General features: G+C 38.7%; 1 long non-coding RNA gene across 1 annotated transcript; it reads left to right on the top strand.

The window, feature by feature from the left end:
• Positions 1 to 26,978: 26,978 nt before the first annotated feature.
• LOC309977761 lies at positions 26,979 to 107,535 on the top strand. Its single transcript, XR_014327096.1, has 2 exons — positions 26,979 to 27,505; positions 107,473 to 107,535. It is a non-coding gene; the product is annotated as an uncharacterized lncRNA (long non-coding RNA).
• The last annotated feature ends 36,644 nt before the right edge of the window (positions 107,536 to 144,179 follow it).

Below are 144,179 nucleotides of genomic sequence, written 5' to 3'. Positions count from 1 at the left end.
TTCTTACTCTCTTTTTAAAAATACACTTCGCAGAACCAGCACAGAAAGTCAATTAATTATCCCTTTAACATCAACACTTGCCTCTGAGCAAATCTCCTTTTTCTTCTGTTCCTCATGCATGATTCTGCAGCAGTGTTTTCCTGACGACAAGTGTTCCTAGTTTCAAGGGGCTGGCTATTTTTAACTATTATGTACATACTCTCATAGCATACAGCTATTCTAAATTCTTCATGCACTGAGACAGACACTAGCTAGCTGTTCACCATAGCCATTTCCTCTTTGCCCTGGGCACACAGTGAGATTATCATTCCCAGGTTTCCTTGTAGTTAGACATGGACATGAGCTTTGGTTCTAAAGAGTACAGAGTGAGTTGAAGTGATGGGTGCCACTTCCAGATCTGACCCATCAAAATCTCTCATATGTAATCCTCTATGCTCTTCTCCCTTCTGCCAGCCTGAAGCAGACAAGTATGGCAACCTTGGAAGTCATGTGATGAAGATGGAAGAATCACAAATGGAAGTGTCCTAAGTCCTTGAATGTCTTCTAGCAGAGAGCCACTCACTGAACAGAAATACCTATTTTAAACTTTATGAGATGAAGAAATAAACTTCAGATGCCACCTTCTCTAACTAGTCTTTCCAGATATTCCCACATGAAGAGAACTCTACATATACCTTCTGCCTCACGTTCTGACAGCACTTTATTTGTACCTGTGTTACACTGTGCCTTTTATTTTGATCAAGTGTATTATTTTCTACCAGACTAGAAGTTCTGAGTGACAAGAATTAACCTTTTAGTTTCCAATTGAGAAGTTAAAGTATTTCTAAGAAGTTTTACTCAGGCACTCAATACTTGTAGAATTAATGAAATAAATAAATGCATGTTGGATGAATTCATTCATACATGGACAGATGGATATGAGTGACAAGGTAAGGAGGAGATGCCTGAGATTTGAAGCCTGGCAAAAATGGAGAAAGCTGGTAAGTATTAATGAAAATAAGAAAATTAGAGAAGGGGAAACCAATCCTTGGGTGTTCATTCATACATTCATTCCCCCCATTCATCCTTCCACTCATCTCATCCTCCCTCAATGAAAACAAACTGAGCAACTCTGGTAATATAATAAGATAGCATTGCTCTATGCACTTTTCATGGAATAACTTATTAAGTCTTCATAACAACCCTATTATGTGGGCACTATTATTTCATCCATTTTACAGACGAGAGAAACTTAACTAAGTAGCTTCTCAAAGCCACATAGGTAGCAGTGAGGAAGAAACTCAGACACAGACAATCCCAGTCTAGAGTCCAAGTGCTCAACCACTATGCTATAGCAACATGCCAACCATGAGTTTCCTCATGGAACTACAGAGAAGAGTAAGGAAACAGCCTTCTTTAAAACTTCATCATGTCAGAGTCTGACATGATGAAGTTTTAAAGAAGGCTGTTTCCTTACTCTTCTCTGTAGTTCCATGAGGAAACTCATGGTTGGCATGTTGCTATAGCATAGAGTGAAGTAAGTCAGAAAGAGAGAGACAAATACCGTATGCTAACACATATATATGGAATTTTTAAAAAAATGTCATGAAAAACCTAGGGGTGAAACAGGAATAAAGACACAGACTTACTAGAGAATGGACTTGAGGCTATGGGGAGGGGGAAGGGTAAACGGTGACAAAGCGATAAAGAGGCATGGACATATATACACTACCAAACGTAAGGTAGATAGCTAGTGGGAAGCAGCCGCATAGCACAGGGAGATCAGCTCGGTGCTTTGTGACCGCCTGGAGGGGTGGGATAGGGAGGGTGGGAGGGAGGGAGACGCAAGCGGGAAGAGATATGGGAATATATGTATATATATAACTGATTCATTTTGTTGTGAAGCTGAAACTAACATACCATTGTAAAGCAATTATACTCCAATAAAGATGTTAAAAAAAAAAAACTTCATCATGTAATAAGCTAGTAATCTCACTATGATGGCTAGTGTGACATATACTGTAGTGGAGATGCATAAAGTGCTGTGAGGGGGGTGGAGCAGCAAAGGAACCTTGGGATATTTCATCCAGAAGGTGACAATTAAGCTGGGCCTGGAAGATGAGCAGCATAGGTCTGTACAAGTTGAATGGGGATACTGGAGAGAGTCAAGAAGACAGATTACCAGGAGCCAAGACACATGGAGAAAGTGTTCCCAGGAGGCAAAGTATCTGGATGCTTGCAGTTGGGAGGGACTGAAAAGAAACAAAACTTTAAAGGAAGTTTGCATCCAGAGCATAAAGTGCCTTGATTTCAAGATAAAGGATTGCTCTTTGACTGGTAGGCAATTAAAAGTCACTCAAGAGTTTTTATGTTTATTGTTTTTATTTATGTGTCTTTTTATTTTTTAACATATTTATTGGAGTATAATTGCTTTACAATGCTGTGTTAGTTTCTGCTTTATAACAAAGTGAATCAGTTATACATATACATATGTTCCCATATATCTTGCGTCTCCTTCCCTCTCACCCTCCCTATCCCATGCCTCTAGGTGGTTACAAAGCATGTAGCTGATCTCCCTGTGCTATGTGGCTGCTTCCCATTAGCTATCTATTTCACGTTTGGAAGTGTATATGTGTCCATGACACTCTTTCACTTTGTCACAGCTTACCTTTCCCCCTCTCCATATCCTCCAGTCCATGCTCTAGTAGGTCCCTGTTTTATTCCCATATTACACCTAGGTACTTCATGAACTTTTATATATTCTTTTATTTTTAGATTACATATATATGTGTTAGCATATGGTATTTGTTTTTCTCTTTCTGACTTACTTCACTCTGTATGACAAACTCTAGGAACATACATATTGATAATTACCTTTAAAATAAATGGAATAAATCCTCCCACCAAAAGACACAGACTGTCTAAATGGATACAAAAACAAGACCCATATAGATGCTGTCTACAACAGACCCACTTCAGACCTAGGGACACATACAGACTGAAAGTGAGCAGATGGAAAAAGATATTCCATGCAAATGGAAATCAAAAGAAAGTTGGAGTAGCAGTTCTCACATCAGACAAAATAGACTTTAAAATAAAGACTATTATAAGAGAAAGAGAAGGACACTAAATAATGATCAAAGGATCAATCATAGAAGAAGGTATGACAATTGTAAATGTTTATGCACCCAACATAGGAGCACCTCAATACATAAGGCAAATACTAACAGCCATAAAAAGGAAAATTGACAGTAACACAATCATAGTAGGTGACTTTAACACCCCAATTTCACCAATGGGCAGATCATCCAAAATAAAAATAAATAAGGAAACACAAGCTTTAAATGATACGTTAAATAAGATGGACTTAATTGATATTTATAAGACATTCCATCCAAAAACAACAGATTTTCCTCAAGTGCTCATGGAACATTCTCCAGGAGAGATCATACCTTGGGTCACAAATCAAACCTTGGTAAATTTAAGAAAATTGAAATCATATCAAGTATCTTTTCTGACCGCAATGCTATGAGACTAGATATCAATTACAGGAAAAGTTCTGTAAAAAATACAAACACATGGAGGCTAAACAATACACTACTTAATAAGTAAGAGATCACTGAAGAAATCAAAGAGGAAATAACAAAATACTTAGAAACAAATGACAATGGAGACACGACCACCAAAAACCTATGGGATGCAGCAAAAGCAGTTCTAAGAGGGAAGGTTATAGCAATACAATCCTACCTTAAGAAACAGGAAACATCTCAAATAAACAACCTAACCTTGCAGCTAAAGCAATTAGAGAAAGAAGAACAAAAAACCCAAAGTTAGCAGAAGGAAAAAAATCATAGAGATCACATCAGAAATAAATGAAAAAGAAATGAAGGAAATGATAGCCAAGATCAATAAAACTAAAATCTGGTTCTTAGAGAAGATAAACAAAATTGATAAACCATTAGCCAGATTTATCAAGAAAAAAATGGAGAAGACTCAAATCAATAGAATTAGAATTGAAAAAGGAGAAGTAAGAACTGACACTGCAGAAATGCAAAAGATCATGAGACATTACTACAAGCAACTCTATGTCAATAAAATGGACAACCTGTTAGAAATGGACAAATTCTTAGAAATGCACAACCTGCTAAGAATGAATTAAGAAGAATTAGAAAATATGAACAGACCAATCACAAGCACTGAAATTGAAACTGTGATTAAAATCTTCCAACAAAAGCCTAGGACCAGATGGATTCACAGGTGAATTCTATGAAAAATTTAGAGAAGAACTAACACCTATCATTCTCAAACACTTCCAAAATACAGCAGAGAGAGGAACACTCCCAAACTCATTATATGAGGTCACCATCACCAAACTACCAAAACCAGACAAAGATGTCAAAAACAAAGAAAACCACAGTCGAATATCACTGATGAACATAGATGCAAAAATCTGCAACAAAATACTAGCAAACAGAATGCAACAGCACATTGAAAGGATCATACACCATGATCAAGTGAGATTTATTCCAGGAATGCAACGATTCTTCAATATACGCAAATCAATCAACGTGATACACCATATTAACAAATGGAACGAGAAAAACCATACAATCATCTCAATAGATGCAGAGAAAGCTTTAGACAAAATTCAACACCCATTTATGATAAAAACCCTCAGAAAGTAGGCATAGAGGGAAATGTCCTCAACATAATAAAGACCATATATGACAAGCCCACAGCAAACATCCTCAATGGTGAAAAACTGAAAGCATTTCCACTAAGATCAGGAACAAGTCAAGGTTGCCCACTCTCACCACTCTTATTCAACATAGTTTTGGAAGTTTTAGCCACAGCAATCAGAGAAGAAAAAGAAATAAAAGGAATCCAAATCGGAAAAAAAGAAGTAAAGTTGTCACTGTTTGCAGATGACATGATACTATACATAGGGAATCCTAAAGATGCTATCAGAAAACTACTAGAGCTAATCAATGAATATGGTAAAGTAGCAGGATACAAAATTAATGTACATAAATCTCTTGCATTACTATACACTAATGATGAAAAAATCTGAAAGTGAAATTAAGGAAACACTTCCATTTACCATTGCAACAAAACGAATAAAATTTCTAGGAATAAACCTACCTAAGGAGACAAAAGACCTGTATGCAGAAAATTATAAGACACTGACGAAAGAAATTAATGATGATACAAATAGATGGAGAGATATACCATGTTCTTGGATTGGAAGAATCAACATTGTGAAAATGATTCTACTACCCAAAGCAATCTATAGATTCAATGCAACCCCTATCAAACTACCACTGGCATTTTTCGCAGAACTAGAACAAAATATTTCACTATTTGTATGGAAACACAAAAGACCCCGAATAGCCAAAGCAAACTTGAGAACGAAAAATGGAGCTGGAGGAATCTGGCTCCCTGACTTCAGACTATATTACAAAGCTATGGTAATAAAAACAGTATGTTACTGGCACAAAAACAGAAATATAGATCAATGGAACAGGATAGAAAGCCCAGAGATAAACCCACGCACATATGGTCACCTTATATTTGATAAAGGAGGCAAGAATATATAGTGGAGAAGAGACAGTCTCTTTGATATGTTGTGCTGGGAAAACTGGACGGGTACATGTAAAAGTATGAAGTTAGATCACTCCCTAACCCCATACACAAAAATAAGCTCAAAATGTATTAAAGACCTAAATTTAAGGCCAGACACTGTCAAACTCTTAGAGGAAATAATAGGCAGAACGCTCTATGACATAAATCACAGCAAGATCCTTTTTGACCCAACTCCTAGAGAAATGGAAATAAAAACAAAAATAAACAAATGGTACCTAATGAAACTTGAAAGCTTTTGCACAGCAAAGGAAACCATAAAGAAGACCAAACGACAACCTCAGAATGGGAGAAAATATTTGCAAATGAAGCAACTGACAAAGCAAGTGACAACTGACAAATAGTCTTCAAAATTTACAAGCAGCTCATGCAACTCAATAACAAATAAACAAACAACCCAATCCAAAAATGGGCAGAAGACCTAAATAGACACTTCTCCAAAGAGGATATACAGACTGCCAACAAACACATGAAAGAATGCTCAACATCATTAATCATTAGAGAAATGCAAATCCAAACTACTATGAGATATCATCTCACACTGGTCAGAATGGCCATCATCAAAATATCTAGAAACAATATATGCTGGAGAGGGTGTGGAGAAAAGGGAACACTCTTGCACTGTTGGTGTGAAAGTAAATGGATACTGCCACTATGGAGGACAATATGGAGCCTGCTTAAAAACTAAATTTAGAATTACCATACAACCCAGCAATCCCACTACTGCGCATATACCCTGAGAAAACCATAATTCAAAGAGAATCATGTACCAAAATGTTCATTGCAGCTCTATTTACAATAGCCAGTACATGGAAGCCACCTAAGTGTCCATCAAGAGATGAATGGATAAAGAAGATGTGCCACATATATACAATGGAATATTACTCAGCCATAAAAGGAATGAAACTGAGATATTTGTAGTGAGGTGGATGGATCTAGAGTCTGTCATACAGAGTGAAGTCAGAAAGACAAAAACAAATACCGTATGCTAACACATATATATGGAGTCTAAAAAAAAAAAGGTCATGAAGAATCTAAGGGCAAGATGGAAATAAAGAAGCAGGCCTACTAGAGAATGGACTTGAGGGTACGGGGTGGGGGAAGGGTAAACTGGGACAAAGTGAGAGAGTGGCATGGACATATATACACTACCAAATGTAAAATAGATAGCTAGTGGGTAGCAGCCCCATAGCACAGGGAGATCAACTTGGTGCTTTATGACCACCTAGAGGGGTGAGATAGGGAGCGTGGGAGGGAGGCAGATGCAAGATGGAAGAGATATGGGGACATATGTATATGTATAACTGATTCACTTTGTTATAAGGCAGAAACTAACACACCATTGTAAAGCAATTATACTCCAATAAAGTTGTTAAAATAAAAGAATGAGTTATATAACACAATGGTATTTCTGTAAATTTGAAAAGCATCCATACAAAAATACAATGAATATTTTGCAACATACAAATAAAAAAGTACACAAAAATATACGTCTGAATTGTTGCCTGTGGGAGAGGAGGAAAAGGGAACTGGGGTAAGAAAGGAAAGAAGGAAGAGAGGGAAGGAGGGAAGAAAAGAGGAAAGGAAGGAAGAATAGGTTTAACTCGCAAGCAACTGGCAGAGCTTTCTGGCAGATACACAGTAGATAGACGGTATTCTTTAGATGTCAGTTTTTTCAACTAATCCCTTCTTTCTTTGTCCCAAGTTCCTAGTTCTGAGGAATTTTCTTAATCAGAAAACTGTTAAAATAAGAAATAAACCAATAATGAACTATGCAACAATGTAAGTGGCTTGGCTTTCCATTTCAACAACGTGAGCATGTAGGTGAGTAGATGGACTGGTGTGTTTACCCACCTTCTGTAGACACTGAGTACCTTAAGACACAATCATCGTGGCAGAGCAAGGAGAGCCAGATGCCCCCTTCCTGCCCTCCTTTCGACATGTGTGACTGTTCATGTTTAACGTGACTCAGATTGGAACCTGTACCTCTTTTTGGTAGATCATTCCTTAGCCCACTTCTGTTCCTCTAGTAATTGGAATTTTCTTCCTCAAAACCTTAAGCTTGAGAGACACCAGGGACGGGTTTTTCTGAACCAGTATTTTCTTTCTCTGGGATTCAACACAATCATCAATCAATATTTACTAACTGCTTCCCTCCCCCAACAAAGGCAAGTTCTTCTAGTGGATTCACAAAGTAGCTTACCAAATAAAATAGGGGACACCCAGTTCAATTTGAATTTCAGAGACACAACAAATAACTTTTTAAGTATGTCCCAAAGATTTCAGGGGACATATTAAAAAAATTATTCATTGTGGATCTGAAATTCAAGTTGAACTGGAAATTCTCTATTTTTATCTGCTAAATTGACAGTTCTACCCTAAAATGAGGGCACAGGGGTTAGAAAACTTGGTCTATTGAGGGTTACTGAAGCACACCCTAGGGGGATACCAGGATGGGGCTAAATTCAGGGGCCTAAATATTCCACATTTAAAAATTTTGTTTTGTTTTTCATTGGATATACAATTGAAAGTAAAATAAAACAGTTTAGTCCTATGAATGAACTATAGTCTTTCCACATGAGACATATCTGGTAAGAGAGGCAGTGTAAAATAAGGAGAAAACAATGGCTACACATCAGAAAAGTCTAATTTTAATTCCAGCTCTACCTCTAGCTAAATCTGTGGAATTGGGCCACTGTGTGGTCCTCAGTCTCTTCATCTGCAGAATAGGAGTGGAAACCTCAATGATTTCTAGTGATTCCTTCTGCTTCAGCCCTCAATGGTATTCATTAAATTGTGTTTACCTAATTTAGTGAAGAGAGTTTTGTTGCTCTTAATCCATGCAGAAACAATAAAACTAACAGAAATGAAGATTTCTTCCTCTTCCCATATTCCAGTAAAAATTCCTCTGTGATGTATTATGGTTACAAAAATTAAACCAGAAGTTCAGGCTCGATAAGGAGGCCAAAGATTGCAAATGTCCTGTTACCAAAATAGAACCAAAGCAGAAGCCTTGCTGTAAACAGTATTGCCTTTAGGCAGACAGGGAGGAATTTGGTCAGGGGTGATCTTAACACGGCTTAACTGGGTTGCTGCAGTGTAGAACGGAATCTTTGTGCTTCCAAACAAGCTACCTATCTGTAAAATGGGACTAACTAATTCCTCCTACTTCCCTTGTGGAATTGTCTTGAAGGCTGACTGAGATAACGTCTGTGAAATTCTATACTTGATGAGGTTGTTTCATACTCTCCAAATTCTATCTCAAATGTCTTACACAGAAAGTAAATGCTTATTAAGAAGGCTAATTACAAGTTTGAATTTGAAGCCCATGTATTTCCAGAGTATATATATTATTTTATTTTTTTCTGAGTATGTATTTTAATTAACAAGGTTTGAAGAGCAAGAGGTGGATCTGCCTATGTTAAAAAAAAAACCTAATAAACTATCCTAGTATTACTAGCCTCAATTATTCTGTGTATCCCCTAAACTATGTAATACAATTTGGTGAGAAAAAAATTTCCATCCAGAATATTTAAAATCAGAAATGTCGTGTCATTTATACAGATCAATTTTAGTGATCTGGAAAATTAATATATTCACAATAAATTCTTCTATGACTTGTTTTTTTATGTTTTTAATAGCAGTAAAGATAGATCATAATTTGGCCAATTATTGCTCTATGGCTAGAGGCATGAAAAATATGTAAATTTAACCAACTTTTGATCATTACCTCTCCCAAAGTATTTTACTATAGCCTAAAGATTCTGAATTTAAAGATTTTTCTTGTGCCCCAATTTTAATTTTCAATCCTGTTAAGTCCAAAGGGAAGTAGAGAACAAAGATGTCCAAGAGGGCAGATAGGATGTCACATCTACCTGAGGTTCATTCATTATCAACTACTAACTATGTTTCTTGTACCAGAACTTGGTCACATAGAGCATACAAATTGGTGAGCTGTACCCTTCCCAGTACAGATTTAAGTGAATATAAGTAAAGACTTCTTTCTGAGGTTACATCACTTATGCTGAAACCATTTCACCTCAGAGCACAACATCGATAAATACTGTAAGATATGTGCTAAAGTGTCCCCCAATTTCTTCAGATCTTGTTTCTTTTGCCTCAGATCACAGCAATGCATCAATTATACTGAAAAAGAAATCAGGAGTGTGTTGTACTCATGCGTTTGTTTCTACATTAAGTCACGTCTAGTGCTCAGGAAGCATATCACATGCTCTGAAAAGTCTATATTAGGTGCCAAAACCTCCTGCCATATAGAAGCCTCCTGTCTCAGCAGCTTCTTCTGGCATCATGAAATACAATGGGGATAATCCACCACTGGATTATGTATGACAGTCTTGCTTTCATTTTTTATTGACGTGATTGAATAAACTTGGTCATACAGTTCTACTACTGATTCTGTTTCGTTAATTTCTATTCCTGAGGTGGTCTATAAGCATCAGAATATCATTTAAAACAAAACATAATGTAATGGCTTCTTCAAACTCAGGAAACTTGTGAAAAATAAACATTAACCATTTGTTGTGGTAATGAGGTGAATGAAAGTGTGCCAACTTGGTTGGAATCCTGACTCTGCCATTTTTTAGAGTTACTTTATCTCTTTAAGCCTCCATTCCTCTATCTACAGAATAAAATTTAAAATATTTATTGGGCAACTACTATATGTTCTAACCACTTGGGGATCCATCAGTGAATAAAGCAAAAATCCCTGTCCTCACTGAGCTTACAGTACAGGGAGAATATATCAAAATAAGCCAATGAAGCACAAACTATGACATTACTCCAGCAGTTTACTTCTTATAAAAATAGGATTTTGGATATTTTTACATTACAATAAAACAGACAATTTTTTATATCAAATATGAGATAAAATAAAACTTTAAAAGGAAAAAGAAAATTAGAAAATTATCACTTAGCAGCTATCACAGTAATAATCGTTCATACAAAACTTACCAACACATGCTAAAACTAGTAGGTGACAGTCTGAAAAGAAAAGAACATTTATATAGTCTCAAATATTTTCCCACGAGATACTTCTTTTTTTTTTTTTGAGATACTTCTTAATTAAAAAGAATTAACTGGAAAGAGCTGAATCAACACCCATTTTCAGGAAAGAGAATGTAACCTAGGCCTTAGCCAATTAGTGCATTACCATTACTCTGGCTACAGGATTTTTACATTGGAGAAGGATAACAGAACCCACCTTAACCAAGGGATCAAAGATAACATCTCTAGTGTTGGGAAAAGTAGGTATTACATACCTTCTGATACAAGGCACAAAAACATCTTCTGTGGTACTCTTGTCAAAAAGGCAAAACCTGAATTTAATAATGAGAAAACACTAGGGAAACCCAAATCAAAGCATATTCTACAAAAAATTGAATAGTACTCTTCACAAATGTCAAGGACATGCCAAAAATAGAAATACTGTAGAACTGTTTCAGATTTTAAAAGACTACAGAGACATGACAACTAAATTCAGCATGTGATTCAAAATTGGATCAAAAACCAAGAAAAATACATTCTTTCACGCTGATGGATAATAGGAGGACAACTGGTGAAATTACAAGATTTGTAGACCAAATAATAATACTGTATTAATGTTAATTTTCTAATTGTGACCATTACACTATGGTTATGTAAAAGAATGCCCTTGCATTTAGGAAATACTCACTGAAGTGTGCAGTGATAAAGTATCTGTGTCTGTAATTTACCTCAGATGGTTCAGATAAATAAAAAAATATATATATATATGTGTATATCTATATATCTATATCTATCTATCTATCTATCTATATATATATATATATATATATATAGAGAGAGAGAGAGAGAGAGAGAGAGAAAGAGATGGTGAGAGACAGAGAGGGGAATTAAATGATAAAGCAAATACTTTAAAATAGAAATATTCGAGGAATATAAGTGAAGGCATATGGGAATTCTTTCTACTATATTTTCAATTTTAGTGTTGGTACGATCTGGCAGTGATCAACCTAACCAATTGATCCAAATTAGCATCACTAATAGTGGGACAAGCTGATATTTTATGCCCCCTGAAGTGATGAAATATGAAATATACATCACCTATGATGTATTCCTGCCAAAAATGTTTTACCTCAATCTAATTAAGCTTTTACACGTAGTTTCCAATTAATAGAAAATAAAGGGATAGAGGAATGAGTTAAATGACACCAAGTGAAAATAATCAGAGAAACTCAGAATGCAGAACATTCTATAAGACAACTAGCCTGGACTCACCATAATGTAAAATATCAGGGGAAAAATAAGATAGTGGGGAAAGGAGGGTGTGTGTGTGTGATTATTCCAGGTTAAAAGGGTCTAAGAGAGATAACAACCAAAGGCACTATGTGATCCTAGATTGGATCCTGTTTCTAAAAAATATTTTTAAAAGCTCCAAAAAAATGTTTTTTTGAGACAATTGGGAAAATTTAAATCTGGCCTTAATATTGGATGATATGAAATTACTGCTAATTTTCTTATGATTCATAATGCGTATATAGGAGATTGTCCTTATCTTTAAGAGATGTCTACTGAAAAATTTAGAGATGAAGTGCTATGATGTCTACAACGTACTTTTAAAGGGTGCAGAAAATTTTATGAAGTGAGAAAGAGAGAGAGTAAATAGAGCAGCATGTTAATAATCATTGAATATAAATAAAGAGTATATGGGTGTTTATTTTACTATTGTTTCAACTTTATACATAACATTTTTTATAAAAATGCTGGGAGAAAATAAAATAATAATGCTTTTACCTTCATAATATATTCCTATTAGTTTTCTTCTAGAGGTTTAAAAATTTGAAAATGAACAAAGAAATGAAAAGATAAAAGCACATCGTTGCTTACAAGTTTTGTTCTAAACTCTCTAAATTTAAAAATATTAATACAATATATCTCAGGGTTGTGTTTGTAACATAGATGAAGGAGAGTTGACCAGCTACAGTGATTCCATCAGTGAGCAACAAGGTAGGGAAAAGGACATAACTGTGGCTGCCCCAAAATTTAACTCCCTCCAAACCTCGGGGTGACTGTGAGATCTTCCAATCTGAGACTGTTTCCAGGTCTGAGATACATGGGTGAAGTGGATGCAAACTTTCTTTTCTAATTCCTTTCTGACAGGTGGAGTTGTTCTATTTCTAGACACAAATCCAGACCATTTCTGAAAGCCATTCATGTATGTTGAAGACTGATACCCTTAACTTCCAATGCTATTGAGAATTTGTGTGCCGTCCTGTATTTTCATAAGTATTCTTATGTTATTATGTGTATGGTCTTATCACTGGGAGAAAAAGAAAGAGCATAACTGTATACACTGCCTTCTACGTGTGAACTAAATAACAGACTTATGGTGTCTAATCACCACAGGCTTTGAAAGAAATGATGTGATTAGTTGCTGATCACAACATGCATCTGTTATTTACATAGTGATTTGTGGACTGATGAGCTAGCAGCAAAGTCTATACTTTATGCAATTACTAACAACTAACATATCTTAGTAACTGAAATTTGAACCACGTTATTGGTGTGCATATCATAACCACACCTGTACTGCCACTTTAGCCTCTTTTTTATGTTCCTTGAACACCTAAGAAAAAGTGTTACCTCAAGGTCTTTTGCACTGGCTGTTCCCTCTGCCTGGAACACTCCTCCCCCAGATATCCACATATGCTCACTCTCTCGTATCCTTCAGGTCCATGATCAAAGAGCATCTTCTCAACATAGCCATCACTGATCTCCTCACATTTTTCTATCCCCTTATATTGATTTATTTTCCTCCATGGAATTTTTCACCCTTATTACATTAACTTTATTTTAAAATCTGTTCCAACCAAATGGAATGTATGCTCTACTGAGGGTAGGGGTTTTGTCTTCTTCCCTCATATATACCTAGTGCCTCAAACACAGTGAACCTAATAAGCACATAATAAACACTTTGAAATGAATGAATGATCACTCATCTAACACAGTTGGAAAACATCATACAATGCAACCACCTGAATCAGTGTTACTGGGCACTAAGAGAACCCAAGCAGGGAATAAAAACCAAACCATTCACGTGAGTACTTGCACCTGACTAATCCATGGATTTTTGTTTTGTTTTCAGAAGGATAACCATAAAGTTTTAAACCAAGAAATGGCTCTAGCGAACCAGAAAAAAGCCATGAACAAAAGTTCAAATAGTCTACCAATAGTGCACTAGGATTAGTATATCATTTTTCTGTGTACCAATGAAAATCTACTTATATTTTTAGTAGCTATTAAGGAAGAGAGATGAAGTTTTAAAGAGAGGAAGTAGGCATTCATATTTCTGGGATAATTTGAATATTTCCACCTAAAGTAGGGTCTCTCTTTACATAAAATGCTTAGGAATATTTCTTCTAAGTTCATTTTTACATATTTTTCATATTCATAGCTAAGGTTCAAATGAGTGTAGCTTTCACAGAATCACTTCATTCAATGAAACACAAGCACCTAGTAATCATAGGAAAATCATTCCTGTTGATTTATAAATGCTGATAATAACAGGTGACAGGCAGGTGGTAATCACTGTATGCATTATATATTTTATTTAATATTAATTTAAGAAATAATTTTAAAGCTTTTACAAGAGGTAATTGTTAAATATATGTCACCTATTTTGATCATAATATAGTGCATAAAGGTATTTATTACTAACCCATAGTTTAATTAACCCCATGGGTTAATATTTCTTATCTTCTTAAGAGCAACAGAATAACATAATGAGATTATTCCTTGTATCTCAAGTGACCTATATGAACAAGACATCTTTAATATTTCATTATTAACTGTGTAATCACGTATATTAATACAGGTAAAGTTTGGTGTAGGGGCCTCCTAAATTCACTTCAAATCCCTGATTCTAGGATCACCAACATTTCTCTGCTTCCTCCAAAGTAGAACAAGATAAAACCAGGTTCTTTCTCACTACATCTCAGTGATTGAGAATGAAAATTCTTTGATGTGACCAATTCCATTATTCATCAAAGAGGAGGAGTGGAGCTGCCATCCTGTAACATTTCTGTGAAAATACATCAGTCCATGGGTTTCATAACCATCAGAAAGATCACTCAAGAAAACATCTTTTATTAAAAGATATCATTAAGTCCTTGTAAATGTTCAACACAGGAGTTCTCAACTCATCATTTCTTGACCATTTCCTTCATTTGGCTTCATTAAGATGTTAGTTATAAAAGTAACGGACTTGAAGATAAGAAACCTAGGATGCAGACCTAAACCTGTCTCTTATCAACTATATGACCTTAGCAAATCCTTTAGCTTCTATGAGCCTTAGTTTCTTCACCTGTAAAATAGGATAGCACTTCTTCATCTGCCTCAGAGATTCATCAGGAAAATCAAATAGATGTCCATAAGATATGAATAGTGGGACTCTATACAGATGTGAACTACAAAAGGAGCCAATCTCACGATGAGAACCAGTATGCAAAATTAATAAAAAATATAGTCCTTGTTCAGGGTACTCAAAATATAATTAGCAAAATTTGAAATTGATGATGTGCTCATTAATTAATCTTTGCAAAAATTGATCAGCTCCCAGAGAAATAATCCATTTCCTGATCTTTGAAAATGGTTTATGTTTCATTTGAGACACAGGCTGAGTTTGAACTCCAAAGAAAACATGGCATAAGCATGAAAAAATGTTTAATTCCATACAAAGGGCACATTATACGGCTGATATAACCAGCTGCCCATGTCCGTTACCACTAGAAGCTGACACTTCCAATAATTCAGAAGGTGTAGGATGGTCATGAAGCCAAATTTCAACTGTCTTGCCTACTCATTGTTGGCTATTTCACTTGTTTTCCATGTGTGTGTGTTCCTCCCTTGGGAAAATCTTCTCATATTACAACGGTATCTCTGTGGTTGTACAATACACATTACAGATGTTCAGACACACAGGAGAAAGCTGGATTTAGTTTTCATATCTGAAAACGATCCAGACAAGTTTCATGGATCATTCTTTTAAGAGTAGTTAAATATTGCCAACTATCAGAGCCCTAGTGAAGATGTGAGAGACTAATATCCACTTCTAAGCCTTTTCTGTGGGTGCAGCACATGGTCAATTGGCAGAATTAGAAAATTTACACAAGTTTGTCCAAACGCCTAAGTTCGTAACTCGTCATCCCTGGATGAACATTTGTCATCTTTGACTAAGCAGCATCTATATGCCCTTCCTATATAGGAGCAGGGAGTAGGAAAGGGAATCACTATAGGGACAGGTAGGAACATGTTTCTACTATGAAACAAACATTTCTTCCCATCTGCCATCCCCATGTGCTGGGACATCAGACTGTGAGGCCTAGCCAATCAAAGAATAGAATGTCTACCTCTGGAACACTGGATCCCAGGGGAGTGATGGAAAGATGCAGAGTAATTTGGGAAATAATTAACAAAGGAAGGTGGGGCATCGCTAATCCAGAGACAAAGACCAAAAGTGTCCAGGGCCAGTGATGCCAGTAGTGTAGGCCTACGGAGACTCTTCCCAAGGCCGTACCCCAGTGCCAGTTCTCCAGGATTCCTATCCATCCTCTGAGTTTGATTCTCTAGCCTTTCAATGATTGTGCATCCAATATTCATGATAACCCAAATATGTTCCAGACGATCCATTAGAGAATTAGCCAGAAGTGTGCAAGGAGACACTGCAGATATAAATATATATGACATATTTTTTGCCTTGGAGAAGCATAATGTAGTGAGGCTGGTGAGGAACTAAAATTCAGTTCTGATCCCACTTCCTCCCCGATCCCCATCCTCTTTCTCCCAGTTTCCAGGTTCTATGATCAGTAGCTTTCTCTTGAAATATTTTGCTTTCTAATCCATTTTGTAGGTGTTTCTTGTCAGCCCCATAAGATTGTGAGCATATTGGGCATGTAATCCCTGTAGGTTTTATTTTTAAATCATCATAGCATTCAGCCTAGTGTTTAGGATATGGGAGGTCCTTCTCACAGAAACATTTACTGACAATTGTCCTAAATATCCCTTGCATCAGAATAATGGAGCTTTGCTGCACTAGCCCACCTCTTAGAGAGAATATCAAATTCCAAACAATTCAATTATGTGAGCACCATACATGTCTTTTTGTTAGGTTCTCACTTTAGCACAGCTGATGAAAAGCCTCCATAATCTAATGACCTTTCACCCCATAAACACATCATACTGGCACCTATTCAATACACGTCCTAAGCTATGAAATGCAGATGCAAAGATACATCATAGTCATTCCACTAAGGGGGTTCACAATCACATGGAAATCAAGACATTAATGATGTTCCCCATTCCCAATTTGAGAGGCAGGATTGTAATGGGGTTTATTCCTACTGTCAATACAGAGACAGAATGGGAAAGCTGAAAATGGGAAAGAGAAGTCATACGTACTGAGGAAATAGGAAAAAACCAAAAGCTTTTGAAAGGAGCTGAGCAGTTGCTGTGATTGAATGAAAGTCAGGTACCAAATCTGAGATAAATGAATCCTCAAAACCAAGCAGAGACCAAAAGCCTGGGACATGATGAATTGTGAGATTGGGATTGACATATATACACTAATATGTATAAAATGGATAACTAATAAGAACCTGCTATATAAAAAAAGTAAAATAAAATTCAAAAAAAATTAGAATTAATGCCACATAGGAAATTATTAGGTCAACTAAAAGCTGGCATATGGTTGGTTGTTTGGATAAAAATATTGTATCAATATTAAATTTCCTGAAGTTGAAGACTCTACTGTGTAAATGTAGGAGAATATTATAGTTTAGAGGAAATGCTCACTGAAATATTTGGGGGTGAAGGGCTTTATGCAAGTAACTTACTCTTGAATTGTTCAGAAAAATGTTATGTATATATATTATTTATGTGTGTATGTGTGAATACACGTCGATCTAGATGTATATGGGAGAGAAACCGCAAAAAATAAAGCAAATAGAGTAAAACAAAAACAAAAGCCTGGGACAAATTCCTGATCAGAGCTGGTAGGACTGGCTAAGACTAGGGCAAGGGCATTAGGATGGACAAGCGAGTAACAAATTCCATGGGCAGCATATTGAGCTTGTGTAGTAGGGTGGATGGGTCACTGGTGGGTTAAGGTCATGGTTCTCTGAGTTCATCACCTGAAGTTAAGTGTGGTAGCCAAAGCAAGCCTGAGACACTCTAGAAGAACAGTGGAAGAAACTGAACTTCAAAAGTGGGATTTCAGTTAAGAATTTGTCTGGTAGATAAAAGATGAACAGCCATTGGCAGAAGAAGAAAAGTATGAATAAAGCAAAGAGACTGGACAGAATATAATTTATCATGGACGGGGGAGGCATGATCTGTGGCTGAAATACAGGGGCAAAAAATTCTCAAGGAGGATTCAGGAGAAGTAGTTTGGGAGTAGACTGGGAAGGGTCTTGGAAGACATGTTAAAATTTTTGAACTTCATTCTGGAATCAACAGAAAGTCCACCTAGGGTTTTATGTAGCAGGTATTATGTTGCAGGTTGGGTTCCATGGGAAGCCGGTTCAGAGCACAGATTTGCATGCAGGGAGATTACTGGAGAGTGCCAGAAGCTCAGCACATACTGGGGCAGTGAAGGAAGTCACACTGGACAGAGGGAGAATTTGGGCTGAGATGCTATCACAACAAAGGCCTCAGCTGATCCCCAGGTGCTACTATGAACAAGCAATAAGTCAGTTACTGCTGGAAGGCCCAAAGATAGTGATAATCTGTGCTCTATTCATCACTACAAACAAAATTATGCAGCACACCAGGGTGAGCTCCCTCCATGTCCCAGGGACTCTGCTAAGACATGTTTCATATTGCACCTTTTTAAATCCCCCCAAATCTTATATATCATTTCCATTCAACACACCAGACTATTAAGGAGAAGTAGATTCAGGTAAACCCAATGAGTAAAAATAATCTTGCTGTAACCACATAACAAAAGAATAAAAAAAAATAACAACATAAATATTTCTGTGGCATAATTTTTGAAAGAATTATTTGGAATCTTGAGTAGAAGAAAAGGGATGGGAAGTTTGTGTTTTTCTTTGTGAGGTTTGTTTTGTTTTGTTTTACTGTTTGTGAGAGTGAGATGAAAAAAAACAAAGAAAATGTCTTTGCAAATCAACTGTTGCAACTGTCCCACCAGCTTTTTGTAAAACAAAACAAAACAGAAGGAAAAAAAAAGATGAAGAAGAAAGAAGGAATAAAAGGAACTAAATCAGTGTTTCAGAAAAGAGTCATAGTCCATGAGAATAGTGTCATAGTCTAGGAGAGAAAAGAAATAGGTATATCAAATTGCTATACTTCATTTTGCTTAGATTCTGCCCCTACAGATATACGTGCATGTGGGTGACCTGTATTGTGTCTTGCCACAGAATGTAATGATTATAACAATGACTAACATTTGTTGATCACTTATATTGTGCAGAGATCTTTACATTCATTTCCTCATTTAATCCTGTTAAATGATAAACAGTGGCATACTGAAATTTTTAAGAGTCTATTTGAGCAAAAATTGATCAAATTGGGTAGTGCCAAACTGGAAGTAGTTAGGAGCACTCCTCCAACAGAAGCCAGCGGCAGACATACAGCAAAAGTGCAAAAGAGGAAGGAAATTATTTGGATAGAGCTTAAAGCCTAGCTGGCTATTTGGAATTGGTTGTCCTTAGCATTTTGGTGTTGTAACCTTGAGGCTGTTACAGGCTTAGATTTTGATTTGCTGATGGCACCATGGCATTAGAGCCACTTCTGTCTAATGGCCTCCTTGTTTAATTAATTTAACTATTCTCACAGCAACACTGAGGGGTACGTATATATTTTTAAAACCATTTTATCACCATGTATATGTTTTTTTCAACATTTGTACAGATGAGGAGACCAAATCTCAGGGAGGTTAGAAATCTGGATCAGCAGCAAGTACCACTGGCTGCAGTGATACCTTTCTGACTGGAGAACCCACTAACTCAATCACTCTGCCAACATTCCTACAGAATTTATATTTACAAAACACCTACCCAGCCCTCAATTCACATGCCTATCATAACTGTGCATGTAGTATGTCAGTTAGCACTTTATAGATGAGACGCAGAGAACTTGAACAACTTGTCCTGATCACACAGCTGGTAAACAGGGAAACCAAGGCTTGAACTCCTGATAACAAACACTGGGCTTTTGCTACATAAACCCCATTGATGCTGTATTTAAGAAAAAAAATACAAGTTTTTCAGTCAGATACTTTAAAGATACAAACATCAACTATGAATGCCTATTGGCAAAGGCAGATGATAATAAAAATGTTTGACTGAAGGAATCATTTCTATGAGACAACAGTAATACAGATCCAAGAGCAACCTTGGGAAAAAGTTTCTGGCTGACAGAAGAGCAGATCAGTACGAAGTTTTTGGAATGCTATTCAGCAATATATACAGAGAGTTTTAAGTGTACAGACTCTTTGGCCCAATAATTTTATTTCTACTTTACAACGGCATCTGCCTAGCAGCCCCAACCAGAGCTGCTGCCATTAAAATGCACATGAAGTCAGAGAAAAAGAGGAAAACCTCCATTAACACTGAAAATTAAGCCTGAGAGGAACAACCAGAAAACTTGGAAATCCCACTCTGTAGCATGGACATTGCTTTCTGAAGTGACAAAAATGCTGGTTTGTACCTATGTGAGGACTAAAAGTCTAAGCAATCACATGTCAGGACATGCGAGAGGGTCTGATAGTGGCATGGTGCACCTGGGAGGGGAAGCACCCACTTGAAGACAGTAGGAGCTGTAGGCAGGAGGAGGAGAAAGAGAGCAATGTATGCTGGACTCTAGAATGTCATAATGGCTTCCATCAGTTCCAAGTGTCAAAGGGCCAGGTAGTGAGGGAGGAGAACATTCTACCCCAACCTAACAGAGCCTCTCTACTTAAAAGTCAAACCCATGTGGATCTTTCCTTATGAGGAGAATTCAAGGGAAAAGTCAGGCTAGTACTGCTGAAAAACTCTATAGAACAACCAAAAAAGAATATTAACCATGTAACTCAGAGAATAAGTCACTTCCTTAAAAAGAATTATGACAGGAACCAGAAGAAAATTTTAGAAAGCTATTTGATATCTTTTGTAGGATAAAGAAAAAAGACATGGTTGTTTTGAAATGAGGTGAGTGTTGTGGGGGCAGAGTGTGGAGGAGAAGCCACAAAAGAGAACAGGATGAAATGAAAAGAGAAAATAAGATAAAAGAAGAGGATCACAGAAAACAACAGAGCCATGGATACAGTGTACTGAGAAGGCAAAAACTGAGAAGCCAAGAATTTTATACCAAGTCAAAATGTCATTCATTTGTGAACACAAGAGACAGATATTCTCAGATTTGTAAGTCGTCAGAAAATATATATTTTTAAAAATATTTTTTGATGGATACAAACAGAGAAAGGGGGAGTGGGAGGAATTGGGAGATTGGGACTGACATATATACTCTATTGATACTATGTGTAAAATAGATAACGAATGAGAACCTACTGTGGAGCACAGGGAACTCTAACCCATGCTCTGTGGTGACCTAAATGGGAAGGAAATACAAAAAAGAGGGAATATATGTATACGTATAGATGATTCACTTTGCTGTATAGTAGAAACTAACAGAACATTGTAAAGCAAAATACTTCAATAAAAATTAATTTTTTTAACATCTTTATTGGGGTATAATTGCTTTACAATGGTGTGTTAGTTTCTGCTTTATAACAAAGTGAATCAGTCATACATAAACATATGTTCCCATATGTCTTCCCTGTTGCATCTCTCTCCCTCCCACCCTCCCTATCCCACCCCTCCAGGCTGTCACAAAGCACCGAGCCAATATCCCTGTGCCATGTGGCTGCTTCCCACTAGCTATCTACCTTACTACGTTTGTTAGTGTGTATATGCCCATGACTCTCTCTCGCCCTGTCACAGCTCACCCTTCCCTCTCCCCATAACCTCAAGTCCGTTCTCTAGGAGGTCTGCGTCTTTATTCCTGCTTTACCCCTAGGTTCTTCATGACATTTTTTTTCTTAAATTCCATATATATGTGTTAGCATACGGTATTTGTCTTTCTCTTTCTGACTTACTTCACACTGTATGACAGACTCTAGGTCTATCCACCTCATTACAAATAGCTCAATTACGTTTCTTTTTATGGCTGAGTAACATTCCATTGTATATATGTGCCACATCTTCTTTATCCATTCATCTGATGATGGGCACTTAGGTTGTTTCCATCTCCGGGCTATTGTAAATAGAGCTGCAATGAACATTATGGTACATGACTCTTTTTGAATTTCGGTTTTCTCAGGGTATATGCCCAGTAGTGGGATTGCTGGGTCATATGGTAGTTCTATTTGTAGTTTTTAAAGGAACCTCCATACTGTTCTCCATAGTGGCTGAACCAATTCACATTCCCACCAGCAGTGCAAGAGTGTTCCCTTTTCTCCACACCCTCTCCAGCATTTATTGTTTCTAGATTTTTTGATGATGGCCATTCTGACTGGTGTCAGATGATATCTCATTGTAGTTTTGATTTGCATTTCTCTAATGATTAATGATGTTGAGCATTCTTTCATGTGTTTGTTGGCAGTCTGTATATCTTCTTTGGAGAAATGTCTATTTAAGTCTTCTGCCCATTTTTGGATTGGGTTGTTTGTTTTTTTGTTAATGAGCTGCATGAGCTGCTTGTAAATTTTGGAGATTAATCCTTTGTCGGTTGCTTCATTTGCAAATATTTTCTCCATTCTGAGGGTTGTCTTTTGGTCTTGTTTATGGTTTCCTTTGCTGTGCAAAAGCTTTGAAGTTTCATTAGGTCCCACTTGTTTATTTTTGTTTTTATTTCCATTACTCTAGGAGGTGGGTCAGAAAGTATCTTGCTGTGATTTATGTCATAGAGTGTTCTGCCTATGTTTTCCTCTAAGAGTTTGATAGTTTCTGGCCTTATATTTAGGTTTAATCCATTTTGAGCTTCTTTTTGTGTATGGTGTTAGGGAGTGATCTAATCTCATACTTTTACATGTAGCTGTCCAGTTTTCCCAGCACCACTTATTGTAGAGGCTGTCCTTTCTCCACTGTGCATTCCTGCCACCTTTATCAAAGATAAGGTGTCCATATGTGCATGGGTTTATCTCGGGGCTTTCTATCCTGTTCCATTGATCTATCTTTCTGTTTTTGTGCCAGTACCATACTGTCTTGATAACTGTAGCTTTGTAGTATAGTCTGAAGTCAGGGAGCCTGATTCCTCCAGTTCTTTTTTCGCTCTCAAGATTGTTTTGGCTATTCAGGGTCTTTTGTGTTTCCATACAAATAGCAAAATATTTTGTGCTACTTCTGTGAAAAATGCCAGTGGTAGTTTGATAGGGATTGCATTGAATCTATAGATTGCTTTGGGTAATAGAGTCATTTTCACAATGTTGATTATTCCAATCCAAGAACATGGTATATCTCTCCATCTATTTGTATCATCTTTAATTACTTTCATCAGTGTCTTATAATTTTCGGCATACAGGTCTTTTGTCTCCTTAGGTAGGTTTATTGCTAGATATTTTATTCTTTTTGTTGCAATGATAAATGGGAGTGTTTTCTTGATTTCACTTTCAGATTTTTCATCATTAGTATATAGGAATGCCAGAGATTTCTGTGCATTAATTTTGTATCCTGCCATTTTACCAAATTCATTGATTAGCTCTAGTAGTTTTCTGGTAGCATCTTTAGGGTTCTCTATGTATAGGATCATGGCATCTGCAAACAGTGACAGCTTTACTTCTTCTTTTCTGATTTGGATTCCTTTTATTTCCTTTTCTTCTCTGATTGCTGTGCCTAAAACTTCCAAAACTATGTTGAATAAGAGTGGTGAGAGTGGGCAACCTTGTCTTGTTCCTGATCTTAGTGGAAATGCTTTCAGTTTTTCACCATTGAGGATGATATTTGCTGTGGGCTTGTCATATATGGCCTTTATTATGTTGAGGAAAGTTCCCTCTATGCCTACTTTTGGCAGGGTTTTTATCATAAATGGGTGTTGAATTTTGTCAAAAGCTTTCTCTGCATCTATTGAGATGATCATATGGTTTTTCTCCTTCAATTTGTTAATATGGTTTATCACATTGATAGATTTGCGTATATTGAAGAATCCTTGCATTCCTGGAATAAACCCCACTTGATCATGATGTATGATCCTTTTAATGTGCTGTTGGATTCTGTTTGCTAGTATTTTGTTGAGGATTTTTGCATCTATGTTCATCAGTGATATTGGCCTGTAGTTTTCTTTCTTTGTGATATCCTTGTCTGGTTTTGGTATCAAGGTGATGGTGGCCTCATAAAATGAGTTGGGGAGTGTTCCTCTCTCTGCTATATTTTGGAAGAGTTTGAGAAGGATAGGTGATAGTTCTTCCCTAAATGTTTGAGAGAATTCGCCTGTGAAGCCATCTGGTCCTGGGCTTTTGCTTGTTGGAAGATTTTTAATCATGGTTTCAATTTCAGTGCTTGTGATTGGTCTGTTCATATTTTCTATTTCTTCCTGATTCAGTCTTGGCAGGTTGTGCATTTCTAAGAATTTGTCCATTTCTTCCAGATTGTCCATTTTATTGGCATAGAGTTGCTTGTAGTAATCTCTCATGATCTCTTTTATCTCTGCAGTGTCAGTTGTTACCTCTCCTTTTTCATTTCTAATTCTATTGATTTGAGTCTTCTCCCTTTTTTTCTTGATGAGTCTGGCTAGTGGTTTATCTATTTTGTTTATCTCCTCAAAGAACCAGCTTTTAGTTTTATTGATCTTTGCTATTGTTTCCTTCATTTCTTTTTCATTTATTTCTGATCTGATTTTTATGATCTCTTTCCTTCTGCTAGCTTTGGGTTTTTTTTTGTTCTTCTTTCTCTAATTGCTTGAGGTGCAAGGTTAGGTTGTTTATTCTAGATGTTTCCTGCTTCTTAAGGTGGGCTTGTATTGCTATAAACTTCCCCCTTAGAACTGCTTTTGCTGCATCCCACAAGTTTTGGGTCGTTGTGTCTCCATTGTCATTTGTTTCTAGGTATTTTTTGATTTCCTCTTTGATTTCTTCAGTGATCACTTCATTATTAAGTAGTGTATTGTTTAGCCTCCATGTGTTTGTATTTTTTACAGATCTTTTCCTGTAATTGATATCTAGTCTCATGGCATTGTGGTCAGAAAAGATATTTGATACAATTTCAATTTTCTTAAATTTACCAAGGCTTTATTTGTGACCCAAGATATGATCTATCCTGGAGAATGTTCCAAGAGCACTTGAGAAAAAAGTGTATTCTGTTGTTTTTGGATGGAGTGTACTATAAATAACAATTAAGTCCATCTTGTTTAATGTATCATTTAAAGCTTGTGTTTCCTTATTTATTTTCATTTTGGATGATCTGTCCATGGGTGAAAGTGGAGTGTTTAAGTCCCCTACTATGAATGTGTTACTGTCGATTTCCCCTTTTATGGCTGTTAGTATTTGCCTTATGTATTGAGGTGCGCCTATCTTGGGTGCATAAATATTTACAATTGTTATATCTTCTTCTTGGATCGATCCCTTGATCATTATGTAGTGTCCTTCTTTGTCTCTTTTAATAGTCCTTATTTTAAAATCTATTTTGTCTGATATGAGAATTGCTCCTCCAGCTTTCTTTTGGTTTCCATTTGCATGGAATATCTTTTTCCATCCCCTTACTTTCAGTCTGTATGTGTCTCTAGGTCTGATGTGGGTCTCTTGTAGACAGCATATATAAGGGTCTTGTTTTTGTATCCATTCAGCTAATCTGTGTCTTTTGGTGGGAGCATTTAGTCCATTTACATTTAAAGTAATTATCGATATGTACCTTCCTATTCCCATTTTCTAAATTGTTTTGGGTTCGTTATTATAGGTCTTTTCCTTCTCTTGTGTTTCTTGCCTAGAGAAGAGCGTTTAGCATTTGTTGTAAAGCTGGTTTGGTGGTGCTGAACTCTCTCAGCTTTTACTTGTCTGTAAAGCTTTTAATTTCTCCATCAAATCTGAATAAGATCCTTGCTGGGTAGAGTAGTCTTGGCTGCAGGTTTTTCTCCTTCATCACTTTCAGTATGTCCTGCCACTCCCTTCTGGCTTGTAGGGTTTCTGCTGAGAGATCAGCTGTTAACCTTATGGGGATTCCCTTATGTGTTATTTGTTGGTTTTCCCTTGCTGCTTTTAATATGCTTTCTTTGTATTTAATTTTTGACAGTTTGATTAATATGTGTCTTGGCGTATTTCTCCTTGGATTTATCTTGTATGGGACTCTCTGTGCTTCCTGGACTTGATTAACTATTTCCTTTCCCATATTAGGGAAGTTTTCAACTATAATCTCTTCAAATATTTTCTCAGTCCCTTTCTTTTTCTCTTCTTCTTCTGGAACCCCTATAATTCGAATGTTGGTGCGTTTAGTGTTGTCCCAGAGGTCTCTCAGACTGTCCTCAGTTCTTTTCATTCTTTTTTCTTTATTCTGCTCTGCAGTAGTTATTTCCACTATTTTATCTTCCAGGTTACTTATCCGTTCTTCTGCCTCAGTTATTCTGCTATTGATCTCATCTAGAGTACTTTTAATTTCATTTATTGTGTTGTTCATCGTTGCTTGTTTCATCTTTAGTTCTTCTAGGTCCTTGTTAACTGATTCTTGGATTTTGTCCATTCTATCTCCAAGATTTCGGATCATCCTTACTATCATTATTCTGAATTCTTTTTCAGGTAGACTGCCTATTTCCTCTTCATTTGTTAAGTCTGGTGCATTTTTATCTTGCTCCTTTATCTGCTGTGTGTTTTTCTGTCTTCTCATTTTGCTTATCTTACTGTGTTTGGGGTCTCCTTTGCAGGCTGCAGGTTCGTAGTTCTTGCTGTTTTTGGTGTCTGTCTCCAGTGGCTAAGGTTGGTTCAGTGGGTTGTGTAGGTTTCCTGGTGGAGGGTACTAGTGCCTGTGTTGTGGTAGATGAGGCTGGATCTTGTCTTTCTAGTGGGCAGGTTCACGTCTGGTGGTGTGTTTTGGGGTGTCTGTGGCCTTATTATGATTTTAGGCAGCCTCTCTGCTAATGGGTGGGGTTGTGTTCCTGGTTTGCTAGTTGTTTGGCATAGGTTGTCCAGCACTGTGGCTTGCTGGTCGTTGAGTGAAGCTGGGTGCTGGTGTTAAGATGGAAGTGTCTGGGAGATTTTCGCTGCTTGATATTATGTGGAGCTGGGAGGTCTCTTGTTGACCAGTGTCCTGAAGTTGGCTCTCCTAACTCAGAGGCAGAGCCCTGACTCCTGGCTGGAGCACCAAGAGCTTTTCATCCACACGGCTCAGGATAAAAGGGAGAAAAAGTAGAGGGAATTAGTAGAAGTATGAGGAAAGAAAGAAGGAAAGGAGGGAAGAAAGGAAGGAAGGAAGAAAGAAAGAAGCAAAGAAGGAAAGAAGGCAAGAAGGAAAGAAGTGAGGGAGGGAGGGAGGAAGGAAGGAAGGAGGGAAAGAAGGAAAAAAGACAGAAAGAAAGAAGATACAGTAAAAATAAATAAAGTATAATAAAGTTATTGAATTAAAAAAATTCTTATTTAGAAAAAAAAAAAGGGACGGATAGAACCTTAGGACAAATGTTGGAAGCAAAGCTATACAGACAAAATCTTACACAGAAGCATACACATACACCCTCACTAAAAGAGGTAAATGGGGAAAAATCCTAAATCTTGCTGTCAGAGACCACCTCCTCAATTTGGGATGATTCGTTGTCTAAAGGAGGGAAGGAAAGAAGGAAAGAAAGAAAGAAAGAAAGAAAGAAAGAAAGAAAGAAAGAAAGAAAGAAAGAAAGAAAGAAGGTAAAGTATAATAATGTTATTAAAATTAAAATTGATTATTAAGAAAGAAATTTTTTAAAAAAATCCATGGACGGATAGAACCCTAGGACAAATGATGGAAGCAAGACTATACAGGCAAGATCTCACACAGAAACATACACATATACATTCACAAAAAGAGGAAAAGGGAAAAAAATCATAGATCTTGCTCCTAAAGTCCACTTCCTAAATTTGGGATGATTGGTTGTCTATTCAGGTATTCCACAGATGCAGGGTATATCAAGTTGGTTGTGGAGCTTTAATCCACTGCTTCTGAGGCTGCTGGGAGAGATTTCCCTTTCTCTTTGTTCTCACAGCTCCCAGTGGCTCAGCTTTGGATTTGGCCCTGCCACTGCGTGTAGGTCGCTGGAGGGCGTCTGTTTTTTGCTCAGACAGGACGGGGTTAAAAGAGCCGCTGATACGGGGGCTCTGGCGCACTCAGGCCAGCGGGGAGGGAGGGGCCGGGAGTGCAGGGCGGGCCTGCAGTGGCAAAGGCCGGCGTGACTTTGCACCAGCCTGAGGCGTGCTGTGCGTTCTCCCGGGGAAGTTGTCTCTGGATCCCGGGAACCTGGCAGTGGCGGGCTGCACAGGCTCCGCGGAAGAGGGGTGTGGAGAGTGACCTGTGCTCGCACACAGGCCCCTCGGTGGCGGCAGCAGCAGCCTTAGCGTCTCCCGCCCGTCTCTGGGGTCCGCGCTATTAGCCGCGGCTCGCGCCCGTCTCCGGAGTTCCCTCAAGCAGCATTCTTAAACCCCTCTCCTCACACACCAGGAAACAAAGAGGGAAGAAAAAGTCTCTTGCCTCTTCGGCAGGCGCACTTTTCCCCGGACTCCCTCCCGGCTAGCCGTGGTGCACTAACCCCTTCAGGCTATGTTCAAGCAGCCAACCCCAGTCCTCTCCCTGCACTCAGTCCGAAACCGAAATCCGAGCCTCAGAGCCTCAGCTCGCAGCCCCGCCCGCCCCGGCGGGTGAGCAGACAAGCCTCTTGGCCTGGTGAGTGCCGGTCGGCACCGATCCTCTGTGCGGGAATCTCCCCGCTTTGCCCTCCGCACCCGTTGCTGTGCACTCCTCCGCGGCTTCGAAGCTCCCCCCTCTGCCTCCCGCAGTCTCCGCCCGCGAAGGGGCTTCCTAGTGTGTGGAAATTTTTCCTCCTTCACAGCTCCCTCCCACTGGTACAGGTGCCGTCCCTATTCTTTTGTCTCTGTTTTTTCTTTTTTTTTCTTTTGCCCTACCCAGGTACGTGGGGAGTTTCTTGCCTTTTGGGAGGTCTGAGGTCTTCTGCCAGCGTTCAGTAGGTGTTCTGTAGGAGTTGTTCCACGTGTAGATGTATTTCTGGTGTATCTGTGGGGAGGAAGGTGATCTCCGTGTCTTACTCTTCCGCCATCTTCAAGGTCCCCCCACACTCAGTTTAGTGCCAGGATTTCTGGAGAAGAAAAGAATAAGAGACTTGTTTTATTGATCTCTGTGAAATGAGTGAAGAAGACTTAATAGAGTGAGACGTTCTGACGTTAATGTTAACAAAGGCAACAGGAAATGTTCTTCATAATTTACTTTGTTTTAACTTAGATCAATTAAGGACATTGCTTCCACTATCAAAAAACTTTCAGGATCCAGCAAGTATAAATTCTACTTTTTTTAAAATTCCCCTTTAGATCCCTACCCACAACCATCATATTATAGAAAAATGCTTTCACATTTCTCACAAGATACGTCCTTTAGGAATTAAAGGAAACATTACCTATGACTTAGAATGTATTAGCATAGGATCACTTCATCATAAGAAATACATCCTCACTTGCTGAAAGAGATTTCAACTATAATTGTTACTTGCATTACTTTTATGGTCAGGATTAATGAAGATACTTTCATTATCAATTAAGAATATGCAAATCAGCCATATTATGGGATTCATCAATGAGTCCAAGAGTACTTCAGAATAGATCATGTCTGTTATTGGATTGGAAGAATCAATATTGTGAAAATGACTATATTACCCAAAGCAATCTACAGATTCAGTGCAATACCTATCAAAGTACCAATGGCATTTTTCACAGAATTAGAACAAAAAATTTCACAGTTTGTAAGATAACACAAAAGACACCAAAAAGCCAAAGGAATCTTTTTTTTACACCTTTATTGGACTATAATTGCTTTACAATGGTGTGTTAGTTTCTGCTTTATAACAAACTGAATCAGTTATACATATACATATATTCCCATATCTCTTCCCTCTTGCATCTCCCTCCCTCCCACACTCCCTATTCCACAACTCTAGGTGGCCACAAAGTACCGAGTTGATCTCCCTGTGCTATTCGGCTGCTCCCCACTAGCTATCTATTTTACATTTGGGGGTGTATATATGTCCATGCCACTCTCTCACTTCGTCCCAGCATAGCCTTCCCCCTCACCATATCCTCAAGTCCATTGTCCAGTAGGTCTGTGTCTTTATTCCTGTCTTACACCTAGGTTCTTCATGACATTTTTTCTTAGATTCCATATATATGTGTTAGCATATGGTATTTGTCTTTCTCTTTCTGACATACTTCACTCTGTATGACAGACTCTATGTCCATCCACCTCACTACAAATAACTCAATTTCATTTCTTTTCATGGCTGAGTAATATTCCATTGTATATACGTGCCACATCTTCTTTTTATTACTATCTTTATTGGGGTATAATTGTGTTACAATGGTGTGGTATTTTCTGCTTTATAACAAATTTTTATATAATTGTGTTACAATGGTGTGGTATTTTCTGCTTTATAACAAATTTATATAATTTGTATTTATGTAATTTGTATTTGTAATAATTTATATAATTTTTCTGCTTTATAACAAATTATAACATATTTATACATATAAATATGTTCCCATATCTCTTCCCTCTTGCATCTCCCTCCCTCCCACCCTCCCTATACCACCCTTCCAGGCAGTCACAAAGCACCGAGCTGATATCCATGTGATATGCGGCTGCTCACACTAGCTATCTACCTTACGTTTGGTAGTGTATATATGTCCATCCATCTCTCTCGCTTTCTCACATCTCACACTTTCCCCTCCCCATATCCTCAAGTCCATTCTCCAGTAGGTCTGTGTCTTTATTCCTGTCTTACCGCTACGTTCTTCATGACATTTTTTTCCTTAAATCCCATGTATGTGTTAGCATATGGTATTTGTCTTTCTCTTTCTGACTTACATCACTCTGTATGACAGACTCTAGGTCTATCCACCTCATTACAAATAGCTCAAATTCGTTTCTTTTTATGGCTGAGTAATATTCCATTGTATATATGTGCCACATCTTCTTTATCCATTCATCCGATGATGGGCACTTAGGTTGTTTCAATCTCCAGGTTACTGTAAAGAGAGCTGCAATGAAAATTTGGGTACATGACTCTTTTTGAATTTCGGTTTTCTCAGGGTATATGCCCAGTAGTGGGATTGCTGGGTCATATGGTAGTTCTATTTGTAGTTTTTAAAGGAACCTCCATACTGTTCTCCATAGTGGCTGTACCCATTCACATTCCCACAAGCAGTGCAGGAGTGTTCCCTTTTCTTCACACCCTCTCCAGCATTTATTTTTTCTAGATATTTTGATGATGGACATTCTGACTGGTGTATCTCATTGTAGTTTTGATTTACATTTCTCTAATGATTAATGATGTTTAACATTCTTTCATGTGGTTGCTGGCAGTCTGAATATCTTCTTTGGAGAAATGTCTATTTTCGTCTTCTGCCCATTTTTGGATTGGGTTTTTTGTTTTTTTCTTATTGAGCTGCAGGAGCTGCTTGTAAATTTTGGACATTAATCCTTTGTCAGTTGCTTCATATGCAAATATTTTCTCCCATTCTGATGGTTGTCTTTCAGTCTTGTTTATGGTTTCCTTTGCTGTGCAAAAGCTTTGAAGTTTCATTAGGTCCCATTTGTTTATTTTTGTTTTTATTTCCATTTCTCTTGGAGGTGGGTCAAAAAGGATCTTGCTGTGATTTATGTCATAGAGTGTTCTGCCTATGTTTTCCTCTAAGAGTTTGATAGTTTCTGGCCTTACATTTAGGTCTTTAATCCATTTTGAGCTTTTTTTTTGTGTAAGGTGTTAGGGCGTGATCTAATCTCATACTTTTACATGTACCTGTCCAGTTTTCCCAGCACCACTTATTGAAGAGGCTGTCCTTTCTCCACTGTACATTCCTGCCACCTTTATCAAAGATAAGGTGACCATACTGATGTGGGTTTATCTCTGGGCTTTCCAACTTATTCCATTAATCTATCTTTCTGTTTGTGTGCCAGTACCATACTGTCTTGATTACTGTAGCTATGTAGTATAGTCTGAAGTCAAGGAGGCTGATTCATCCAGATCCATTTTTTGTTCTCAAGATTGCTTTGGCTATTCGGGGTCTTTGGTGTTTCCATACAAATTGTGAAATTTTTTGTTCTAGTTCGGTGAACAATGCCAGTGGTAGTTTGATAGGGATGGCATTGAATCTGTAGATTGCTTTGGGTAGTAGAGTCATTTTCACAAGGTTGATTCTTCCAATCCAAGAACATAGTATATCTCTCCATCTATTTGTATCATCTTTAATTTCTTTCATCAGTGTCTTATAATTTTCTGCATACAGGTCTTTTGTCTCCTTAGGTAGGTTTATTCCTAGATGCTTTATTCATTTTGTTGCAATGGTAAATGTGAGTGTTTTCTTGATTTCACTTTCAGATTTTTCATCATTAGTGTATAGGAATGCAAGAGATTTCTGTGCATTAATTTTGTATCCTGTTACTTTACCAAATGCATTGATTAGCTCTAGTAGTTTTCTGGTAGCATCTTTAGGATTCTCTATGTATAGGATCATGTCATCTGCAAACAGTGACAGCTTTACTTCTTCTTTTCCGATTTGGATTCCTTTTATTTCCATTTTTTCTTGTTTGCTGTGTCTAAAACTTCCAAAATTACGTTGAAAGAGTGGTGAGAGTGGTCAATCTTATCTTGTTCCTGATCTTAGTGGAAATGCTTTCAGTTTTTCCCCATTGAGGATGATGTTGGCTGTGGGTTTCTCATATATGACCTTTATTACATTGAGGAAAGTCCCCTCTATGCCTACTTTTGGCAGGGTTTTTATCATAAGTGGGTGTTGAATTTTGTCAAAAGCTTTCTCTGCATCTATTGAGATGATCATATGGTTTTTCTCCTTCAATTTGTTAATATGCTTTATCACATTGATAGATTTGCGTATATTGAAGAATCCTTGCATTCCTGGAATAAACCCCACTTGATCATGGTGTATGATCCTTTTAATGTGCTGTTGGCTTCTGTTTGCTAGTATTTTGTTGAGGATTTTTGCATCTATGTTCTTCAATGATATTGGTCTGTAGTTTTCTTTCTTTGTGACATCCTTGTCTGGTTTTGATATCAAGGTGATGGTGGCCTTGTAGAATGAACTTGGGTGTGTTCATCCCATCCTCTGATATGTGATGGAAGAGTTTGAGAAATATTGTTGTTAGCTCTTCTCTTAATGTTTGATAGAATTCGCCTGTGAAGCAATCTGGTCCTGGGCTTTTGTTTGTTGGAAGGTTTTTAATCACAGTTTCAATTTCAGTGCTTGTGTTTGGTCTGTTCATATTTTCTATTTCTTCCTGATTCAGCCTTGGCAGGTTGTGCATTTGTAAGAATTTCACCATTTCTTCCAGGTTGCCATTTTAGTAGCAAAGAGTTGCTTGTGGTAATCTCTCATGATCTTTTGTATTTCTGCAGTGTCAGTTGTTACTTCTCCTATTTCTTTTCTAATTCTATTGATTTGAGTCTTCTCCCTTTTTTTCTTGATGAGTCTGTCTAATGGTTATCTATTTGTTTATCTTCTCAAAGAACCAGCTTTTAGTTTTATTGATCTTTGCTATTGTTTCCTCCATTTCTTTTTCATTTATTTCTGATCTGATTTTTATGATATCTTTCCTTCTGCAAAATTTGGGGGTTTTTGTTTTTCTTTTTCTAATTGCTTTAGGTGCAAGGTTAGGCTGTTTATTCGAGATGTTTCCTGTTTCTTAAGGTGGGCTTTTATTGCTATAAACTTCTCTCTTACAACTGCTTTTGCTGCATCCCATAGATTTTGGGTCATAGTGTCTCCATTATCATTTTTTTCTAAGTATTTTTTTATTTCCTCTTTGATTTTTTGAGTGATCACTTCGTTATTAAGTAGTGTATTGTTTAGCCTCCATGTGTTTGTATTTTTTACAGGTCTTTTCCTGTAATTGATATCTAGTCTCATGGCATTGTGGTCAGAAAAGATACTTGATGCAATTTCAATTTTCTTAAATTTACGAAGGGTTGATTTGTGACCCAAGATATGATCTATCCTGGAGAATATTCCATGACCACTTGAGAAAAATGTGTATTCTGTTGTTTTTGGATGGAGTGTCCTATAAATATCAATTAAGTCCATCTTGTTTAATGTATCATTGAAAGCTTGTGTTTCCTTATTTATTTTCATTTTGGATGATCTGTCCATTGGTGAAAGTGGGGTGTTGAAGGCCCCTACTATGAATGTTTTACTGTCAACTTCCCCTTTTATGGCTGTTAGTATTTGCCTTATGTATTGAGGTGCTCCTATGTTGGGTGCATAAATATTTCTAATTGTTATATGTTCTTCTTGGATCAATTCCTTGATCATTATGTAGTGTCCTTCTTTGTCTCTTCTAATAGTCTTTATTTTAAGGTCTATTTTGTCTGATATGAGAATTGCTACTCCAGCGCTCTTTCGGTTTCCATTTGCATGGAATATCTTTTTCCATTCTCTTACTTTCAGTCTGTATGTTTCTCTAGGTCTGATGTGGGTCTCTTGTAGACAGCATATATATGGGTCTTGTTTTTGTTTACATTCAGTCAATCTGTGTCTTTTGCTGGGAACATTTAGTCCATTTACATTTAAGGTAATTATCGATATGTACATTCCTATTCCCATTTTCAAAATTGTTTTAGGTTCGTTATTGTATGTCTTTTCCTTCTCTTGTGTTTCTTGCCTAGAGAAGTTCCTTTAGCATTTGTTGGAAAGCTGGTTTGGTGGTGCTGAACTCTCTCAGCTTTTGCTTGTCTGTAAAGTTGTAAATTCTCCATCAAATCTGAATGAAATCCTTGCTGTGTAGAGTAATCTTGGCTGCAGATTTTTCTCCTTCATCACTTTCAATATGTTCTGTCACTCCCTTCTGGCTTGCAGAGTTTCTGCTGAAAGATCAGCTATTAACCTTATGGGGATTCCCTTGTGTGTTATTTGTTGTTTTTCCCTTGCTGCTTTTAATATGCTTTCTTAGTATTTAATTTTTTACAACTTGATTAATATGTGTCTTGGTGTATTTCTCCTTGGATTTATCCTGTATGGGACTCTCTGTGCTTCCTAGACTTGATTAACTATTTCCTTTCCCATATTAGGGAAGTTTTCAACTATAATCTCTTCAAATATTTTCTCAGTCCCTTTCTTTTTCTCTTCTTCTTCTGGAAACCCTATAATTCGAATGTTGGTGCATTTAACATTGTCCCAGATGTCTCTGAGACTGTCCTCAATTCTTTTCATTCTTTTTTCTTTATTCTGCTCTGCAGTAGTTATTTCCACTATTTTCGTTTCCAGGTCACTTATCCGTTCTTCTGCCTCAGTTATTCTACTATTGATCCCATCTAGAATATTTTTCATTGCACTTATTGTGTTGTTCATCATTGTTTGTTTCATCTTTAGTTCTTCTAGGTCCTCGTTAAATGTTTCTTGAATTTTAACTATTCTATTTCCATGAATTTGGATCATCTTTACTATCATTATTCTGAATTCTTTTTCAGGTAGACTGCCTATTTCCTCTTCATGTGTTATATCTGGTGGGATTTTACCTTGCTCTTTCATCTACTGTGTGTTTTTTTGTCTTCTCATTTTGCTTATCTTACTGTGTTTGGGGTCTCCTTTTTCCAGGCTGCAGGTTCGTAGTTCCCATTGTTTTTGTTGTCTGTCCACAGTGGCTAAAGTTGGTTCAGTGGGTTCTGTTGGCTTACTGGTGGAGGGGAGTAGTGCCTGGGTTCCGGTGGATGTGTCTCTCTGGTGGGCAGGTCCATGTCTGCTGGTGTGTTTTGGGGTGTCTGTGGACTTATTATGATTTTAAGCAGCATCTCTGATAATGGGTGGGGTTGTGTTCCTGTTTTGCTAGTTGTTTGGCATAGGTTGTCCAGCACTGTAGCTTGCTGGTCGTTGAGTGAAGCTGGGTGCTGGTGTTGAGATGGAGATCTCTTGGAGATTTTCTCCATTTGATATTATGTGGAGATGGGAGGTCTCTTGTTGACCAGTGTCCTGAAGTTGGCTCTCCCACCTCAGTGGCACAGCACTGACTCCTGGCTGCAGCCCCAAGAGCCTTTCATCCACACAGCCCAGAATCAAAGGGAGAAAATGTAGAGAGAAAGAATTAGTAGAAGTAGGAGGAAAGAAAGAAAGAAAGAGAGAGAAAGAAAGAAAGAAAGAAAGAAAGAAAGAAAGGGAGAAAGAAAGAAAGAAGGGAGGGAAGGAATGAAGAAAGGAAGGAAGGGAGGAAGGAATAAACAAAGAAAAAAGAAAAGAAGGAAGGAAAGAAAGAAAGGAGGGAAGGAGGGAGCGAGGTTGGGAGGGAGGGATGGTGAGAAGAAGGAAGGAAGGAGGGAAGGAAGGATAAAAGAAAGAAAAAAACGAAGATAATATAAAGTAAAATAAAGTAAAATATAATAAAGTTATTAAATTAAAATATACTTATTAAGAAAAATTATTTTTTTAAAAAAAGGATGGATAGAACCTTAGGACAAATGGTGGAAGCAAAACTATACAGACAAAATCTCATATAGAAGGATACACATACACACTCACAAAAAGAGGAAAAGGGGAAAAAATCATAAATCTTGCTCTCAAAGTCCACCTCCTCAATTTGGGATGATTCGTTGTCTATTCAAATTTTCCACAGATGCAGGTTACATCATGTTGATTGTGGAGCTTTAATCTCTGCTTCAGAGGCTGCTGGGAGAGATTTCCCTTTCTCTTCTTTATTCTCACAGCTCCCAGGGGCTAAGCTTTGGATTTGGCCCCGCCTCTGAGTGTAGGTCCCTGCAGGGCATCTGTTTTTTCACTCAGACAGGATGGGGTTAAAGGAGCCGCTGATTCGGGGGCTCTGGCTCACTCAGGCTTTGGGGAGGGAGGGGTGCGGAGTGCAGAGCGAGCCTGCAGCAGCAGAGGCCAGCGTGACGTTGCACCAGCTTGAGGCCCGCCATGCGTTCTCCTGGGAAGTTGTACCTGGATCCCTGGCGGGCTGCACAGGCTCCCTGGAAATGGGGTGTGGATAGTGACATATGCTGCCACACAGGCCCCTTGGTGGTGGCAGCAGCAGCCTTAGCGTCTTCCGCCCGTCTCTGGGGTCCGCTCTTTTAGCCGCGGCTCGTGCCCATCTCTGGAGTTCCTTTAAGCAGCGCTCTCAGTCCCTTCTCCTCGTGCACCAGGAAACAAAGAGGGAAGAAAAAGATTTTTGCCTCTTCGGGAGCTCCAGACCTTTTCCCGTACTCCCTCACGGCTAGACGTTGTGCATTAACCCCTTCAGGCTGTGTTCATGCCCCCAACCCCAGTCCTCACCCTACACTCTGACCAAAGCCCGAGCCTCAGCTCACAGCCTCGCCCACCCCGGCGGGTGAGAAGACAAGCCTCCCGGGCTGGTGAGTGGCAGTTGGCACTGATCCTCTGTGCGGGAATCTCCCTGCTTTTCCCTCCGCTCCCCTGTTGCTGTGCTCTCCTCCATGGCTCCGAAGCTCCCCCGCACCGTGGCCACCTGCAGTCTCCATCTGTGAAGGGGCTTCCTAGTGTGTGGAAACATTTCCTCCTTCACATCTCCCTCCCACTGGTGAAGGTCCCATACCTATTCTTTATTCTGTGTTTTTTCTTTTTTCTTTTGCCGTACCCAGGTACGTGGGGAGTTTCTTGCCTTTTGGAAGGACTGAGGTCTTCTGCGAGCAAACAGTAGGTGTTCTGTAGGAGTTGTTCCACGTGTAGATGTATTTCCGGTGTATCTGTGGGGAGTCGGGTGATATCCGCATTTTAGTCTTCTGACATCTTCCCCTTGTCTCCCCTGCCACATCTTCTTTATCCATTCATCTGATGATGGACACTTGGGTTGTTTCCATCTTCTGGCTATTTTAAATATATCTGCAATGAACATTTTGGTACATGACTCTTTTTGAATTATTGTTTTCTCAGGGTATATGCGGAGTTGTGGGATTGCTGGGTCATATGGTAGTTCTATTTGGAGTTATTTAAGGAACCTCCATACTGTTCTCCATAGTGGCTGAACCAATTCACATTCCCACCAGCAGTGCAGGAGTGTTACTTTTTCTCCACACCCTCTCCAGCATTTATTGTTTTTAGATTTTTTGTTGATGGCCATTCTGACTGGTGTGAGATGATATCTCATTGTAGTTTTGATTTCCATTTCTCTAATGATTAATGATGTTGAGCATTCTTTCATGTGTTTGTTGGCAGTCTGTATATCTTCTTTGGAGAAATGTCTATTTAGGTCTTCTGCCCATTTTTGGATTGGGTTGTTTGTTTTATTCTTGATGAGCTGCATGGGCTGCTTGTAAATTTTGGAGATTAATCCTTTGTCAGTTGCTTCATTTTCAAATATTTTCTCCCATTGTGAGGGTTGTCTTTTACTCTTGTTTATGGTTTCCTCTGCTGTGCAAAAGCTTTCAAGTTTCACTATGTCTCATTTGTTTGTTTTTGCTTTTATTTCCATTTCTCTAGGACGTGGATCAAAAAGGATCTTGCTGTGATTTATGTCATAGAGTGTTCTGCCTATGTTTTCCTCTCAGAGTTTAATACTTTCTGGCCTTACATTTAGGTCTTTAACCCATATTGAGCTTATTTTTGTGTATGATGTTAGGGAGTGTTCTATTCTCATACTTTAACATGTACCTCTCCTGTTTTCCCAGCACCAATTATTGAAGAGGCTGTCCTTTCTCCACTGTACATTCCTGCCTATTTATCAAAGATAAGGTGACCATATTGTGTGGGTTTAACTCTGAGCTTTCTATCCTGTTCCACTGATCTATATTTCTGTTTTTGTGCCAGTGCCTTACTGTGTTGATTACTATAACTTTGTAGTATAGTCTGAAGACTGGGAGCCTCATTTCTCCAGCTCCGTTTTTTGTTCTCAAGATTGCTTTGGCTATTCAGTGTCTTTTGTGTTTCCATGCAAACTGTGAAATTTCTTGTACTAGTTCTGTGAAAAATGCCAGTGGTAGTTTGATAGGGATTGCAATGAATCTGTAGATTGCTTTTGGTAGTATTGTCATTTTCACAATGTTGATTCTTCCAATCCAAGAACAGGGTATATGTCTCCATCTATTTGTATCATCTTTAATTTCTTTCATCAGTGTCTTATAATTTTCTGAATACAGTTCTTTTGCCTCCTTAGGTAAGTTTTTTCCTAGATATTTTACTCATTTTGTTGCTACAGTGAAGGGGAGTGTTTTACTGATTTCACTTTCAGATTTTTGATCATTAGTGTATAGGAATGCCAGAGATACCTGTGCATTAATTTTGTATCCTGCAACTTTACCAAATCCATTGATTAGCTCTAGTAGTTTTCTGGTAGCATCTTTAGGATTCTCTATGTATAGTGTCATGTCATCTGCAAAGAGTGACAGCTTTACTTCTTCTTTTCTGATTTGGATTCCTTTTATTTCCTTTCCTTTGCTGATTGCTGTGGCTAAAACTTCCAAAACTATGCTGTATAAGAGTGTTGAGAGTGGGCAAACTTGTCTTTTTCCTCTTCTTAGTGGAAATGTTTTCAGTTTTTCACCATTGAGGACGATGTTGGCTGTGGGTTTGTCATATATGACCTTTATTATGTTGAGGAAAGTTCCCTCTATTCCTATTTTCTGGAGGGTTTTTTTCATAAATAGATGTTGAATTTTGTCGAAAGCTTTCTCTACGTCTATTGAGATGACCATATGGTTTTTCTCACTCAATTTGTTAATACAGTGTATCATATTGATTGATATTCATATATTGAAGAATCCTTGCATTCCTGGAATTAATCCCAGTTAATCATGGTGTATCATCCTCTTAATGTGCTGTTGGATTTTGTTTGCAAGTATTTTGTTGAGGATTTTTACATCTATGTTCATCAGTGATATTGGCCTGTAGTTTTCTTTCTTTGTGACATCTTTGTCTGGTTTTGGTACCAGGGTGATTGTGGCCTCGTAGAAGGAGTTTGGGAGTGTTACTCCCTCTGCTATATTTTGGAAGAGTTTGAGAAGGATAGGTGTTAGCTCTTCTCTAAATGTTTGATAGAATTCGCCTGTGAAGCCATCTGGTCCTGGGCTTTTGTTTGTTGGAAGATTTTTTTTTTTTTTTGCAGTACGCGGGCCTCTCACTGTTGTGGCCTCTCCCATTGCGGAGCACAGGCTCCAGACGCACAGACTCAGCGGCCATGGCTCACAGGCCCAGCTGCTCCGTGGCATGTGGGATCTTCCCAGACCGGGGCATGAACCCGTGTCCCCTGCATCGGCAGGCAAACTCTCAACCACTGCGCCACCAGGGAAGCCCTGTTGGAAGATTTTTAATCACAGTTTCATTTTCAATGCTTGTGATTGGTCTGTTCATGTTTTCTATTTCTTCTTGATTCACACTTTGCAGGTTGTGCATTTCTAAGAATTTTTACACTTTCCAGGTTGTCCATTTTATTGGCATAGAGTTGCTTGTAGTAACCTCTCATGATCTTTTTTATTTCTGCAGTGTCAGTTGTTACTTCTCCTTTTTCATTTCTAATTCTTTCGATTTGAGTCTTCTCCCCTTTCTTCTTGATGAGTCTAGGTAATGGTTTATCAATTTTCTTTATCTTCTCAAAGAACCTGCTTTTAGTTTTGTTGATCTTTGCTATTGTTTCCTTCATTTCTTTTTCATTTATTTCTGATCAGATCTTTATGATTTCTTTCCTGCTAACTTTGAGGGTTTTTTTGTGCTTCTTTCTCCAACTGCTTTAGGCACAAGTTTAGTTTATTTATTTGAGATGTTTCTTGTTTCTTAATGTAGAAACTACTATATTGCTATAAACTTCCCTCTTAGAACTGCTTTTGCTGGATCCCATAGGTTTTGAGTCATCGTGCCTCCCTTGTCATTTGTTTCTAGGTTTTTTCTAATCTCTTCTTTGATTTCTTCAGTGATCACTTCGTTATTAGGTAGTTTATTGTTTAGCCTCCATCTGTTTGTATTTTTTACAGATCGTTTCCTGTAATTGATATCTAGTCTCATAGCATTGTGGTCAGATAAGATACTTGATACAATTTCAATTTTCTTAAATTTACCAAGGCTTGATTTGTGATGCAGGATATGATCTATCCTGTAGAATGTTCCATGAGCACTTGAGAAAAATGTGTATTCTGTTGTTTTTGGATGGAATGTCCTATAAATATCAATTAAGTCCATCTTGTTTAATGTATCATTTAAAGCTTGTGTTTCCTTATTTATTTTCATTTCAGATGATCTGTCCATTGGTGAAAGTGGGGTGTTAAAGTCCCCTACTCTGAATGTGTTACTGTCGATTTCCCCTTTAATGGCTGTTAGTGTTTGCCTTATGTATTGAAGTTCTCCTCTATTGGGTGCATAAATATTTACAATTGTTATATCTGCTTCTTGGATCAATCCCTTGATCATTATGTAGTGTCCTTCTTTGTCTCTTCTAATAGTCTTTATTTTAAAGTCTATTTTGTTTGATATGAAAATTGTTTCTCCAGCTTTCTTTTGGTTTCCATTTGCATGGAATATCTTTTTCCATCCCCTCACTATCAGTCTGTATGTGTCTCTAGGTCTGAAGTGGGTGTCTTGTAGACAGCATATATATGGGTTTTGTTTTTGTATCCATTCAGCCAGTCTGTGTCTTTTGGTGGGAGCATTTAGTCCATTTACATTTAAGGTAATTATCGATATGTATGTTCCTATTCCCATGTTCTTAACTGTCTTTGATTTTTTATTGTACGTCTTTTCCTTCTCTTGTGTTTCTTGCCTAGAGAGGTTCCTTTAGCAGTTGTTGTAAAGCTGGTTTGGTGGTGCTGAAGTCTCTCAGCTTTTACTTGGTGGTAAAGGTTTTAATTTCTCCATCAAATCTGAATGAGATCCTTGCTGGGTAAAGTAATCTTGTTTGTACATTTTTCTCCTTCATCACTTTAAATATGTCCTGCCAGTCTCTTTTGGCTTGAAGAGTTTCTGCTGGAAGTTCAGCCATTAACGTTATGGGGAATCCCTTGTGTGTTATTTGTTGTTTCTCCCTTGCTGTTTTTAATGTGCTTTCTTTGTATTTAATTTTTGACAGTTTAATTAATATGTTTCTTGGCGTGTTTCTCCTTGGATTTATACTGTATGGGATTTTCTGTGCTTCCTGGATTTGATTAACTATTTCCTTTCCCATATTAGGGAAATTTTCAACTATTATCTCTTCAAATATATTCTCAGTCCCTTTGTTTTTCTCTTCTTATTTTGGACCCCCTATAATTTGAATGCTGGTGCATTTAATGTTGTCCCAGATGTCTCTGAGACTGTCCTAAGTTCTTTCCTTTCTTTTTTCTTTATTCTGCTCTGCAGTGGTTATTTCCACTATTTTATCTTCCAGGTCTCTTATCCATTCTTCTGCCTCAATTATTCTGCTATTGATCACATTTAGAGTATTTTTCATTTCATTTATTTTGTTGTTCATCATTGTTTGTTTCATCTTTAGTTCTTCTAGATCCTTGTTAAATGTTTCTTGCATTTTCTCTATTCTACTGTCAAGGTTTTGGATCATCTTTGCTATCATTATTCTGAATTCTTTTTCAGGTAGACTTCCTATTTCCTCTTCATCTGTTAGGTCTGGTGGGGTTTTATCTTGTTCCTTCATCTGCAATGTGTTTTTCTGTCTTCTCATTTTGCTTGTCTAACTGTGTTTGGGGTCTCCTTTTTGCAGGCTGCAGGTTCGTAGTTCCTGTTGTTTTTGGTTTCTTTCCCCAGTGGCTAAATTTGGTATCATGAGTTGTGTAGGCTTCTTTCTGGAGGGCACTAGTGCCTGTGTTCTGGTGGATGAGGCTGAATCTTGTCTTTCTGGTGAGCCGTTCCACATCTGGTAGTGTGTTTTGGGATGTCTGTGGACTTATTATGATTTTAGGCAGCCTGTCTGCTAATGGGTGGGTTGTGTTCCTGTCTTGTTAGTTGTTTGGCATAGTGTGTCTAACAGTGTAGCATGCTGGTCGTTGAGTGAAGCTGGGTGTTGTTGTTGAGATGGAGATCTTTGGGAGATTTTCATCATTTGATATTACATGGAGCTGGGAGATCTCATGTGGAACAGTGTCTTGAATTTGGCTCTCACATATCTCTTGTGGACTAGTGCCCTGAAGTTGGCTCTCCCACCTCAGAGGCACAGCACTGACTCCTGGCTGCAGCACCAACAGCCTTTCATCCATGTGGCTCAGAATAAAAGGGTGAAAAAGTGGAAAGAATGAAAGAGAGAAAATAAATAAAGTTCTTAAAATAAAAAATAATTATGAAGAACAAAAATTTTTTAAGGAAAAAAATGACAGACAAAAGGTGAACACAAAGTTATGCAGACAAAATCTAACACAGAAGCATTCACATACACACTCACAAAAAGAGGAAAAGGGGAAAAAATTATAAATCTTGCTCTCAAAGTCCACCTCCTCAATTTGGGATCATTCGTTGTGTATTCAGTTATTCCACAGATGCAGGGCACTTCAGGTTGATTGTGGAGATTTAATCCACTGCTCCTGAGGCTGCTGGGAGAGATTTTCCTTTCTCTTCTTTTTTCACACAGGTCCTGTGACTCAGCATTGGATTTGGCCACACCCCTGCATGTAGGTCACTGGAGGGCATCTGTTCTTCTCTCAGACAGGACGAGGTTAAGGGAACCACTGACTCAGGGTGTCTGACTGACTCAGGGTATCTGACTAACTCAGGCCAGGGTGAGGGAAGGGTACGATGCAGGGTGTGCCTTCAGTAACAGAGGCTGGCATGATGTTGCACCAGCCTGAGGCATGTTGTGCATTCTCTTGGGGAAGTTGTCCCTGGATCCCGGGACCTTGGCAGTAGCGGGCTGCACATGCTCCCCAGAAGGGAGGTGTGGATAGTGACCTGTGCTCGCTCACAGGCTTCTTGGTGGTGGCAGCAGCAGCCTTAGTGTCTCATGCCCTACTCTGGGGTCCTCACTGTAAGCCGTGGCTCACACCCATCTCTGGAGCTTCTTTAAGCAGTGCTCTTAATCTCCTCTCCTCATGCACCAGGAAACAAAGAGGGAGGAAAATGTCTCTTGCCTCTTAGGCAGGTCCAGACTTTTCTCCGGACTCCTCCAGGCTAGGCGTGGTGCAATAACCCCTTCAGTCTGTGTTCATGCCCCCAGTCCTCTCCCTGCACTCCCACCGAATCCTGAGCCTCAGCTCCCAGCCCCGCCCACCCCAGCAGATGAGCTGACAAACCTCTCTGTCTAGTGAGTTCCAGTCGGCACAGAACTTCTTTGTGGGAATCTCTCTGCTTTGCCCTCCGAAGCCCTGTTGCTGTGCTCTCCTCCATGGCTCTGAAACTTCCCCCCTCCGTGACCCAGTCTCTGCCCACAAAGGGGCTTCCTAGTGTGTGGAAACCTTTACTCCTTCACAGCTCCCTCCCACTGGTGCAGGTCCCATCACTATTCTTCTCTGTTTATTCCTTTTTCTTTTGCCCTACCCAGGTCCATGGGGAGTTTCTTGCCTTTTGGGACGTCTGGGGTATTCTGCCAGCGTTCAGTAGGTGTTCTGTAGGAGTTATTCCATGTGTAGATGTATTTCTGATGTATGTGAGGGGAGGAAGGTGATCTCTGCCTCTTACTCTTCCTCCATCTTCTCCCTCTCTCCAAATAAATCTTGAGAAAGAAAAAACAGAGCTGGAGGAATCAGGCTCCCTGACTCCAGAGTATACTACAAAGCTACAGTAATCAAGACAGTATGGTACTGGCACAAAAATAGAAATATATATTAATGGAACAGGTAGAAAGCACAGAGATAGACACACACACATGTGGTCACCTAATTTCTGACAAAGGAGGCAAGAACATACAACAGAGAAAAGACAGTCTCTTCAATATGTGGTACTGGGAAAACTGGACAGTTACATGTAAAAGAGTGAAATAAGAGCACTTCTTAACACCATACACAAAAATAAACTCAAAATGGATTAAAGACCTAAATGTAAGGCCAGTAACTATCAACCTCTTAGAGGAAAACTTAGGCAGAACACTCTATGACATAAATCACAACAAGATCCTTTTTGACCCACCTCCTAGAGAAATGGAAATAAAAACAAAAATAAACAAATGCGACCTAATGGAACTTAAAATCTTTTGTACAGCAAAGGAACCCATAAACAAGATGAAAGACAACCCTCAGAATGGGAGAAAATATTTGCAAATGAAGCAACCGACAAAGGATTAATCTCCAAAATATACAAGCAGCCCATGCAGCTCAATAACAAAAAAACAAACAACCCAATCCAAAAATGGGCAGAAGACCTAAACAGACATTTCTCCAAGGAAGATATACAGATTGCCAACAAACATATGAAAGAATGCTCAACATTATTAATCATTAGAGAAATGCAAATCAAAACTACAATGAGATATCATCTCACACCGGTCAGAATGGCCATCATTAAAAAATCTACAAACAATAAATGCTGGAGAGGAAGTGGAGAAAAGGGAACACTCTTGCACTGTTGGTGGGAATGTAATTGGATACAGCCACTATGGAAGACAGTATGGAGGCTCCTTAAAAACTAAAAACAGAACTACAATATGACCCACCAATTCCACTACTGGGCATATGCCCTGAGAAAAGCATAATTCAAAAAGAATCATGTAGCACAATGGTTATTGCAGCTCTATTTACAATAACCAGGACATGGAAGCAAGCTGAGTGTCCATCAACAGATGAATGGATAAAGAATATGTGGCACATATATACAATGGAATATTACTCAGCTATAAAAAGAAACAGAATTGAGTTATTTGTAGTGAGGTAGATGGACATAGAGTCTGTCATACAGAGTGAAGTAAGTCAGAAAGAATAAAAAACAAATACTGTATGCTAGCACATATATATGGAATCTAAAAATAAATAAATAAATTGTTGTGAAGAACTTAGGGGCAGAACAGGAACAAAGATGCAGACACAGAGAATGGACTTGAGGACACGGGAATTGGGAAGGGTAAACTGGGACAAAGTGAGAGAGCAGCATTGACATACACTACTAAATATAATATTGATAGGTAGTGGGAAGCAGCAGCATCACACGGGGAGATCAGCTCGGTGCTTTGTGACCACCTAGAGGAGTGGAATAAGGATTGGGAGGGAGATGCAAGATGGAGGGGATATAAGGATATATGTATATATATAGCTGATTCACTTTGTTTTAAAGCAGAAACTAACACAACATTGTAAAGCAATTATACTCCAATAAAGATGTTAAAATAATAGTTCATGTCACTCAGATTCTCATTTTCTCTAGTTCTTCTCTGACTCTCCACTTTTAACCTCATGGAGACTTTAAAAGACATAAAATATTTCAGTATGTTTCTAATTTATTTACACTTAAATCATCAAAATGCTCTTTTGTAAGTGTCATTTGATGTCCAAGTATCCTTATGGGGTCTTTTCATTAGCCATGTCCCTGCCCTGGAAAAAAACAGGAAGTCACAATTTGCCACAATTAAAAATAATGAGCTGAAAAACAAGGTTTGAATTCAGTCCCACATTAGTCACAAAACGCTCCTGCCTCTCTCCAGGTAGCCTTCTTGTTTTTCAAAGATGTTTCAGAACACAGCAGTTTCCTTTAAATTTAAACTTCACCAATGGAATGTAGAGTTCATAATAATTGCACCTGGGTTGTAGTTTACCTTCAGCTTGGGTGTCCTGAGTGAGGGCGGTGAAATTATGATCCCTTAAAAGAGAAGCATAAATAGGAGGGGTAAAGAGTCTTAACTTTGCAACTAAGATATGCTGATTTCCTTTGAGCTGAATCAAAGTGGTTCACCGCCGAAATAAAATTCTAGCAAAAAATGATATACTCAAGGGGAAAAAAGTAGTAGAGAGAAGTTTCACAATTTTCTGTTTTTCTGCCATGAATGTAAATTAAATCTTTGGCCTATTATTAATTGTTAGTAATAAGCTAAGACAATAGCAGCTGAGGAGAAAAATGATGTCTTCTCTCAGCGTATATGGAATGTCAGTCTTTCATAAGGTTTTGCTTCAAATACCATAACCTCCAGGTGTTCTCCTTCCTGAATGAGTCTAAGATTTCCTAAGTTATCCATCAGGATCCAATCAGGAACCAGAAACCACACCAGTTATTCAAACAGAAATAATTCAATATAAAGGATTGCTAAATAGTCATAAAGTGGTTAACTAGGTAACAGAACAAGTAAGAAGGGGACCCAAATGTATCAAAGAGGTAGCAATTTCAAGCAGCAGCTTTCACTCCTCAGGTTGTGGGAACAAGGGAAGAATTTGGAAATATTAAAATGCAGAAGCCCACGGAAACCCATGCTCAAGATTCCTAAGGAGGGTTTACTATGGCAGAAATGAGGTTTCCAGACTCCCTGTCCCAGTTCCACAGTGTGGGGTATAGAAGGGTGTGTTTGGAGATGAGAGACAATACTTGATAATTGGTCCTCTGAGACATAAAGTAATTTAGGAAGGTGCTTGAGCAGGCTGAGAGTTATTATTCCCATTTTATTCATAAAAAAGTAGAAAAGTGGAAAAGTGATTGCTGGAACAGAGTCAAATAGCCAGTAATAATAATATCAATATTTACCAAATGCTATGTGCCACATACGGTTCTAAGTGTTAATTCTTTACAATAACATTTATGTCTTTCTGTGAGGTAGATGCTACAATTAGCACACTTCTACTTTTGAGGAAACTGAAGCACAGTTGCTTAGCAAATAAGAGATGAATGGGAATTGAAGTTCAAGCAGCCTAATTCTGAAACCTACCATCTTAACCACCATAATGCCACCACTCCAGTATCCGTCCTCATGTATCATGCTGCTTCATTGAAATAAAAATAATAGCTACTTATAGCTAATTAACTATGGCAAGGCCCTCTTCTAAGAGCATATTGTATTTTATAACTAAATTATCAGAGCAACTCTTTGAAGTAAGTACTATTATTTCCTTTGTTTTACAAATGGGTAAACTGAAGCACAGAGAAGATACTTTCAGCCCAAAGACTCAGGCCTAGTAAGAGGCTGAGCTGTGATTGAATCCAGAGTGTCTTGCCAGAGAGCTCATGATTTCAACCACAATACTAGAATGCATGATAAATTAAGCCTCAGTAATGCAGAATTTATGGCATCTCTCCTTGAAAACACTTTGGCTAGTTACAGTAACTGGGCCATTTACTCCCATCTTTTTTAGATAATCAAAGTCCCATCTTTCTAGACATATTCCGTAATGCAGACTTTTACCAGTCAGGACTGCTCTCCCTTTCAATTCTTGATGAGAATTAAAGAAGTTTTGCTTTATGTTCTGGCCCATGAATATGGAGTTTCACTAAAGATTATGCATTTAAGAAAACTGAAAAGTCTCAGTTAGTGTTGCTTTAAATGTATATATGGACACATATTATGCATACACAGATAGCTAATAATTCATTTCCTTGACAAAATATGTGATTTTTATATATTTCTGTTCTCTCTGATTATTTTTTTTATTTCCTTGAGCCATGTTACTATCTATGTTATAATGAAAAGCTGGTCTGTGAAACTTTCAAGAAGGAAAATTTTGTGGCATTATTTCCTTTTCCAAAAGAATTGTTTTTTATTATTTTGCAAGAAGAACATATTTCTCTAAAGCCTTCTAAATTTTATTTATTTGTTAAAACTTTATTTACACATGGCACCTCAGAAATCCATCCACTCTCTAAAGTGAGGTTATACTTATTTAATCATACATATTACATCAAATTATTAAAATTAAAATAATTCTTTTTAATGAAGGCAAAGCGAAACATCCTTTTATAACTAAAATGCAATAGGCACAAAATAATAACTTTATTAAAACTAAATAGTGATAATAAAAAAAATAAAAAGACACAGGAAAGAATATAAGGTTGCTAAAAATCAACCATAAGGCCATGTCAATTACCAGCTCCTTTATACATACTGCATTCATTGTAGTGGAAGTGTTCTTTGCCGAAAAATGAGAAAATCTGTTATATTACAAAGAATACGATAAAGAAGAAGAAGCAGGTGAAGGAAAAGTAGAAGGAGGAGGAGGGCGAGGAGGAGGAGGAGAAGGAGAAAAGGTGAAAACCACACACACTTCAGAAAAAAAGTACTGTAGAAAATTTTTCTCTTGTCGGTGCACATACATACATGCACATAAATAAATACAGTTTCCCTTTTCAAAATTTAGCGCACACTGAACATATTTTTTTGCAACCTGCCAGACCTTCTTAAGCCCTGAAATTCATAACTCAAGCCCTTGAGGCAAACTCTGAAATAAACGGAGAACAGGCTTGAATAGCAATCGTATAAGAAAAAGAAAGGGAAGGAAAAGTGGAACGCAAATGAGATCAAAGAAGACAGAGGATATGGAGCTGAAAGGATATCAAAAAGGAAGCAAAAGATAAAGATGGACGTTTTCAATTTAAACTTCATTTTCTAATTTTCTTAATTGCATCAACATTGCACCATTGTGTGTTTTTTGGAAATTCTACTCCCCTTCCTCCCCCTTCTCTGTGGCTGAGGTAGTTCACAGCACAGTGTAGAGATGCCAACCACTGGAGCCAAATTCAATTCTAAATCCAAACATAAACAGTGTTTTCAAGTCGAGACACCTCTGAGGTTCACCCAACTCCAATTTTACCAATTCCCTTCAGGGAAACATTTCCCTTTGAAGCTTCTGTGTACCCAAGTGCATTCTGGAATGCAGGTTTGAGTTTCTAGTGTGGGGCAATTTATGTATAGAATGAATATGCTCTGTACCTAACCCTCTCATTCCTTTAGGTGTACACAATTTGTGACAATGTATATAGTAAAGTCAGTACTTGAAGGCATGCCTGGAAAACATTTTTGCTCATGTACATCTAAATTAAAATTCAAAAGGGAAATTGAGAATATTGAATTAGCTCAGATGTTGTAAAGTTAATATGCATGTTGATTTCTCCAGAAATGCTCTTTAGCTTTAAAATAATGAGATGGGAGAACCTGATATGAAGCTGATTTTAAAATGGTAGTTTTAGAACTGTTAATTGTGTCAAGCATTGTGTCCTAGATAAATGCTTCAGGCCACAACTTGAAATGCTTACAAAAAAAATTTTTATTCCCTAAAGAAAATAGCCTACTAAGTATGTGGCTTGGTGCATGTTTCTAAGTAGACTTGGAAAAAAGGGAGTGTGGTTGAACAAGTCTAAGGGAGTCTACCTACCCTGAAAGGCCTGAAAGCACAACTGGAAAAATAAGTAAGAGCTGAGAATTGTGCCTGTGCTGAGAATTACAGGCTGACAAAGCCCACGTGTGGGGTGAGGGGGTGGCGTGTTGGTCAGCAGCATTCACTGGTGGTTACATTATCATTTTGTGGGTGAACTGAATCCAAGAAGAAGTCTTTAAACCCAGCTAGGAACCTGAGCTCCCCGTTTTCCTAGCCTTCTGGGATACATCTTCCCTCTCCCTTTACACCAGGTCAAAATGACTTGTGACCAAACAAGATAAGGTGTTGACACTTTCAATCTGGGTCTCAGTTGACTCCATTCTTAATCCCTCCTACCGTGTATACCTGTTTCAATGTCTCCTCTCAGATTAAACATCTAGGAAGATGAGACTCCCAAGGGTCTCATCATGATGTCACACACCAAATATGTACTCAGGAAATATTTGAGAAGAGTGACCTCCATTATCATTTCTTTCTTAAATTACTGAGAACATATTTGGGAGTGGGCCTGCAGAATTATGTCTCCTGAGGCTCTGAGAGTCTCTATTTTATACTCCATTATTTTGCATTATCCTAGGCAGTTTCATTTGGCTGTTTGATCACAGATAAATACTATCTGGTTGACCCAGCATCATGAAATTTTCCAAAACACATCAATATTTAGAAAATAAATACCTATTCTTTACATTATCCTGCTTTCCTCCCTTTGTAGACCCCAGCATTTACATGTCAATTTGGAATGTCCATCCTAACAAAAATCCCCATATTGCCCACATTGGCTTTTTCATTATTATTCTCCCTGGGCTTCCCCCAAAGAAGTATGCTTTTGATACAACATGTATTTGTAAAATAATGGTATGTACACAGCAATTTCTAAGCAAATGTATTGAGAAAATTAAAGTGTGCTTTTATGACCAGAAGAATCAACATCCCCTTAAAAAAGCATACTAAGCTTGTCCTATTCACCAAGATGTGAAAGGTGAGGTGTGGTCCCTTTACCATCCTAAGCAGACTATGTATACCTTTTTTGCTTAAAACTGTATCCATATCATCCTATTATGAACTGAATAAAATTTGTATGGCTCCAAGTTTTACTTCAATTAGGCAAGAAAACATAAGAGGACAGATGGCAAGATTGTTGATGAGTAGATTCCAACGTATTAATATGAAGTAAGGCTACTAAACCACACAAGATGAATGATAATATAAGATATGGCAGTCAGTGTTATGAACTCTACAAAAATCAGTCCATATGAGACAGTTCCAGGACACAGAAAGAATGACAACTTTAGGTCAAAAGTCCTAGGTTCCTTCCTGCTTCTGGTCCAGCATATAAGGAACTTAAAAGTTGCCACTCCATGCCAACAGCAAGTGAATAGATGAACAAACTGAAAAACGAACAACTCTTCTTAGCTCCCTCAGAGAAGAGAAGTCACAGGGTAAACTGCTGTCTCCCAAATTAAAGAGATAGATAGGTGGATACAGAGCATCACAACTTGCCAGAAGAGAAACCTGTGAACAGAAACCTCCTTGGAAACCAGTATTAGGGTAGAAAAGTCTGAACTGTAATTGATGAATTTCTGGAGGTTCCGTGTGAACAACTCTAAGAGTTTAAACACCAGGAGGACACAGTTATAGGGAGGCCTCAATACTTGGTGAGTTTTACTTTTGAGCTCTATAAGGTTTTCACAGTGAATATCAGAGAAAAATCCTCTCATGCCTCAGGCAGAAAGGGGGTAAGTGGACCAATTTGTTGAAAGATTCATTCAGCCAAACTCACAAAAGAAAAATAGACAATCTGAATAGGCTTATATCTATTAAAGAAATTGAATCAAAAATTAATAATGTTCCAAAACTAAAAGCTCCAGGCCCAGATGTGCACACTGGTGAATTTTACCAAACATTTAAGGAAGACACAACAATTCTCCAAAATATCTTCCAGAAAAAAGAAGAGGGAATACTTTCTAATTTATTCTATGAGGACAGCACTATCCTAGTAACAAAACCAGATAAAGACATTAGAAGAAGAGAAAACTTTAGACCAATATTTCTCATAAACATAGATGCAAAAATTCTCAATGAAATATTAGCAAGTCAAATTCAACAATGTATGAAAAGAACTATACACCATGCTACCATGATCAAGTAGAATTTATCACAAGGCCAGCTCAATATTTCAAAATCAATTAATGTAATCTACCACACAGACTAAAAAAGAAAAAACACATGATCGTATCAATAAATGCAGACAAAGCATCTGGCAAAATCTATCACCCATTCATGATTTTTTTTAAAAATCAGCAAACTGGTAATATAAGGGAACTTCCTCAACTTGATAAAGAACACCAACAAAAACCTACAGCTAACATCATGCTTAAATGGTGAGCTTTTCTGCTAAGATCAGAAACAAGGCAAGGATATCTCCTTTCACCACTGCTTTTCAACATCACACTACAAATTGTAACTAATGCAATGAAACAAGAAAAGGAAATAAAAGGTATAGAGTGGAAGGAAGAAATACAATTATCTTTGTTTGCAGACAATATGATCGTCTATGTAGAAAATCAAGAAGAATTGACCAATAAAACCTGCTAATAATTATAAGTGATTATAATAAGGTTGTATAATACAAGGGTAATATACAAAAGTCAATCGCTTTCTATATTCCAGCAATGAATGAGGAATTTAAAATTAAAAACACACTACCATTTATATTAGCACCCCAAAGTTATATACTTAGGTATAAATATAACTAAATATATGTAAGATCTATGTGAAAAAGAAAACTATAAAACTTTAATAAAAGATAACAATGAAGTACTAAATAAATGGACAGATATTCCATATTTGTGCACAGGAAGATATTGTCAAGATGTCATTTCCTCCCAACTTGATCTATAGATTCAATACAATCCTAGTCCAAAGTCCTAGCAAGCTATTTTGTGAATGTTAACAAAATGATTCTAAAGTTTACATAGAGAAGGAAAAGACCCAGAATAGCCAACTCACTATTGATGGATAAGAACAAAGGTAGAGGACTGATATTATTCTGAGTTCAAGATTTACTATAGGGCTTCCCTGGTGGCACAGTGGTTGAGAGTCTACCTGCCAATGCAGGGGTCATGGGTTCGTGTCCCGGTCCAGGAAGATCCCACATGCCACGGAGTGGCTGGGCCCGTGAGCCATGGCCACTGAGCCTGCGCATCCAGAGCCTGTGTTCTGCAACGTGAGAGGCCACAGCAGTGAGAGGCCCGCATACAGAAAAAAAAAAAAGACTTACTAAAAAGCTACAGTAATCAAGTATAAAGCTACAGTAATCAAGGCAGTGTGGTACTGGTGAAAGAACAGACAAATAGACCAATGGAACAGAATAGAGAGCCCAGAAATAGACCCACATAAATGCAGTCAAATGATCTTTGACAAAGGAGCAAAAGCAATACAATGGAGCAAAGATAATCTTTTCAACAAATTGTGATGGAACAAGTGGACATGATCATGTGAAAACTGAATCTAGATACAGACTTTACACCTTTCATAGAAATGAATTCAAAATGGTCCATTGATGTGAGTGGGGTATTTAAGACTCCTACTATTATTGTATTGCAGTCAGCATCTCCCTTGATGTCTGTTAATATTTGCTTTATGTAGTTAGGTGCTCCTATATTGGGTGTATATATGTTAATGAGTGTAATATCCTCTTGTATTGATCCTTTTATCATTATTATACAGTGTCCTTCTTTATCTTTCCTTATTGCCTTTGTTTTAAAGTCTATATTGTCTGATATGAGTACTGTGACCCCCAATTCTCATTTCTGTTTGCATGAAATAGATTTTCCCATCCCCTCACTTTCAATATATGTGTGTCCTTCACCCTAACGTGGGTCTCTTGTAGGCAGCATATTGTAAACTCTTGTTTTTTTTATCCAATCTGCCACTCCGTGTTTTTTGATTTGAGCATTCAGTCCATTGACATTTAAGGTAATTATTGATAGATATGTATGTATTGCCAATTTAAACCTTGTTTTCCAGTTGATTTTGTATTTCTTCTTTGTCCCTTTCTTTTTGTTTTTCCTTTTGTAGCTGGATGATATTCTTTTGTATTACGCTTATGTTCTCTTCCTTTTGGATTTTGTGAATCTAGTGGATGTTTTGATTTGTGGTTATAATGATTTTCAAGTATCTTAACCCATTGTTATATCTACTTGCTTTAGACTGGTAATCATATAGGATAAAACACATTCTTAACAAAATTATACATTTCCTCAGGCTTCCCTGGTGGCACAGTGGTTGAGAGTCTGCCTGCTGATGCAGGGGACGTGGGTTCGTGCCCCGGTATGGGAAGATCCCACATGCCGTGGAGCGGGTAGGCCCATGAGCCATGGCCACTGAGCCTACAAGTCCAGAGCCTGTGCTCCGCAATGGGAAATGCCACAACAGTGAGAGGCCCGTGTACCACAAAAAAAAAAAGAAAAAAAAAAAGAAATATACATTTCCTTACTCTCCTCCACAACAATTTATGATTTTGATGTCCTCTATTACATCTTCATGTTTATCATTTTGCTGCTCATTGTAGTTATCAATGCTTTCACAAAATTTTTTTGATTTTTTAAAAATCTGTGTACTGGTTTATTTAAATAATTTACTTTCCAATTGTGATTTTCTTCCAGACAGAAAATCAATATGGCAACAGTATCCTAAATGATACAACAGAACAGTTAGACTTAAATGATATTTTTACGACATTATATAAAAAAAACCCAGAATACATATTCAAGTGCACATGGAACATTCCCTAGGACTGAGCAAATGTTAGGACACAAAATAAGCCTCAACAAATTTAAGAGAATAGAAATTATTTCAAGCATCTTTTCTGACTATAATGGCATGAAACTAGAAATCAATCACAGAATGAGGAATGAAAAAAAAACGATTACGTGGAGACTAAACAAAATGTTACTAAAAAAAGAAAATGGAACTGGAGGGGAAAGATGGCAGAAGAGTAACATACAAAGATCACCTTTCTCCCCACAGATACACCAGAAATACATCTACACGTGGAACAACTCCTACAGAACACCTCCTGAACACTGACAGAAGACCTCAGACCTCCCAAAAGGCAAGAAACTCCCCATGTACCTGGGTAGGGCAAAAGAGAAAAGAATAAACAGAGGCAAAACGATAGGAATGGGACCTGCACCAGTGAGAGGAAGCTGTGAAGGAGGAAAGGTTTCCACACACTAAGAAGCCCCTTTGCGGGTGGGGACTGTGGATGGTGGAGAGGGAAAGCTTCGGAGAGGTGGAGGAGAGCACAGCAACAGGGGTGCGGAGGGCAAAGCAGAGAGATTCCTGCACAGAGGATCGGTGCCGACTGGCACTCACCAGCCCGAGAGGCTTGTCTGCTCACCCGCCAGGGTGGGTGGGGCTGGGAACTGAGGCTTGGGCTTCAGTCATAGCGCAGAGAGAGGGCTGGGGTTGGCGACATGAACACAGCCTACAGGGGGTTAGTGCACTACGGCTAGCAGAGAGGGAGTCCGGGGAAAGTCTGGACATGTTGAAGCGGCAACAGACTTTTTCTTCCATCTTTTTTTCCTGGTGCACGAGGAGAGGAGATTAAGAGCGCTGCTTAAAGAAGCTCCAGTGATGGGTGTGAGGCATGGCTTACAGTGTGGACCACAAAGTAGGGCATGAGATGCTAAGGCTGCTACTGCCACCACCAAGAAGCCTGTGTGTGAGCACAGGTCACTATCCACACCTCCCTTTGGGGGATCATGTGCAACCCGCCACTGCCAAGGTCCCAGGATCCAGGGACAACTTCCCCAGGAGAACACAGGGCACACCTCAGGCTGGTGCAACATCATGCTGGCCTCTGCTGCCACACGCTCACCTGGCACACCGTGCCCCTCACTCCTCCCGGCCTGAGTGAGCCAGAGTCCCTTAGTCAGCTGCTCCTTTAGCCCCGTCCTGTCTGAGAGAAGAACAGACGCCCTCCAGCGACCTACATGCAGAGGTGGAGCCAAATCCAAACCTGAGACCCTGGGAGCTGTGAGAAGAAAGAAGAGAAAGGGAAATCTCTCCCAGCAGTCTCAGAAGCAGCAGATAAAAGCTCCACAATCAACTTAATGTACCCTGCATCTGTGGAATACATGAATAGACAACGAATCATCCCAAACTGAGGAGGTGGACTTTGAGAGCAAGATTTATGATTTTTTCCCCTTTTCCTATTTTTGTGAGTGTGTATGTTTCTGTGTGAGATTTTGTCTGTATAGCTTTGCTTCCACCATTTGTCCTAGGGTTCAATCCGTCTGTTTTTTTTTTTTTTTGGTTTGATTTTTGTTTTGTTTTATTTCTTAATAATTTTTTATTTTAATAACTTTATTTTATTTCATTTTATCTTCTTTCTTTGTTTCCTTCCTTCCCTCCTTTAGACAACCATCATCCCAAATTGAGGAGGTGGACATTGAGAGCAAAAGCTATGATTTTTTCCCTTTTAATCTTTTTGGGAGTGTGTATGTGTATGCTTCTGTGTGAGATTTTGTCTGCATAGCTTTGCTTCCACTATTTGTCCTAGGGCTCTATCCGGCCGTTTTTTTTTCTTTTAATTATTTTTCTTAAAAATTATTTTCTATTTAATAACTTTATTATATTTTATCTTACATTATTTTATTTTACTTTAACTTCTTTCTTTCTTTTTTCTTTCCTTCCCTCCTTTATTCCTTCCTTCCTCCCTCCCTCTCTCCAACCATCCCTTCTTCCTTTCTTTCCCTCCTTCTTTCTTTCTTTCTTTCTACTTCTGCTAATTCTTTCTTTCTACTTTTTCTCCATTTTATTCTGAGCCGTGTGGATGAAAGGCTCTTGGTGCTGCAGCAAGGAGTCAGTGCTGTGCCTCTGAGGTGGGAGAGCCAACTTCAGGACACTGGTCCACAAGAGACCTCCAAGCTCCACATAATATCAAATGGTGAAAATCTCCCAGAGATCTCTATCTCAACACCAGCAACCAGTTTCACTCAACGACCAGTAAGCTACAGTGCTGGACACCCTATGCCAAACAACTACCAAGACAGGAACTCAACTACACCCATTAGCAGAGAGGCTGCCTAAAATCATAATAAGTCCACAGATACCCCAATACAAACCACCAGACGTGGACCTGCCCACCACAAAGACAAGATTCAGCCTCATTCACCAGAACACTGGCACTAGTCCCCTCCACCAGGAGCCTACACAACCCAATGAACCAAACTTAGCCACTGGGGACAGACACACCAAAAAAGTGAACTACGAACCTGAAGCCTGCCAAAACGAGACCCCAAACACAGTAAGATAAGCAAAATGAGAAGACAGAAAAACACACAGCAGATAAAGGAGCAAGATAAAAATGCACCAGACTGAACTAATGAAGAGGATATAGGCAGTCTACCTGAAAAGGAATTCAAAATAATGATATTAAAGATGATCCAAACTCTTGGAAATAGAATAGAAAAAATGCAAGAAACATTTAACAAGGACCTAGAAGAACTAAAGATGAAACAAACAATGATGAACAACACAATAAATGAAACTAAAAATACTCTAGATGGGATCAATAGCAGAGTAACTGAGGCAGAAGAACGAAAAAGTGACCTGGAGGATAAAATACTGGAAATAACTACTGCAGAGCAGAATAAAGAAAAAAGAATGAAAAGAACTGAGGACAGTTTCAGAGACCACTGGGACAACATTAAACACACCAACATTCAAATTATAGGGGTTCCAGAAGAAGAAGAGGAAAAGAAAGGGACTGAGAAAATATTTGAAGAGATTATAGTTGAAAACTTCCCTAATATGGGAAAGGAAATAGTTAATCAAGTCCAGGAAGCACAGAGCATCCTATACAGGATAAATCCAAGGAGAAATTTGCCAAGACACATATTAATCAAACTGTCAAAAATTAAATACAAAGAAAACGTATTAAAAGCAGCATGGGAAAAACAACAAATAATACACAAGGAAATCCCCAAAAGGTTAACAGCTGATATTTCAACAGAAACTCTGCAAGCCAGAAGGGACTGGCAGGACATATTTAAAGTGATGAAGGAGAAAAATCTGCAAACAAGATTACTCTACCCAACAAGGATCTCATTCAGATTTGATGGAGAAATTAAATCCTTTCCAGAACACCAAAAGCTTACAGAGTTCAGCACCACAAAACCAGCTTTACAACAAATGCTAAAGGAACATCTGTAGGCAAGAAACACAAGAGGAGGAAAAGACCTACAATAACGAACCCAAAACAATTACGAAAATGGGAAGAGGAGCATACATATCAATAATTACCTTAAATGTAAATGGATAAAATGCTCTCACCAAAAGACACACATTGGCTGAGTGGATACAAAAACAAGGCCCATATATATGCTGTCTACAAGAGACCCACTTCAGACCTAGAGACATACAGACTGAAAGTAAGGGGATGGAAAAATATATTCCATGCAAATGGAAACCAAAACAAAGCTGGAGTAGCAATTCTCATATTAGACAAAATAGACTTTAAAATAAAGACTATTATAAGAGGCAAAGAAGGACACTACATAATGATCAAGTGATCAATCCAAGAAGAAGATATAACAATTGGAAATATTTATGCACCCAACATAGTTACACCTCAATACATAAGGCAAATACTAACAGCCATAAAAGGGGAAATCGACAGTAACACATTCATAGTAGGGGACTTTAACACCCCACTTTCTCCAATGGACAGATCAACCAAAGTGAAAATAAATAAGGAAACACAAGCTTTAAATGATACATTAAACAACATGGACTTAATTGGTATTTATAGGACATTCCACCCAAAAACCACAGAATACACATTTTTCTCAAGTGCTCATGGAACGTTCTCCAGGATAGATCATATTTTGGGTCACAAATCAAGACTTCATAAACTTAGGAAAATTGAAATTGTATCATGTATCCTCTCCAACCACAACACTATGAGACTACATATCAATTACAGGAAAAGATCTATAAAAAATACAAACACAGGGAGGCTAAACAATACACTACTTATTAACCAAGTTATCACTGAAGAAATCAAAGAGGATATAAACAAATACCTAGAAAAAAATAACAGTGGATACACGATGACCCAAAACCTATGGGATGCAGCAAAAGCAGTTCTAAGAGGGAAGTTTAGAGCAATACAATCCTATGGTAAGAAACAGGAAACATCTCGAATAAACTACCTAACATTGCACATAAGCAACAAGAGAGAGAAGAACAAAAAAAACCCCAAAGTTAGCAGAAGGAAAGAAATCATAAAAATCAGATCAGAAATAAATGAAAAAGAACTGAAAGAAATGATAGCAAAGATCAATAAAACTGAAAGCTGGTTCCTTGAGAAGATAAACAAAATTGATAAACCATTACCTAGACTCATCAAGATAAAAAGGGAGAAGACTCAAATCAATAGAATTAGAAATGAAAAAGGAGAAGTAACAACTGAAACTGCAGGAATAATAAAGATCATGAGAGATTACTACAAGCAACTCTATGCCAATAAAATGGACAACCTGGAAGAAATGGACAAATTTTTAGAAATTCACAACTTGCCAAGACTGAGTCAGTAAGAAATAGAAAATATGAACAGACCAATCACAAGCACTGAAATTGAAACTGTGATTAAAACTCTGGCAACAAACAGAAGCACAGGACCAGATGGCTTCACAGGCGAATTCTATCAAACATTTAGAGAAGAGCTAAAACCTATCCTTCTCAAACTCTTTCAAAATATAGCAGATGGAGGAAAACTCCCAAACTCATTCTACGAGACCACCATCACCCTGATACCAAAGCTAGACAAGGAAGTCACAAAGAAGGAAAACTACAGGGCAATATCACTAATGAACATAGATGCAAAATCCTCAACAAAATACTATCAAACTGAATCCAACAGCACATTAAAAAGATCATACACCATGGTCAAGTGGGGTTTATTCCAGGAATGCAAGGATTCTTCAATATATGCGAATCAGTCAACGTGATAAACCACATTAACAAATTGAAGGAGAAAAACCATATGATCATCTCAATAGATGCAGAGAAAGCTTTTGACATAATCCAATATCCATTTGTGATAAAAACCCTGCAGGAAGTAGGTATGCAGGGAACATTCCTCAATATATTAAAGGGCATATATGACAAGCCCACAGCCAACATCATCCTCAATGGTGAAAAACTGAAAGCACTTCCACTAAGATAAGGAACAAGACAAGGTTGCCCATTCTCACCACTCTTATTCAACATAGTTTTGGAAGTTTTAGGCACAGCAATCAGAGAAGAAAAGGAAATACAAGGAATCCAAATCAGAAAAGAAGAAGTAAAGCTGTCACTATTTGCAGATGACATGATACTATACATAGAGAATCCTAAAGATGTTACCAGAAAACTACTAGAGCTAGTCAATGAATTTTGTAAAGTAGCAGGATACAAAGTTAATGCACAGAAATCTCTGGCATTCCTATACAGTACTGATGAAGAATCTGAACGTAAAATCAGGAAAACACTCCCATTTACCACTGCAACAAAAAAAATAAAATATCTAGGAATAAACCTACCTAAGGAGACAAAAGACCTGTATGAAGAAAATTGTAAGACACTGATGAAAGAAATTAAAGATGATACAAATAGATGGAGAGATATGTTCTTGGATTCATGTTCTTGGATTAGAAGTATCCACTTTGTGAAAATGACTCTACTATCCAAAGCAATCTACAGATTCAATGCAATACCTATGAAAGTACCATTGGAATTTTTCACAGAACTAGAACAAAAATGTTCACAATTTGTATGGAAACACAAAAGACCACAAATAGCCAAAGAAATATTGAGAACGAAAAACAGAGCTGGAGGAATCAGTCTCCCTGACTTTAGACTATACTTCAAAGCTACAGTAATCAAGACTGTATGGTACTGGCCCAAAAACTGAAAGATAGATCAATGGAACAGGATAGAAAGCCCAGAGATAAATCCACGCACATATGGTCACCTTATCTTTGATAAAGGTGGCAGGAATGTACAGTGGAGAAAGGACATTCCTTTCAATAAGTGGTGCTGTGAAAATTGGACAGGTACATGCAGAAGTATGAGATTAGATCACTCCCTAACACCATACACAAAAATAAGCTCAAAATGGATTATAGACCTAAATGTAAGGCTAGAAACTATCAAACTCTTAGAGGAAAACATAGGCAGAACACTCTATGACATAAATCACAGCAACATCTTTTCTGACCCACCTCCTAGAGAAATGGAAATAAAAACAAAAATAAACAAATGGGACCTAATGAAACTTCAAAGCTTTTGCAAAGCAAAGGAAACCATAAACAAGACCAAAAGACAACCCTCAGAATGGGAGAAAATATTTGCAAATGAATCAACTGACAAAGGATTAATTTCCACAATTTACAAGCAGGACGTGCAGCTCAATAACAAAAAAACAAACAACCCAATCCAAAAATGGGCAGAAGACCTAAATAGACATTTCTCTAAAGAAGAAATACAGACTGCCAACAAACACATGAAAGAATGCTCAACCTCATTAATCATTGGAGAAATGGAAATCAAAACTACAATGAGATATCATCTCACACCAGTCAGAATGTCCATAATCAAAATATCTAGAAACAATAAATGCTGGAGAAGGTGTGGGGAAGAGGGAACAGTCTTGCACTGCTGGTGGGAATGTGAATTGGTACAGCCACTATGGAGAAAAGTATGGAGGATCCTGAAGAAACTACAAATAGAACTACCATATGACCCAGCAATCCCACTACTGGGCATATATCCTGAGAGAACCATAATTCACAAAGAGTCATGTACCAAAATGTTCATTGCAGCTGTATTTACAATAGCCCGGAGATGGAAGCAACCCAAGTGTCCATCATAGGATGAATGGGTAAAGAAGATGTGGCACATATATACAATGGAATATTACTCAGCCATAAAAAAGAAACGAAATTGAGTTGTTTGTAATGAGGTGGATAGACCTAGAGTCTGTCATACAGAGTGAAGTAAGTCAGAAAGAGAAAGACAAATACCACATGCTAACACATATATATGGAATTTAAGGGGAAATAATGTCATGAAGAACCTAGGGGTAAGACAGGAATAAAGACACAGACCTACTAGAGAATGGACTTGAGGATGTGGGGAGGGGTTGTGTAAGCTGTGACAAAGAGAGAGAGGCATGGACATATATACACCACAAAACGTAAGGTAGATAGCTAGTGGGAAGCAGCCGCATAGCACAGGGAGATCAGCTCGGTGCTTTTTGACCTCCTGGTGGGTTGGGATAGGGAGGGTATGAAGGAGGGAAATGCAAGAGGGAAGAGATATGGGAGCATATGTATATGTATAACTGATTCACTTTTTTATAAAGCAGAACCTAACACACCATTGTAAAGCAATTATATTTTTATAAAGATGTAAATAAAAAAAAAAAGAATCCCACTGGACTCGGTTCAGCCCAGACCTCAAATCCCTGAGCTTGGAGCTGCTCTCTCCCTGTACATGGGGTGTCTTGTGTTCCCAAGGCCCCTACACGTTCCCACGTCTATGTTTCCGGGTTCCCCCTCCCCACAACTGACTTCCAGGGGACCCCCTGTAGTCACCTCTTGCAGACCCCCAGAGATCTTGTCTGAAGCTCAATCAGCTCAGGAATCGAGTCCTGGGACTTCCTGATGGTACAGTTGTTAAGAATCTGCCTTCCAATGCTGGAGTTGCATGTTCGAGCCCTGGTCAGGGAACTAAGATTCCCCCATTTCGTGCGGCAACTAAGCCCGCACACCACAACTACTGAGCCTGTGTGCCTCAACTAGAGAGCCCACATGCTGCAAACTACAGGGCCCATGAGCTCTGGAGCCAGTGCGCCACAACTATAGAGAAGCCTGTGCACTGCAACAAAGATCCTGCGTGCCGCAACTAAGACCCTACGCAGCCAAAAGTAAATAAATATTTAAAAAACCCCAAAAAACAAAAAAACAATGGGTCAACAATGAAATCAAAGAGGAAATTGAATATCTTGACAAATGACAATGAAAACACAACTATATAAAATCTATGGGATGCAACAATACAGTTCTTAGAGGGAAGTTCATAGCTATACAGTCCTTCCTAAAAGAAAAAAAAAAACATGAAAAATCTCAAGTAAACAACCTAACCTACCACCCAAAGAATTAGAAAAAGAAGAACAAACAAAATGTAAAGTCAGCAGAAGGAAGGAAATAATAAAGATCAAGAAGGAAATAAATATAATAGTGTTTAAAAAATAGAAAAAATCTGTAACACCAAGAGTTGGTTCTTTTAATTAATTAATTAATTTATTTATTTATTTATTGGCTGTGTTGGGTCTTTGTTTTTGCACGTTGGCTTTCTCTAGTTGCTGCGAGTGGGGGCTACTCTTCAAGTGGGGGCTACTTTTCATTGTTTTGTGTGGACTTATTGTGGTGGCTTCTCTTGTTGTGAAGCATGGGCTCTAGATGCACGAGCTTCAGTAGTTGTGGCACATGGGCTCACTAGTTGTGGTTCACAGGCTCTGGAGCACAGGCTCAGTAGTTGTGGCACATGGGCTTAGTTGCTCTGCAGCATGTGGGGTCTTCCCAAAGCAGGGCTTGAACCTGTGTCCCCTGCATTGGCAGGCAAATTCTTAACCACTGTGCCACGAGGGAAGAACCAAGAGCTGGTTCTTTGAAAGGGAAAACGACATTGATAAACCTCTGGCCAAGATCACAGAGAAGAAAAGAGAGAGGATCCAGATAATCAAAATAAGAATTAAAGAGGAGAAATAACAACCAATACCACTGAAATATAAAAAGAGAGAGACACAGAACACTATGAATACTTATATTAAAAAAAAAAAACTGGACACCCTAGAAGAAATGGACACATTTCTAGCCCACCAAAACTGAATCAAGAAGAAATAGATATTTTGAACCAACCAATCTCTAGAAGTGAAATAGCCTCTGTAATAATGACAATAATAAAAATAAACACCCTGCAAACAAAAGTCCATGGCCAAATGGCTTCACTGGGGAATTCTAACAAACATACAACAAAGAAATTATACCAATCCTTCTCAAACTATTCCAAAAGATTGAAGAGGAGGGAACACTCCTAAAGGCATTCTGTGAAGCCACGATCACCCTGATACCAAAAGCAGACAAAGACACCATCAAAAAAGAAAATTACATGCCAATATCTTTAATGAATATAGATGCAAACATTCTCAACAAAACATTAGCAAACCAAGCCCAACAACACATAAAAAAGATCATACACCATGATCAAGTTGGATTCATCTCATGATCACAAAGATGGTTCAACATATGCAAATCAATCAATGTGATATACCACATCAACAAAAGAAAAGACAAAACCCACATGATCATCTCAATAGATGCAGAAAAAGTATTTGATAAAACTCAACAACGATTCATGATAAAAACTCTTGCTAAGGTGGGTACAGAGGGAACATTTCTCAACATAATAAAAGCTATTTGTGACAAACCCACAACCAACATAATACTCAATGGTGAAAAGTTGAAAGCCTTCCTGCTAAAATCTGGAACAAGACAATAATGCCCATTCTCACCACTTCTATTCAACATAATATTGGAAGTCCTAGCCACAGCAATCAGAAAAGAAAAAGAAATAAAAGGAATCCAAATTGGAAGAGAAGAGGTGAAACTGTCATTATATGCAAATGACACAATACTACATATAGAAAACCCTAAAGACTCCACACAAAAACTACTACAACTGATAAGCAAATTCAGCAAGATTGCAGATACAAGATTAACCTACAGAAATCTGTTGCATTTCTTTCCACTGACAATGAAATATCAGAAAGGGAAAGTAAAAAAAAAAAAAACCTTTTAAAATTTCATCCAGGGCTTCCCTGGTGGCACAGTGGTTGAGAGTCTGCCTGCCGATACAGGGGACACGGGTTTGTGCCCTGGTCTGGGAAGATCCCACATGCCATGGAGTGGCTAGACCCATGAGCCATGGCTGCTGAGCCTGCACATCCGGAGCCTGTGCTCCGCAATGGGAGAGGCCACAACAGTGAGAGGCCCACGTATCACAAAAAAAAAAAGAAAGAAATTACATCCAAAAAAATCAAATACTTAGGAATAAACCTGACCAAGGAGATGAATACTTATATGCTCAGAACTATAAAACATTGATAAAGGAAACTGAAGATGATTCAAAGAAATGGAAAGATATCCCATGCTCTTGGATTGGAAGAATTAATACTGTTAAAATTGTCATAGTACTCAAAGCAATCCACAGATTTAATGTGATCCCTATCAAATGATCCATGACATTTTTCACAGAGCTAAAACAAATCATCCTAAAATTTATTTGGAATCATAAAAGACCCAGAATTGCCACAGCAATCCTGAGGAAAAAGAACAAAGCTGGAGGCATAACCCTCACAGACTTCAGACAATACTTCAAAACTACAGTAGTCAAAACAGCATGATAGTGGCACAAAAACAGACACATAGATCAATGAAACAGAAGAGAGAACCCAGAAATAAACTCACACCCCTATGGCCAATTATTCTTCAACAAAGGAGGCAAGAATATACAAGGGAGAAAAGACAGCCTCTTCAGAGAAAAGTGGTATTGGGAAAGCTGGACAGCTGCATGTAAATCAATGAAATTAGAACACAGACTCACACCACACACAAAAATAAACTCAAAATGACTTAAAGACTTAAATAAAAAACATGACACCACAAAACTCCTAGAAGAGAACATAGGCAAAACATTCTCTGACATAAATCATAGCTATATTGTCTTTGATCAGTCTCCCAAGGCAAAAGAAGTAAAAGTGAAAATAAACAAATGAGACCTAATCAAATACAGCAAAGGAAGCTGTAAACAAAATGAAAAGACAACCTATGGAATGGAAGAAAATATTTGCAAATTATGTGACTGACAAGGGCCTAATTTCCAAAATATACAAACAGCTCATACAATTCAATAACAAAAAAAACAAACAATCCAATCAAAAAAATGGGCAGAACACCTAAATAGACATTTCTCCAAAGAAGACATACACATGACCAATAGGCACATGAAAAGATGTTCAGCATCGCTAATTATTAGAGAAATGCAAATCAAAACTGCAATGTGGTACCACATCACAACAGTCAGATGGCCAGTATTAAAAAGTTTAGAAATGACAAATACTGGAGAGGGTGTGGAGAAAAGGGAACCCTCCTACACTGTTGGTGGGAATGTAAATTGGTGCAGCCACTACAGAAAACAGTATGGAGGTACCTCAAAAAACTAAAAATAGAGTTGCCATATGATCCAGCAATCCTACTCCTGGACATATATCTGGAGAAAACTCTGATCCAAAAAGATACATGTACCCCAATGTTCAAAGCAGCACTATTTACAATAGCCAAGACACGGAAGCAACCTAAATGCCCATCAACAGATGAATGGATAAAGAAGATGTGGTATATATACATAATGGAATACTATTTATGCACAGAAAGAATGAAATAATGCCATTTGCAGCAATATGAATGGACCTAGAGATTATCATACTAAGTGAAGTAGGTCAGGCAAAGACAAATGTCATGATATCACTTATATGTGGAATCTAAAATATGACACAAATGAACTTATCTACAAAACAGAAACAGACTGACAGACACAGAAAACAAACTTATGGTTACCAAAGGGGAAAGGGAGTGGGGAAGGGATAAACTAGGAGTTTGGAATTAACAGATACAAACTACTATATATAAAACTAATAAACAACGAGATCCTACAGTATAGCACAGGAAACTATACTCTATATTGTGTAATAAACCATAATGGAAAAGGATATGAAAAAGAATACGTATACATATGTATAACTGACTTATTTTGCTGTACACCAGAAACTAACACAACACTGTAAATCAACTAAACTTCAATAAGAAAAAAAAAAAAGGATCATAGGCCTAAATGTAAAGTGCAAAACTACAAAACTCTTCAAAATAACAAAGAAAACTTATGTGACCCTGAGGATGGCAATGACATTTTAGATATAACACCAAGGTACAACCCATGAAAGAAAAAACTGATAAGCCGGAATTCATTAAAATTAAAAACTTCTGCTACATGAGAGAAAATGTTAAGAGGATGAGAGGAAAAGCCACAGACTGGGAGAAAATAGTTATAAAAGACACAGATGATTAAGGACTATTATCCAAAGTATACAAAACTTAACAATAAGAAATTGAACAGCCTGGTTTAAAATTGGGCAAAAGACCTGAACAGAGGGACTTCCCTGGTGGAGCAATGGTTAAGAATTCGCCTGCCAATGAAGGGGACATGGGTTCAATCCCTAGTCCAGGAAGATTCACACATGTCACATGCACCACAACTACTGAGCCTGCGCTCTAGAACCCAAGCCACAACTACTGAAGCCTGTGTGCCTAGAGCCCACGCACCACAATGAAGGGTAGCCCCTGCTCTCCGCAACTAGGGAAAGCCCAGGTGTAGCAACAAGGACATGACACAGCCAAAAGTAAATAAATAAATAAATAAATAAATAAATTTATTTTTTAAAAAGACCTGAACAGATACCTCACCAAAGAAGATATACAGATGGCAAGCAAGCATATGAAAAGATGTGCAATATCGTATGTCATTAGGGAATTGCAAATTAAAAAAAAATGAGATACCATTACACACCTATTAGAATGGCCAAAATCTGGAACCCTGACATCATCAAATGTTTGCAAGGATATGGAGCAACAGGAGCTATCATTCATTGCTTCTGGGAATAAAATAGTAGTACAGCCACTCTGGAAGACAGTTTGGTAGTTTCTTACAAAACTCAACATATTCTTATATAATCATACTCTTAGTTATTTACCCAAAGTTGAAACTTATATCCGTACAAAAACCTGCACATGGATGTTTATAGCAGTCAGTTTCATAATTGCCAAAACTTGAAAGCAACAAACTGTCCTTCAGCAGATAAATAAACTGTGGTCCATCCAGACAATGGAATATTATACTGCTCTAAAAAGAAATGAGCTCTCAAACTCTGAAAAGACATGTAGGAAACTTAAATACATATTACTAAGTTAAAGAAGCTGATCTGAGAGGCTACATTTTGTATGATTATAAGTTATGACATTATGAAAAAGGACAACCTATGGAGATAGTAAAATTGTTAGTGGTTTCCAGGGGTTAGAGGAGAGGGAAGAATGAATAGGCACAGCATGGAGGATTTGGGGAGCAGTGAAACTATTCTGTATGATATTACAAGGGTGGATACATATCATTATACATTTGTCAAAACCAAACAATGTACAAAATGAAGAATGAACTCTTATGTAGGTTATAGACTTTGGGTGATAATGATGTGTCAAGGTAGTTCATCAGTTGTAACAAATGTACCACTCTGGGGCAACCAAGGATGTTGATAGTGGGAAAGATTCCCCATGTGTGGGGACAGGGAGTATATGAGAAATCTTTGTACTTTCTGTTCAATTTTGCTATGAACGTAAAACTACTCTAAGAAATAAAGTTTACTAATTAAAAAAAAAGTCTTGGGTTTGAGTTCTGACACTGCTGCTTACTGGTTAAATTGCCCTGGGTTAATCAACTTATTAGACCTTGTAAACTACTGGTATAAGTAGTATTTACTTCCCAGGCTTGCCAAGAGACTGCAGTGAAACATTGGGTGTGCGAACACCTTGTAAAGTGTATATACCCGTGTCTTTGGCTTCCTACAGAAGCAACCAAGTAATTTCTCATCATTTTCCACTGAGCCAGCATTGGTGGTTGCAGATGTGGAAATACGTCATCCTTTTACGACGTTAAAGAAATTAGCATGAGCTCCAAGAAAATCCCAAACAAAAGCTGATGAAACTTCATTGGGTGCCAAGGAAGCAGCTGGCACCATAAACACTGTGAAAGCTTTGCTGGCATGCCTCCCTCTACTGTGCTGCCAAATGCTCTTGATGGCGGTACCTGGCATTGCAGTGAGGAAACCAATGGGAGAGAAGAGGCCATCCTATAACGTGCCTCTGGCCTAAAACAACGGGATACCTTTGGAGAACTACTCTTGCAGGACCCCACCAAGTTTAAGTGCACATTCCATGCTATATCCCTTGGGGGAATGCGAGGCATGGCCCAGAACTTTCAGGATAAAACATCCGGGTAACATAAGTACTGTTTTCCTTTTAAACATACCATCAATCTCTATTTCTTTAAGTCTATGGACAGAAACACAATCTTTAATTACCTTCTAAATGTTTGTATGTTTGTTTGTTTACTTTTGCCTGTTTATCTTTAAGGCATTTCCCAGGCAATTTTTAATGAGCCTTAAAAATGTTTCCATTATGAAGAGATGGACAACAATTATAAAGTGAGTGCTGCCAAAAGAAGTAAGAGGACAATGACTATTTTCCCATATTTAGGTCAAAATTGTCTCATTTTCTCCACCTTCCTTTATTATTCTAAGCAGTCTTTATATAACCCATTTTGGATAGCTCAAAAGTTCTTCCCAGTTACAAAAAAGAGGTTTCTGCCTCCTGTATAAGTGGCGTGCCAGGTAAGAACAGGAAGGGGAACCCCAAATTGCCTTTGCTCACTGAGCTCACATTCCCTTGTCCCCACTGAGAAATGTGCTGTCCACTCAGACATGGGCAAGTAGCCAAGTATTCTCCTGGTCACTCCACCTCCTGACCCCTTGTCCATGTCTTGACACTGGCCATGCCCAACCTGGGGTGTGCCTCAGGTCCCAGTCTCTCATGCTTGGCAGAGATATGATTTAAAGGGGGAAACATAGGCAAAAAGGGACCCTGGATTTTCCCTCTAATCCTTCACAATTAAGTTTTTTTAGGAAAGACCAGAAGACCTGAGTCTGTGTACATGGGGCAAGGACATATTCATAGTAGAAATGATGTCTCTGGAGCTTGTCAACTGGAGAGGCTCTGCTTATGGTAACAGTCATAGCAAGATGTTTACTCCTCACTTCTAAGTTGTATTTGAAGTATAGACTTGAAAATTTACAAACTGATGCTCTTCAGGATTAAAGTGACCTTCAAATTGAAAGGATTCCATTTCAAATTAGGAATGATGTGTATTTTTAAAAATATTTATCTATGCATTAGCTTTGAAACATTTAAGAACTTTGAAACCATATACAGGTGGTATATTTTTCACTGGCAGCTGGGCTGCTTTTTTTTCTATTTCAAGAGCATTGAAAAAAAAGTTTAATTTACTCATGAATCTCTTCAAACCAACAGTAGCCTGCATGATGATATCTCTGAACACAGCAGAGAATAGCTGAGAATGTAACTCTGAGGATTTTTACATATTTATAAGTTCTTGTAAAAATATTCCTTGCCCCAAACTTAAAGGTCTACTGACTCACCTACAGCTGACCAAACACCAGGATATCAGTTAGGTATTAGACTTCTAATCCCAGGAAGAAAGAGTGAGTCAAAAAAAAAGATGAAAGAAAGGAAAAGTAGAAGGGGGGACAGAACAAGTGAAAAAAGAAGGAAGGAGCGATGGAGGCAGGGAGGGAGGAAGAGAAGGAAAGAAGCAGGGAGGGAAGAAAAAAATGGCAACATTAAATATGTGTTTCAAAGCACACAAGTTGAGGCTAGTTTTCTGACTGGATCCAATTACTTCAAATTCAACAAATATTTATGGAGTCCATACCATATGCAAGGTATCGTGGTGAAAAATCAGTAATAAGATAGTGCCCTTAAACCTTTTAAAAATAATATTCAATTTAAAATAAAACCTAGCCTTACATTTAGGTCTTTAAAAGGCAACCCTCAGAATGGGAGAAAATATTTGCAAATGAAGCAACTGACAAAGGATTGATCTCCAAAATTTATAAGCAGCTCATGCAGCTTAATAACAAAAAAACAAACAACCCAATCCAAAAATGGGCAGAAGAACTAAATAGACATTTCTCCAAAGAAGATATACAGAGTGCCAACAAACACATGAAAGAATGCTCAACATCACTAATCATGAGAGAAATGCAAATCAAAACTACAATGAGATATCATCTCACACCAGTCAGAATGGCCATCATCAAAAAATCTACACACAATAAATGCTGGAGAGGGTGTGGAGAAAAGGGAACCCTCTTACACTGTTGGTGGGAATGTAAATTGATACAGCCACTGTGGAGAACAGTATGGAGGTTCCTTAAAAAGCTACAAATAGAACTACCATATGACCCAGCAATCCCACTACTGGGCATATACCCTGAGAAAACCATAATTCAAAAAGAGTCATGTACCAAAATGTTCATTGCAGCTCTATTTACAATAGCCCAGAGATGGAAACAACCTAAGCGTCCATCATCGGATGAATGGATAAAGAAGATGTGGCACATATATACAATGGAATATTACTCAGCCATAAAAAGAGACGAAATTGAGCTATTTGTAATGAGGTGGATAGACCTAGAGTCTGTCATACAGAGTGAAGTAAGTCAGAAAGAGAGAGACAAATACCGTATGCTAACACATATATATGGAATTTAAAAAAAAATGTCATGAAAAACCTAGGGGTGAAACAGGAATAAAGACACAGACTTACTAGAGAATGGACTTGAGGCTATGGGGAGGGGGAAGGGTAAACGGTGACAAAGCGATAAAGAGGCATGGACATATATACACTACCAAACGTAAGGTAGATAGCTAGTGGGAAGCAGCCGCATAGCACAGGGAGATCAGCTCGGTGCTTTGTGACTGCCTGGAGGGGTGGGATAGGGAGGGTGGGAGGGAGGGAGACGCAAGCGGGAAGAGATATGGGAATATATGTATATATATAACTGATTCATTTTGTTGTGAAGCTGAAACTAACATACCATTGTAAAGCAATTATACTCCAATAAAGATGTTAAAAAAAATAAATAAAATAAAATAAAATAAAATAAAACCTAAACAAGACACACACATGCATGGGCATAAATCTTCATATCACTTGTGCAACAGGGTGTAGAGGTACAACAGGGTGTTATGTAAGCCACCAGAGGACTGAAGCTCACAAAAATACAAATCTGAGCATTTTACTGTGCCATCTTAAAATCCTATTTGATAATAATGTAAAAGTTTAAGGCATGGAGCATACCCACCTACTGATCTACCTACCTACCTAGTTTCCTTCCTTCCACCTATCTGTCCCTTGTTCCATCCTTCCTCTATGTCAGAGTTCCGCAACTCCAGGGCCGTGGACCGGTACAAGTCCACAGCCTGTTAGGAACTGGGGCCGCACAGCAGGAGGTGAGCGGTGGGTGAGCGAACAAAGCTTTATCTGCCATTCCCCATCGCTCCCCATTGCTTGCATTACCACCTGAACCATCCCCTGTGCGCCCCCATGGAAAAATTGTCTTCCACAAAACCGGTCCCTGGTGCCAAAAACGTTGGGGACCACTGCTCTATGCCATATTCCTCTAAAGTCAACCTGTTACCCTGACCTCAAAAACTATAATCTATTCATCTTTTTAGCAATAGGATAGAGATCTCATCAGAAACTAAGTACTGTAGACAATTCCTGATTCTGCCCACCACCCCTTCCCAGTCCAAGCCCCTATCATCTCTTAGCTAAACTGAAGTACCCTTCTAACTGGTCTCCCCTTGCTTCTTTAAATTTATTCTCACATAGTAGCTAGAGAGAAATTTTTGAAATGTATCAGATCATGACATTCACCTTTTTAAAACCCTACAAACATTGCACTGATAATAAAACCCAGGGTCCTCATCAGAACATCAAAGGCTCCACCTAATCAGCCATACTAACTCTCCAACCTTGTTTGTACCTTTCCCCTTACACCACTATCTCCTGTTTTTCCCTTCCTTAAATATACCAAGCTTTTTCCTTGTTAACACTGCTTGGCCATGTTATTCCATCTTTCTCAGTTTCCTCCAATAGTCCCCTTATCTTTCTTCCTGGATTAGCTAAAATATTACCTTCTCCAAACATGCTGCCTAAAGTGGGCCCTGCCCTCTGTATCAATTCATTCCTTCTCTGTCACCTCTCCTTGCTCATTTTCTACACAGAAATTATGACCTTCTCAAGTCATTTAGTTATTACTCTCTCCCCTGCTGGAATATAAGTCCTTAGAAAGGTGAACAAAACTGACAAACATTTAGCTAGACTGACCAAGAAAAAAGAAAGATGATTCAAATTACTAAAATCAGGAATGAAAAGGGGAGACATTACTACTGACCTTACAGAAATAAAAAGATTATAAGGAACTACTCCTAACAACTGTATGCCCAACAATGAGACAACCTAGATGAAACAGGCAAGTTCCTAGAAAAACACAAACTACCAAAACTGACTCAAAAATAAAGAAATGATCTGAACCTATAAGGAGATTGAATTATTAATCAATTCGGCTTATCTGATTTGTCAAGTACTCCTCAATGTTTCCATTTTTAAGAATTCTTCTATGGTCAGTTGTAAAGATTTGCAAGATGTGATGTAAAATGCTTTGCCCCTCTAGGTAGGGAGAATGATATTTCTGTGAACAACATAAAGATATGGTTATCAAAATTAAGTGTTATACTATTCCTACTGGCCATAAGATTTGGTCCCCCCCCCCCCGAAAAGAAAAGCAAATAAGCATTTGTAATTCTCTCCCAGGTTTTGGGACCTGAAAGAATTCCAGTTGACCTAATACTTAATCTTCATAAAATCAGTAAGGTGATGGCTTTTGGAATCAAGCCTGGGATAAAATTCCGGCCTTTTTGCTTACATTGCCTGTGAGATGTAAGGACAAGTCTCTGAGAAACCATGTCCTCATTCTGTGGGACAATATGGGTACGTGTGGTTTTCTTCTAGAATTACAAAGAAAATTGGGGTAGTATCTCAAAGTGTGTAACCTAACAATTAATGTAGCAGCTATTATTGATCATCTACTATATATCTGGTACTCTACTGGGGGATACAATTGCAAGTAAAACATGGCTTCTTCATGGAGGCGATAGAGTGGTTGAAAAGATACTTTCAATATTAATTAACAGTTTTTTCTTAATTTCTCTGCTTAATGTAGAATTAAAGTTTTTTAAATTAATAGCACAATCAATCAATAGGCCTATATACCATTGTGGTTAACTGTGAAAATGATTGATGACTATTTTACAAGTGGCAAAAAAAAACAGGTGATAAGGTTTTTATCCTCTCTTTAGAGAGATTCTCTAGGTGTCTTTTGATAATGGAGAGTTAGAAAAAAAACACTAAAGAAGTTGGGTTAAAAATACTAATTTCCTGTACATAATGAATGAAATAAAATGAAACATGTAGAAGGACTTATATATTTCCCCCAAAATTATAAGTACTGAATGAGGATTTTAGAATTCAATCTTTATGAACCCTCTTGAAAATATTTCAGCAACATATTCTACAGCTCATACTTTGCAGAAATGAAACTATAGGGACAAAGAATGTTGGCACCCAAAGAATAAAGATTAAGGAGTGGTCACAGAGCAGGTGACAGAGACTTCTTCCAAATGAAGTGTGACTGGTGGCAGTGCTCAAAGTTACAAAATATATGGCAAGATCTTTATGGCCAGTGAAAATTTAAACACCTTCCAACCCTGGGGAAAGTAATGCTTAAAGTAAGTGGCAAAGGACAATCCGTGTTGGTGAGAAGCTTTCACCAGCCCCACAAACAAAGGCAAGGAAAAGAATAAAGTAAATTGGAATGTCCCTATTTCAGTTTGATGACAACTTCTGGTTATAAGAAGACATGTGCTCCTCAGAGGACTCCCAGATTTCTGAGCTGATACGTACCCTAACTCTAAACTATATATAGCACCATCTAGTGAAATAAAAGAATACTTAGGCTTTTAAAAATAAAAACTTAAGAAATGGTTAAAAGTATAAATCAATGGAAAATGTAGGGTCTTAAAAGGATGGAATGGGAAAAATGAGCTTATTTTCTCACTTGAAATACACTTTTAAACTGTTAGATAATATGAGGATGCTTTTTAATTCCATCAGTCATTTGACACAGCGACCATCCTTAGGCATTGGTTTAGCATTACAAGGAGAGACTTGTTGGAGTAAGGAAGAATGAAAAACACTGGCTGTGGAGATGAGAACTGGGGCTGGGCGAAGGGTGTATGAATTCCTAACTGAGAAGCGGAGAATGTAGAATGGTGTGCTGGAGCCAGCTAGCACTGCTGGAGAGAGCCAGTTGTGCACATCTATTCTCAATATTTTGCTCAGTGCTGTCTCATTTGTAACATGAAATTGGCCATGGTGGGAATACTTACACAATGGAAATTGGCCAATGCTACAAATCAAGGTTACCCACCCTCAGAAAACAAACCACTAGAACATATCAACCTCTAATCCTCCCAGCTGACCACAGTCCCTATGGATGGAAGCCAGAAATAAAATCTGGTGGTGGTCAGAGTCCCACTAGCCAAAGAAATCTGAGTCTAAATGGTATATGGTTGGTGTGCTAACTAGTGGCTGTTAAGACCTTGTCAAAAATATAAAAATTGCCCAAACTTATAGAAAACAAAGCAGTTCAAGCTACTTTAACTTTCAGAAAACAACTGAAAATTCCTCCAGCACCTTTAAGAAGAGATATATCAGTTGCTAAAAGAGGTAGCTAATGTACACACAGTGCAGGAAAGGGCCTGGAGGCAACAGAGCCAGGGTGTGGATTGGCTTGACTTTCTTCAACAGAGTAGCCTTGGACAATTTAGAGGTTGGGCTGGTTCTTCAACTAAAAGTCAAAATTAGACCAGTAGGGTTTTCTTTCTTTAATTAGTGGGACCCTTTCCTCAAATGGCCTCTTATATGCAATACCAATACTCTATTGTAAGCTTTACAGTGTCATTTAAAAGGCCAGTGCCTCTGGAAGACCTCACGCTCCTCTGAAGACCTCAGAACACAGTGTTAAAGCCATTGCATTAGACTGTTTCCAAGAGTATATTTTCCCTTCCAGCACTGGTATTCTAAACAAGGATTAGCTAGCTATCAGCTGCACTTCTCCCCACTTCCCCTATCTAGAAGAGTGGGCCTCCTTCCCTTCTACGGAATCTAAGAGGGTAGAGGGGATAGAGTTCAAAACCCACTTCTCTCCGTAGATGCACCAAGGGCTCCACTCCAATTCAGTTTTAAATCTGCAAATTGTTGATCCTAGATGGGTCTTTAAGTCAGAAGAACTTGATATGGATGGAAATCATATCTGGGCAAGACTTCTCTCTCCCATTCCAAAAATATTCCAGTGTTCGGAGTCTGTATGTATAGGTGAGTTACACATGCTATTCTGAAGTGCTTTCATCTTATATAAACATGGTTTGAAAATTGTAATTTTTATCAAGAGATAATGATCAAGGAGGGTTACATCTTCTTAAGCTTTTATAAGATTATTCACAGTCAAGAACAGTAAAGATATTAGATAATTTCAGAGCTAAAATCTTTCTCTGGGATTTTTGTGGCTTTTTCACTTAAAGGTGATTATGATTCTAAGTGACCTAAGTTCAGGCAGATAAAGGTAGTGTCTCCTGACACATAGAGTGACTAGAGGCCCAAAGGCTGGCACTGAATATCAGAAGATAAACAACGGTAGTCCATGGAACAACTCTAATCTCTGTAGAATTAGAGAGTAATGAGGATTAGCTGTCAACACTTAAAAATTGGAAAAATATCACATGAAAATTCTGATTTGTGGCTTTTCTTGGGGAAAACAAACAGGATATAGTAAAATTGTGTCTGCATTTGTATCTGGCAATCATCGACCAGACTGAGAGCTGCCATTTCCTGTTCTCCAGGGTCTTCTTGCTGCCCCCTGCAACACCCATTTGGTTACCTCCCTGCCCTCACTTGAGTTTGCAATTGCTGACTTAAGGCCATGCCAGAATGAGCGGCAAGAGACACTGGGCCTTTCTGAGAAAAGTGAAGAAAATTCATAGTCATGATTCATTGAAAGTTGCTCAGCCCTGAGCGCCACCTGGGCCCTCTGCCCTGTCTGAAGGGATAGGAATGCTCCTTGCAGGCAAGAGTACACCCTACTCTATGTGTAGACTGAAAACTTGAGATGCCTTTGAAGCAAGATGGGGACTTTGTGGTTGAGCACATTTATTTCTGAATTTAATGACATGGAGAACCACAAGCCTGCTCACAGTACCAATTTTTCATAAAAAAAGGAGAAAGGCTATTGAGTCAAATGTTCCAAGAACACCTGGGCTGGGGAAACCGCTAGTATATTTATAACTTGGATATACAAACAGGAATGCCTTGTTCAGTGAGGAAAAGTAATAAGAGCTACCATCACTGAACATTTGCTTTTTGCTTTCTTTCTATGCTCACAGTCACCCAGAAGGGTTTTTCATGTTTACAGATGAGGAATACAAAGCTCAGAGAGGTTAACTAAATTGAGCAAGTCACACAGCTTGTTACTGACAGAACCAGAATTCACAGCATAGGCTGACTGCAGACCTGTGCTTTCTCTACTATGCTGTGCTGGAATTTTATATTTTAAAATGACCCTTTGTGCTCTGCAACTCATTTTCTTAAAGATTACTTCCTTGGAGCCCTGTTACAAGTGTATGAGGTGGAGGAATTATTACCCACGTTTTACAGATGAAGAGCTGAAGCACAAAGAATGAACGCCTTAACCTAATAATTAGTAACTAAGAACTAGTATCCAGGTTTGCTGACTTCTAATCAAGTGTTCTTTTCACATCATCAAACTAAAAGCTGACTCTGGGATGACTATTTTTGTCTCACTCTTTGGATGCTTAATGTTAAAGAGTTATAAAGTTTTTATGTTATAGAAACTGTTTGCATTCCTTTTAATGAAGGATTTTTTTTTAATTTGAAAATAGAGCTGGAAAATGAAGAAAACAAAACTTTCAGATTATTCTACTCATTAAAATAACCATGCTTCTTTTAAGGTAGCCAGTAAAACTTCTCTGTAACTGAGCTCTATTTATAATAGAGACGAATTTAGTCTTTTGTGGCAAAGGCAGCTGACAAGGAAAATAAGTCTGGGTAAAATACTTTTTGTTTTTCAAAATAGTACAATCCAGTTTAGAAGGAATAGAAGTTACCAAAGTGATGCCACAAACTGAAATTCTTTTTTTTCAAATGGTGTTAATGGGGCAGGAAAGGGGGCTTGGAAAGACCAGTGGTTTAAACAGATTGATTTTTAGTGTCAGAGAATATATTTTCCTTTTCTGCATATGATTTTACAGGTGAGAAATTTCCACAAATAGGGATATAAAAAAAGGCAAACCTTGACACTACAGAAATGGAATAAGTTCTATTACTCTGGAGAAACACAGTCTCTCTGGATTCAGTCATGCCAGGAAAGCATCTTACAATTTTCCTTATAGTGTTTCCACTGAATTCATAGATCCCCCAAGTTGGAAGGAGACATCTGTTCCACTCTCATCTACACATGACAATTTCTTCTTTCATGACAACCCTCGTACAGCAGACACCTGCAAGTCCAAATCCAATTTATTCTATAAAAGGAACAGACTTTTATTCCCCACATTTGTTGTGAAGGAAGGGCTTTGAAATCCCTTCCAGGGGGCGGAGGGCACATGCTGGTGGTGTGCTGCTACACACTTTGAAGGATGTAGGGATGTGAGGCATAAAGACTAGAAGATGGCAATGTCAGGGGTTCCATCAGACTGGGGACAGCAACCCTGTGTTAGGAAGATGGGTGAGGACAAGGATGAAACTCCATTTTGGAAGATTCTTACAAGGATGGTCACTGAAACAAGGACTTAGTAGACTTCGGGCATGGATTCATGGTTAGTCCCGTAACACTGAGCTACAATTTCTTAAAGCTAGTCTATCCTTTTTCTTGTCCCGGAGCCACAGCTAGGTTAATGCTGCAGGTGGAACTCAAGAAGCTCCCTGACTGTAGTGAAGGAGTGGTTGCAGGAATACAAAACCAGGAAGGTTATTGTACTGCAACAAACTGATGAAGGACCAAAAGGCACTGTCTCCTTAAATTGGCCTGACAAGGGGAATTCCTTGGCTGTCCAGTGGTTAGCACTCAGTGCTTCCACTGCAGGGGGCACAGGTTCTATCCCTGGTCAGGAACTAAGATCACGAAGCCACGTGGCACAGCCAAATAAATACATAAATACATATATAAATTGGCCTGACAAGGACATTGGCTCTGCAGTCAGTAGCAGAGAATGAAACAGAGTTTGTTGGAGACCAGATTCACCAGAGGAGCACTGATACCCACAGCTCACAACAGGTAGAAGTCATTGAACACATCCTAGGGGCTAGGCATGGCTCCAAGCCCTCCACCTACAATAACATTTAATCTTCACCCTACAAGGAAAGTACTACTACTACCCCATTTTTCTTTCAAGGGAACAAAGAGAGAATGAGTAACACAGAGAGAATGAGTAATGTGCTTGTAGCTAATCACTATGTCACATAGCTAGGAAGTAGCAGAGATAGGGTGGGTATCCACTGTGGTAGACAGAATAATAACTCCCTAAAGATGTCCACGATCTAATCCCCAGAACCTATGAAGATGTTACCTAACATGGCCAAAAGAACTTTGCTGATGGAATTATATTAAGGATCCCGAGATGGGAGGATTATCCTGGAATATCCAAGAGGGCCCAAGGTAATCACAAGGGTCCTTTTATGAGGGAAGCAAGAAGGTCGAAGTCAGTAATAGGAGATGTGTTGTTGAAGCAGGAGGTTGGAGTGATATAAGGAAGGGGCTATGAGCCAAGGAATGTGGGTGGCCTCTAGAGGCTGAAAAGGCAAGGAAATGAATTCTCCCTTGAAACCTCCTGAAGGAAAGTAGCCCTGCCAATACCTTGATTTTAGACTTTTCACCTCCAGAATTGTAAGAGAACAAATGTGCACTAGTTTAAGCCACTAAATTTGTGATAACTTGTTACAGTAGCAATAGGAAACTAATACATCCAGGCAGCCTGACTCCAGAAACTATATTCTTAAATATATTTAGGTCATCTTTCCAGTGTTAGTTGTCAATATTCCTAGAAAAGACTCTATAAAAGCAGTTTCACATTGGCTTCGGGGTTTCCCTTGTTTATCCCCATAGCACTGGATGTCTGTAGGACTTTACTATATTAGATTCATCGTATATACACAGACCTGACATTCAGCTCATAACACTGGCATGCAGTAACCATTGTTAAAATGTTAAACATTTTCTATCATTTTGTAAATAACCCCTGAGATCCTCCCTGCCGTTCTGGACACCTTAATGCCTCCCTTGGGAGTACCCCCCCACCCCAACCCCCATCCCCAACCCAGACCTTCCCAATCCCTGAAGGATTAGAGCCTGACAAGGAAGGCTCCTCCCTGAATCCAGCCCCAACTCTGCAGGCTGGTTCCATTCTAACAGCTGGTGGGCATGCCAAAAGCAGATGTTTAATGTTTTGATCATAACCCCAGAATATATACATGCTGTTTAATAACTCAAGATACCCTAGAAGCTTCCAAAGAATTTTTACTTATGACTAGAGTTTCAAAAAATTTTTGTTATCAATGAAAGCAAATTATCACAGAATATTAAGCAGCATCTAGTGTGACTCATTTTAGCAGAATGACTTTCTATAGAGTGCAACAGTGAAACTCTCAGAAGCCCATATTTAGGTCTCTAAACTCCATACTTGAACCACAATGGCCTCAACTGAAAATAAGCCACCCCCAACAAACCATATCAGCAAATACCTCAGAGGTTTGACTTTAGCACGTGTCCCTTTTCCAAGTGAAACCATGTGGGCGTCACACCCCTTATCCTGTACTCTTAAATAGGACAAGAGAACTTGAGAATCAGATAAGTTCACTGTGTATAAAGAGTATTGTGAAATGTCATTAATTGTTTTTTTCTCTGACATCTCTGGCTTCATTGAAAAGGAGTTGCACTGTCTATTGATGCCTCATATTCTTCTTCTCCTATGAATAACATAATTGGGTGAATCAGTGTTTTCCTCAGAAGTTGAATGCTGGATTATAGCCTAAAACTCTTCTCTACTGATAATCCTACCTTGTGGAAAGAATCATTTAAGGAAAATTGTCAAGGAAACATGTCAATATCTCTTATTCTCCTAAAGATGTATCATGGTGTTCTGGGCACACCAGGCCTCCATGGGGTTAAGAGAATGGATTACCAGACTTTGGAGTCATATCAACTACAGGTCACCCCTTGTTCGACACTACCAACAGTGTGACCCCCACAAGTTAGTCAATCTCTGAAATCTCTCACTGGAAAGTGGGGATAGCATTGCTTTCTTAAACCTGGTTGTGAGGACTAAATGAGCTAGTGTGCTAAAATACCTATCATGATACCAGTGACCTACAACCTATGAATCCCAGGTAGTTCACTTCCCATCTTCTCCATGTTAGACCCAGTGAGAGACCAGGCTTATTGCAAGTTCTTTCCAGATTGCTAAACAACGTTCTGAAATCATCAAATATCAAGCGTGATCCTCCTTTATAGTTAAGTGTGCTTTGCTTCATCACACAAAGCAGGAAGCAAAAGGAGAAAAAGCCGTATATGTGCCATAGGACTTTTAAAAAGTTCTGGGTTTTGTGAACACAAAGTTAAGCACTAGCATGTTCTGCCTCTAAGAAAACGACAACTATGCAAATGAAAAACTCAAGGTGGAGGCAGTGTCCTTGGGTGTAAATAAGACTCCCATAAGTTCCATCCAACAGCAAACCTTAAGGTGGAGACGACCATCATTTTATTGTCCAACAATCAACACTCGTGCTTCTGCATCAACATTTTTTACATTTTCCATAAGTTTGAGAAAATGGAGTAGGTGGCCCAAGGTTGCTGCTTTTGCCACTTCTAAGTCAGCCATTTAAAAGATTGATCACAGATTCTGTTCCTTCCTTCCTGTTTCAGGCACACTGCAAGGATACGATGAAAGAGCAGCCACTTTGCACAAAGATGGGGAACTGGAATCCAGCTATGACCCCCCAAATAGACACGGAGATATAGAGAACGTATTTTTCTATCCAACAGCCCAAGGGAGAACCTCGTCAATTAAAAACACTTTTGATATGAAGCCAGATTGCCCAAGATGACCATCTAAAACTATACGAAAATCTAGGAAAAACAAGCTCTCCATCCTGGATGGAATGTCAATGGAAAATAGTTGCTAGGCTTTTCCAGTTACCAGTAATAAAAAGAAAAATAGGCTCCCCATTCTAAGCCCAGAGCTTGATGGGTCGTCAGCTGGTTCTGAGCCAGCCTTGGGATTTTCTGAGTGCGTTACAAATTACAGGAACAAAATGTGGACTGTTTACTCTAACCATGTTTTTTGAGTCCGGACAGTTTATTATTAGGTTTAATTCTGAGTGGGATAGAGTTGAAAAACATGCCTCCATGTATGGATAATGTTTATAAGCTTCTAAAGCAATACATTCTTATATTGAACAGCAACTGTACAAAGCACATAGACGTTATATTTTTAAACATCTTTATTGGAGTAGAATTGCTTTACAATGGTGTGTTAGTTTCTGCTTTATAACAAAGTGAATCAGCTATACATATACATATATCACCATGTCTCCTCCCTCTTGCGTCTCCCTCCTACCCTCCCTATCCCACCCCTCTAGGTGGTCACAAAGCACCCATCAGATCTCCCTGTGCTATGCGGCTGCTTCACACTAGCTATCTATTTTATATTTGGTAGTGTATACATGTCCATGCCACTCTCTCACATCATCCTAGCTTACCCTTCCCACTCCCTGTGTCCTCAGGCCTACTCCCTATGTCTGCGACTTTATTCGTATCCTGCCCTTAGCTTGTTCAGAATCTTCTTTTTTTAGATTCCATATATATGTGTTAGCATACGGTATTTTTCTCTTTCTGACTTACTTCACCCCGTATGACAGTCTCTAGGTCCATCCACTTCACTACAAATAATTCAATTTTGTTTCCTTTTATAGCTGAGTAATATTCCATTGTATATATGTGCTACATCTTCTTTATCCATTCACCTGTCGATGGACACTTAGGTTGCTTCCATGTCCTGGCTATTGTAAATAGAGCTGCAATGAACATTGTGGTACATGACTCTTTTTGAATTATGGTTTTCTCAGGGTATATGCGCAGTCACGGGATTGCTGTGTCTTATGGTAGTTCTATTTTATTTTTTTAAGGAACCTCCATACTGTTCTCCATAGTGGCTGTATCAGTTTACATTCTCACCAACAGTGCAAGAGGGTTCCCTTTTCTCCAAACCCTCTCTAGTATTTGTTTGTAGATTTTTTGATGATGCCCATTCTAACTGGTGACAGGTGATACCTCATTGTAGTTTTGATTTGTATTTCTCTAATAGTTAGTGATGTTGAGCAGCTTTTCATGTGCTTCTTGGCCATCTGTATGTCTTCTTTGGAGAAATGTCTATTTAGTTTTTCTGCCCATATTTGGATTGTGTTGTTTGTTTTTTTAATATGGAGCTGCATGAGCTGTTTATATATTGTGGAGGTTAATTGTTTGCCCATTGATTCATTTGCAAATATTTTCTCCCTTTCTGAGGGTTGTCTTTTCGTCTTCTTTATGGTTTCCTTTGCTGTGCAATAGCTTTAAGTTTCATTGGGTCCCATGTGTTCATTTTTCTTTTTATTTCCATTACTCAAGCACGTGGATCAGAAAAGATCTTGTTGTATTTATGTCAAAGAGTGTTCTTCCTGTTTTCCTCTAAGAGTTTTATAGTGTCCGGTCTTATATTTAGGTCCATAATCCATTTTGAGTTTATTTTTTTTAACATCTTTATTGGCGTATAATTGCTTTACAATGGTGTGTTAGTTTCTGCTTTAAAACAAAGTGAATCAGTTATACATATACATATGTTCCCATATCTCTTCCCTCTTGCATCTCCCTCCCTCCCAACCTCCCTATCCCACCCCTCCAGGCTATCACAAAGCACCGAGCTGTTATCCCTGTGCTATGCGGCTGCTTCCCACTAGCTATCTACCTTACGTTTGTTAGTGTATATATGTCCATGCCTCTCTCTCGCTTTGTAACAGCTCACCCTTCCCCCTCCCCATATCCTCAAGTCCGTTCTCCAGTAGGTCTGTGTCTTTATTCCTGTCTTACCCCTAGGATCTTCATGACATTTTTTTCTTAAATTCCATATATATGTGTTAGCATTTTTTCTTTCTCTTTCTGACTTACTTCACTCTGTATGACAGACTCTAGGTCTATCCACCTCATTACAAATAGCTCAATTTCATTTCCTTTTATGGCTGAGTAATATTCCATTGTATATATGTACTACATTTCTTTATCCATTCATCCAACGATGGGCACTTAAGCTGTTTCCATCTCCGGGCTATTGTAAATAGAGCTGCAGTGAACATTTTGGAACATGACTCTTTTTGAATTTTGGTTTTCTCAGGGTATATGCCCAATAGTGGGATTGCTGGGTCATATGGTAGTTCTATTTGTAGTTTTTTAAGGAACCTCCATGCTATTCTCCATAGTGGCTGAACCAATTCACATTCCCACCAGCAGTGCAAGAGTGTTCCCTTTTCTCCACACCCTCTCCAGCATTTACTGTTTCTAGATATTTTGATGATGGCCATTCTGACTGGTGTGAGATAATATCTCATTGTAGTTTTTTTTTTAAACATCTTTATTGGGGTATAATTGCTTTACAATGGTGTGTTAGTTTCTGCTTTATAACAAAGTGAATCCAGTTACACATATACACATGTTCCCATATCTCTTCCCTCTTGCGTCTCCCTCCCTCTCACCCTCCCTATCCCACCCCTCCAGGCTGTCACAAAGCACCGAGCCGATATCCCTGTGCCATGTGGCTGTTTCCCACTAGTTATCTACCTTACGTTTGTTAGTGTGTATGTGTCCATGACTCTCTCTCGCCCTGTCACATCTCACCCTTCCACCTCCCCATATCCTCAAGTCCGTTTTCCAGTAGGTCTGTGTCTTTATTTCTGTCTTACCCCTAGGTTCTTCATGACATTTTTTTTCTTCTTAAATTCCATATATATGTGTTAGCATACGGTATTTGTCTTTTTCTTTCTGACTTACTTCACTCTGTATGACAGACTCTAGGTCTCTCCACCTCATTACAAATAGCTCAATTTCGTTTCCTTTTATGGCTGAGTAATATTGCATTGTATAAATGTGCCACATCTTCTTTACCCATTCATCTGATGTTGGGCACTTAGGTTGTTTCCATCTCCGGGCTATTGTAAATAGAGCCGCAATGAACATTTTGGTTCATGACTCTTTTTGAATTTTGGTTTTCTCAGGGTATATGCCCAGTAGTGGGATTGCTGGGTCATATGGTAGTTCTATTTGTAGTTTTTTAAGGAACCTCCATACTGTTCTCCATAGTGGCTGAACCAATTCACATTCCCACCAGCAGTGCAAGAGTGTTCCCTTTTCTCCACACCCTCTCCAGCATTTATTGTTTCTGGATTTTTTGATGATGGCCATTCTGACTGGTGTGAGATGATATCTCATTGTAGTTTTGATTTGCATTTCTCTAATGATTAATGATGTTGAGCATTCTTTCACGTGTTTGTTGGCAGTCTGTATATCTTCTTTGGAGAAATGTCTATTTAGGTCTTCTGCCCATTTTTGGATTGGGTTGTTTGTTTTTTTGTTATTGAGCTGCTTGTAAATTTTGGAGATTAATCCTTTGTCAGTTGCTTCATTTGCAAATATTTTCTCCCATTCTGAGGGTTGTCTTTTGGTCTTGTTTATGGTTTCCTTTGCTGTGCAAAAGCTTTGAAGTTTCATTAGGTCCCATTTGTTTATTTTTGTTTTTATTTCCATTTCTCTAGGAGGTGGGTCAAAAAGGATGTTGCTGTGATTTATGTCATAGAGTGTTCTGCCTATGTTTTCCTCTAAGAGTTTGATAGTTTCTAGCCTTACATTTAGGTCTTTAATCCAATTTTAGCTTATTTTTGTGTATGGTGTTAGGGAGGGATCTAATCTCATACTTTTACATGTACTTCTCCAGTTTGCCCAGCACAAGTTATTGAAGAGGCTGTCCTTTCTCCACTGTACATTCCTGCCACCTTTATCAAAGATAAGGTGACCATATGTGCGTGGGTTTATCTCTGGGCTTTCCATCCTGTTCCATTGATCTATCTTTCTGTTTTTGCGCCAGGACCATAGTGTCTTGGTTACTGTAGCTTCATAGTATAGTCTGAAGACAGGGAGGCTGATTCCTCCATCACCGTTTTTCGTTCTCAAGATTGCTTTGGCTATTCGGGGTCTTTTGTGTTTCCATACAAATTGTGAAGTTTTTCATTCTAGTTCTGTGAAAAATGCCAGTGGTAGTTTGATAGGGATTGCATTGAATCTATAGATTGTTTTGTGTAGTTGAGTCATTTTCACAATGTTGATTCTTCCAATCCAAGAATATGGTATATGTCTCCAACTATTTGTATCATCTTTAATTACTTTCATCAGTGTCTTATAATTTTCTGCATACAGGTCTTTTGTCTCCTTAGGTAAGTTTATTCCTAGATATTTTATTCTTTTTGTTGCAATTGTAAATGGGAGTGTTTTCTTGATTTCACTTTCAGATTTTTCATCACTAGTATATAGGAATGCCAAAGATTTCTGTGCACTAATTTTGTATCCTGCTACTTTACAAAATTCATTGATTAGCTCTAGTAGTTTTCTGGTAGCATCTTTAGGATTCTCTATGTATAGTATCATGTCATCTGCAAACAGTGACAGCTTTACTTCTTGTTTTCCGATTTGGATTCCTTTTATTTCCTTTTCTTCTCTGATTGCTGTGGTTAAAACTTCCAAAACTATGTTGAATAAGAATGGTGAGAGGGGGCAACCTTGTCTTGTTCCTGATCTTAGTGGAAATGCTTTCAGTTTTTCACCATTGAGGATGATGTTAGCTGTGGGCTTGTCATATATGGTCTTTATTATGTTGAGGAATGTTCCCTCTACGTCTACTTTCTGCAGGGTTTTTTATCATAAATGGGTGTTGAATTTTGTCAAAAGCTTTCTCTGCATCTATTGAGATGATCATATGGTTTTTCTCCTTCAATTTGTTAATATGGTTTACCACATTGCTAGATTTGCGTATATTGAAGAATCTTTGTATTCCTGTAATAAACCCCACTTCATCATGGTGTATGATCCTTTTAATGTGCTGTTGGATTCTGTTTGCTAGTAGTTTGTTGAAGATTTTTGCATCTATGTTCATCAGTGATATTGGCCTGTAGTTTTCTTTCATTGTGGCATCCTTGTCTGGTTTTGGTATCAAGGTGATGGTGGCCTCGTAGAATGAATTTGGGAGAGTTCCTCCCTCTGCTATATTTTGGATGAGTTTGAGAAGGATAGGTGTTAGACCTTCTCAAAATGTTTGATACAGTTCGCCTCTGAAGCCACCTGGTCCTGGGTTTTTCTTTGTTCGAAGATTTTTAATCACAATTTCAATTTCAGTGCTTGTGATTGGTCTGTTCATATTTTCTATTTCTTCCTGATTCAGTCTTGGCAGGTTGTGCATTTCTAAGAATTTGTCCATTTCTTCCAGATTGTCTATTTTATTGGCATAGAGTTGCTTGTAGTAATCTCTCATGATCTTTTGTATTTCTGCAGTGTCAGTTGTTACTTCTCCTTTTTCATTTCTAATTCTATTGATTTGAGTCTTCTCCCTTTTTTTCTTGATGAGTCTGGCTAGTGGTTTATCTATTTTGTTTATCTCCTCAAAGAACCAGCTTTTAGTTTTATTGATCTTTGCTATTGTTCCCTTCATTTCTTTTTCATTTATTTCTGATCTGATTTTTATGATTTCTTTCCTTCTGCTAACTTTGGGGTTTTTTGTTCTTCTTTCTCTAATAGCTTTAGGTGCAAGGTTAGGTTGTTTAATCGAGATGTTTCCTGCTTCTTAAGGTGTGCTTGTATTGCTATAAACTTTCCTCTTAGAACTGCTTTTGCTACATCCCATAAGGTATGGGTTGTTGTGTCTCCATTTTCATTTGTTTCTAGGTATTTTTTTATTTCCTCTTTGATTTCTTCAGTGATCACTTCGTTATTAAGTAGTGTATTGTTTAGCCTCCATGTGTTTGTATTTTTTACAGATCTTTTCCGGTAATTGATATCTAGTCTCATGGCGTTGTGGTCAGAAAAGATACTTGATACAATTTCAATTTTCTTAAATTTACCAAGGCTTGATTTGCTTGATCCAAGACATGATCTATCCTGGAGAATGTTTCCTGAGCACTTGAGAAAAAAGTGTATTCTGTTGTTTTTGGATGGAGTGTCCTATAAATATCAATTAAGTCCATCTTGTTTAATGTATCATTTAAAGCTTGTGTTTCCTTATTTATTTTCATTTTGGATGATCTGTCCATTGGTGAAAGTGGGATGCTGAAGTCCCCTACACTGAATGTGTTACTGTCGATTTCCCCTTCTATGGCTGTTAGTATTTGCCTTATGTTTTGAGGTGCTCCTATGTTGGGTGCATAAATATTTCCAATTGTTTTAACTTCTTCGTGGATTGAACCCTTGATCATTATGCAGTGTCCTTCTTTGTCTCTTCTAATAGTCTTTATTTTAAGGTCTATTTTGTCTGATATGAGAATTGCTACTCCAGCTTCCTTTTGGTTTCCATTTGCATGGAATATAGTTTTACATCCCCTTACTTTCAGTCTGTATGTGTCTCTAGGTCTGAAGTGGGTCTCTTGTAGACAGAATATATAAGGGTCTTGTTTTTGTATCCATTCAGCCAATCTGTATCTTTTGGTGGTAGCGTTAGGTCCATTTACGTTTAAGGTAATTATCGATATGTATGTTCCTATTCCCATTTTCTAAATTGTTTTGGGTTCGTTATTATAGGCCTTTTTCCTTCTCTTGTGTTTCTTGCCTAGAGAAGTTCCTTTAGCATTTGTTGTAAAGCTGGTTTGGTGGTGCTGAACTCTCTCAGCTTTTGCTTATCTGTAAAGCTTTTAATTTCTCCATCAAATCTGAATGAGATCCTTGCTGGGTAGAGTAGTCCTGGTGGCAGGTTTTTCTCCGTTATCACTTTCAGTATGTCCTGCCATGCACTTCAGGCTTGTAGGGCTTCTGCTGAGAGATCAGCTGTTAACCCTATGGGGATCCCCTTGTGTGTTATTTGTTGTTTCCCCCTTGCTGCTTTTAATATGTTTTCTTTGTATTTAATTTTTGACAGTTTGATTAATATGTGTCTTGGCGTATTTCTCCTTGGATTTATCCTGTATGGGACTCTCTGTGCTTCCTGGACTTGATTAACTATTTCCTTTCCCATATTAGGGAAGTTTTCAACTATAATCTCTTCAAATATTTTCTCAGTCCCTTTCTTTTTCTCTTCTTCTTCTGGAACCCCTATAATTCGAATGTTGGTGCATTTAATGTTGTCCCAGAGGTCTCTTTTCATTCTTTTCATTTCTTTTCATTCTTTTTTCTTTATTATGCTCTGCAGTAGTTATTTCCACTATTTTATCTTCCAGGTCACTTATCCGTTCTTCTGCCTCAGTTATTCTGCTATTGATCCCTTCTAGAGTACTTTTTTTTTTTAACATCTTTATTGGAGTATAATTGCTTTACAATGGTATGTTAGTTTCAGCTTCACAACAAAATGAATCAGTTATATATATACATATATTCCCATATCTCTTCCCGCTTGCGTCTCCCTCCCTCCCACCCTCCCTATCCCACCCCTCCAGGCGGTCACAAAGCACCGAGCTGATCTCCCTGTGCTATGCGGCTGCTTCCCACTAGCTATCTACCTTACGTTTGGTAGTGTATATATGTCCATGCCTCTTTATCGCTTTGTCACCGTTTACCCTTCCCCCTCCCCATAGCCTCAAGTCCATTCTCTAGTAAGTCTGTGTCTTTATTCCTGTTTCACCCCTAGGTTTTTCATGACTTTTTTTTTTAAAATTCCATATATATGTGTTAGCATACGGTATTTGTCTCTCTCTTTCTGACTTACTTCACTCTGTATGACAGACTCTAGGTCTATCCACCTCATTACAAATAGCTCAATTTCGTCTCTTTTTATGGCTGAGTAATATTCCATTGTATATATGTGCCACATCTTCTTTATCCATTCATCCGATGATGGACACTTAGGTTGTTTCCATCTCTGGGCTATTGTAAATAGAGCTGCAATGAACATTTTGGTACATGACTCTTTTTGAATTATGGTTTTCTCAGGGTATATGCCCAGTAGTGGGATTGCTGGGTCATATGGTAGTTCTATTTGTAGCTTTTTAAGGAACCTCCATACTGTTCTCCACAGTGGCTGTGTCAATTTACATTCCCACCAACAGTGTAAGAGGGTTCCCTTTTCTCCACACCCTCTCCAGCATTTATTGTTTCTAGATTTTTTGATGATGGCCATTCTGACTGGTGTGAGATGATATCTCATTGTAGTTTTGATTTGCATTTCTCTCATGATTAGTGATGTTGAGCATTCTTTCATGTGTTTGTTGGCACTCTGTATATCTTCTTTGGAGAAATGTCTATTTAGGTCTTCTGCCCATTTTTGGATTGGGTTGTTTGTTTTTTTGTTATTGAGCTGCTTGTAAATTTTGGAGATTAATCCTTTGTCAGTTGCTTCATTTGCAAATATTTTCTCCCATTCTGAGGGTTGTCTTTTGGTCTTCTTTATGGTTTCCTCTGCTGCACAAAAGCTTTGAAGTTTCATTAGGTCCCATTTGTTTACTCTTGTTTTTATTTCCATTTCTCTAGGAGGTGGGTCAAAAAGGATGTTGCTGTGATTTATGTCATAGAGTGTTCTGCCTATGTTTTCCTCTAAGAGTTTGATAGTTTCTAGCCTTACATTTAGGTCTTTAATCCATTTTGAGCTTATTTTTGTGTATGGTGTTAGGGAGGGATCTAATCTCATACTTTTACATGTACTTCTCCAGTTTGCCCAGCACAAGTTATTGAAGAGGCTGTCCTTTCTCCACTGTACATTCCTGCCACCTTTATCAAAGATAAGGTGACCATATGTGCGTGGGTTTATCTCTGGGCTTTCCATCCTGTTCCATTGATCTATCTTTCTGTTTTTGCGCCAGGACCATAGTGTCTTGGTTACTGTAGCTTCATAGTATAGTCTGAAGACAGGGAGGCTGATTCCTCCATCACCGTTTTTCGTTCTCAAGATTGCTTTGGCTATTCGGGGTCTTTTGTGTTTCCATACAAATTGTGAAGTTTTTCATTCTAGTTCTGTGAAAAATGCCAGTGGTAGTTTGATAGGGATTGCATTGAATCTATAGATTGTTTTGTGTAGTTGAGTCATTTTCACAATGTTGATTCTTCCAATCCAAGAATATGGTATATGTCTCCAACTATTTGTATCATCTTTAATTACTTTCATCAGTGTCTTATAATTTTCTGCATACAGGTCTTTTGTCTCCTTAGGTAAGTTTATTCCTAGATATTTTATTCTTTTTGTTGCAATTGTAAATGGGAGTGTTTTCTTGATTTCACTTTAAGATTTTTCATCACTAGTATATAGGAATGCCAAAGATTTCTGTGCACTAATTTTGTATCCTGCTACTTTACAAAATTCATTGATTAGCTCTAGTAGTTTTCTGGTAGCATCTTTAGGATTCTCTATGTATAGTATCATGTCATCTGCAAACAGTGACAGCTTTACTTCTTGTTTTCCGATTTGGATTCCTTTTATTTCCTTTTCTTCTCTGATTGCTGTGGTTAAAACTTCCAAAACTATGTTGAATAAGAATGGTGAGAGGGGGCAACCTTGTCTTGTTCCTGATCTTAGTGGAAATGCTTTCAGTTTTTCACCATTGAGGATGATGTTAGCTGTGGGCTTGTCATATATGGTCTTTATTATGTTGAGGAATGTTCCCTCTACGTCTACTTTCTGCAGGGTTTTTTATCATAAATGGGTGTTGAATTTTGTCAAAAGCTTTCTCTGCATCTATTGAGATGATCATATGGTTTTTCTCCTTCAATTTGTTAATATGGTTTACCACATTGCTAGATTTGCGTATATTGAAGAATCTTTGTATTCCTGTAATAAACCCCACTTCATCATGGTGTATGATCCTTTTAATGTGCTGTTGGATTCTGTTTGCTAGTAGTTTGTTGAAGATTTTTGCATCTATGTTCATCAGTGATATTGGCCTGTAGTTTTCTTTCATTGTGGCATCCTTGTCTGGTTTTGGTATCAAGGTGATGGTGGCCTCGTAGAATGAATTTGGGAGAGTTCCTCCCTCTGCTATATTTTGGATGAGTTTGAGAAGGATAGGTGTTAGACCTTCTCAAAATGTTTGATACAGTTCGCCTCTGAAGCCACCTGGTCCTGGGTTTTTCTTTGTTCGAAGATTTTTAATCACAATTTCAATTTCAGTGCTTGTGATTGGTCTGTTCATATTTTCTATTTCTTCCTGATTCAGTCTTGGCAGGTTGTGCATTTCTAAGAATTTGTCCATTTCTTCCAGATTGTCTATTTTATTGGCATAGAGTTGCTTGTAGTAATCTCTCATGATCTTTTGTATTTCTGCAGTGTCAGTTGTTACTTCTCCTTTTTCATTTCTAATTCTATTGATTTGAGTCTTCTCCCTTTTTTTCTTGATGAGTCTGGCTAGTGGTTTATCTATTTTGTTTATCTCCTCAAAGAACCAGCTTTTAGTTTTATTGATCTTTGCTATTGTTTCCTTCATTTCTTTTTCATTTATTTCTGATCTGATTTTTATGATTTCTTTCCTTCTGCTAACTTTGGGGTTTTTTGTTCTTCTTTCTCTAATAGCTTTAGGTGCAAGGTTAGGTTGTTTAATCGAGATGTTTCCTGCTTCTTAAGGTGTGCTTGTATTGCTATAAACTTTCCTCTTAGAACTGCTTTTGCTACATCCCATAAGGTATGGGTTGTTGTGTCTCCATTTTCATTTGTTTCTAGGTATTTTTTTATTTCCTCTTTGATTTCTTCAGTGATCACTTCGTTATTAAGTAGTGTATTGTTTAGCCTCCATGTGTTTGTATTTTTTACAGATCTTTTCCGGTAATTGATATCTAGTCTCATGGCGTTGTGGTCAGAAAAGATACTTGATACAATTTCAATTTTCTTAAATTTACCAAGGCTTGATTTGCTTGATCCAAGACATGATCTATCCTGGAGAATGTTTCCTGAGCACTTGAGAAAAAAGTGTATTCTGTTGTTTTTGGATGGAGTGTCCTATAAATATCAATTAAGTCCATCTTGTTTAATGTATCATTTAAAGCTTGTGTTTCCTTATTTATTTTCATTTTGGATGATCTGTCCATTGGTGAAAGTGGGATGCTGAAGTCCCCTACACTGAATGTGTTACTGTCGATTTCCCCTTCTATGGCTGTTAGTATTTGCCTTATGTTTTGAGGTGCTCCTATGTTGGGTGCATAAATATTTCCAATTGTTTTAACTTCTTCGTGGATTGAACCCTTGATCATTATGCAGTGTCCTTCTTTGTCTCTTCTAATAGTCTTTATTTTAAGGTCTATTTTGTCTGATATGAGAATTGCTACTCCAGCTTCCTTTTGGTTTCCATTTGCATGGAATATAGTTTTACATCCCCTTACTTTCAGTCTGTATGTGTCTCTAGGTCTGAAGTGGGTCTCTTGTAGACAGAATATATAAGGGTCTTGTTTTTGTATCCATTCAGCCAATCTGTATCTTTTGGTGGTAGCGTTAGGTCCATTTACGTTTAAGGTAATTATCGATATGTATGTTCCTATTCCCATTTTCTAAATTGTTTTGGGTTCGTTATTATAGGCCTTTTTCCTTCTCTTGTGTTTCTTGCCTAGAGAAGTTCCTTTAGCATTTGTTGTAAAGCTGGTTTGGTGGTGCTGAACTCTCTCAGCTTTTGCTTATCTGTAAAGCTTTTAATTTCTCCATCAAATCTGAATGAGATCCTTGCTGGGTAGAGTAGTCCTGGTGGCAGGTTTTTCTCCGTTATCACTTTCAGTATGTCCTGCCATGCACTTCAGGCTTGTAGGGCTTCTGCTGAGAGATCAGCTGTTAACCCTATGGGGATCCCCTTGTGTGTTATTTGTTGTTTCCCCCTTGCTGCTTTTAATATGTTTTCTTTGTATTTAATTTTTGACAGTTTGATTAATATGTGTCTTGGCGTATTTCTCCTTGGATTTATCCTGTATGGGACTCTCTGTGCTTCCTGGACTTGATTAACTATTTCCTTTCCCATATTAGGGAAGTTTTCAACTATAATCTCTTCAAATATTTTCTCAGTCCCTTTCTTTTTCTCTTCTTCTTCTGGAACCCCTATAATTCGAATGTTGGTGCATTTAATGTTGTCCCAGAGGTCTCTTTTCATTCTTTTCATTTCTTTTCATTCTTTTTTCTTTATTATGCTCTGCAGTAGTTATTTCCACTATTTTATCTTCCAGGTCACTTATCCGTTCTTCTGCCTCAGTTATTCTGCTATTGATCCCTTCTAGAGTACTTTTTTTTTTTTAACATCTTTATTGGAGTATAATTGCTTTACAATGGTATGTTAGTTTCAGCTTCACAACAAAATGAATCAGTTATATATATACATATATTCCCATATCTCTTCCCGCTTGCGTCTCCCTCCCTCCCACCCTCCCTATCCCACCCCTCCAGGCGGTCACAAAGCACCGAGCTGATCTCCCTGTGCTATGCGGCTGCTTCCCACTAGCTATCTACCTTACGTTTGGTAGTGTATATATGTCCATGCCTCTTTATCGCTTTGTCACCGTTTACCCTTCCCCCTCCCCATAGCCTCAAGTCCATTCTCTAGTAAGTCTGTGTCTTTATTCCTGTTTCACCCCTAGGTTTTTCATGACTTTTTTTTTTAAAATTCCATATATATGTGTTAGCATACGGTATTTGTCTCTCTCTTTCTGACTTACTTCACTCTGTATGACAGACTCTAGGTCTATCCACCTCATTACAAATAGCTCAATTTCGTCTCTTTTTATGGCTGAGTAATATTCCATTGTATATATGTGCCACATCTTCTTTATCCATTCATCCGATGATGGACACTTAGGTTGTTTCCATCTCTGGGCTATTGTAAATAGAGCTGCAATGAACATTTTGGTACATGACTCTTTTTGAATTATGGTTTTCTCAGGGTATATGCCCAGTAGTGGGATTGCTGGGTCATATGGTAGTTCTATTTGTAGCTTTTTAAGGAACCTCCATACTGTTCTCCACAGTGGCTGTGTCAATTTACATTCCCACCAACAGTGTAAGAGGGTTCCCTTTTCTCCACACCCTCTCCAGCATTTATTGTTTCTAGATTTTTTGATGATGGCCATTCTGACTGGTGTGAGATGATATCTCATTGTAGTTTTGATTTGCATTTCTCTCATGATTAGTGATGTTGAGCATTCTTTCATGTGTTTGTTGGCACTCTGTATATCTTCTTTGGAGAAATGTCTATTTAGGTCTTCTGCCCATTTTTGGATTGGGTTGTTTGTTTTTTTGTTATTGAGCTGCTTGTAAATTTTGGAGATTAATCCTTTGTCAGTTGCTTCATTTGCAAATATTTTCTCCCATTCTGAGGGTTGTCTTTTGGTCTTCTTTATGGTTTCCTCTGCTGCACAAAAGCTTTGAAGTTTCATTAGGTCCCATTTGTTTACTCTTGTTTTTATTTCCATTTCTCTAGGAGGTGGGTCAAAAAGGATGTTGCTGTGATTTATGTCATAGAGTGTTCTGCCTATGTTTTCCTCTAAGAGTTTGATAGTTTCTAGCCTTACATTTAGGTCTTTAATCCATTTTGAGCTTATTTTTGTGTATGGTGTTAGGGAGGGATCTAATCTCATACTTTTACATGTACTTCTCCAGTTTGCCCAGCACAAGTTATTGAAGAGGCTGTCCTTTCTCCACTGTACATTCCTGCCACCTTTATCAAAGATAAGGTGACCATATGTGCGTGGGTTTATCTCTGGGCTTTCCATCCTGTTCCATTGATCTATCTTTCTGTTTTTGCGCCAGGACCATAGTGTCTTGGTTACTGTAGCTTCATAGTATAGTCTGAAGACAGGGAGGCTGATTCCTCCATCACCGTTTTTCGTTCTCAAGATTGCTTTGGCTATTCGGGGTCTTTTGTGTTTCCATACAAATTGTGAAGTTTTTCATTCTAGTTCTGTGAAAAATGCCAGTGGTAGTTTGATAGGGATTGCATTGAATCTATAGATTGTTTTGTGTAGTTGAGTCATTTTCACAATGTTGATTCTTCCAATCCAAGAATATGGTATATGTCTCCAACTATTTGTATCATCTTTAATTACTTTCATCAGTGTCTTATAATTTTCTGCATACAGGTCTTTTGTCTCCTTAGGTAAGTTTATTCCTAGATATTTTATTCTTTTTGTTGCAATTGTAAATGGGAGTGTTTTCTTGATTTCACTTTAAGATTTTTCATCACTAGTATATAGGAATGCCAAAGATTTCTGTGCACTAATTTTGTATCCTGCTACTTTACAAAATTCATTGATTAGCTCTAGTAGTTTTCTGGTAGCATCTTTAGGATTCTCTATGTATAGTATCATGTCATCTGCAAACAGTGACAGCTTTACTTCTTGTTTTCCGATTTGGATTCCTTTTATTTCCTTTTCTTCTCTGATTGCTGTGGTTAAAACTTCCAAAACTATGTTGAATAAGAATGGTGAGAGGGGGCAACCTTGTCTTGTTCCTGATCTTAGTGGAAATGCTTTCAGTTTTTCACCATTGAGGATGATGTTAGCTGTGGGCTTGTCATATATGGTCTTTATTATGTTGAGGAATGTTCCCTCTACGTCTACTTTCTGCAGGGTTTTTTATCATAAATGGGTGTTGAATTTTGTCAAAAGCTTTCTCTGCATCTATTGAGATGATCATATGGTTTTTCTCCTTCAATTTGTTAATATGGTTTACCACATTGCTAGATTTGCGTATATTGAAGAATCTTTGTATTCCTGTAATAAACCCCACTTCATCATGGTGTATGATCCTTTTAATGTGCTGTTGGATTCTGTTTGCTAGTAGTTTGTTGAAGATTTTTGCATCTATGTTCATCAGTGATATTGGCCTGTAGTTTTCTTTCATTGTGGCATCCTTGTCTGGTTTTGGTATCAAGGTGATGGTGGCCTCGTAGAATGAATTTGGGAGAGTTCCTCCCTCTGCTATATTTTGGATGAGTTTGAGAAGGATAGGTGTTAGACCTTCTCAAAATGTTTGATACAGTTCGCCTCTGAAGCCACCTGGTCCTGGGTTTTTCTTTGTTCGAAGATTTTTAATCACAATTTCAATTTCAGTGCTTGTGATTGGTCTGTTCATATTTTCTATTTCTTCCTGATTCAGTCTTGGCAGGTTGTGCATTTCTAAGAATTTGTCCATTTCTTCCAGATTGTCTATTTTATTGGCATAGAGTTGCTTGTAGTAATCTCTCATGATCTTTTGTATTTCTGCAGTGTCAGTTGTTACTTCTCCTTTTTCATTTCTAATTCTATTGATTTGAGTCTTCTCCCTTTTTTTCTTGATGAGTCTGGCTAGTGGTTTATCTATTTTGTTTATCTCCTCAAAGAACCAGCTTTTAGTTTTATTGATCTTTGCTATTGTTCCCTTCATTTCTTTTTCATTTATTTCTGATCTGATTTTTATGATTTCTTTCCTTCTGCTAATTTTGGGGTTTTTTGTTCTTCTTTCTCTAATAGCTTTAGGTGCAAGGTTAGGTTGTTTAATCGAGATGTTTCCTGCTTCTTAAGGTGTGCTTGTATTGCTATAAACTTTCCTCTTAGAACTGCTTTTGCTACATCCCATAAGGTATGGGTTGTTGTGTCTCCATTTTCATTTGTTTCTAGGTATTTTTTTATTTCCTCTTTGATTTCTTCAGTGATCACTTCGTTATTAAGTAGTGTATTGTTTAGCCTCCATGTGTTTGTATTTTTTACAGATCTTTTCCGGTAATTGATATCTAGTCTCATGGCGTTGTGGTCAGAAAAGATACTTGATACAATTTCAATTTTCTTAAATTTACCAAGGCTTGATTTGCTTGATCCAAGACATGATCTATCCTGGAGAATGTTTCCTGAGCACTTGAGAAAAAAGTGTATTCTGTTGTTTTTGGATGGAGTGTCCTATAAATATCAATTAAGTCCATCTTGTTTAATGTATCATTTAAAGCTTGTGTTTCCTTATTTATTTTCATTTTGGATGATCTGTCCATTGGTGAAAGTGGGATGCTGAAGTCCCCTACACTGAATGTGTTACTGTCGATTTCCCCTTCTATGGCTGTTAGTATTTGCCTTATGTTTTGAGGTGCTCCTATGTTGGGTGCATAAATATTTCCAATTGTTTTAACTTCTTCGTGGATTGAACCCTTGATCATTATGTAGTGTCCTTCTTTGTCTCTTCTAATAGTCTTTATTTTAAGGTCTATTTTGTCTGATATGAGAATTGCTACTCCAGCTTCCTTTTGGTTTCCATTTGCATGGAATATAGTTTTACATCCCCTTACTTTCAGTCTGTATGTGTCTCTAGGTCTGAAGTGGGTCTCTTGTAGACAGAATATATAAGGGTCTTGTTTTTGTATCCATTCAGCCAATCTGTATCTTTTGGTGGTAGCGTTAGGTCCATTTACGTTTAAGGTAATTATCGATATGTATGTTCCTATTCCCATTTTCTAAATTGTTTTGGGTTCGTTATTATAGGCCTTTTTCCTTCTCTTGTGTTTCTTGCCTAGAGAAGTTCCTTTAGCATTTGTTGTAAAGCTGGTTTGGTGGTGCTGAACTCTCTCAGCTTTTGCTTATCTGTAAAGCTTTTAATTTCTCCATCAAATCTGAATGAGATCCTTGCTGGGTAGAGTAGTCCTGGTGGCAGGTTTTTCTCCGTTATCACTTTCAGTATGTCCTGCCATGCACTTCAGGCTTGTAGGGCTTCTGCTGAGAGATCAGCTGTTAACCCTATGGGGATTCCCTTGTGTGTTATTTGTTGTTTCCCCCTTGCTGCTTTTAATATGTTTTCTTTGTATTTAATTTTTGACAGTTTGATTAATATGTGTCTTGGCGTATTTCTCCTTGGATTTATCCTGTATGGGACTCTCTGTGCTTCCTGGACTTGATTAACTATTTCCTTTCCCATATTAGGGAAGTTTTCAACTATAATCTCTTCAAATATTTTCTCAGTCCCTTTCTTTTTCTCTTCTTCTTCTGGAACCCCTATAATTCAAATGTTGGTGCATTTAATGTTGTCCCAGAGGTCTCTTTTCATTCTTTTCATTTCTTTTCATTCTTTTTTCTTTATTATGCTCTGCAGTAGTTATTTCCACTATTTTATCTTCCAGGTCACTTATCCGTTCTTCTGCCTCAGTTATTCTGCTATTGATCCCTTCTAGAGTACTTTTTTTTTTTAACATCTTTATTGGAGTATAATTGCTTTACAATGGTATGTTAGTTTCAGCTTCACAACAAAATGAATCAGTTATATATATACATATATTCCCATATCTCTTCCCGCTTGCGTCTCCCTCCCTCCCACCCTCCCTATCCCACCCCTCCAGGCGGTCACAAAGCACCGAGCTGATCTCCCTGTGCTATGCGGCTGCTTCCCACTAGCTATCTACCTTACGTTTGGTAGTGTATATATGTCCATGCCTCTTTATCGCTTTGTCACCGTTTACCCTTCCCCCTCCCCATAGCCTCAAGTCCATTCTCTAGTAAGTCTGTGTCTTTATTCCTGTTTCACCCCTAGGTTTTTCATGACTTTTTTTTTTAAAATTCCATATATATGTGTTAGCATACGGTATTTGTCTCTCTCTTTCTGACTTACTTCACTCTGTATGACAGACTCTAGGTCTATCCACCTCATTACAAATAGCTCAATTTCGTCTCTTTTTATGGCTGAGTAATATTCCATTGTATATATGTGCCACATCTTCTTTATCCATTCATCCGATGATGGACACTTAGGTTGTTTCCATCTCTGGGCTATTGTAAATAGAGCTGCAATGAACATTTTGGTACATGACTCTTTTTGAATTATGGTTTTCTCAGGGTATATGCCCAGTAGTGGGATTGCTGGGTCATATGGTAGTTCTATTTGTAGCTTTTTAAGGAACCTCCATACTGTTCTCCACAGTGGCTGTGTCAATTTACATTCCCACCAACAGTGTAAGAGGGTTCCCTTTTCTCCACACCCTCTCCAGCATTTATTGTTTCTAGATTTTTTGATGATGGCCATTCTGACTGGTGTGAGATGATATCTCATTGTAGTTTTGATTTGCATTTCTCTCATGATTAGTGATGTTGAGCATTCTTTCATGTGTTTGTTGGCACTCTGTATATCTTCTTTGGAGAAATGTCTATTTAGGTCTTCTGCCCATTTTTGGATTGGGTTGTTTGTTTTTTTGTTATTAAGCTGCATGAGCTGCTTATAAATTTTGGAGATCAATCCTTTGTCAGTTGCTTCATTTGCAAATATTTTCTCCCATTCTGAGGGTTGTCTTTTGGTCTTCTTTATGGTTTCCTCTGCTGCACAAAAGCTTTGAAGTTTCATTAGGTCCCATTTGTTTACTCTTGTTTTTATTTCCATTTCTCTAGGAGGTGGGTCAAAAAGGACCTTGCTGTGATTTATGTCATAGAGTGTTCTGCCTATGTTTTCCTCTAAGAGTTTGATAGTTTCTGGCCTTACATTTAGGTCTTTAATCCATTTTGAGCTTATTTTTGTGTATGGTGTTAGGGAGTGATCTAATTTCATACTTTTACATGTAGCTGTCCAGTTTTCCCAGCACCACTTATTGAATAGGTTGTCCTTTCTCCACTGTACATTTCTGCCTCCTTTGTCAAAGATAAGGTGACCATATGTGCATGGGTTTATCTCTGGGCTTTCTATCCTGTTCCATTGATCTATCTTTCTGTTTTTGTGCCAGTACCATACCGTCTTGATAACTGTAGCTTTGTAGTATAGTCTGAAGTCTGGGAGCCTGATTCCTCCAGTTCCTTCTTTCGTTCTCAAGATTGCTTTGGCTATTCGGGGTCTTTTGTGTTTCCATACAAATTGCAAAATTTTTTGTTCTAGTTCTGTGAAAAATGCCAGTGGTAGTTTGATAGGGATTGCATTGAATCTATAGATTGCTTTCGGTAGTAGAGTCATTTTCACAATGTTGATTCTTCCAATCCAAGAAAATGGTATATCTCTCCATCTATTTGTATCATCTTTAATTTCTTACATCAGTGTCTTATAATTTTCTGCATACAGATCTTTTGTCTCCTTAGGTAGGTTTATTCCTAGATATTTTATTCTTTTTGTTGCAATGGTAAATGGGAGTGTTTTCTTGATTTCACTTTCAGATTTTTCATCATTAGTATATAGGAATGCCAGAGATTTCTGTGCATTAATTTTGTATCCTGCCACTTTACCAAATTCATTGATTAGCTCTAGTAGTTTTCTGGTAGCATCTTTAGGGTTCTCTATGTATAGGATCATGTCATCTGCAAACAGTGACAGCTTTACTTCTTCTTTTCCGATTTGGATTCCTTTTATTTCCTTTTCTTCTCTGATTGCTGTGGCTAAAACTTCCAAAACTATGTTGAATAAGAGTGGTGAGAGTGGGCAACCTTGTCTTGTTCCTGATCTTAGTGGAAATGCTTTCAGTTTTTCACCATTGAGGATGATGTTTGCTGTGGGCTTGTCATATATGGCCTTTATTATGTTGAGGAAAGTTCCCTCTATGCTTACTTTCTGCAGGGTTTTTATCATAAATGGGTGTTGAATTTTGTCAAAAGCTTTCTCTGCATCTATTGAGATGATCATATGGTTTTTCTCCTTCAGTTTGTTAATATGGTTCATCACATTGATAGATTTGCGTATATTGAAGAATCCTTGCATTCCTGGAATAAACCCCACTTGATCATGGTGTATGATCTTTTTAATGTGCTGTTGGATTCTGTTTGCTAGTATTTTGTGGAGGATTTTTGCATCTATGTTCATCAGTGATATTGGCCTGTAGTTTTCTTTCTTTGTGATATCCTTGTCAGGTTTTGGTATCAAGGTGATGGTGGCCTCGTAGAAGGAGTTTGGGAGTGTTCCTCCCTCTGCTATATTTTGGAAGAGTTTGAGAAGGATAGGTGTTAGCTCTTCTCTAAATGTTTGATAGAATTCGCCTGTGAAGCCATCTGGTCCTGGGCTTTTCTTTGTTGGAAGATTTTTAATCACAGTTTCAATTTCAGTGCTTGTGATTGGTCTGTTCATATTTTCTACTTCTTCCTGATTCAGTCTTGGCAGGTTGTGCCTCTCTAAGAATTTGTCCATTTCTTCCAGATTGTCCATTTTATTGGCATAGAGTTGCTTGTAGTAATCTCTCATGATCTCTTTTATTTCTGCAGTGTCAGTTGTTACCTCTCCTTTTTCATTTCTAATTCTATTGATTTGGGTCTTCTCCCTTTTTTTCTTGATGAGTCTGGCTAGTGGTTTATCTATTTTGTTTATCTTCTCAAAGAACCAGCTTTTAGTTTTATTGATCTTTGCTATTGTTTCCTTCATTTCTTTTTCATTTATTTCTGATCTGATTTTTATGATTTCTTTCCTTCTGCTAGCTTTGGGGTTTTTTTGTTCTTCTTTCTCTAATTGCTTGAGGTGCAAGGTTAGGTTGTTTATTCGAGATGCTTCCTGCTTCTTAAGGTGGGCTTGTATTGCTATAAACTTCCCCCTTAGAACTGCTTTTGCTGCATCCCACAGGTTTTGGGTCGTTGTGTCTCCATTGTCATTTGTTTCTAGGTATTTTTTGATTTCCTCTTTGATTTCTTCAGTGATATCTTCATTATTAAGTAGTGTATTGTTTAGCCTCCATGTGTTTGTATTTTTTACAGATCTTTTCCTGTAATTGATATCTAGTCTCATGGCGTTGTGGTCAGAAAAGATACTTGATACAATTTCAATTTTCTTAAATTTACCAAGGCTTGATTTGTGACCCAAGATATGATCTATCCTGGAGAATGTTCCATGAGCACTTGAGAAAAATGTGTATTCTGTTGTTTTTGGATGGAATGTCCTATAAATATCAATTAACTCCATCTCGTTTAATGTATCATTTAAAGCTTGTGTTTCCTTATTTATTTTCATTTTGGATGATCTGTCCATTGGTGAAAGTGGGGTGTTAAAGTCCCCTAGTATGAATGTGTTACTGTCGATTTCCCCTTTTATGGTTGTCAGTATTTGCCTTATGTATTGAGGTGCACCTATGTTGGGTGCATAAATATTTACAATTGTTATATCTTCCTCTTGGATTGATCCCTTGATCATTATGTAGTGTCCTTCTTTGTCTCTTCTAATAGTCTTTGTTTTAAAATCTATTTTGTCTGATATGAGAATTGCTACTCCAGCCTTCTTTTGGTTTCCACTTGCATGAAATACCTTTTTCCATCCCCTTACTTTCAGTCTGTATGTGTCTCTAGGTCTGAAGTGGGTCTCTTGTAGACAGCAAATATATGGGTCTTGTTTTTGTATCCATTCAGCCAATCTGTGTCTTTTGGTGGGAGCATTTAGTCCATTTACATTTAAGGTAATTATCGATTTTTGTGTTCCTATTCCCATTTTCTTCATTGTTTTGGGTTTGTTATTGTAGGTCCTTTCCTTCTCTTGTGTTTCTTGCCTAGAGAAGTTCCTTTAGCAGTTGTTGTAGAGCTGGTTTGGTGGTGCTGAACTCTCTCAGCTTTTGCTTGTCTGTAAAGGTTTTAATTTCTCCATCAAATCTGAATGAGATCCTTGCTGGGTAGAGTAATCTTGGTTGCAGGTTTTTCTCCTTCAACACTTTCAATATGTCCTGCCACTCCCTTCTGGCTTGCAGAGTTTCTGCTGAAAGATCAGCTGTTAACCTTATGGGGATTCCCTTGTGTGTTATTTGTTGTTTTTCCCTTGTTGCTTTTAATATGTTTTCTTTGTATTTAATTTTTGACAGTTTGATTAATATGTGTCTTGGCGTATTTCTCCTTGGATTTATCCTGTATGGGACTCTCTGTGCTTCCTGGACTTGATTAACTATTTCCTTTCCCATATTAGGGAAGTTTTCAACTATAATCTCTTCAAATATTTTCTCAGTCCCTTTCTTTTTCTCTTCTTCTTCTGGAACCCCTATAATTCGAATGTTGGTGCGTTTAATGTTGTCCCAGAGGTCTCTGAGACTGTCCTCAGTTCTTTTCATTCTTTTTTCTTTATTCTGCTCTGCAGTAGTTATTTCCACTATTTTATCTTCCAGGTCACTTATCCGTTCTTCTGCCTCAGTTATTCTGCTATTGATCCCATCTAGAGTACTTTTACTTTCATTTATTGTGTTGTTCATCGTTGCTTGTTTCATCTTTAGTTCTTCTAGGTCCTTGTTAACTGATTCTTGCAATTTGTCCATTCTATTGTCCATTCTATCTCCAAGATTTCGGATCAACCTTACTATCATTATTCTGAATTCTTTTTCAGGTAGACTGCCTATTTCCTCTTCATTCATTAGGTCTGGTGGGTTTTTATCTTGCTCCTTCATCTGCTGTTTGTTTTTCTGTCTTTTCATTTTGCTTATCTTACTGTGTTTGGGGTCTCCTTTTTTTTTTTGCAGGCTGAAGGTTCGTAGTTCCTGTTGTTTTTTGAGTCTGTCCCCAGTGGCTAAGGTTGGTTCAGTGGGTTGTGTAGGCTTCCTGGTGGAGGGTACTAGTGCCTGTGTTCTGGTGTATGAGGCTGGATCTTGTCTTTCTGGTGGGCAGGTCCACGTCTGGTGGTGTGTTTTGGGGTGTCTGTAGACTTATTATGATTTTGGGCAGCCTCTCTGCTAATGGGTGGGGTTGTGTTCCTGTCTTGCTAGTTGTTTGGCATAGGATGTCCAGCACTGCAGCTTGCTGGTCGTTGAGTGAAGCTGGGTGCTGGCGTTGAGATGGAGATCTCTCGGAGATTTTTGCTGTTTGATATTATGTGCAGCTGGGAGGCCTCTTGTGGACCAGTGTCCTGAAGTTGGCTCTCCCACCTCAGAGGCACAGCACTGAGTCCTGGCTGCAGCACCAAGAGCCTTTCATCCACAGGGCTCCTTAATTTGGGATGATTCGTTGTCTATTCAGGTATTCCACAGATGCAGGGTATATCAAGTTGATTGTGGAGCTTTAATCCGCTGCTTCTGAGGCTGCTGGAAGAGATTTCCCTTTCTCTTCTTTGTTCTCACAGCTCCCAGGGGCTCAGTTTTGGATTTGGCCCCGCCTCTGCGTGTAGGTCGCCAGAGGGCGTCTGTTCTTTGCTCAGACAGGACGGGGTTAAAGGAGCCGCTGATTCGGAGGCTCTGGCTCACCCAGGCCGGGGGGTAGGGAGGGTCACGGAGTGCAGGGCGGGCCTGCAGCGGCAGAGGCCGGCATGACGCTGCAGCCTGAGGTGCGCCATGCGCTCTCCCGGGGGAGCCGTCCCCGGATCCCGGGACCCCAGCAGCGGCGGGCTGCACAGGCTCCCCGGAAGGGCGTGTGGCTAGTGACCTGCGCTCACACACAGGCCTCCTGGCGGCGGCAGCAGCGGCCTTAGCGTCCCATGTCCGTCTCTGGGCTCCGCACTCTTAGCCGCGGCTCGCACCCGTCTCCTGAGCTCTCCCAAGCAGCGTTCCCAATCCCCCCTCCTCGTGCACCAGGAAACAAAGAGGGACGTAAAAGTCTCTTGCCTCTTCGGCAGGTCCAGACCCCTCCCCAGACTCTCTCCCGGCCAGCCGCGGCGCACCAACGTCCTGCAGGCTGTGTTCACGCCGCCAACCTCAGTCCTCTCCCTGCGCTCCGACAAAAGCCGGAGCCTCAGCTCCCAGTCCCGCCCGCCCCGGCGGGCGAGCAGACAAGCCTCTCAGCTGGTGAGTGCCGGTCGGCCCGATCCTCTGCGCTGGAATCTCTCCGCTTTGCCCTCCGCACCCCTGTTGCTGTGCTCTCCTCCGTGGCTCCCAAGCTCCCCCACTCCGCCTCCCGAAGTCTCCACCCGCGAAGGGGCTCCTAGTGTGTGGACACTTTTCCTCCTTCACAGCTCTCTCCCGCTGGTGCAGGACCCGTCCCTATTCTTTTGTCTCTGTTTAGTTTTTTCTTTTGCCCTAACCAGGTACGTGGGGGGTTCCTTGCCTTTTGGGAGGTCTGAGGTCTTCTGCCAGCGTTCAGTAGGTGCTCCGTAGGAGTTGTTCCACGCGTAGATGTATTTCTAGTGTATCTGTGGAGAGGAAGGTGATCTCCGCGTCTTACTCTTCCGCCATCTTCCCGGAACTCTCTAGAGTACTTTTAATTTCATTTATTGTGTTGTTCATTGTTGCTTGTTTCATCTTTATTTCTTCTAGGTCCTTGTTAACAGTTTCTTGCATTTTGTCCATTCTCTTTCCAAGATTTTGGATCATCCTTACTATCATTATTCTGAATTCTTTTTCAGGTAGACTGCCTATTTCCTCTTCATTTGTTAGGTCTGGTGCATTTTTATCTTGCTCCTTTATCTGCTGTGTGTTTTTCTGTCTTCTCATTTTGCTTATCTTACTGTGTTTGGGGTCTCCTTTTTGCAGGCTGCAGGATCGTAGTTCCCGTTGTTTCTGAATGTCTGTCTCCAGTGGCTAATGTTGGTTCAGTGTGTTGTGTAGGCTTCCTGGTGGAGGGGCCTAGTGCCTGTGTTGTGGTGGATGAGGCTGGATCTTGTCTCTCTAGTGGGCAGGTTCATGTCTGGTGGTGTGTTTTGGGGTGTCTGTGGCCTTATTATGATTTTAGGCAGCCTCTCTGCTAATGGGTGGTGTTGTGTTCCTGTTTTGCTAGTTGTTTGGCATAGGTTGTCCAGCACTGTAGCTTGCTGGTCGTTGAGTGAAGTTGGGTGCTGGTGTTAAGATGGAGGTCTCTGGGAGATTTTCGCCATTTGATATTATGTGTAGCTGGGAGGTCTCTTGTTGACCAGTGTCCTGAAGTTGGCTCTCCTACCTCAGAGGGAGAGCCCTGACTCCTGGCTGGAGCACCATGAGCCTTTCATCCACACGGCTCAGAATAAAAGGGAGAAAAAGTAGAGGGAATTAGTAGAAGTATGAAGAAAGAAAGAAGAAAGGGAGGGAAGGAAGGAAGGAAGGAAGGAAGGAAGGAAGGAAGGAAGGAAGAAAGAAAGAAAGAAAAAGAAACAAAGAAGTAAAGAAGGCGAGAAGGATAGAATGGAGGGAGGGAGGGAGGGAGGAAGGAAGGAAGGAGGGAAAGAAGGAAAAAAGACAGAAAGAAAGAAGATACAGTAAAATAAAATAAAGTATAATAAATTTATTAATTTAAACAATACTTATTTAGAAAAAAAAAGGGACGGATAAAACCTTAGGACAAATGGTGGAAGCAAAGCTATACAGAGAAAATCTTACACAGAAGCATACACATACACCCTCACAAAAAGAGGTAAAGGGGAAAAAAATCATAAATCTTGCTCTCAGAGACCACTTTCTCAATTTGGGATGATTCGTTGTCTAAAGGAGGGAAGGAAGGAAGGAAAAAAGAAAGAAAGAAAGAAAGAAAGAAAGAAAGAAAGAAAGAAAGAAAGAAAGAAAGAAAGAAAGAAGGTAAAGTATAATAAAGTTATTAAAATTAAAATTAATTATTAAGAAAAATAATTTTTTAAAAAACATGGACGGATATAACCCTAGGACAAATGGTGGAAGCAAAACTATACAGACAAGATCTCACACAGAAGCATACACATACACATTCACAAAAAGAGGTAAAGGGGAAAAAATCATAGATCTTGCTCTCGAAGCCCACTTCCTCAATTTGGGATGACTCGTTGTCTATTCATGTATTCCACAGATGCAGGGTACATCAAGTTGATTGTGGAGCTTTAATCCACTGCTTCTGAGGCTGCTGGGAGAGATTTCCCTTTCTCTTCTTTGTTCTCACAGCTCACAGGGACTCAGCTTTGGATTTGGCTCCGCCTCTGCGTGTAGGTCGCTGGAGGGCGTCTGTTTTTGCTCAGACAGGACGGGGTTAAAGGAGCCGCTGATTCGGGGGCTCTGGTGCAATCAGGCCGGGGGGGGAGGGAGGGGCACTGCCTGCAGGGTAGGCCTGTGGCGGCAGAGGCCAGCGTGACGTTGTACCAGTCTGAGGCCCGCCGTGCATTCTCCCAGGGAAGTTGTCCCTGGATCCCGGGAACCTGGCAGTGGCATGCTGCACAGGCTCTGCGGAAGAGGGGTGTGGATAGTGACCTGTGCCCACACACAGGCCCCTTGGTGGCGGCAGCAGCAGCTTTAGCGTCTCTCACCCGTCCCTGAGGTCTGTGCTTTTAGCCGCGGCTCGCGCCCATCTCTGGGGTCCGTGCTTTTAGCCTCGACTCGCGCCTGTCTCCGGAGTTCCTTTAAGCAGCGCTCTTAAACCCCTCTCCTCGCGCACCAGAAAACAAAGAGGGAAGAAAAAGTCTCTTGCCTCTTCGGCAGTTACAGACTTTTCCCCGGACTCCCTCGTGGCTAGCCGTGGTGCACTAACCCCTTCAGGCTATGTTCAAGCCGCCAACCCCAGTCCTCTCCCTGTGCTCCGTCCGAAACCGAAACTGATCCTCAGCTCGCAGCCCTGACCGCCCCAGCGGGTGAGCAGACAAGCCTCTCGGGCTGGTGAGTGCAGGTTGGCACCGATCCTCTGTGCAGGAATCTCCCCTCTTTGCCCTCCGCACCCGTTGCTGTGCACTCCTCCGCGGCTTCGAAGCTCCCCTCTCTGCCTCCCACAGTCTCCGCCCATGAAGGGTCTTCCTAGTGTGTGGAAGCTTTTCCTCCTTCACAGCTCCCTCCCACTGGTTCAGGTGCCATCCCTATTCTTTTGTCTCTGTTTTTTCTTTTTTTCTTTTGCCCTACCCAGGTATGTGGGGAGTTTCTTGCCTTTTGGAAGCCTGAGGTCTTCTGCCAGCCTTCAGTAAGTGTTCTGTAGGAGTTGTTCCACGTGTAGATCTATTTCTGGTGTATCTGTGGGGAGGAAGGTGATCTCCGTGTCTTACTCTTCTGCCATTTTCAACGTCCCCCTCCAAGTTCATTATTATAAGTCTTTTCCTTCTCTTGTGTTTCTTGTCTAGAAAAGTTCCTTTAGCATTTGTTGTAAAACTGGTTTGATGCTGCTGAACTCTCTCAGCTTTTGCTTGTCTGTAAAGATTTTAATTTCTCCATCAAATCTGAATGAGATCCTTGCTGGGTAGAGTAATCTTGGTTGCAGGTTTTTCTCCTTCATCACTTTCAGTATGTCCTGCCACTCCCTTCTTGCTTTCAGAGATTTTGCTGAGAGATCAGCTGTTAACCTTTTGGGGATTCCCTTGTGTGTTATTTGTTGTTTTTCCCTTGCTGCTTTTAATATGCTTTCTTTGTATTTAATTTTTGACAGTTTGATTAATGTGTCTTGGCGTATTTCTCCTTGGATTTATCCTGTATGGGACTCTCTGTGCTTCCTGGACTTGATTAACTATTTCCTTTCCCATATTAGGGAAGTTTTCAACTATAATCTCTTCAAATATTTTCTCAGTCCCTTTCTTTTTCTCTTCTTCTTCTGGAACCCCTATTATTTGAATGTTGGTGCATTTAATGTTTTCCCAGAGGTCTCTGAGACTGTCCTCAGTTCTTTCCATTCTTTTTTCTTTATTCTGCTCTGCAGGAGTTATTTGCACTATTTTATCTTCCAGCTCACTTATCCGTTCTTCTGCCTCAGTTATTCTGCTATTGATCCCATCTAGAGTACTTTTAATTTCACTTATTGTGTTGTTCATTTTTGATTGTTTCATCTTTATTTCTTCTAGGTCCTTGTTAAATGTTTCTTGCATTTTGTCCATTCTATTTCCAAGGTTTTGGATCATCTTTACTATCATTATTCTGAATTCTTTTTCAGGTAGACTGCCTATTTCCTCTTCATTTGTTAGGTCTCGTGGTTTTTTATCTTGCTCCTTCATCTGCTGTGTGTTTTTCTGTCTTCTCATTTTGCTTATCTTACTGTGTTTGGGGTCTCCTTTTTGCAGGCTGCAGGTTCATATTTCCTGCTGTTTTTGATGTCTGTCTCCAGTGGCTAAGGTTGGTTCACTGTGTTGTGTAGGCTTCCTGGTGGAGGGGACTAGTGCCTGTGTTGTGGTGGCTGAGGCTGGATCTTGTCTCTCTAGTGGGCAGGTCTACGTCTGGTGGTGTGTTTTGGGGTGTCTGTGGACTTATTATGATTTTAGGCAGCCTCTCTGCTAATGGGTGGTGTTGTGTTCCTGTTTTGCTCTTTGTTTGGCATAGGTTGTCCAGCACTGTAGCTTGCTGGTCATTGAGTGAAGCTGGGTGCTGGTGTTAAGATGGAGGTCTCTGGGAGATTTTCGCCTTTTGATATTATGTGGAGCTGGGAGGTCTCTTTTTGACCAGTGTCCTGAAGTTGGCTCTCCTACCTCAGAGGCAGAGCCCTGACTCCTGGCTGGAGCAGAAAGAGCCTTTCATCCACACAGCTCAGAATAAAAGGGAGAGAAAGTAGAGAGAATTAGTAGAAGTAGGAAGAGAGAACGAAAAAAGGAAAGGAGGGAAGGAAGGAAGGAAGGAAGGAAGGAAGGAAGGAAGGAAGGAAAGAAGGAAGGAAGGAAGAAGAAAAGAAAGAAAGAAGGCAAGTAGGAAAGAAAGGAGGGAGGGAGGGAGGGAGGGAGGAAGGAAGGATGGAAGGAAGGAAAAAAGAAAGAAAGAAAGAAGATACAGTGAAATAAAATTAAGTAAAATATAATAAAGTTATTGAATTAAAAAATAATTATTTAGGAAAAAAAGGGATGGATAAAACCTTAGGACAAATGGTGGAAGCAAAGCTATACAGACAAAATCTTACACAGAAGCATACACATACACCCTCACAAAAAGAGGTAAAGGGGAAAAAAATCATAAATCTTGCTCTCAAAGTTCACCTCCTCAATTCGGGATGATTCGTTGTCTAAAGGAGGGAAGGAAGGAAGGAAGGAAGGAAGGAAAGAAAGAAAGAAAGAAAAAGAAAGAAAGAAATAAAGAAAGAAGGTAAAGTATAATAAAATTATTAAAATTAATTATTAAGAAAAAATATTTTTAAAAACCATGGACGGATAGAACCCTAGGACAAATAGTGGAAGCAAGACTATACAGACAAGGTCTCACACAGAAGCATACACATACACATTCACAAAAAGAGGAAAAGGGAAAAAAATCATAGATCTTGCTCCTAAAGTCCACCTCCTCAATTTGGGATCATTCCTTGTCTATTCAGGTATTCCACAGATGCAGGGTACATCAAGTTCATTGTTGAGCTTTAATTCGCTGCTCCTGAGGCTGCTGGGAGAGATTTCCCTTTCTCTTCTTTGTTCTCACAGCTCACAGGGGCTCAGCTTTGGATTTGGCCCTGCCTCTGCGTGTAGGTCGCTGGAGGGCGTCTGTTTTTTGCTCAGACAGGACGGGGTTAAAGGAGCCGCTGATTCGGGGGCTCTGGCTCACTCAGGCTGGGGAGACAGAGGGGCACGGCGTGCAGGGTGGGCCTGCGGTGGCAGAGGCTGGCGTGACATTGCACCAGCCTGAGGCCCGCCGTGTGTTCTCCCTGGGAAGTTATCCCTGGATCCCGGGAACCTGGCAGTGGCGGGCTGCACAGGCTCCCCGGAAGAGGGGTGTGGATAGGGAACTGTGCTCACACACAGGCCCCTTGGTGACAGCAGCAGCAGCCTTAACATCTCCCGCCCATATCTGGGGTCCGTGCTTTTAGCTGCGGTTCATGCCCATCTCTGGGGTCTGCGCTTTTTAGCCACAGTTCGCGCCCGTCTCTGGGGTCCACGCTTTTAGCTGCGGCTCGCGCCCGTCTCTGGGGTTCACGCTTTTAGCCGCTGCTCACGCCCGTCTCTGGAGTTCGTTTAAGCAGTGCTCTTCAACCCGTCTCCTCGTGCACCAGGAATCAAAGAGGGAAGAAAAAGTCTCTTGCCTCTTCGGCAGGTGCAGACATTTCCCCAGACTCCCTCCCGGCTAGCCGTGGTGCACTAAGCGCTTCAGGCTGTATTCGAGCTGCCAACCCCAGTCCTCTCCCTGCGCTCTGGCCAAAGCCCGAGAGTCAGCTCCCAGCCCCGCCTGCCCTGGCGGGTGAGCAGACAAGCCTCTTGGGCTGGTGAGTGCCGGTCGGCACCGATCCTGTATGCAGGAATCTCTCCACTTTGCCCTCCACACCCCTGTTGCTGTGTTCTCCTCCGCGGTTCCGAAGCTCCCCTCTCCGCCTCCCGCAGTCTCTGCCTGCGAAGGGGCTTCCTAGTGTGTGGAGACCTTTCCTTCTTCACAGCTCCCTCCCACTGGTGCAGGTGCCGTCCCTATTCTTTTGTCTCTGTTTTCTCTTTTTTTTCTTTTGCCCTACTCAGGTACGTGGGGAATTTCTTGCCTTTTGGGAGGTCTGAGGTCTTCTGCCAGCATTCAGTAGGTGTTCTGTAGGAGTTGTTCCACGTGTAGATGTATTTCTGATGTATCTGTGGGGAGGACGGTGATCTCCGTGTCTTACTCTTCTGCCATCTTCCCAGCACCCTTGAGTTTATTTTTGTTCATGGTGTTAGGGAGTGTTCTAGTTTCATTCTTTTACATATAGATGTCCAGTTTTCCCAGCACCACTTATTGAAGAGACTGTCTTTTCTCTCTTGTATATTCTTGCCTCGTTTGTCATAGATTAGTTGACCATAGGTGCGTGCGTTTATCTCTGGGCTTTCTATCTTGTTCCAATGACCTATGCTTCTGTTTTTGTGCCAGTATCATATTGCCTTGATTACTGTAGCTTTGTAGTATAGTCTGATGTCAGGGAGTCTGATTCCTCCAGCTCCATTTTTTTTCCCTCAAGACTGCTTTGGGTATTTGGGGTCTTTTTGTTTCCATACAAATTTTAAGATTTTTTGTTCTAGTTCCGTAAAAAATGCCATTGGTAATTTGATAGGGATTGCATTGAATCTGTAGACTGGTTTGGGTAGTATACTCATTTTCACAATATTGATTCTTCCAATCTAAGAACATGGTATATCTCTCCATCTGTTGGTATCATCTTTAATTTCTTTCATCAGTGTCTTACAGTTTTCTGCATACAGGTCTTTTTTCTCCCTAGGTAGGTTTATTCCTAGGTATTTTATTTTTTTGTTGTAATAGTAAATGGGAGTGTTTCCTTAATTTCTCTTTCAGATTTTTCATCATTAGTGTATAGGAATGCAAGAGATTTCTGTGCATTAATTTTGTATCCTGCAACTTTACCAAATTCATTGATTAGCTTTAGTAGTTTTTGGTGGCATCTTTAGGATTGTCTATGTACAGTATCATGCTATTTGCAAACAGTGACAATTTTACTTCTTCTTTTCCCATTTGTATTCCTTTTATTTCTTTTTCTTCTCTGATGTTCATGGCTAGGACTTCCAAAACTATCTTAAACAATACTCGTGACAGTGGACATCCTTGTCTTGTTCCTGATCTTCGAAGGAATGCTTTCAATTTTTCACCATCGAGAATGATGTTTGCTGTGGGTTTGTCATATATGGCCTTTATTATGTGGAGGTAGGTTCCCTCTATGCCCACTTTCTGGAGAGATTTTATTATAAATGGGTGTTGAATTTTGTCAAAAGCTTTCTCTGCATCTATTGAGATGATCATATGATTTTTCTCCTTCAATTTGTTACTATGGTGTATCACAATGATTGATTTGCATATATTGTAGAATCCTTGCATCCCTGGGATAAATTCCACTTGATCATGGGGTATGATCCTTTTAATGTGCTGTTGGATTCTGTTTGCTAGTATTTTGTTGAGGATTTTTGCATCTATGTTTATCATGGTTATTGGTCTATAATTTTCTTTAGTTGTGATATCTTTTTCTACTTTTGGTATCAAGGTGATGGTGGCTTCATAGAAGGAAGTTGGGAGTGTTCCTCCCTCTGCAAATTTTTGGAAGAGTTTGAGAAGGATTGGTGTTAGCTCTTCTCTAGATGTGTGATAGAATTCGCCTGTGAAGCCATCTGGTCCTTGACTTTCGTTTGTTGGAAGATTTTTCATTATGGTTTCAATTTCATTGCTTGTGATAGGTATGTTTATATTTTCTAATTCTTCCTGGTTCAGTCTTGGAAAACTGTACCTTTCCAAGAATTTGTCCATTTTTCATGGTTGTGCATTTTATTGGCATATAGTTGTTTGGGGTAGTCTCTTATAATCCTTTGTATTTCTGCAGTATCCATTTAACTTCTCCTTTTTCATTTCTAATTTTATTGATTTCTGTCCTCTCCCTGTTTTTCTTGATTTGTCTGGCTAAGGGTTTTTCAATTGTGTTTATATTCTCAAAGAACCAGTTTTAGTTTTATTTATCTTTGTTATTGTTTTCTTCATTTCTATTTTATTTATTTCTGCTCTGATCTTTATGATTTCTTTCCTTCTACTCACTTTGGGTTTTCTTTGTTCGTCTTTCTCTAGTTTTAAGTGTAGTGTTAGGTTGTTTATTTGAGATTTTTCTTGTTTCTTGAAGTGACATTAAATTGCTATAAACTTCCTTCTTAGAACTGCTTTTGCTTCATCCCATAGGTTTTGGGTCATTGTGTTTTCATTGTCATTTATTTCTATGTATTTTTTTAATTTCTTCTTTGATTTCTTCAGTGATCTCTTGGTTATTTAGTAGTGCACTGTTTAGCCTCCATGTGTTTGTGTTTTTTTCCTGAAATTGATTTCCAACCTCATAGCGTTGTGGTCAGGAAAATGCTTGATACAATTTCAATTTTCCAAGGCTTGATTTTTTACCCAAGATGTGATCTATCCTGAAGAATGTTCCATGTGCCCTTGAGAAGAAAGTGTATTCTGCCACTTTTGGGTGGACTGTTCTATAAATATCTATTCAATCTATCTGGTCTATCTTGTCATTTAAAGCTTGTGTTTCCTTTTTTATTTTCTGTTTGGATGATCTGTCCATTTGTGTAAGTGGGGTGTTAAAGTCCCCTACTATTATTGTGTTACTGTTGGTTTCTCCTTTAATTGTTTTTAGCATTTGTCTTATGTATTGAGGTGCTCCTATGTTGGGTGCATACAAATTTATAACTGCTATATCTTCTTGGATTGATCCTTTGATCATTAAGTAGCGTCCCTCCTTATCTCCTTTAACAGTCTTCATTTTAAAGTCTATTTTATCTGATACGAGTATTGCTACTCCAGCTTTCTTTTGATTTCCATTTGCATGGAATATCTTTTTTCATCCCTTCACTTTCAGTCTGTATGTGTCCCTAGGTTTGAAGTGGGTCTCCTGTAGACAGCATATACATGGGTATTGATTTCGTATCCATTCAGTCAGTCTTTGTCTTTTCGTTGGTGCATTTAATCCATTTAAATACAAGTTTATTATTGATATGTATGTTCATATTACAATTTCCTTAATTGTTTTGGGTTTGTGTTCATGGGGTTTTTCTTCTCTTGTGTTTCCCGCCTAGAGAAGTTTCTTTAGCATTTGTTGTAAAGCTGGTGTGGTGGTGCTGAATTCTCTTAGCTTTCACTTGTCTGAAAAGGTTTTGACTTCGCCATAGAATCTGAATGAGATCCTTGCTGCGTAGAGTAATCTTGGTTGTACGTTTTTCTCTTTCATCACTTTAAGTATATCCTGCCACTGCCTTCTGGCCTGCAGAGTTTCCACTGAAAAATCAGCTGATAACCTTATGGGGATTCCTTTATATGTTATTTTTTGTTTTTCCCATACTGTTTTTAATATTTTTGCTTTGAATTTAATTTTTGTTAGTTTTCTTAATATGTGTCTTGGTGTGTTTTTCCTAGGGTTTATCCTGTATGGGATTCTCTGTGCTTCCTCGACTTGGGTGACTATTTCCTTTCCCATGTTAGGGAAGTTTTCACCTATAATCTCTTCAAATATTTTCTCAGACCATTTCTTTTTCTCTTCTTCTTCTGGGACCCCTATAATTCGAATGTTGGTGCATTTAGTGTTGTCCCAGAGGTCTCTGAGATTATCTTCAATTATTTTCCTTCTTTTTTCTTTATTCTGCTCCTCGGCTGTTATTTCCACCATTTTGTCTTCCAGCTCACTTATCCGTTCTTCTGCCTCAGTTATTCTGTTATTGATTCCTTCTAGAGTATTTTTCATTTCAGTTATTTTGTGGTCACCTTTTTTTTTTGTTGTTGTTCTTTAGTTCTTCTAGATCTTTGTGAAACATTTCTTGTATTTTCTCATTCTGTGCCTCCATTCTATTTCTGAGATTCTGGATCATCTTTACTATTATTACTCTGAATTCTTTTTCCAGGTAGATTGGTAGATTTCCTATTTCCTCTTCTTTTATTTGGTCTTGTAGGTTTTTACCTTGGTCCTTCACTGGTGACATATTTTTTTGCCGTCCTCCCCCCCCCCCTTTTTTTTTATGTGTGAGATTGTGTTCCTGTCTTACTAGCTGTTTGCCCTGAGGCTTCCCACACTGGAAGTTGTAAGCTGTTTGGTAGAGATGGGTCTTGGTGTTGAGATGATGAGCTCCATGAGACCTCACTCCAATGAATATTCCCTGGGGTCTGAGGTTCTCTGTTAGTCTAGTTTTTTGGACTCAGAGCTCCCCCCACAAGAGCTTCAGCCTGACCCTGGGCTCATGAACCAAGATCCCACAAGCCACATGGGGCAGCAGTTCACTTTGGGCTTCTTCCCATCTCTTTGGGTGTCAGAGTCCCCCACCAGCATCTGGCAGATGCCTGTTTGTGGGGAGATGCTAACTCTGCCTCTTCCCACACTTCCGTCTTGACTCCTGAGCTAGGGACATTTTTCAGTGGTTACAAAAATCAACAAAAAGCATTTTGGGTAGAAAAAATAGGATGGATAAATCATGTTCAAAATTCTTGACATTCATACACCATCGGTCATTAGAGGGTTTGAATCACTGCATTTAAAAAAGTGCATTCCTTTTTTCCTTCCTTCTTGTAATAAATTCCTATAAGAAGAAGATCTGAAGAAGAAAAAGATAATAGGATTTTTTTCCTGTTGCCAATGAGTTACTTGGCTTTACTTTTTCATACTTAAACTCTCAGGAAATAATCAGAGCCTGCCCCTTCTCCTCCTTGCAAGAGAGAAATATTTCAAGTCTCGAAGGCCTGTGTTAACAGTGAAATCTTATATTGAATAATGATGAATTAGGCCACTCATTAGCAATTTTGATCACTGGGATCTAATGCATAATGTTGATGATCTAAGTAATACATTCATTTATTTACTTTTGTGTAGAGGAAAACCAAATCCTAGCTCATCAAAGATAGACAGGACTGAAAGGTTATTCTGTATGACACCTCATTTCATGAATGGGAAAACATGAGGAAAGTCAACTAATTTGTTTCAAATCAGGCCATGAATAAACGGCACAGTTGAGATTAGAAGCTGATGCTGTTGTCTGCCCTGGCATCAACATACCTGGACACAAGGCCATCGTCCAGAGAAAAGACTCAGAAATTGCAGTTTTTCAGGTGAGGGATTTCAGGCAAGGGGTCCACCTGATGCCATTCTGATTCCACCACTTGAGGGGGCTGTCAGGTCCCTTCTTCCAAGGACTAGCTTGAGAACACAAAAGGTTTCTTTGCAAACAAGAGAGCTTGCCCATGATGCACTTGAACCAGGCAGTTCCTGCTAGGCGATTTAAATGGCATCAGAGCTGTGGCAGGGCTCCCAGTTGGAGCAATAAACCCACTGTGCCTTTACAAGAGTGGTGGCTGAAAACTTGGACAAACTGACTTGCTTTAGATGCAAGCTGAAAAAAAAAAAAAGAGATTCATCGTAGAATTCCTGTTAGTCCAGTCAGCTCTCATTCTCTGGTGAAATCAGATTTGTAGGCACATGCACTGGCCAGTGAGTCAGCTCTTAAAGAGTCATTCATCATTTATGTATAAACAAGAATAGTTTTTGTTTCAGAGAATTTAGGAAGTTTTTATAGCCTGCTTTCTTCCAGTACCATTTCTGAAGAACTGTTTCTGTCTCAAGGCGGTTCCTATAGGCCTATAAATACTTTGATGTTCAGACATCTGGAACTTATATTTGGTGTTGACTAATGAGTATTATTATTTTATCGTGTATTTATATATGATCTAAAAGAAATTTGAGGTTATATGTCACATGACTCTGTATACACACTGAACAATGACAAATTCTTTTTACCCATTACACTTATGATTTATTACTTGGGCAGAAGAAGTTCTGAGTCATTCAACTGACATGTAATTGTGCTTTGGAAGATAGTAATGGAATAGAGAGAATGTAAAATTGCCCTTAACATATATTGTTAAAATAATTTGTAAGTGGAAAAAATGGACTCCAGAGATATTATTTCTCCCATGTTAAATATATCAAAGGATAATTAATATGGCAACAAACTCCAGTGCTCCTCTTGAATGAGTAAAGAAGAGCCTTGGTCTTAGAAATACATGTGGGTATGTTTGAAATGGCAATAAATAATGCATAATGGATCTGACTTCAAAGAATGCCTATTGGAGAACCAGACCTATTTCAAAGGCAAATGCTCAATACACAGTTTGCTTTGGTACCAATAAGCCACAGGTAAACACTAAGATCAAAAGGAAAGGTGGGTGTGTGAAGGGGCATGTGATGACATTACTTCTTCACAAAACATTTCCAACAAGGGACACCGGGGATGGCACCTTGTAAGAGCCTCTGTTGTATATTCAGGAATTTATTTTAAACAAGTGTCAGAGGTATTTCCGTCTGTAAGAATTGTAGCTTAAAGGCCACTAAACAAGAGGCACACTGAAGGTGGCATGCACTTGGGTAAGAGGATACTGAGCTGGAAAGGGATAAATGGTGCCTTTGTAGGCCACGCTGATCCATGCTTGCTTGCTTGCTTCTCCCTCCCACTAGCAGCAGCAGTGTAAATTGCTATGGCCCATCAGCAGGCCATGTGGCCCTTTGTGGAAGAATGAGCTCTCTGTGCATGCAGGCAGAGCAGTTGACAACAAAGGCCCATTGGAGTGTTTTTCTAGAGGCAGAAGCTGTGAACAGGATATCCCATCAACAGGGAGAGGAACTGTTTTACAGCTCCCCTACATAATCCTTAAAACTGACTTATGTACTTTGCAAACAGTCCCCAAATTCAATGCCCACAGTGGATGGCATTCATTTAAAGTCATTACCCAGAGTTCTGTTAAATCTTACTGAACTACATTTTGGGGCTTGACCAGGAGCTAGCAGACTCCATAGAAGGGAAAAAGTAAAAGAGACGCAGTGGATCCCACAACAGAAAGAGTTCTGAAAACAAAACAAAATCCAAACTTGGTTTTAAGAATGTGATAAAATGAAGCAATATTTCCAGTCTCCTCCCTCATACACACACACCTGTTAATGACTTTATTTTATTTTCCATGATAAATAGATTAGAATATTGCTTAGAAACATTGCTTAGAAACATAAACTTAAGAAGAAATGTTAGCCTACTTTGAATAAATGCAAAAAAGGGCTAAAACTTTTAGGTTATGTTTCGATTGCATGAAAATTATCTGTCCTATATATTTTTAAACGTGTCACAATATTTTCCTTTTGACTGTCTTCCAATGAATATCTCTCTTATCCAAGGGATTATGTGAGGGTTAGTTGATTAGAAGTAAACAAAAACTATATATACTAAAAGTAAACAGAGCAACAGATGAGTTGCGTGAACAAACCACATCATAAATGACAGAAAATAGATGATGTCAGCCTCTACCACTGATTACCCTAGTACTACCCCAAAATGTTCTCTTCCTTACCCCAGTGCCTATGCTAGCACCTGCTAAGTAGGTCAATATATCAGCTAATCTTCCCTATCACACCTCCCACTGGACTTGAAATTAGGCCATGCTTCCAACTTGGGTTGCCAAATTTGGGTTTATAATTAAGTTCTAATTCTCTCATTCCAGGACACCTGTGTAGCTCCATATTATAACTCTATCTATCAATATAGATTTGTCCCATCTTAAGGATTGTGCTTTTGCTTCCTATCATCTATCTGTAATCATATTGTTTGACCTGGTGGAGTTGGAGTGGCCCAACGCTCGGTCTCACTCCATCTAGTGAGACACTAGGACCCTGCGTGATTTTGCTCATATAGGCCACATTCACAGGACTAAATCCCAGTCCAGCTCCTCCAAACTTTGAGGAGCTGCTGTTTTTCTGCTACCCAGCTTCACTCCTAAATGGTGGTCACTGCATGGATTCCCAGACCTTCAATGACCCAGATGAGATGATGTAGTACCAACTGCTTCCAGAAATATCCCTGGGATGCTGGATACCAGAAGTGTTCTTCCAGGACTGCTCCCTGACATCTCTAAAGCCAGGCATGCACCTGGGTCTACCTTAAGCCTTGGAGATTGTGTCTTTGCCCAACTCTGGTTCCTTTCCCCTCTCCATTGCTCAGTCTTACCAAGGTTGACCCATAACGTGTCAGGTCTGAGCTATCCTGAGCTCAGGTAAATTATCAATGATGAAGGAAACCAGGCTTCCTTATAAGTAGTTTCACTGTCCTCAACTCATTGACAGTAACAATGATGATCAGCATGTCAGTCAATCACCAATCCCTCAGAAGGGCATCTTTAAAGAAATGATTTTTATATAACAATCCACTTTGAGAATCTATTTCAAAAAAAAAGAATCATAGAGGGGAAAAAAATGGACAAACTGCCTGACTCAAAGTGGTAAGAAGATGCATTCATTTATCCATTCAATAGATATTTATTGAGTACCTACTATGTACCAGATCCTAGGTACTGGGGATATAGAAATAAACAAAACAGATTAAAACACTTGCTCTCATAGAGCTCACATTCAGAGACCATTAGCTCTATGATCGTGAATATGTCATTTTATTTTTCTGAGCTGTTTCCTTTGTCCACAAAGTAGGAAATTTGGTGTAAAGAGAAAGAATTTTTCAACTCTAACACTCTGTGCTTCTCTTAAAATGATAGGAAAATATGGGCAGATCCATATATTATACCAACATAAAAACACTTGCCTGAATGGATGTCAAGGAAAGATGGTGGATAAAATTCAATTTAACCTCAATAATATTCACTGAGCACCTACTGGGCACCAAGAGGAGTTAGAAATACAAAGATTACTGAATTACATGCTCACAATCCCTTAGCACTTCAGTATCTAATGGGGAAGTCAGGCGTATGAAATGAATTATTTTTAACAAATTTGTTCTTGATCAATTATACTTCTTACTTATACAATATCCAAAAATACACAGAATAATATAAGAATCACCAGAAATCCAACCAATAGGGACTGTCATACTTAAGAAATTGGTGAACCTTCTTCCAGACATTCCTCTATGCATATATACATAAATTTAATGTATTTTCTGTAAAATGGAAAATGCAAATATTTAAATACTACTTTTTTCCTCAAATATATGTCACGGATCTCCTCCTCAGCAATAAATATGGATATATATAAACATTTGAATTGCTATAAAATATTTCATTACTTGTCTGTATTATAGAATACTTAATCAGCTTCTTATTAATGGGCATAATATTCCATGTTTCATATTAACAAGAATATCTTACTGTTCGCATTTTTGTCATTTGTGCCAATATCTCCTTTGAATTTCCATAAGTAGAATGTGGATGTCGATGTATATTTACATTTTATATTTTGAAACATATTGCCAAGATACACTCAAAAGTTTGTGCCAATTCACATTTCCAGAGACCATATAGGATATTACATCATTTACCTATACTCTCATAATCTTTGAGGTTATTTTTTCTGAACCCCTTTAACCTTTGCCAATCTGACAGCTGATGCTTATGTTAACTTTTCTTTGACTATCAGTGAGGTTTAAAATCTTCATACATATTTATTGGATATTAGTATTTCTCCATTTGTGAATTGTCTGTTCATGTGTATTGCCATTCTTTTTTAATTTGTATAAACTTTCTTTCATGCATTGGTTAATAGTTCTTTGTTTATTAGAAATATTGCCCTTGTTTTATCTACTCGTGTTGTGAATATTTTTCCAGTGTGGTGGTTCAAACTTCATTGATTGTTTCTAGCCACATAAAATACTTTTTTATTATTAACAATTTCAAACATAGAAAAAAAGAAAGATAGAGAAGAAAAAGAGAAAAGTATAAGTGAACCCCATGTACCTATCATCCAGCAGCAGTAGTTAATTAATACACGGATAATCTTGCTCCCATTTTAAATTCCTCTTTCCGTAAACCCTGTACTCCTTTGTAGTAAATTCAAAATATTATATTACTTAATCCATGAATACTTTAGTCTGTATTTCCAAATGATAAAATGCTTCAGAGGTCTTTTTATTGATGTCATAAAATTTCTCATAATTTTCATTTCTGGTTTCTGGTTTTTATGATATACTCAAGTCATTCTCAAGGTAAACTTATCTTTTCAATGTATTTATGATTTATTCAGAGATTTGCACATAACTTCTCTCTACACTGATGTGAAAAAATGCAGAAGTCTAATACAATATCATCAGGCAGCTCAGTTTTATCAATAGTGGAAACACCACTGAATCAGTGGCTTTCAGTGAAAGTGATAGATGTCCTAGTTCGTCACTTTAGGGTCATTTGAAAATTTTCCATTTGGTGTGATTGAGATGGCTATGTATCATGGTATTCATTTATTTTTTTGTGTGTGCAATCACTGAACTTAATAAGCCTTTCATTCTTATTTCATTTGTTTGTAATTATGATATGTTGCTAACAGGTGGAATGTAACTAATGGTATTTCATAATAAAATATGTTAATTTTAGGGCTTCCCTGGTGGCGCAGTGGTTGAGAATCTGCCTGCCAATGCAGGGGACACGGGTTCGAGCCCTGGTCTGGGAAGATTCCACATGCCGCGGAGCAACTAGGCCCGTGAGCCACAACTACTGAGCCTGCCTATCTGGAGTCTGTGCTCCGCAACAAGAGAGGCCGTAAGAGTGAAAGGCCCATGCACCGCGATGAAGAGTGGCCCCTGCTCTCTGCAACTGGAGAAAGTCCTCGCACAGAAACGAAGACCCAACACAGCCAAAAATTAATTAATTAATTAATTAAAAAAAAACAAAACAAAACTCATAACTAACTCCTAAAAAAAATAAAATAAAATAAAATATGTTAATTTTAAAAAATAAAACAAAAGAAAATTTTCATCCATTAATCATATATGTTAAGAAGTAGAAGTTCTGGGACGAGGGGAAGATGGCGGAAGAGTAAGATGCAGAGATCACCTTCCTCCCCACAGATACACCAGAAATACATCTACACGTGAAACAACTCCTACAGAACGCTGGCAGAAGACCTCAGATCTCCCAAAAGGCAAGAAACTCCCCACGTACCTGGGTAGGACAAAAGAAAAAAGGAAAAACAGAGACAAAAGAATAGGGACGGGACCTGCACCAGTGGGAGGGAGCTGTGGAGGAAAGGTTTCCACACAATAGGAAGCCCCTTTGCGGGCGGAAACTGCGGGTGGAGAAGGGGGGGATCTTTGGAGCCATGGAGAAGAGCACAGCAACAGGGGTGCGGAGGGCAAAGCGGGAGATTCCCACACAGAGGATCAGTGCCGACCAGCACTCACCAGCCCAAGAGGCTTGTCTGCTCACCCGCCGGGGCGGGTGGGGCTGCGAGCTGAGGCTCGGGCTTTGGTCGGAGCGCAGGGAGAGGACTGGGGTTGGCGTCGTGAACACAGCCTGAAGGGTTTAGTGCACCACGGCTAGCTGGGAGGGAGTCCAGGAAAAGGTCTGGAGCTGCCAAAGAGGCAAGAGACTTTTTCTTCCCTCTTTGTTTCTTGGTGCACGAGGAGAGGGGATTAACAGCACTGCTTAAAGGAGCTCCAGAGACGGGCGCAAGCCACGGCTAAAAGTGCGGACCCCAGAGACGGGCAGGAGATGCTAAGGCTGCTGCTGCCACCACCAAGAAGCCTGTGGGTGAGCACAGGTCACTCTCCACACCCCCCTTGAAGGGAGCCTTTGCAGCCCGCCACTGCCAGGTTCCTGGGATCCAGGGACAACTTCCCAGGGAGAATGCACGGCGAGCATCAGGCTGCTGCAATGACACGCCAGCCTCTGCCGCAGCAGGCTCACCCCCGACTACATGCCCCTTGCTCCCTCCGGCCTGAGTGAGCCGGAGCCCCCAAATCAGCGGCTCCTTTAACCCCGTCCTGCCTGAGCAAAGAACAGACGTACTCCGGCAACCTACATGCAGAGGCGGGGCCAAATCCAAAACTGAGCCCCTGGGAGCTGTGAGAACAAAGAAGAGAAAGGGAAATCTCTCCCAGCAGCCACAGAAACAGCAGATTAAAGCTTCACAATCAACCTGATGCACCCTACATCTGTGGAATACATGAATAGACAATGAATCATCCCAAATTGAGGAGGTGGACTTTGACAGCCAGTATTATGATTTTTTCCCCTTTTCCTCTTTTTGTGAGTCTGCATGTGTATGCTTCTGTGTGAGATTTTGTCTGTATAGCTTTGCTTCCACCATTTGTCCTAGGGTTCTATCTGTCCGTTTTTTTTTGTTTGTTTTTTTAATTTTTTTCTTAATAATTAATTTTTATTTTAATAACTTTATTTTATTTTACTTTCTCTTTTTTCTCTCTTTCTTTCCTTCCTTCCCTCCTTTAGACAATGAATCAACCCAAATTGAGGAGGTGGATTTTGAGAACAAGATTTATGATATTTTCCCCTTTCCCTCTTTTTGTGTATATGTGTATTCTTCTGTATGAGATTGTATATGTGTATTCTTCTGTATGAGATTTTGTCTGTATAGCTTTGCTTCCACCATTTGTCCGAAGGTTCTATCAATCCGTTTTTTAAAAAATTATTTTTCCCAAAAGTTATTTTTTTAATTTAATAACTATTATATTTTACTTTATTTTATTTTACTTTATTTTTTCTTTCCTTCTTTTATCCTTCTTTCCCTCCTTCCTTCCTTCCTTTCTTCCTCCCTCCATCCCTCCCTCCCTCCCTCCTTTCTTTCTTTCCCTCTTTCCTTCTTTTCTTTCTTTCTTCCTTCCTTCCTTCCTTCCTTTCTTTCTTTCTTTCTTTCTTTCTTTCTTTCTTTCTTTCTTTCTTTCTTTCTTTCTTTCTTCCTACTTTTACTAATTCTTTCTCTCTACATTTTCTCCCTTTTGTTCAGAGCTGTGTGGATGAAAGGATCTTGGTGCTGCAGCCAGGAGTCAATACTGTGCCTCTGAGGTGGGAGAGCCGACTTTAGGACACTGGTCAAAAAGAGACCTCCCAGCTCCACATAATATCAAATGGAGAAAATCTCTCAGAGATCTCCATCTCAACGCCAGCAACCAGCTTCACTAAACGACCAGCAAGCTACAGTGCTGGACACCCAATGCCAATAAACTAGCTAAACAGGAACACAACCCCACCCATTAGCAGAGAGGTTGCCTAAAATCATAATAAGTCCACAGACACACAAAAACACACCACCAGACTTGGACCTGCCCACCAGAAAGACAAGATCCAGCCTCATCCAACAGAACAGGCACTAGTTCCCTCCACCAGGAAGTGTACAGAACAGACTGAACCAACATTAGTCACTGGAGACAGACACCAAAAACAACAGGAACTACGAACCTGCAGCCTGCAAAAAGGAGACCCCAAACACAGTAAGATAAGCAAAATGAGAAGACAGAAAAACACACAACAGATGAAGAAGCAAGATAAAAATGCACCAGACCTAACAAATGAAGAGGAAATAGGCAGTTTATCTGAAAAAGAATTCAGAATAATGTTGGTAAAGATGATCCAAAATCTTGGAAAGAGAATGGACAAAATGCAAGAAACATTTAACAAGCACCTAGAAGAACTAAAGATGAAACAAACAACGATGAACAACACAATAAATGAAATTAAAAATACTCTAGATGGGATCAATAGCAGAATAACTGAGGCAGAAGAATGGATAAGTGACCTGGAAGATAAAATATTGGAAATAACTACTGCAGAGCAGAATAAAGAAAAAAGAATGAAAAGAACTGAGGAAAATCTCAAGGACCTCTGGGACAACATTAAACACACAAACATTCGAATTACAGGGGTTCCAGAAGAAGAAGAGAAAGAGAAAGGGACTGAGAAAATATTTGAAGAGATTATAGTTGAAAACTTCCCTAATATGGGAAAGGAAATAGTTAATCAAGTCCAGGAAGCACAGAGAGTCCCATACAGGATAAATCCAAGGAGAAATAGGCCAAGACACATATTAAACAAACTGTCAAAAATTAAATACAAAGAAAGCTGATTAAAAGCAGCTAGGGGGGCTTCCCTGCTGGTGCAGTGGTTAAGAATCTGCCTGCCAATGCAGGGGACACAGGTTCGAGCCCTGGTCCAGGAAGATACCACATGCTGCGGAGCAACTAAGCCCATGCATCATGGCTACTGAGCCTGCGCTCTAGAGCCCATGAGCCACAGCTACTGAAGACCGCACACATAGAGCCTGTGCTCTGCAACAAGAGAAGCCACTGCAATGAGAGTCCCGTGCACCACAATGAAGAGTAGCCCCCACTCGCCACAACTAGAGAAAGCCCGCACGCAACAACGAAGACCCAACACAGACAAAAATAAATAAATAAAAATTAAAAAAAAAAGCAGCTAGGGAAAATTAACACACAATGGAATCCCCATAAGGTTAACAGCTGATCTTTCAGCAGAAACTCTGCAAGCCAGAAGGGAGTTGCAGGACATATTTAAAGTGATGAAGGAGAGAAACCTGCAACCAAGATTACTCTACCCAACAAGGATCACATTCACATTAGATGGAGAAATTAAAACCTTTACAGACAAGCAAAAGATGAGAGAGTTCAGCACCACAAAACCAGCTCTACAACAAATGCTAAAGGAACTTCTCTAGGCAAGAAACACAAGAGAAGGGAAACACATAAAATAAGGAAACCAAAACAATTTTAGGAAATGGGAATAGGAATATACGTATGGATAATTACCTTAAATGTAAATGGACTAAGTGCTCCCACCAAAAGACACAGATTGGCTGAATGGATACAAAAACAAGACCCACATATATGCTGTCTACAAGAAACCCACTTCAGACCTAGGAACACATACAGACTGAAAGTAAGGGGATGTAAAAATATATTCCATGCAAATGGAAATCAAAAGAAAGCTGGAGTAGCAATTCTCATATCAGACAAAATAGACTTTAAGATAAAGACTATTAGAAGAGACAAAGAAGGACACTATATAATGATCGATCCAAGAAGAAGATATAAAGATTGGAAATATTTATGCACCCAACATAGGAGCACCTCAATACATAAGGCAAATACTAACAGCAATAAAAGGGGAACTCATCAAAAACACAATCATAGTAGGAGACTATAAAACCCCACTTTCACCAATGGACAGATCATCCAAAATGAAAATAAATAAGGAGACACAAGCTTTAAATTATACATTAAAAAAGAATGACTTAATTGATAGTTATAGTACACTCCATCCAAAAACAACACAATACATATTTTTCTCAAATGCTCAAGGAACATTCTCCAGGATCCATCATATCTTGGGTAACAAATCAAGCCTTGGTAAAGTTAAGAAAGTTGAAATTGTATCAAGTATCTTTTCCGACTACAACGCTATGAGACTAGATATCAATTACACGAAAAGATCTGTGAAAAATACAAAGACATGGAGGCTAAACAATACATTACTTAATAACGAAGTGATCACTGAAGAAATCAAGGAGAAAAAAAAAATACCTAGAAACAAATGACAATGGAGACACGACGACCCAAAACCAATGGCATGCAGCAAAAGCAGTTCTAAGAAGGAAGTTTATAGGAATAGAAGCCCACCTTAAAAAACAGGAAACATCTCGAATAAACAACCTAACCTTGCACCTAAAGCAATTAGAGAAAGTAGAACAAAAAACCCCCAAAGTTAGCAGAAGGAAAGAAATCATAAAAATCAGATCAGAAATAAATGAAAAAGAAATGAAGGAAACAATAGCAAAGATCAATAAAACTAAAAGCCGGTTCTTTGAGGAGATAAAAAAAATTGATAAACCATTAGCCAGACTCATCAAGAAAAAAGGGAGAAGACTCAAATCAATAGAATTAGAGATGAAAAAGGAGAAGTAACAACTGACACTGCAGAAATACAAAAGATCATGAGCGATTACGACAAGCAACTCTATGCCAATAAAATGGACAACCTGGAAGAAATGGACAAATTCCTAGAAATGCACAACCTGCCAAGACTGAATCAGGAAGAAATAGAAAATATGAACAGACCAATCACAAGCACTGAAATTGAAACTGTGATTAAAAATCTTCCAACAAACAAAAGCCCAGGACCAGATGGCTTCACAGGCAAATTCTATCAAACATTTAGAGAAGAGCTAACACTTATCCTTCTTAAATTCTTCCAAAATATAGCAGATGGAGGAACACTCCCAAACTCATTCTACGAGGCCACCATCACCTGATACCAAAACCAGACAAGGATGCCACAAAGAAAGACAACTACAGGCCAATATCACTGATGAACATAGATGCAAAAATCCCCCCAAAAATACTAGCAAACAGAATCCAAAAGCACATTAAAAGGATCATACACCATGATCAATTGGGGTTTATTCCAGGAATGCAAGGATTCTTCAACATACGCAAATCAATCAATGTGATACACGATATTAACAAATTGAAGGAGGAAAACCATATGATCATGTCAATAGATGCAGAGAAAGCTTTCGACAAATTCAACTCCCATTTATGATAAAAACCCTGCAGAAAGTAGGCATAGAGGGAACTTTCCTCAACATAATAAAAGCTGTATATGACAAACACACAGACAACATCATCCTCAATGTTGAAAAAGCGAAACCATTTCCACTAAGATCAGGAACAAGACAAGGTTGCCCACTCTCCCTACTCTTATTCAACATAGTTTTGGAAATTTTAGCCACAGCATTCAGAGAAGAAAAGGAAATAAAAGAATGCAAATCGGAAAACAAGAGGTAAAACTGTCACTATTTGCAGATGACATGATACTATACATGGAGAATCCTAAAGATGCTACCAGAAAACTACTAGAGCTAATCAATGAATTTGGTAAAGTAGCAGGATACAAAATTAATGCACAGAAATCTCTTGCATTTCTATACACTAATGATGAAAAATCTGAAAGTGAAATCAAGAAAACACTCCCATTTACCATTGCAACAAAAAGAATAAAATATCTAGGAATAAACCTACCTAAGGAGACAAAAGACCTGTATGCAGAAAATTATAAGACACTGATGAAAGAATTAAAGATGATAGAAATAGATGGAGAGATATACCATGTTCTTGGATTGGAAGAATCCATCTTGTGAAAATGACTCTACTATCCAAAGCAATCTACAGATTCAATGCAATCACTATCAAACTACCACTGGCATTTTTCACAGAACTAGAAAAAAAATTTGTATGGAAACACAAAAGACCCCGAATAGCCAAAGCAATCTTGAGAACGAAAAACAGAGCTGGAGGAATCAGGCTCCCTGACTTCAGACTATACTACAAAGCTACAGTAATCAAGATAGTATGGTACTGGCACAAAAACAGAAAGATAGATCATTGGAACAGGATAGAAAGTGCAGAGATAAACCCACACACATATGGTCACCTTATCTTTGGTAAAGGTGGCAGGAATGTACAGTGGATAAAGGACAGCCTCTTCAATAAGTGGTGCTTGGAAAACTGACAGGTACATGTAAAAGTATGAGATTAAATCACTCCCTAGCACCATACACAAAAATCAGCTCAACAGGGATGAAAGACCTAAATATAATGCCAGAAACTATCAAACTCTTAGAGGAAAACATAGGTAGAACACTCTATGACATAAATCAAAGCAAGATCCTTTTTGACCCACCTCCTAGAGAAACGGAAATAAAAACAAAAATAAACAAATGGGACCTAATAAAACTTCAAAGCCTTTGCATAGCAAAGGAAACCATAAACAAGACCAAAAGACAACCCTCAGAATGGGAGAAAATATTTGCAAATGAGCAACTGACAAAGGATTAATTTCCAAAATTTACAAGCAGCTCTTGCAGCTCAATAACAAAAAAACAAAACCCAATCCAAAAATGGGCAGAAGACCTAAATAGACATTTCTCCAAAGAAGGTATACAGACTGCTAACAAACACCTGAAGGAATGCTCAACATCAATAATCATTAGAGAAATCCAAATCAAAACTACAATGAGATATCATCTCACACCAGTCAGAATGGCCATCATCAAAAAATCTAGAAACAATAAGTGCTGGAGAGGGTGTGGAGAAAAGTGAACACTCTTGCACTGCTGGTGGGAATGTGAATTGGTACAGCCACTATGGAGAACAGTATGGAAGTTCCTTAAAAACTACAAATAGAACAATCATATGACCCAGCAATCCCACTACTGGGCATATACCCTGAGAAAACCATAATTCAAAAAGAGTCATGTACCAAAATGTTCATTGTAGCTCTATTTTCAGTAGCCCAGAGATGGAAACAACCTATGCGTCCATCATGGGATGAAAGGATAAAGAAGATGTTGCACATATATACAATGAAATATTACTCAGCCATAAAAAGAAATGAAATTGAGTTATTTGTATTGAGGTGGATAGACCTGGAGTCTGTCATACAGAGTGAAGTAAGTCAGAAAGAGAAAGACAAATAACGTATGCTAACATATATATATGGAATTTAAGGAAAACAATGTCATGAAGAACCTAGGGGTAAGACAGGAATAAAGACACAGACCTACTAGAGAACAGACTTGAGGATATGGGGAGGGGGAAGTGTGAGCTGTGATAAAGCATGAGAGAGGCATGGACCTATATACACTACCAAACTTAAGGTAGATAACTAGTGGGTAGCAGCCGTATAGCACAGGAGGATTAGCTGGGTGCTTTGTGACCACCTGGAGGGGTGGGATAAGGAGGGTGGGAGGGAGGGAGACGCAAGAGGGAAGAGATATGGGAACATATGTATATGTATAACTGATTCACTTTGTCATAAAGCAGAAACTAACACACCATTGTAAAGCTATTATACTCCAATAAAGATGTTAAAAAAAAGAGAGAAGTAGAAGTGCTGCAGATTCAGGATAGGAATTATTCAGATCCAGGAAATAAAGGCGAGATAAAAGAAAAGTAAAAATAAGTGTCCCCTAAGTATCATGAATTTAAAGTAATACTCATATACTTTATTAAAGCTGTGGATCTCAGAATACATATATCTTATTTTATACATAGGTGTAAAAATTGTACTAGCTTATCCCACATCACATCAGAAAAAACAAGCAAACAAAAAAACAACCCAGATGGATCAGAGTGGAGAGAGAAATAAGAAGTTAATAAGTTCAGAGAAGAGATGATGTCACCTGTTGATAAAAACACAAACAAAAACTCAAAGAGCTAAAGGATCTGGAGTCAAAGAGGCCCACACATATAGTTGTGACGGCCTCATTGTTCCATAACATTGCCCAGTATTCATAGTGATAACCCTGGGTCATGAAGGGTAAACTACTGCATTTATTATACTATTGTCTCTTTAAGAAAGCATGGAGCTAATTCATTTTTTATCATTTTCCATCAAATGATTATATTAAATTCATTTTTATTTTATATTTAAGCATTTTTGGTAAAATTTCATTTAAGCGGTTCATTACTTCATTAAGTCATGTAACTTCAGTATTAATCAGTAGCATTTAAAAATTATATTCAACTGGAACAAGATTTTAAGTAATACAAACTCTTAGATATATTTCACACTAATTTATAAATAGCTAAAAGTAACTTTAACCCAACACTGATTTTGTTGCATCATTTCAGTAAAATTTGCTTGATTTCAGAATCCTTTTGTCACAGAGCATCTCAGAAGTCAAATCTTTTTTTGAACATGTAAGAGAAATGCTGCCCTGGTGCTCTATAAACTTTACAACTTCATACAAGAGTTTAGTAACCATCCCGAAATCAAAAACTAGATTCAGATTACAAAAATATTCTACATAGTTTGAAATCACAGAAACAAAATGAGGAATTGGTTCAACCCAGTGATCCTAAAATATACTGTAGAGAGAAAAGAACTAGGATTCTGCCAATAGGATATTCTTTCCCGCCTTTGCCTATATTAAACCAAAATTCCTAATTCAAAGTGAATAACAGATTAGTCAATCCTAGACTACTGAGTTTCTGGTCACCAGCAGGGAGGTACAGGCAGCATGACATGTTACAAATATACATTTCTACTTTTTCTTAAATGGATCAGATTATTGATTAATTTTTAAAGATCACCCTTGAAGGCCTGATTTCCAGCTATTATTTGCTCCTGTGAATATAAAACAAAGTCTCTGAGTACTCTCCTCTCATTTTGTGGAGTTATGATCTAAGCCTGTAAAACATTTCTATAGGCTTATGTTCCCATGGTCACATGTGTGTAAGAACAATAATTGGCTAGGTCTCTAAATGTCTGTGTCAACTGTTAGGCTAGTTCTCATTAAGGCTTGGCTTGAGTGGCCACTGGGACCTTTCAGTGACCTGAGTCATCTTACTGAATTCATCCATTCACTCAACAGATATTTTTGAGGGCCAACTATGAATCAGGCAATGCAGAATATCAATCAGCCAAACAGGTGACAAACCAGAGCCACTCACAGTTTTAGCAGAATAGCCCAACACCCTCAAGGCTACTACATGTGCAGGACCTGTTAGCCAAAATATTCAGTGGTCTGATACAAATCTGTTGAGGGGAACTGACCTGTGTGGAAATACTGCACTGTGAAATATGGATATGGTGTGACTACTTTCCAGAATCTCAAATCGAATGATGCTCTATGGATTGATTCAGAAGCATTTATGCTTACAAGAAGTATAGAAAATAGGAATGAAATCTGATTTCTCTTCCCAAACTCAACTCCTGACTTCCTTTGAAGTCTATGGTCTCTAATATTACCAGAAGTTTTTCACCTGGAGGTAAAGAATAATCCAACCTTAGGCTGAAATATATTAAGGAACTATTTGGCTTTTGTTTTTGTTTTCCCAGTAAAACTTAATAAAAAAAAGCTTAACATGGATTTTATGTATATGCTGACTTTCATTAAGCTATTGCCTTTGCTTGAGGCTGTCAAACAGAATTTTGGAACTGGAAAAGATCTTTGATATAAACTATTACAGTGATATTAGAAGTGTTAAACACAGGACTCCAGGGTCTACCATGAGGTGGAGGAAGATGGTATGCATGGGTGAGACCCTGAACCCCAGAGCCACCCTGCTTTCATATTTTATCTGTTTATAATCCCAAGAACATTTATTTAACGAAAGGGATATATAAGTATATTTTTTAAAAGAGTAAAATCGTTGAATTAGTATAGCTCTTTTGTGTTATGGATGAAGACACCGAAACTCAGAGAGAAACCCAACTTGCCAAAGATCCCATAGTGGGTAGGTGACAGTACCCGGACTCAAATCAGTATCTCCCCATTTCTTGTTCAAGAATTGTCCAGTAAGCCATGCCACCTACTGGTAAGGTACTCAAATGGCCAAAGTACTAAGGTTATGACTGTATTTCAACAGACTGGAATGATACAGTTTCTGTTCCTTTCAGGATCTTTGTCATGTTCTGTGATCTCTGGGGGTAAGGACATCTTACAGCATAATAATGACTCAGTTTTGCTCTAAGAAGGTATTAATACTACCAGGAAGGTTTGTTTGTCTGTAAAGGCTCTATACTAAAGAATGTGAGAATCCACAGTTGTGCTCCAGAATGGAGCCAGGAAAGCATCTGGTTCTCTCCAGGATTAGCTACAAAGGGCAGTGGTAAGCTTGAACTGGGACCCTGGTGGGGGAAGACAGAGGTGATGGAAGGGAAAAATGGAGGAGCATCAGAATTAAAGCACTTCTAGATACCCTTCTGAAGCAGAATCTGTTCAATGGAAAGGCAACCCAAAGAGAGAGCTAAGGGAACATTTTCTACTACCCTTTGGTCTCCAAGTGTGTTTAATACGGAGTTCAAGACTGTACTACACAACCTTCCAGATCAAAGAGTTTCATGTGAATTTCACTATTTTATAATTAGGTGACAAATGTTAACACCTATCTACCCCTAACCTTCCAGGATGTAGAGAACGATTATGTAAAAACAATTGTTGTGTTCACAACTAATGATTAATAATAAATTTCGGTAGTTATTGTGTCTTACCGAAGAGGTGTATTACCTTCTCATACAGAAAAAAATGAAACAAAGACTGTTTTATATAAAAATGAAGATAATCAAAAGAGAACATCATAGCTAAGTCTATACAAAAAGGAAAGACCAGAGGATAATATAATGGACTCAAAATCAAGTCCTTTTTTCTGTTTATTAGTCCACTGAGAATTATCGATGCCTCCACTTTGTCCAATTTTTTGATAGGCAATAATTGTATCTGGGAATGGACTATCATTTGCTGGTTCCAGCCTTAGAGCCTCAGTCTTCCCAATCACTCAGGTAATGTGTGTTTATATCTGGATCATTGAGTCTAGGAAACATCCTCACTTGTGCCTTTTTCAGTCTACTTTAACCATGATCTTATTCTACCTTCCATTCTGAGTTTTTTGATCAACTGATTTATGGCTTTTGCTTAAAATTAAATTTTTAATTTGTCTTAACTGATAAGTGAAAGAATAAAGAATACAACCACAGTCAAGTTTGTAATGCCCAGTTTTCCATAGTGATTACATCTCACTTTGCACCTAGGGAGCCGTACCTTTACAGCCTTGTGTCCCAAGGGCAATAGTATTAGTTAAGAGGATAGCTCTGGAGTCACGCTGCCTGGGTTGAACTCCTGGCTTTTGCAAGTACAAGCTGTGTGATGTTGAACCTATCACTTAACATCTCTATGCTTCTGTTTTCTCATCCATAAGTGGAGATAATAATAACAATACTGACTTCTTCATAGGGTTGTTGGGAGGCTTAAATGAGATAATAGATGTAAGCTGCTAAGAACAGTGACTTGCACACAGTAAGTACTTAATAAATGTTGGCTATTATCAATTTTACACTATTGTGTGGATCATGGGAGTAAACCCTTTTTCTGATTTAAGTCTCTATAGGGAATGTGAGCCATTTCTTTTTCTAGTTGACAGTTGATGTAACATCCTCTGTCCCTCCTGAACATCCAGCACTGAGTCATAGCTTGTATCCCATGAGTGTTGACTACATTTGTCCTCTTCTAATTATGTCATTTTCTCTTTCTCCATCACTCTCATTGTCATTATCATCTTCATCTTCATCATCATCACTATTGAGTACAGTGCCAAAGACCAAATTCAGAAATTTCAATTCACTAAAAATTCAAGAAGCTAAAATGCAACAGGCAGTAGATGAGATATGGGACCAAACAAAGAGTGAGATGCACATACTGCCTGGAGAGATCCATGGTCTCCAGTCGGGGAGACACAGTAGAGACTCATTAACACTGATGCAAGATTCCTAAGCTCCATAGGGACCCACAATCATCAATTATTCTTCCTTTCATGCTGTCTGGAGCTCATAAAGAGTTCTGAGCCTAGGGGTGACAATCAGAAGTCAGTGATACAGAGGTGAGGTCTAATCATGACTCTGACTCTCATCGTACCAGCCATGGTCCCAAGACTGTGACAGTTTCAACAGACGCTCCAGCAGGATCCCAGAAGAACAAAAGGCCTGAGATACTGTGAGCCCAAGGACCAGGTGACTGACCTTCAAATATCCAAAGGACACAGGCAGTGCAATAGCACCCTTTCTTCAAGGCCCTCATTGTCTCTTGCTCAGCATAGGCTGTGCTGGAGTCTTGGGACTGAATGAAAGGATTGGATGTGGTACTGTGGGACACAGCCAAATTCCTAAAGTGAGCCAGAGCTGTGGCTAAGACTCAACCCCTGCCAGTGGAACCCAAAGACTAGTGGTTGAGAAACGCTTGCTTGGCCTATTCAAAATGGTGGTGAAAACATGGTGCCAAAGTACCATCATCAACATCAGCATCTTTACTACAATTTATTATACACTTACTTAAGCTGGACCCGTATTCAAACACATGCTTCATACATAGAAACTCATGATATGGATATCATTTCCTCCATTTTACGGAAGAGGAGACTGAACCTCTGAGAATTTAGGTAAACTGTACAAGATCACACAGCTACCAAGTAGCAGCCCAGTTTCTCTAAGGGATAAAGACAGTTAATTGAATATATGTACCCACAGCCAACTAGCTGCCATAATGTTGGTAGCTGAGACAAAGTAAGTTACTTAACTGTTTTATTGTAATTCTACTTTGTCTATATTATACTGAGAACTGTCTTTTTGTATAGCTATAAGGGGTGTTGTATGATGAAGCATTAATTACTATTTATCTGCCGTGCAATATTTTCTGTTTGCTCTGGGTGGCCAAACTGATTTTCTCTTTTCTTCACTTCCACTTATATAAAAGAAATTTATTCAAAACTATTTCCACTAGATAATCTTATGGTCCCAAGACTGGAAATAAATAGTTTCTCTAGAATTTGCAAAATCTATCATGATGTTTCACTATAGAAATCAGATGTCAGCAGTGGGTCCAATCTGGCCTCTATTCTTTCCTCTTTAGAGAAGTACATTTGTTGATTGGTCTTAGTGAGATATGTCTTACATTCTTAATGTATTGTGCTGTGTTACATTAATCATTACATGGCTACAGGGGATGAAAATAACCAGTTTCCTTAATTAAAATGTTCTGGTAAGACAAGAGGTGCTCTATTCATCACTTTTCATTTGTCGTGGCTAATAGTAATAGCAAAAATAATACCTTGAATTTAGACAGTTCCTTTCTTCCAAGAAGTTCGAAGCTCTAGTATGTCCAGTATATCATGAGAACAGATAGATGCATTAAAAACTAACGAAACTGAGTTATTTGTAGTGAGGTGAATGGACCTAGAGTCTGTCATACAGAGTGAAGTAAGTCAGAAACAGAAAAAAATAAAAGTATCGTATGCTAACGCATACATATGACATCTAAAAAAAAATGGTCATGAAGAACCTAGAGGTAGGATGGGAATAAAGATGCAGACCTACTAGAGAATGGACTTGAGGATACGGAGAGGGTGAAGGGTAAGCTGGGACAAAGCGAGAGAGTGGCATGGATATATATACACTACCAAATGTAAAAACCTATAGCTAGTGGGAAACATCCGCATAGCACAGGGAGATCAGCTCAGTGCTTTGTGACCACTTAGAGGGGTGGGAGGGAGGGAGATGTAAGAGGGAAGAGATATGGGGATATATGTATATATATTGCTAATTCACTTTGTTATAAAGCAGAAACTAACACACCATTGTAAAGCAATTATACTCCAATAAAGATGTTAAAAATAAATAAATAAATAATTGTGAAAAGAATATGAAAAAAAAGAACAGATAGATGAGTACTAGTGAACTTGGCAAGGAGAAAGTGATGTTATTTATGCCAAATTAAAACACTAAAATGAGACCATAATTTATTTGCTGAATGTATTATCTTTCTTAAGATGAATGCAATGTGGTGTAAGAAAGGAAAAAAACCCAAAATTTAGATGCAGGCTATTGTATGTAAATCTTGGCTCTGTCATTAACTAGCTGGGGATTCATACTGAAGCGAATTTTAACCTTGTTAAGCATGAAGGTTCTCACCTATAATAGAGAATTAGTGAATACCTATCTCATGTGATTATTATGAAGATAAAATAAGTATGGCAATGTATATATTTATATTTCATATGATTATTATGAAGATACAATAAGAGTTAAGTATGGTACTTTATAAAACATGAAGTTTTATAACACAAATATTACTGTTTTCTCATGAAGCTAGTAGAAAAAATTTCAAGCAAGCTAACTTGCATAGGTGCACATTATTCTCTACAGTCTATGCTCAACTTTCTACTCTCCTGTCCCTCCCCTGGTATCTAGCATCGATGTTTGTTGGATTGGGATAGATTAAATCAGATCGGGTTTATGTTCTTTTATAAAGATTCATAAAAACAATAAGTATGGGAATCTGATGTCCCATGCCTTTAAATTCTGGGAGATCAGATTTGTAACCCGTAAGAATAGACGAAGTAGTCCTAAACTGATTCAAGAATAAGAATTTTGGAGGTTAAGAATTATTTAGGAAATCAACAGAATCCATGCTTTTAAATGCAGTAAAGTGAGAATTTTTTTCAATGTTTCTCATATATAATTTATTATCCAAGAAAGGATTAGGGTGTCTCTAAATAAATAGCAGTTAGTATTTAGATTTCTAGTCCCAAATGATTCCGTGGACTATTAAAGGTAACTATCGCCTCTTTGGGAAAATAGTTTTGCAATACGATTTCAACAAGGAATAATAATCAACTGCATGTATACATCATTTTGCCCTTAAAACGGGCTCTCATATCTGTTATCTAATTCATCCTCATAGTAGTTCCCGATTTTACAGATAAGGAAACAGAGTCATAGTCTATGTGACTAGATCCTAAGTGATGAGCTTAGGATTAAAAATCAGTTCTTCACTGGTTGAAAAATTCAACCACTCTAGGAATAAGAAATACCATGAAAGGACACTTAACTCTAAGGATTAAAGAGGAATAAATGAATGAGAGATGGATTTAGCTGACTTTACAAACAAAAAGAGAGTGGCTTTACCACCACTGCCAACAAAAACTGAACAGCACAGTCAGCTCTTTGAAGCTGATCTACTGAGTCCCTAAGAGAAAGTTGGGATGTAGGGTTTGATGGTTGTTGTTGGTGGTGATGGTAGGTTGGGTATTTTGTTGGGCTCTTTTTTTATATTATTATTGGTTTTATATTGCAGTTTTGAATTTTTTCCTATAATTGAATAAACAATAATTTGACCAACTGACCAAATGAACTAGATGTTTTGCCCTCAAAAAAACATAACCTAAAAATACAAAAGGAGAGAACAGAAATAGAATAAAAAATAATGGAGTTAAGGTGAAAATATAATGATGGACATTAAAAATTGACAGCAAAAAGGAAATAATGCAGGAAATGGAGTATACATGTTGGACTTAATTATGTGCTCCTAGAAAGCTGAAGAAAAGAAGATCTTTAAAAAATTTAATCCCTTTACATTTTTTACTTAATTGTTTTTGTATCTTTTCCTGCAAAACATGATAAAATGGAAAATAAATTTTAAATAATCACCTGAGATCCTAATATAAAATTTATTCTTTATTTTACATTTAAGCCTTCCCAAACTACTTTTGGAAAGACTTCAAATACTCTTTCTAAGTCCTTTAAGAGGGGAGTAACTGCGTTCTGATTTATCTTTGTGTAAGTGCAGGCTTCCATGCAGTATGTTTGTTTAGAATGCAATTTGGGGTGGCAGCAAATCTCTTCTGGGCTTTCTGCTGGATTCTTTTATATTTCTCTGTGTAATGTCACGGAAAGAGCGGGACTGGGAGAAATGATGCTCTCTTTCAAAGAAGTACTTATAAAGTATACATATCACATGGACTGTTATCCAAGACTCATCAACAACCTTCTTACAAAAGATGTAAACTTTCTTAAAATAAAAGCTACCACTCACTGAGAGTTTCTGTTAGTCAGATACAGTACCAAATGCTGTATATAATTTTAATTTTCATGTGACCTTACAACAACCCTGTGAGTGGGTATTATTATTCCCATTTGACAGTGGAGGAAATTGAAACGGAAAGAAATTAAGTAAGTAACCCATGATCAGGGAGCACACAAGTTGAAATTAGGATGTAAGCCTAAAGCTCCAAAGTTTCAAAGACTTTTTGGATGTGGTGACTGCTGTAAAAGCAATGAGCATAAAGTCATGCTGCTCTTATCTGAAGGCAAGACATCGGGAGCTCAAGTCCGACAGTTGCTGGATGCAGGTTTTCACTGGAATTGGATTTGACCCTAGGAGAGAGCTTAGTGCATCCTGAAGAATGGCAGATTGGCACATACTTTAGACTAGTCATCTACTTTGTTCATCACTTTTCCAGCATCACTTTAAGCCACTTGGTTCTCTAGTCTATTTATTCCTTCAGTTTTGATATTGAGAAGCTAAACCAAAATATGTTGTATCATCTTGCAGGGAGACACTATGGATCTACAAAAAAGAACATGACCCTGGGGGTACCTTGGACACCCCTGAGTCCCAGTTGCAGCTCTGCCATGCACTAACTCTGTAGAAAGCAATAAAAAATAACAATAGTAACTAGGTGTGAGGCACTGTGCCAGGGCTTTACTTATGCTATTTCATTCAATCTTCAGCTATTCCATGATGTATTTATAGTCTCCTCACATAACAGACTAGGAAACCAAGGTCCAGAAGCTTCCAGAGTTTGAATTCAGGCCCAACTACTCACTCTCTACATGATCCTGGACAAGCTACTTAACCTTTTAAAGCCTCAGTTTATCATCTATACCAAACTCATAGAACTATTATAAAAATATAGTAAAAACTTGGCACACAAAGGGTGCTTGTCTTATTCAATTTGATATTTCTTCTCAACGTCTAACAGAGCACCTTGAAATAGTAGGAATTTAGTTGTGGTTTAATTTAGTATCGATATGTAGATTGGTTGACACACAGGTGGAATGGTGCTGAAAGGATGATATGAAATAAGCATTTGTGGATTAAATCCTTAGGAAGCAGGAGAGCTGGTCAGGCCTCTTGAAAGACGACTCATGTGGACTATGGGTCTCATTTTCTCTGCCTTCAGCCTTCTTATCATGGACCTGAACTTTAACTTAGGATGTTGGAGACAGGAGAGAGGTGATGTGGAAGATCACTTCCCGTAGGACCACCTCTCCCCAATTAGCTAAACTGTAAGTATCCTCCATGGTGTGGCTCTAATATGCTTTCTCCACTTCATGTAGTACGGGCTTTCCTTCAATACCTAATATACCATCCATTCCAAATCAATGGCTTCCTATGCCTCAAAATACCTTCATCTTTCAAACTTCTGTTGATTCTATCCTACTTACCTATAATATACTTTCCACCATCTCTTCTGATCAATCTTCCAGATTCTCTTAGAGCCCAAATAGCATTTCTTTTAAGGGTCTTCTTGCATTTTAATGAAGTTAACTGAACTAACCCAACACACTCAGCCTGGTATTACAGTGAATACTTCCCCCCCGGCCCCCATACAGATATATGCTCCCACAGACACATACCCAGGGAAGTAATTTTGTCTTATTCCTCTCTGTACTCAAAACAACTACTACAGAGCCTGGGCCAGGATAATTTTTATATACTTGAATGAAATAATATGAGATGTAATCAGAACCCCTTGTCCTTAAGTTCTGCAATGGACCATAAATCAGGATGTGTGTTCCCTGAGGGACTGCCTTTATGTTCTCCATCCCCCTCAATCTCTGCTTTAAATATTAACAAACTCAAAATGGCTGAGTTTTGCCCTCCATTATAATGGAAACTGGATTGGGTTAGAATTGTTTTAATAGTGAAAATAGGAAGATTACTGATGAATCATCCTCCTTAGTCACAATATGGCCAAGCTTAGGACACACTGAGAGGGAATGCTACCCTTAACCACATCTGAAAGAGAGATGTCAACTGGGTCTCTTTCCATGATTCTTGGGTCGGGTTTCATCAGAAGTGTTGCAGGGCTATTTTACACTGACACCAAGGTAGAGCATGGTCAGGACAGGCCAAAGTAACTAAAATGTAAGCAGTGAGGTTGCAGCACCAGGTTCTGAAGTCATAATCCTATTGTCAGCTCTACTTTCCCAGTGCTTCCATGGTCTGCATGTAAAAGTACCAGATGATTTGAAGGCAGAGTTCTAACCACCAGCATTATTGTGTACACGTATCTGTCCTATTCCCTTCTCCGTGCAACAAGGAGCAAAGAAACAATAAAATTAAGAAAAAACAATTGGTCAACTTCCATGACCAATCATGGAATCAACATGTATTTATTGAGGACCTGTTGTATGCCAGGAGTTAGGCATGGAGGATACCACAGTAAGCAAACACAGCCACATCTCCTAGTGTCATAGCAAATGGCACAGCAGTGAAGAACATGGGCTCTAGAGCCAAACCACCTTTCTGGTCTGATGACCAGCTCTGTCACCTGTAAGTCATGTGACTTTGAATATAAATGGATTAAATCTCTCTGTGCCTCAGTTTCCTCATCTGTAAAATGGGAATGATAATAAGAGTATTATCAATAATCTTAGGATTATTTTAAACGTTACATGACATATGTAAAGCCCCTGGGATATAGTAAACTCTTGGTAAATTTTAGCCCTTTGTGTTTTAATTTTGTGAGGGACACAAATCTCAACCAAAACAGTCCTAATTACATTGGAAACCAACATGATTATAACTGAGCCATAAGCGGTAGGCTAGTAAGAGTAAACACTGGAGATACATAAACTGGTCTAATGGTCAAAGAAGGTTTCACTGGGGAAATGTGTTGGGGGAAAGTGGGGTGGGAGTTGTTCAAGCATGAGTTCTGAGGTGAAGGATGCAGAGCACTTTCTAGAAACTGAAAGAGCCGTGAAGCTGGAGCACTTCTAGCAAGAGCTGAGGAGCCTGGTCCAATAAAAAGTGAAGAGGTGAGCTCACATGCCATTGAGGGCCAGGTAATATAATGGAAGAGCATGGCTGAGAGTTCAGAGTGTTTTAGAATTATATAGTCAAAATTACTCGAGCAGTAGAAACATGGAACTAGTACAGAGATCCAAAGAAGGTTTCCAACAGGACACAAATCTTTGCCATGTGAAATTGTATTTTTAAGATAGTTGGAGGAAAAAGTAAACTGTGGGGTAGCTCCTCCCCAAACCCTCACATCCTTCTTCCCTCTGACTTTAGCCTCAGCATGTCACCCCAGCAGCAGAGAAGGTTGGTTAGAGAGAAGCTTGCACTCAGGGCAGAGGCTGCAAGTCATGAGTATTTACATGACACCAGAGGGGACGGGGGGCTTCAAATTTACAAGGGAAGAGTAGCTATGGGAAAAGAAAGAGATGGAGGTGATACTGGCATTTGGGAAAGGAGATGTTAAAAGTCAGAGGGATTATAGGAAGGAGGGGGACAGAATAGCATTAGGAAGGACAAAGCACCTACAGGGCACTCAAATGGCAAGCCAATCCTGGAAGTCCCCAGAGGATGTATGGTTGGCTTGCATAGGCATCTCCATACTTCTCTACACCACTGGGATCAATTTCCTACCTAGGACTCTGCGTGGTTTGGGTTTGTCACTGGAACTGCACCAAAGTTGCTTAAATCTATTTAGAGTATGTGTGTGTTCTTCAGAGAGCAGGAGAAAGGCAGGCACTGGAGTAAGAAGAGTCTGATCTCACTCTCCCTGCTCCATCATTGGCCACATCCTTGCCTACAATGGCTACGATGACTACATTGGCTCCCTTCCTGGTAGGCTCCTCTGGGGAGGGAAGTCATCCACAGAAATCTCTACTCCAATGTGTTATGGGACTTGAGGAGACCACATTCCATTTTAACTATTGAGTTTCCTCCAATATAAAATGAGGGACCTGGACCAACTAAGTTCAAAAGACCTATGTGAGGCTTCAGTTCTACCTTCAATTCTTGACAGAGCCCACTGCTCCCTTTTTCTACCTTTTCTGTTTTAGACTCATAGACTGCCAGAGGTGGAAATCCTATTATTTTCCCTATAGCAGATATGAGGTAAGACAATATGCCAAGATTGGGGGTGAGGGGGGAGAGAGAGAAACACTCCTAATCAAGGTGGATCAGCTACAAAATATGTTGGGCCTAGTGTAAAATGAAAATGTAGGGCCCCTTGTTCAATAATGAAGAACTTCAAGAAGGCAACAACAGAGCATTAAGCCAAACACAGGGCTCTTCCGAGCACAGGGCCCAGTGTAACTGCACAAGTCACATGCCCATGAAGCAGTCTTGCTCCTGATGCAGTGCTCTTTCCTCTATTACATGCTGACTGCTCCTTTCTCCCCACTCCTAGCCTCTATTAGACTGTAAATAATAGAGAAATAAATGACATTTTTAAGAAATATTTATTTATTTATTTAGGCTGCTCTGGATCTTAGTTGTGGCACACGGGCTCTTCGTTGCTGCATGCAGGTTCTTTAGTTGTGGCATGCGAATTCTCATGCATGTGGGATCTAGTTCCCTGACCAGGGATCATAGCCGGGCTCCCTGCATTGGGAGCGCAGAGTCTTAGCCACTGGACCACCAGGGAAGTCCCAATAAATGACATTTTAAGTTTGAAAGACTATGACTTAATTCTTGAGGGGAAACTATTCAATCCCTGAAAAGAAAGCAAAGAAATAAATAA

This window comes from Leucopleurus acutus (genome assembly GCF_964270905.1).
Source record: "Leucopleurus acutus genome assembly, chromosome: X".
Classification (NCBI taxonomy): Eukaryota; Metazoa; Chordata; class Mammalia; order Artiodactyla; family Delphinidae; genus Leucopleurus; species Leucopleurus acutus.
Note: the sequence above shows the minus strand (reverse complement) of the source record. Positions and strands in the feature narration are given on the sequence as shown.